Source organism: Tachyglossus aculeatus, chromosome X4 (assembly GCF_015852505.1).
Source record: "Tachyglossus aculeatus isolate mTacAcu1 chromosome X4, mTacAcu1.pri, whole genome shotgun sequence".
NCBI lineage: Eukaryota > Metazoa > Chordata > Mammalia > Monotremata > Tachyglossidae > Tachyglossus > Tachyglossus aculeatus.
This window is the reverse complement of record NC_052098.1, coordinates 8,188,323-8,293,114: the sequence shown is the minus strand read 5'-3', so window position 1 is coordinate 8,293,114 and position 104,792 is coordinate 8,188,323. Positions and strand designations below refer to the sequence as shown.

General features: G+C 44.5%; 2 protein-coding genes and 3 non-coding genes across 8 annotated transcripts; 3 read left to right on the top strand and 2 right to left on the bottom strand.

The window, feature by feature from the left end:
* Positions 1–4,268: 4,268 nt before the first annotated feature.
* Positions 4,269–10,231, bottom strand: RFK (riboflavin kinase). Its single transcript, XM_038769898.1, has 4 exons — positions 10,008–10,231; positions 6,121–6,272; positions 5,192–5,294; positions 4,269–4,530 (listed from the first exon to the last, which is right to left on the bottom strand). Exons 1-4 carry the CDS (start codon positions 10,087–10,089, stop codon positions 4,400–4,402), a joined length of 468 nt encoding a protein of 155 aa, XP_038625826.1. The 5' UTR covers positions 10,090–10,231; the 3' UTR covers positions 4,269–4,399.
* A 15,105-nt stretch (positions 10,232–25,336) lies between these two features.
* Positions 25,337–25,474, top strand: LOC119948312. Its single transcript, XR_005456718.1, has one exon. It is a non-coding gene; the product is annotated as a small nucleolar RNA SNORA7 (small nucleolar RNA).
* Positions 25,475–34,226: 8,752 nt separating this feature from the next.
* Positions 34,227–92,941, top strand: GCNT1 (glucosaminyl (N-acetyl) transferase 1). 4 transcript variants are annotated; one of them, XR_005456587.1, is made up of 3 exons: positions 34,227–34,370; positions 91,801–91,900; positions 92,899–92,941. XR_005456587.1 is itself a non-coding variant. In XM_038769378.1 (3 exons), exon 3 carries the CDS (start codon positions 82,429–82,431, stop codon positions 83,734–83,736), a length of 1,308 nt encoding a protein of 435 aa, XP_038625306.1. In that variant the 5' UTR covers positions 34,227–34,370; positions 73,221–73,297; positions 82,344–82,428; the 3' UTR covers positions 83,737–84,468. The 4 variants fall into 4 exon arrangements, 3 of the variants coding, with proteins under 3 accessions (XP_038625306.1, XP_038625307.1, XP_038625305.1); XM_038769378.1 differs by lacking the exons at positions 91,801–91,900; positions 92,899–92,941 and adding exons at positions 73,221–73,297; positions 82,344–84,468; XM_038769377.1 differs by lacking the exons at positions 34,227–34,370; positions 91,801–91,900; positions 92,899–92,941 and adding exons at positions 63,034–63,872; positions 73,221–73,297; positions 82,344–84,468.
* Positions 87,266–87,403, top strand: LOC119948423. The gene has a single exon (XR_005456819.1). It is a non-coding gene; the product is annotated as a small nucleolar RNA SNORA7 (small nucleolar RNA).
* A 9,867-nt stretch (positions 92,942–102,808) lies between the features above and the next one.
* On the bottom strand, positions 102,809–102,946 carry LOC119948429. Its single transcript, XR_005456825.1, has one exon. It is a non-coding gene; the product is annotated as a small nucleolar RNA SNORA7 (small nucleolar RNA).
* Positions 102,947–104,792: the final 1,846 nt, after the last annotated feature.

The window sequence follows — 104,792 nt, the reverse complement described above, 5'->3', positions numbered from 1 at the left end:
TGTTCACCCCACACATCCAATCCATCACCAAAACCTGCCGATCTCACCTCCACAACATCGCCAAGATCCTCCCTTTCCTCTCCACCCAAACCGTTACCTTGCTGGTTCAATCTCTCATCCTATTCCAACCGGATTACTGCATCGGCCTCCTCTCTGATTTCCCATCCTCCTGTCTCTCCCCACTTCAGTCTATACTTCACTCTGCTGCCTGGATTATCTTTGTACAGAGACGTTCTGGGCATGTTACTACCCTCCTCAAAAATATCCAGTGGTGGCCTGTCAACCTAAGAATCAAGCAAAAACTCCTCACTCTCAGCTTCAAGGCTCTCCATCACCTCGTCCCCTCCTACCTCACTTCCCTTCTCTCCTTCTCCAGCCCAGCCCACACCCTCCGCTCCTCTGCCACTAACCTCCTCACTGTGCCTCATTCTCACCTGTCCCGCCATTGACCCCCGGCCCACATCCTTCCCCTGGCCTGGAATGCCCTCCCTCCACACATCCGCCAAGCTAGCTCTCTTCCTTCCTTCAAAGCCCTACTGAGAGCTCACCTCCTCCAGAAGGCCTTCCCAAACTGAGCCCCCTTTTTCCTCTCCTCCTCCCCATCCCCCCCTGCCCTCCCCACAGCACTTGTGTATATTTGTACAGATTTATTACTCTATTTTACTTGTACATATTTCCTATTCTATTTATTTTGTTAATGATGTACACATAGCTATAATTCTATTTGTTCTGATTATTTTGACACCTGTCTACATGTTTTGTTGTCTGTCTCCCCCTTCTAGACTGTGAGCCCGTTGTTGGGTAGGGACCGTCTCTATATGTTGCCGACTTGTACTTCCCAAGCACTTAGTACAGTGCTCTGCACACAATAAGTGCTCAATAAATATGATTGAATGAATGAGTGAACCCAGGTCCTCTGACTCCCAGGCCCATGCTCCCACTACAGTACCTATCACTCAGTAGGTGCTCAATAAATGCCACTGCTTGATTAATCTGGTGAAACTCTGGGTGGGCTTTAGATAGTATGGTCTATTTTTCCATAATGGTGCTTTGAAGGTGGTCTGTTTGTGTATCTGAGAATACCTGGCCTGAATCGTTGAGTCAGAGAGTGTGGACATAACTAGGTGCATTTATGAATGACCAAGAAACTAAAAAGAAATAAGGCTACAAATATGAATTAAAGTAAAAATAGAATCCAGCTTCAATTTATTTAAATATTAAAATTTCTGAAAACATTCAAACTGAAACCCCACTCAAGTTAGCATCAAGTTTCTTGCACTACACAGGAATACAAGAGTTTCAGCATTTTCCAGAACTGTTCATATTGACTGGCCTCTAAACAGTAGTACAATGTTTATCAAATTTTCTAAAGAAACAGATGCCACCTTCAATATTACAGTAAAACTTCCTTCACATGTTTATGAAGATATGACTAGCAGCAAAATTATTGGTATTCAGAGTACAATCTTAAAGACAGTTAAACAACATACTCCACGATACATTCAGTAGTGCTATTTCATTAAGCCATTGTGATTTTAAGCAAACTCCAATAAACTGTATAACTGGTGCGATAGAGCAAATTTACATTTAAAGTTAAATATAAATGCCAATAGGCAAAGGGCACCACTAATGCTAGTATCAGCTTTATTTTCTCACACATTCAACTAACATCAAATGCTCTAAATAAACCAATTTAAACTAAATTCACCTATGCACCCTACATTCGTATCAAGTTTAAGTAAAAGTGTTTATTTATATTCTCCTCTTGGTCTTCCTCATGACTTTTGCTGTCAGTACACCTGAACATTTCTAACAGTCCTGCCACTTCAATTACTGAACATGAACAATGTAAGGCACTGTACACTAATGCTCCCCTAAAAATTGGGGAACACTGAAGAGTCAGCAGAGGCGGCTCCTAAACTTTACATCCCTTATTAGTTTCCTTTAGAAAATTAGAATAATTCTTCCTTCTATTTTAAGGAATCTATACCAAATTTCACCCAGTCCACGAGGCAGCCTTCCTCCAAAATTTCCTGAATATCTGAAGATTGAGTGCCTCGGGTTTTCAATTATTGCCGACAGAAATAAATGTGAGTCACTTGTGACAAAATGCCATTAGTCAGAATGAAGAATGGATGGGATTAAAATACATTTAAAAATTAAATCTTTAATCACACACACGCACGTGTATACATCTATATATAGAGACAGAAGGAACATTAATAGCAGCTAATTATTTTGACGATATTTTTATAATGAATTTCCAATAAATCAAGCTTATAAATATGCTTAGTAAATAATTAATTTCATAATATCTCAGATATTTTCCCTTAGGGCAAAACAAACGGAGCTGATAAGATTGATGGTCCTACATTTTCCACCTTAATGAATTAAATTAGGGTTAAAAGTTTAAGATTTAAAATGGTATGTCATAGTGAAAGCCAATTATCCCTTTAGCCACTGCTTGTTCATGTAGGGACCCTTTGGACCACATGCTACAGGTAAGGGAGGTACAAAACACATTGGAAAGGAAAACCACCCTGTGTCTCAGTTGACAACCATACCCTCAGCCATTTCAGCACTTATACTTACCTGCTTCTAACTGACCTCTAGAATGTAGGCTCCTTGCGGGGAGGGATCATGCCTACTAACTCATACTGTATAATAATAATAATAATGTGTTTTGTTAAGCGCTTCCTATATGCCAAGCACTGTTCTAAACGCTGGGGCAGATACAAGGTAACCAGGTTGTCCCACGTGGTGCTGATAGTCTTAATCCCCATTTTACAGATGAGGTACCTGAGGCACAGAGAAGTTAAGTGGCTTGGACACAGCAGACAAGTGGCAGAGCCAGGATTAGAATTCACATCCTCTGACTCCCAAGCCCGTGCTCTTTCCACTAAGCCACACTGCTTCTCTCAAGAGCTTCATACAGTGCTCTGCACATAGCAAGTGCTTAATAAATATCACTGATTGATTCCCTTGAGTTTACTGTTTACCATATTTACTTGCATCACCATCATTCCATTTTTTGGTGAACCCAAAACAGGTTAAGGTCTATTATGTGAGGTCACAGAAGAACAAATTCTAGCAATAAGGGGAACAGGAGGAAAAAGAAAAGATGAGGAAAGGAGGGGAGAAGAAAGAGAAAGTTAAGAGGATACTTTACACTGCTTCTCTTGTATTGCACTCTCCCAAGTGCTGCATACAGTGTCTCGCCAAACACCTAGTACAATCAGTCAATGGTATTTATGGAACATTTACTGTGTGCAAAGCACTGTACTAGGCACTTGGGAGAGTACAATTTAAAACAGTTGGCTAGCGGGGTCCTTGTCCCTAAGGATCACACATCTACCGGGGGAGACTGACATCACAGATAGCACAGGCAGATTCTGTACACAGTTTTGGTATGCAATAAATATCAATAAGAAAATAATTGGAATTCTCAAAATTTCATGTCAAGCATCTGATCTAACATCAAAATTTGGGATTTCTAACCCTTAAGGATGTCTTTTCTAAATATTCAACAGTTCAATACCTTTAAAACTGAAGCCCTGTAAACATGAACTAGAAAAACACTGATGATTTGAACCTCACAAGACTTATTTCAATAGTGCCAATTCAAATCAAGCTATATCTCATCTCTCACAAAATATATTATACCATATATATATATATATATAAGTACAAAATGTACAATGTGTCATTCTTCCCTTAGGCTTCTTACTACTAGTCTTTCAGACCACAATCTTGGAACACCTGCCCCCCCCCGCCCCCTCCCCGCCCAGCATTAAAGGAAAACTTACCCTGTAGTACTCACCTGTTCTGAAACACAAGCAGTTTCCCCCCGCCATGAGCACTGTGATGTCCTGTTTTCCAAACAGGCTTGTGTTGGATGGGTGCTCCCTAATTCCCTCAAAATGCTCCAGCCAAACCATGTGGTGGAAACATGCGTTATGGTGGAACTAGATGTATCATGCAATTGCCCCTTCCTATGTTTTAGTACTGCTAGATGAATGCTAGAAATACATTTTGAGAAAAACACAATTAGCCATTAGACTGACTAAAATCCCAAAGGTTTGACCCTGTCTTTTGTCTTTGTCTATCTTTACACACACACACACACACACACACACACACACACACAGTCATCCTAGGAAACCAAATACTGCCATATTTTCTTTTACCACTGTGGCATATTTGATAAAACCTCTCAAAAGTTTTGAAACATAAGTCATAACCTTGATTTTTAAATAAATGTTCCTAGATCTGTTGCAAGAAGAGTTTAATGTTGTATTAGCTCAAGATGGAGTTGTCTGTTTCACAGGGCTAATTTCAAATTGTCCACCAAGAACAAGAGTCCAGTTATAATGGAAGCTCGAACTAGAATGACATTTGTTCAGAAGCCATTTGTTGTTCTGTTGCTGTACTTCATCAGGAAATGGTTGTTTTTGAATTTACTATGCTCTGGATAATCCAGTCTTTTTCTAGCTTCTTCGATATCATTTCGAATCGCTGTAATAAGAGCATCTGTAAGGAGATGAAGGAAATAGAAAATAAGGACTCTACTCCATAAACTTGATGACAGAAGTCTGAACAACAAAATGAAAACCACATGCGGTAGTCATGTCCGACTAATTTTATATTCAACATTAAGTGCATTGCAAGTCATTTAAATGAAAGTGAAAAATCAAAAAGCATGTAGGCGGCAAATACCACACTACCAACTTCAGCTTATGACAATAATGTTGGCTATCTGATCAACAGAACACTTTTTATTCCATTATGCAACCTCCACCAAAATTTGAATTCACAATTTGCCACAATGTTAGCCGGAGAAAAGGAATATGAACAGAGAACAGGCAGTATTGTTGTTGGGTAGGGACCACCTCTATATGTTGCCAACTTGTATTTCCCAAGTGCTTAGTAAAGTGCTCTGCATATAGTAAGCGCTTGATAAATACGATTGATTGAATGAATGAATGAACCTTAGAATGAAATTATCACCCAACTTCTAGTTCTATTACCATGGTTACCAACAAAATATTCTTTAACAAAACAATCTCACCGGAGACAAAAACATACTAAAGGAAAACCCACCCGAGTACAGCAGTCTGGGCATGCTGAACAAATAAGAGCAGCACTTAGCTCAAACCAATATTTGAAAAGAACACAATTTTGACATGCTTACCAATGGATTCAAAACTTTCCTCAGGTCTGATGTAACCTGTGATGATAATGCTGAGCATTTCGCCATAGAAATCCTCTCTGAAATTGTGCATGATATGTGTTTCCTAAAAAGCCACAAGATATATTAAGGAGATTACCAAATGGAAGGGAAGAAACATCCAAACTTCAAGATTTACTTAACCTTCACTTCAAACCCACTGGCATTTGATTAAAAACCATTTGCATAGGTTGTTTATTTACACAGACACACATCCTCCTCCTAATCAACAATGGTATTTGTTGAGCGCTTACTGTGTTGAGCACTGTACTAAGCACTTAATACAATACAACAATAAACAGACACATTCTCTGTCCACAGGGAGTTTACAGTCTGGGGTGGGGGGAGAACGGGACAGACGTGAATAAAAATAAATACAATTACAGAAATATACATAAGTGCTGAGTGGGGAAGAGCAAAGGAACAAGTCAGGGTGCAAGTCAGGGTGACTTAGAAGGGAGTGGGAGATGAGGAAAGGTGGGTCTTAGACTGGGAAGACCTTTTGGGGGACCTGTGGCTTCAATAAGGCTTTGAAGTGGGGGAGAATAATTGTCTGTCAGATTTGAGGAGGGAGGGCATTCCAGGCCAGAGGCAGGAGGTGGGCTAGTAGTAAGCTGAGAGAGAGGTGAGATATCAAATACCCAAAGGTCTCAGATCCAAACTGCATAGACGACACGGAAAAGGGAGGGAGCTGGGGAAAAGAAGGCTTAATCTAGGAAGGTCACATGCACTGTCGAAATAATGTTCTCTAACTCTGGCACTGAGTTCTACCCAGAAAACAAGCACGATGGAAGAACTGACTACTATACTGAAATCTAAGCATCTTCATTCACTTCTTACAACAGTACAATGTAAGAAATTGTACAAAGGCACAGATAAAGCAAAATTCTTACCATGGACTTCTTAGCATTCCTGTAGTATGGGTTCCACCCCACACTTAAAACCATTTTATGGACCTCTCCGTTTCCAACACAGGCCCAGCCGTAGTATATTCCTGTAGACATGTCAGGTGGAAGATCTTCAACAATTTCTTCAGGAAAATTTGCTGCATAAGGAAAAAAAGTTCATTTTTTCTTAAATCTAAGAAGAGTTCCATATTTAATAGTTACACTAGTCTTTCTAGAAGCTTTCAAAAAAAAAAAAACAAACAACACTAGAAGCACAATTGCCTGACCGAGAAAATTTGCAATGATCCTGTGCAAATTTGCCAGTCTCATTCCCCTTCTAGTCACTCCAATCTTGTTTCCTGGACTCCAGTATAAATAGGGTAAGAGAATAAAGACATTTGCCTGCAGCAACTATACCAGAGTTCCTCCATAAAGATACCTTATACATGAAAAAAAATCACACCAAAAGAAGATAGGAAAGAACATATTAAAATGTCAGGCTACAGGCATAGGGGCCAATTTTTGTTGCCATAGCTGAATTAGATGTACACTACAATTGAATCATCTCACCTGAAGACGTTGAATTTTAAGATGCCCGATTCTAAATTTATTCACATTCATGTCGCCTCCTTCTAAGCTGCAAACACGTTAGGAGCAGGGAATGTGTCTGCTAATTCTGTTGAATTGTACTCTCCCAAGCACTTAGTACAGTGCTCTGCACATAGTAGGCGCTCAATAAATACCATTGATAAATAATGGCAAAATCAAAACAAAGATTTTAGCCTTCAGTCATAATTTTGACTATTACCTAAAATCTCTCAAGGGTATCCTGAATCAACAATTTAAAAATTTTAAGCATTATCAAATACTCTGTACTGATTAAATTTGCTTAGTGCAACAAATCAATTTCCCTTTCCTTCCGAAGAACGAGTATTATGAGTTCGCCATGTTTCTAGAATTATCATACCTTTAGCAACTGGAACAATTTGGTATTTATAAACTGTACAATTGCCAATCAAAAGCAGAGCTTTCAATACTTTATGTGGCCTGTACTATTGTAAAACATCCTTGGCATGACTGTAAATGAGGTAACTCAATCATATTTACTGAGTGTTTACTGTGTGCAGGGCACTTTACTAAGCGCTTATGAGTACAAAATAACAGAGTTGTTTTGTTTTTTCTCTGGGCCACTGGCTTTCACTTACTAAATCCTGCACTACTATGCACTAAAGGGCACTGGGCTTGTGTGCTTGAGAAAACCCACAGTCAAAAATAAATGTCCACTTTTGAAGTGCCCCCTTCTACATGAAAGGAAGCAAGTCCATAAGATTTCTTCCCCTCTTTCCCTGGATTTCCTTAACCGGTAGACTCTGCTGAATACTGCTCTAAACTCCAGATAGACTCCTGAAAACAGACAGGTAGAGTGTGAAGAAATGAGTTGACATAAAAATAAACCATTGCTGTGTTAAGTGCTTAACAGGTTCCAAACACTGTGGTACAAGTTAATCAGGCTGGAAACAGTCTTATGCTGGCACTCACAGTGCTATGTACGAGGGAGAACAGGCACTGAACCCCCATTTTACATACGGGGAAACTGACACACAGAAAAGTTAAGTTCATTCATTCATTCGATCGTATTTATTGAGCGCTTACTTTGCGCGGGGCACTATACTAAGGGCTTGGAAAAGAACAGTACAACAATAAACAGTGGCATTCCCTGCCCACAACGAGCTCACAATCCAGAGTGGGGGAGACAGACATGAATACAAACAAATATAATTACAGATATATGCGTAAGTGCTTTGGGGATAGGAGGGGGGAGTGCAAAGGGATAAATAAATTTACAGATATGGACATAAGTGCTTTGGGGCTAGGAGGGAGGAGGAGTTAAGTGACTTGCCCAGCGTCACACAACCAGCAATTGTCCGATCTTATTACCTGGTATTTACCCCAGCGCTTATTGCCTCGTTCTCGCCTGTCCCACCGTCAAACCCCTGGCCTGGAATGCCCATCCGCCAAGATAGCTCTCTTCCTCCCTTCAAGGCCCTACTGAGAGCTCACCTCCTCCAGGAGGCCTTCCCAGACTGAGCCCCCTCCTTCCTTTCCCCCTCGTCCCCCTCTCCATCCGCCCCGTCTTACCTCCTTCCCTTCCCCACAGCACCTGTATATATGTATATATGTTTGCACATATTTATTACTCTATTTATTTTACTTGTACATATCTATTCTATTTATTTTATTTTGTTAATATGTTTGGTTTTGTTCTCTGTCTCCCCCTTCTAGACTGTGAGCCCACTGTTGGGTAGGGACTGTCTCTATGTATTGCCAACTTGTACTTCCCAAGCGCTTAGTACAGTGCTCTGCACGCAGTAAGCGCTCAATAAATACGATTTATTGATTGATTGTTTGGCCCATAGTAAGGCCTCAGCAAATATCACAATTATTATTATCATCATTATTACGGGGCCAGAATTATAACCCAGGTCTTCCGACTCTCGGTTCGAGGCTCTTTCCACTAAATCCCACTTTTTCTAGATGACTTTTAAACGATTCCAAGTATTCATTTTTAACTAATCGCAGGGGCAGGGCAGCTGGTGGAGAAAATAGATCCCTTCCGAATGCACCGCTCTTAAATCAGCAACATCAAAATAACACCTACAGTAACACCTTAACACCTACTTCTCAGTCAACCGGTATTTATTCGACACTGGGTGCAGAGCACTGTCCTAAACGGCTCGGGAGAGTGCTAAAAAGTCAGTAGACACGATGCCCGTTTTAAGGATTTTTAGGGAGTCTGGCTTGCCTCCGACAGATAATGGGGGGGGGGGGGGACGACGAGCCGGACAGAATAGAATAATAAAAAAAAAATTTAGTATTTGTTAAGCGCTATGTGCCGAGCACCGTTCTAAGCGCTGGGGGGAGATCCAAGGTAATCAGGTTGTCAATCAATCAATCAATCGTATTTATTGAGCGCTTACTGTGTACAAAGCACTGTACTAAGCGCTTGGGAAGTACAAGTTGGCAACACATAGAGACAGTCCCTACCCAACAGTGGGCTCACAGTCTAGAAGGGGGGAGACAGAGAACAAAACATATTAACAAAATAAAATAAATAGAATAGATATGTACAAGTAAAATAAATAAATGTATGGAGTAATAAATACGTACAAACATATATACATATATACAGGTGCTGTGGGGAAGGGAAGGAGGTAAGGCGGGGGGGGGATGGAGAAGGGGAGGAGGAGGAGAGGAAGGAGGGGGGCTCAGTCTGGGAAGGCCCCCTTTCCTCTTCTCCTCTGCTCCCCCGGTCTTTTTTTCTAATGGACTCGCCCACCCAGCCCCGCCCTTGTCCCACATGGGGCTCGCAGTCTCAATCCCCATTTTCCAGATGATGGAACTGAGGCAGAGCGAAGTGAAGCGACTTCCCCAATTTAAGTGGCGGAGCCGGAATTAGAACCCATGACCTCTGGCTCCCAAGCCCAGAAGGTGATGGGGGGCTTTGGAAATGTTGCCTTTTGGCCCAATCAAAGATCACGACCCCGGGGGTGGCCGAATATGCCCCTTTGGTCATCGTTACCCATCAAGAGTCCTTAGCAGGTCTGGGCTTAGAACCCAAGTTCTTCTGACTCCCAGGCCCGTGCTCGATCCATTAGGCCACGCGGCTTCTCAATCAATATATCCTTCGAGGCATGTTGAAATCCCCCCCCCCCCCCCCCCCACCCACACACACATACACCGTGCTTGGGAGCGAGGCGTTCGGGGAAAGGGACGGTTTCGGCTCGTCCCACCGCTTCCCCAGTGCCCTTCTCCCCCTCCCCGCCCGCAACCGGGGGCCGGCCCTCTGGATCGGCGCCGGGAGAGGGAAAAGCCCGGGATCCCCAGCCGCTCACCTGTTGGGATGCCCAACTGCTTGGAACCTCGGCCGAAGCCCCGCACTACTTCCCCCCGGCAGAAGTAAGGCAGGTACTTCATCCTGTCGCTCCCCGTAAGGGCACCGACGATGGCTGACCGGCCGTTGGACTGCGGCGATGGGGCCTGTCAAGGCCGGAAGGGTGGACGGAGGAGTGGACGCCCGGGGAGCCCGGAACAGATCCTCTTCTGCCCCGAAGCAGGGCTCAGGTCGACAAACACCCCCCCCGCTCCCCGCCCCTCACCGTCCCCTCTGACTCAACAGACGCTGCCTAGGTGACTTCGCACCGTCGCTAGCCAACCCTAGGGAGGCGGAAGTCGAAGCCGGGAGCGGGGCGGGCCCAAGAGAGAGGAGGGGGAGGAAGACAAGTGAAAAGGGAAGAAAGGAGAGGGGAAAGCCGGATAGTGGCTTGTCCCGCTCAGCCTCCAGCGAGTGACCCTTAATAACTCCCACTGGCGCCGTCAGCTCCCTTCTCTTGACTACAAACCTTTCTTTCCCCTTTCCTCTTCTCCTCTGCTCCCCCGGTCTTTTTTCTAATGGACTCGCCCACCCGGCCCCGCCCTTTCGTATTAGTTTCTACCACTCCCTCTTCCCTCCTCCACCCCCCCACCTTTCTTCCATAATGCCGGCTACTCTGAGGGCGAGGAGTTGGTGACCTCTGCTGTCGGAAGTGACGAACTGCACAACTTTGCCAAGACCTTGCCCTGGTATTTTCCGATTTCATTCATTCAGTCGTATTTATTGAGCGCTTACTGTGTGCAGAGCACTGTATTAAGCGCTTTGGAAAGTACAATTCGGGAACAGAGACAATCCCTACCCAACAACGGGCTCACATTCTAGAAGGGGGAGACAGACAACAAAACAAGTAGGCGGGCATCAATACCATCAAAATAGATAAATGGAGTTATAGATATGCCTATATATAGATATATAATAATAATAATAATGGTATTTGTTAAGCGCTTACTATGTGCAGAGCACTGTTCTAAGTGCTGGGGAGGTTACAAAGTGATCAGCTTATCCCGGGGTGGGGGGGGGGCTCACAGTTTTAATCCCCATTTTACAGATGAGGTAACTGAAGCATGGAGAAGTTAAGTGACTTGACCAAAGTCACACAGCTGATGGCGGAGCCGGGATTTGAACCCATGACCTCTGACTCCAAAGCCCGTGCTCTTTACACTGAGCCACGCTTATAGATAGATATACCTAGATATAGATATATTATAGATTTCAGGTTCTTCCAGCTGCAGAGCACCTGATCAATCAGTCAACAATAGGTTCACATGAGAAAGTGTGCGATAGTAAAATTATCTTTTATTTCAAAGATGATGTTACCTGCGGCGAGTGTGAGTGTCTTTGAGAGAGAGCGTCTCTTGAACATGCACACATTCCGTCCATAAAAATCCAGTAGTGCGCCTTCTCCAGCCCCCTGTCATTAATAATAATAATAATAATATAATATGGTATTTGTTAAGTGCGTACTATGCACCAGACAATGTACTAAGCACTGGGGTGCATACAAGCAAGTCAGGTTGGACACGGTCCTGTCCCACATAGGGCTCACGGTCTTCATTCCCATTTTACAGATGAGGTAATTGAGGCACAGAGAAGTGAAGTGGCTCGGGGTGAGTATTGCTTTGATACCAATCTCGAGGAGGGGAAGGGTATGTTCTATTGCCAGCAGGACACGCGTTTGAGTTGTCTTTGCAGTACACGAAATGGCTTACAATCCACACACTGCTATCTTCAACGTCTCCCTGATGGCTTCATCTGTTCTGTCTTCAAACATGCTCAAGTCTCTTCCATTCTAAAATAACCCTGTATCAGACCCACAGCCCCCTCCAGCTTGTGCCCCATCTCTCTGCTCCCATACCTAGCCAAACTCCTGGAACTGGTTAAATCTATCCTTATTGACACCCATGCCCATTACCCACACCAGGCGTTCCAGACATTTAACTCCCTCCTCAAATGCCCCCACCTCCTCCATCTCTTACCCCAATGACCTGGCCACCTACTTTATGGATAAAATAGAAACTATCAGGTGTGATCTCCCTAAAATCTCCCCTGTTCCTCTCCAGAACTCTCCCATGTTTCCCAGCAGTTTTCATTCATTCAATTATAGCTTTAATTCTATTTGTTCTGACGATTTTGACACCTGTCTACATGTTTTGTTTTGTTGTCTGTCTCCCCCTTCTAGACTGTGAGCCCATTGTTGGGTAGGGACCATCTCTATATGTTGCCGACTTGTACTTCCCAAGCGCTTAGTACAGTGCTCTGCACCCAGTAAGTGCTCAATAAATATGATTGAATGAATTGAATGAATGAATGAATGAATTGTATTTATTGAGTGCTTACTGGGTGCAGAGCACTGTACTAAGGGCTTGGGAGAGGACAATATAACAATAAACAGACATTCCCTGGTCACAGTGAGCTTTAATGTCCAGAGGGGGGGAGAGACATTAATATAAATAAATAAATGTACATAAGTGCTGTGGGACTGGGAGGAGGGATGAATAAAGGGAGCAAGTCAGGGCAACGCAGAAGGGAGTGGGAGAAGAGGAAAGGAGAGCTTAGTCAGGGAAGGCCTCTTGGAGGAGATGTGCCTTCAATAAGGCTTTGAAGTGGCAGGGAAAGTAGATGTCTGTAGGATTTAAGGAGGGAGGGTGTTCCAGGCCAGAAGTAGGACATGGGCTAGAGGTCAGTGGTGAGATAGATGAGATAGAGGTACAGTGAGAAGGTTAGCATTAGAGGAGCAAAGTGTGCAGGCTGGGTTACAGTAGGAGAGTAGCAAGCTGAGGTAGGAGGGGGCAAGGTAATTGAGTGCTTTGAAGCCAATAGTGAGGAGATTTTGTTTGATGTGAACGTTTCCCCCTCTAGACTGTAAACTCGTTGTGGGCAGGGAATGTGTCAGTTTATTGTTATAGTGTACTCTCCCAAGCCCTATGTACAGTGCTCTGCACACAGAAAGGCCTCAGTAAATAAGATTGAATTGAATTGAGGTGGATAGGCAAGCACTGGAGTTTCTTGAGGAGTGAAGAAACATGTCCTGAACTTTTTGTAGAAAGATGATCCGGACAGCAGAGTGAAGTATGGACTGGAGTGGGGAGAGACAGGAGGCTGGGAGGTCAGCAAAGAGGCTGATACAGTAATCAAGGCAGGATAGGATGAGTGATTGTACTAACATGGTAGCAGTTTGGATGGAGAGGAACAATGTTTAGCAATGTTATCAGAGAAGATCTCCTGCTTTCTCTCAAAATCCATCCACTCCACCTGCACATCCGACCCCATACCTTCACACCTTATCAAAATATTTGCCCCCTTCCTTCTTCCCTCCTTGACTGCCATCTTCAGCTGTTCACTCTCCAATGACCTCTTCCCCACTGCTTTCAAATATGCCCATGTCTCCCCATCCTAAAAAAAACCCTCTCTTGACCCCATGGCTCTCTCCAGTTATCTCCTATCTCCCTCCTACCATTGCTCTCCAAACTCTTTGAGTTGTCTACACCTGGTGTCTGAAATTCCTCTCCTCCAATTCGCTCTTTGACCCCCTCCAATCTGGGTTCCATCCCCTTCACTCCACAGAAACTGCCCTCTCAAAGGTCACAAATTATTTTCTTGTCAAATCCAATGGCCTCTACTCCATCATAATCCTCCTTGACCTCTCAAGTTGACTTCAACAATGTCTATCACCCCTTTCTTCTGGAAACATCATTCATTCATTCATTCAATAGTATTTATTTAGCGCTTACTGTGTGCAGAGCACTGTACTAAGCACTTGGGAAGTACAAGTTGATAACATATAGAGACAGTCCCTACCCAACAGCGGGCTCACAGTCTAGAAACATCATCCAACCTCGGTTTCAGTGACACTGTCCTATCCTGGTTTTCCTCCTGTCTCTCTGGCCACTAATTCTCAGTCTCTTTCGTGAGCTCCTCTTCTGCCTTCAAGACATCTCTATTTGGATGCCCCTCTGATACCTCAAACTTAACATGTCCAAATAACTCCCTATTTCCCACCCAAACCCTGTCCTCCCTGATTTTCCAGTCATTGTAGACAGCACCACCATCCTTCTGGTCTCGCAAACCCATGACCTTGGAGTTATCCTTGACTCATCTCTTTCATTTAACTCATTTATTCAATCTATCACAAAGTCCTGTCAGTTCAACCTTCGCAACATCACTAAAATCTTCTCTCTCCTCTCCATTCAAACTGTTGCCAAGTTAATCCAAGCACTTATTCATTCATTCATTCAATCATAATTATTGAATGCTTACTGTGTGCAGACCACTGTACTACGCACTTGGAAAATACAATTCAGCAGTAAAGAGAGACAATCCCTGCCCACAATGGGCTTACAGTCTGGAGCGGGGGAGACAGACATCAAAACAAGTAAACAGGCATCAATATACATAAATTGAATTATAGATATATACATAAGTGCTGTGGGGCGGGGGGAGAAGGAAAAGCAAAGGGAGCTAGTCAAGGTGACGTGGAAGGGAGGGGGAGCTGAGGAAAAGGGGACTATCCTGCCTTATTTACTCTATCAGCTTCCTTGCTGACCTCCCTGCCTCCTGTCTGTCCCTACTCCAGTCCATACGTCACTCTGCTGCCCAGATAATTTTTCTACAAAAATGTTCAGTCTAAGTTTCCTCACTCCTCAAGAATCTCCAGTGGTTGCCCATCCACCTCTGCCTCAAACAGGAAGCCCTTACCATTGGCTTCAAAGCACTCGATCACCTCGCCCCCTCCTACCTCATCTTTCTGCTCTCCTATTACAACCCAGCCCGCACACTTCATTCCTCTAATGCCAACCTACTCACTGTACCTTGATCTCGTCTATCTTGCCACCGACCTCTGGCCCACATCCCACCTCTGGCCTGGAACACTCTTCCTCTTCATAGCTGACAATGACTCTCCCCACCTTCAAAGCCTTACTAAAAGTACATCTCCTCCAAGAAGCTTTCTCCCCTCCTAGAGTGTGAGCTTGTTGTGGGCATGAAATGTGTCTACCAACTCTGTTGTACTGAACTCTCCCAAGTGCTTAGTATAGTGCTCTGAACACAGTAAGTGCTCAGTAAATACAATTCACTGATTGATAGAAGATAATCAGACTGGACACATTGCCTGTCCCAGAGGGGGGCTCCCAATCTAATTAGGAGGGAAAACAGGTATTGAATCCCCATTTTACAGATGAGGAATCTGAGGCACAGAGAAATTAAATGACAGCAGGCAAGTGGTGAAGCCACGATTAGAACCCAGGTCTCCTGACTACCAGTCCTGTGCTCTATCCACTAGGCCACTCTGCTTCTCTCTCTGGAGAGGATTTGGCCCTCTCCAGCTTTCTGAGTCTAGCTTATGCTCAAGTGGGAGGTAAAGGAAGTGGGCTATGAAATTCCAGTAAGTACCACTGGGAATTGTAAGTGAGAGAAGTTTTTCTGATTCCCCCACTCTTTTTTCAGATCACCATGGTGACTTTCATCTTGAAAGAGGCACACTGCCATTAAGTCAAAAACTTTTATGCAACCAGAAGAATGGGTACGCATTTCTATTCCCTTGCCTATTGCTGCTGAAAAGTGAAGATAGACTCACCTCTTCTCTGACCCCGATATCTTGAGTTGGCACCACAACAGGCATCCGAATCAATCAATCAATCATATTTATTGAGCACTTACTGTGTGCAGAGCACTGTACTAAGCGCTTGTGAAGTACAAGTTGGCAACATATACAGACAGTCCCTACCCAACAGTGGCTCACAGTCTAGAAGAGTGGGCTCACAGTCTAGAACAGAATTAGCTAATTAGGGTGCAGTTCGTTGTAACCAGCAATATAAGCAGCATAGTGTAGTGGAAAGAGCAGGGGCTTGGGACTCACAGGTCATGGGTGGTTCTAATCCCGGCTCTGCCACATGTCTGCTGTGTGACCTTGGGCAAGCCATTTAACTTCTCTGTGCCTCAGTGACCTCATCTGTAAAATGGGGATTGAGACTGTGAGCCCCACATGGGACAGGGACTGCATCCAACTCGATTTGCTCGTAACCACCCCTGTACTTAGTAACAGCGCCTGGCACATAGTAAGCGCTTAACAAATACCATTACTATTATTATTTGGTTGAACTGTGTTGCAGTGAGAATATAGCAGTAAATCATGTTTACCATGATACAGTTTATACCTTCAGGTGAAAATACCTTCCAGAGCGATTAAGGTAGTCAACACGGGCAAGTTTTTTCTGATGAAAAGAACGCACAGTTTTTCAACGATAGTATCTAAAGCAAGCGATTCTCCTGCTGTCCACAAGGTGGTGTATCGTATCTTTATTTCTGCGGCCTTGGTGTAGGGCTTCCTGTTCTCATTCAAAAATGAAGACAAAAATCATTCAATCACTGATACTTATTGGCTACAGTAAGGAAAGAGAAAACGTCGACGTCTATAATTCCAGAAAGGAATCATTCAAACCTGTGCCTGCTTTTCTCCATCAAGAAAATAACAAAAGGAAAACTGGTAAAACAAGAAAACGCTACAGCATGAAGGAATGTTATAGCAAACAAATCCAAAACTATAATTTTAAGACACAGCTTTCTGTTTCTCCACTGTGCATGCAAATAAAAATGAACCATCAGTAAAACCGTGTTGTTAAATTGTTTGTTATTTTTTCTTTCTTTTAATCAATCCATGATGTTCATCGAGTGCTTACTTGGGAGAGTACGATACAAAAATGCTTAAGACCCGCCTATCAGCCTAGTTACCTGCATACCTGACAGTTGACTAATTAAGAAATGAGAGACTGTACTGCTGGAGAAAATGGTTGGCAGAAAAATTATTCCCTGAACAGAAGTAATACAGGAAATATACTCACCCCATCCCTAGCCCTACAGCACTTAGGTACACCACGTTAAGTATGCAGCCTTATACTATGTCATTTCCCCCATCTGTAATTTATTATAATGTCTGTCTGCACCTCTAGATTGTAAGCTCCTTGAGGGTGGGGAAAATGTCTTCAAACTATTGAACCGTACTCTCCCAAGTGCTCAGTACAGTGTTCTGCACACAGTAAGCACTCCACAAATATTACTGATGGATTGATTAATTAATTATGACTGTTCAGGGTGTGTTTGAGATTTCAATCCCTTAAAAGGAATTCATATTTACTATTTATTTGCACTGTCTGCATATTTAAGTCACTATTAGGAACTTGGGAAGAAAAGCCTGTATATATGGCAGATTTATGTTTCATACCTCCTTCTATACATCTTTGCTTCCTAAGAGTTTCAGTCTTTAGAAGCTGTATTAATTCTTTCACATTTATTTTCAAGTCGAATACCATTTCCCAAAAGTGCTCAAAATGCAATAAAGGAATATTATGTTCAATGAGAGAGTCTGGTTTATGTCTTTTTATGTCCCAAGAACTTCTTGTAGAATTCTTCAGAGATACAGTACAGCAAAACATTGCCAAGATCCGCCCTTTCCTCTCCATCCAAACCACTACCCTGCTCGTTAAGCTCTCATCCTATCCCGTCTGGACTACTGTATCAGCCTTCTCTCTGATCTCCCATCCTCTTGTCTCTCCCCACTTCAATCCATACTTCATGCTGCTGCCCGGATTGTCTTTGTCCAGAAACGCTCTGGACATGTTACTCCCCTCCTCAAAAATCTCCAGTGGCTACCAATCAATCTGCACATCAGACAGAAACTCCTCACCCTTGGCTTCAAGGCTCTCCATCACCTCACCCCCTCCTACCTCACCTCCCTTCTCTCCTTCTACAGCCCACCCTGCACCCTCCGCTCCTCTGCCGCTAATCTCCTCACCGTGCCTCGTTCTCGCCTGTCCCGCCATCGACCCCCGGCCCAGGCCATCCCCCGGGCCTGGAATGCCCTCCCTCTGTCCATCCGCCAAGCTAGCTCTCTACCTCCCTTCAAGGCCCTACTGAGAGCTCACCTCCTCCAGGAGGCCTTCCCAGACTGAGCCCCTTCCTTCCTCTCCCCCTCGTCCCCCTCTCCATCCCCCTCATCTTACCTCCTTCCCTTCCCCATAGCACCTGTATATATGTATATATGTTTGTACATATTTATTACTCTATTTATTTATTTATTTTACTTGTACATATCTATTCTATTTATTTTATTTTGTTAGTATGTTTGGTTTTGTTCTCTGTCTCCCCCTTTTAGACTGTGAGCCCACTGTTGGGTAGGGACTGTCTCTATATGTTGCCAACTTGTACTTCCCAAGCACTTAGTACAGTGCTCTGCACACAGTAAGCGCTCAATAAATACGATTGATGATGATGATGATGATGATAGAAAAAGCCAGCGACTAATTAGAAATTTGTTAGTCTTTAATAATAGTGTACTACACTCCCAATAAATAATATCTGATATTTGAAAAAAATAAACTTCTGAAGTGTGAAGATAGGAGTTAAAAACAGAACCCTGAGAAGGTAAACTTTGGAAAATGGCACAGCTCTTTTGTGTATAAATCTAAATCATCAAGTTTCTCTATTAGGAGATAGCAATTCACAGTAAGAGATGTGTGTCCTACTCTGCATTCTATTCAGTAAGTCCCACTCCAGAAATTCACAATGACTGTGTTAAAAAGAAATGTGTGTCGTTAAAATATTTCTGTAAGCTCTGCTCTGCCTGTTATAGTTCTATATGTGCCACTCTAGTGCTCGTAGTACTTGAGCCAAAAAAGCAGAAATATTAATAATAATAATAATGATGGCATTTGTGAAGCACTTACTATGTGCGAAGCACTGTTCTAAGCACGGGAGTATACAAGGTGATCAGGTTGTCCCACGTGGGGCTCACAGTCTTCATCCCCATTTGACAGATGAGGGAACTGAGGCACAGAGAAGTGAAGTGACTTGCCCAAAGTCACACTGCTGGCAAGTGGCTGAGTCGGGATTAGAACCCATGACCTCTGACTCCCAATCCCAGGCTCTCCCCACTGAGCCACACTGCTTCTCATGATTTACAGCACTAGCTCTGCCTACAAGGACTCAAGCGTTTCCACCTTCCCCTCCACCTCGCCCCCCCGCCACCCCACAGATCTTTTTGCTGGTCTGATTAGACAGAATGCAGAGACCAGATGGGATGAAGCTTTGTCAATCAAGGCAACTCATGAGCCGATGTCCATTGCCCAAACTCAATCGAACATTTACCAGATGAAATGTGCTGCATTATGACAAAAAAATTCTAGCAACCAAACTCATTTTGTTAGTTTGAAAATGAAGCATCCATTGTTTGTGCTTTTATGAATCAGGTGGGAACCACTAACTTCCTTTCTTTTTTTTCACACTCTTGGGCAGTTCACCTCATGTAGATCTGTCCAGCGTGTTCAAGTTTAGCCCAGTAAGAATGATGCTGTGCTTTAAATGTGACCCTTGACTCAAGTGGACCTTCCTGAGGGAGTGTAATCCCCATCTGTCCACCAGCACTAGCGTTGATACTCTGCCACGTTATCCCCCTCTGCTGCAACCCATTCCCCCCACCCCACCCCCTTTTTTTTTTGGTATTTCTTAAGCACTTACTATGTGTCAAACATTGTTCCAAGTGTTGGGGTAGTTACAAGTTAATTAGGTTGGACACAGTCCCTGTCCCTCATGGGGCTCACAATCCCACCCTCCCCCACCCCATCCTTTGAAGGGGGAGTGTATCGATCAATCAATCAATCGGATGCAGAGCACTGTACTAAGCTCTTGGGAGAGTACAATACAACAGAGTTGGGTAGATACGTTCCCTGCCTAAAATGAGCTCACAGTCTAGAGAGGGGAGACAGACATTAATCTAAATACATCAATTGCAGATATGTACAGAAGTGTTGTGGGGCTGAGGGATGGTGAATAAAAGATGCAAATCCAAGTGCAAGGGCGAGTGTATGTTTGTACTACAGGGGAAGGAGCACATGTAACAAATGTTCACTCCTTCCTTTGATGGAGACAGTCTCTGACTCCCAGGCCCGTGCTCAATCCACAGCAACATAATAATAATAATTATTATTATTATTATGGTATTTGTTAAGTGCTTACTATGTGCACTGTACTAAGCTCTGGGGTGGGTACAAGCAAATTGGGTTGGACACAGTCCCTGACCCACGTGGGGCTCACAGTCTCAATCCCCATTTTACAGATAGGGAACTGAGGTCCAGAGAAATGAAGTGACTTGCCCAAGGTCACACAGTAGACATGTGGCGGAGCCGGGATTAGAACCCATCTAACTCCCAGGCCCGAGCTCTGGCCACTATGCCATAGAGAGGCAGCAGGCCACTGGAGAGGACCTGCTTGCTTTGGGAGCCAATAGCTGAGCCCCTGAGTGATAGCCCCAAAGCCCCATTCCCAACCAGATGGGAACACTGCCTTTCTGAAACCATCTGTTTCTGTAGTCAATAACTGACCCATGGGAACATAGAACTCTGTGTTCCAAGGCAAATCCCCTCACCAAAGGTTGGGAGACGAGCTTTCGGCCTAAAGGAAATACAACTAAGTTAGTGACACACGTCAAGTCACCCATGCGACTAGCAAATTCTTTTCTGACCCAAATCCGCAAAGGGGGACTGAGCCTTGGCACAGAATGATTAATCACAGGGACTGCTCTGTAGAGACAAAGGTAACGGTCTTGTAGCCATGTACCATTTTGTCTGCCTCAGTGCCCACCTCAGGGATCCTAATTGACAGATTGCATTGCATACCCTTGTCCCTTTTTGCTCCCCTTGACCTGCTGAAATGGAGGGTGGGAAGGCCACAGTCCAGATAGGCTGGTAAGGAAGTGTGCGATATCTTTCTCTTAGCTCTCCAGGTAGGGGGAGAGAGAGAAGCTCCCAGGTGGGAAGCTGGACAGGCTGTTGCAACTATGCCTGTTGGTTATTATTATGATTATTATTATTAATCATAATAATATTTGTTAATCACTGACTATGTGTCAAGCACTTGGGTAGATACAAGTAGTGTGGCCTGTGAGTCAGAAGTTCATGGGTTCTAACTCTGGCACACCTGTCTGCTGTGTGACCTTGGGCAATTCACTTTATTTCTCTGTGCCTCAGTTACCTCATCTGTAAAATGGGGATTGAGACTGTGAGCCCCACATGGGACAGGGACTGTGTCCAACTTGATTTGCTTGTATCCACCCCAGCACTTAATAGAGTGCCTGCCATATACTAACAAATATCATCATTGTTATCAAAGAGCAGCATAGCTTAGTGGAAAGAGCACGGGTTTGGGAGTCACAGATCTTGGGTTCTAGTCCCGGCTCTGCCACTTGTCTGCCGTGTAATCTTGGGCAAGCCACTTAACTTCTCTGTGCCTCAGTTACCTCATCTGTAAAATGGGGATTAAGACTGTGAGCCCCACATGGGACAACCTGATTACCTTGTATCTACCCCAGTGTTTAGAACAGTGCTTGGCACAGAATAAGCGCTTAACAAATACCATTATCATTTTTATTATTATTATTATTATTATTATTATACAAACTAATCAGGTCAGGCACAGTACTTGTCCCATATGGGGATCACAGTCTAAATAAGAGGAAGAACAGGTATTGAACAGGTATTGAATCCCCATTTTACAATTGAGAAAACTGAGTCATAGACAACTTAAGTGACTTGTTCAAGGTCACACAGCATTCATTCATCCAATCTTACTTTTTGAGCACTTACTATGTGCAGAGCACTTGTACTAAGCACTTGGGAGAGTACAATACAACAACAAACAGACACATTCCTTGCCCACAATGAGCTTACAGTCTAGAGTGGGGGAGACACAAAAATACGAATAAATACATTACAGATATGTAGATAAGTGCTATGGGGCTGGGAGTGGGGATGAGCAAAGGGAGCAAGTCAGGGCAATGCAGAAGGGAATGGGAGATGAGGAAATATGGGACTTAGTCTGGGAAGGCCTCTTGGAGGAAATGTGCCTTCAATAAGGCTTTGAACGGAAGAGTAATTGTTGGATTTCATTCATTCAACCATATTTATTGAGAGCTTACTGTGTGCAAAGCACTGTACTAAGTGCTTGGGAGAGTACAATGCAATAACAAACAGACACGTTCCCTGCCCACAGTGAGCTCACAGTCTTGAGGATTTGAGGAGGGAGGGTGTTCCAGGCCAGAGGCAGGAAGTGGGCCAGGGGTCAGTGGCAAGATAGGCGAGATAGAGGCACAGTGAGAAGGTTAGCACTAGAGGAGCCAAGTGTGTGGGCTGGGTTGTAGAAGGAGAGAAATGAGGTGAGGTAGGAGGGGGCAAGGAGACTGAGTGCTTTAAAGCCAATGGTGAGGAGTTTTTGTTTGATGCCGAGGTGGATGGGCAACAAACGGAGTTGTTTGAGGAATGGGGTGACATGTCCAGAACGTTTTTGTAGAAAAATGATCTGGGCAGCAAAGTATGGACTGGAGTGGGGAGAGACAGGAGCCTGGGATGTCAGCAAGGAGGCTGATGCAGGAATCCAGGCAGGACAGGATGAGTGATTGCATTAACGTGGTAGCAGTTTGGATGGAAAGGAAAGGGCAGGTTTTAGCAATATTGTGAAGGTGGGACCAACAGGATTTAGTGATGGATTGAATATGTGGGTTGAATGAGAGAGTCAAGGATAATGCAGGCAAATAGCAGAACCAGGATTAGAATCCCAGTCCTCTGACTCCCATTTTCCACTAGGCCACACTGCTTCCTGGGTTCATCACTTTCCCCCTGTTCATCAAAAGGTTTTGTTTAGCAAAATCAAACTTCCCTAAAACACCTCAAAAAATCAAAATTGTAAACCATTACAGATCCTCAGCAGTAAAAGAAAAACAAATCTGACAAAAAATATTCCCCTCAAAAAGATTTCAGTTGAACAGATTTTAGTGATTCCTTGTGTACTTCTGACAAAAAATACAAATCACCAATCCTTCTTCCACCCTAGCTGCAGACATGGACTCCATTATGAAACATTTGGATTCTGTACTTTTTCTCTAATCTGTATTTGTTTTGCCCCACACATACTCAGTGAGCCAATGGTAGAAGTAGAACTATAAAAGCAAGTAACAACTTCCAGTCCAGTGCTTCATCCAACAGGACATGCCGACTCTATTGTATCCTCCTCATATCTCCAGCCATTCATTCTCAGTCTCCTTTGCGGGCTCCTCCTCCCCCTCCCATCCCCTTACTGTAGGGGTTCCTCAAGGGTCAGTTCTTGGTCCCCTTCTGTTCTCTATCTACACTCACTCCCTTGGTGAACTCACTCGCTCCCACGGCTTCAACTATCAACTCAACGCTGATGACACCAATATTTACATTTCCGCCCCTGCTCTCTCTCCCTTCTTCCAGGCTTGTATCTCCTTCTGCCTTCAGGACATCTCCATCTGGATGTCTGCCCACCATCTAAACCTCCCCAGAGCTCAGAACAGTGCTCTGCACATAGTAAGCGCTTAATAAATGCCATTATTATTATTATCTAAAACTCAGTATGTCCAAGACTGAACTCCTTATCTTCCCTCCCAAACCCTGTCCTCTCCCTGACTTTCCCGTCACTGTAGACGGCACTAACCTCCTTCCTGTTTCACAAGCCCACAACCTTGGTGTCATTCTTGACTCCGCTCTCTTGTTCACCCTACACATCCAATCCGTCACCAAAACCTGCCAGTCTCACCTCCACAACATCACCAAGATCCGCCCTTTCCTCTCCATCCAAACTGCTACTTGCTGGTTCAATCTCTCATCCTATCCCGACTGGATTACTGCATCAGCCTCCTCTCTGATCTCAATCCTCCTGTCTCTCCCCACCTCAGTTTGTACTTCACTCTGCTGCCCGGATTATCTTTGTACAGAAACGCTCTGAGCATGTCACTCCCCTCCTCAAAAATCTCCAGTGGTTGCCTGTCAACCTACAAATCAAGCAAAAACTCCTCACTCTCGGCTTCAAGGCTCTCCATCACCTCGCCCCCTCCTACCTCACCTCCCTTCTTTCCTTCTACAGCCCAGCCCACACCCTCCACTCCTCTGCCACTAACCTCCTCACTGTGCCTCGTTCTCGTTCTCTCCTGTCCTGCCGTCGACCTCTGGCCCACGTCCTTCCCCTGCCCTGGAATGCCCTCCCTCCACACATCTGCCAAGCTAGCTCTCTTCCTACCTTCAGAGCCCTACAGAGAGCTCACCTCCTCCAGGAGGCCTTCCCAAACTGAGCCCCCTTTTTTCTCTCCTCCTCCCCACCCCCCACCCTACATTCTTCCCCTCCCCACAGCACTTGTATATATTTGTACAGATTTATTACTCTATTTATTTTACTTGTACATATTTACTATTCTATTTATTTTGTTAATGATGTACATATAGCTATAGTTCTATTTATTCTGATGATTTTTACACCTGTCTATGTGTTTTGTTTTGTTGTCTGTCTCCCCCTTCTAGACTGTGAGCCCGTTGTTGGGTAGGGACCGCCTCTATCTGTTGCAGACTTGTACTTCCCAAGCGCTTAGTACAGTGCTCTGCACACAGTAAGCACTCAATAAATTAATTCATTCACTTTCCAAGCACTTAGTACAGTGCTCTGTACACAGTAAGCACTCAATAAATATGATTGATTGAATGAATGAAAGAATAAATGTGATCGAATGAATGAATGAGTATATTGTGTTTCCTTTTCAGAACGGAAATATTGGGTATATAGAGGTAGCAAGGAGCACTGTATCATGTCTTAATGGCAAACAGACTCAATTTGTCAGGTGTTATATGTTTCATGCTGTGGAAAAGCAACTGTGACTCACTCAGGTTGGTGGGAAATGTGTCCTAAGTGAGAAAAATTGCTGCTAAAAAACCCACAGGGGGTTTTCTGATGTGGAAGTCTGTACTTTGTCAACAACTTTGAATGACACCATTTCTTCAGTAATCTACTAAGAAAATTCAAATATCCCCACAGTCAAGATAGGGTGCAAATGAACTAATTCTTACTGAAAACCTGCCTAGTTGTTGAAAAATTGAGAAGTTCAGTGCAAGCTTCAAAAGTCAGGCACTGGGTACTCCTGACTTCCCCCTCAGACCAGGTAACTCCTAATCTTCATCTGAGCCAGGATCAATCAATCAATCAATCAATCATATTTATTTAGTGCTTACTATGTGCAGAGCACTGTACTAAGCGCTTGGGAAATACAAGTTGGCAACATATAGAGACAGTCCCTACCCAACAGTGGGCTCACAGTCTAAAAGTGGGAGACAGAGTACAAAACCAAACATACTAACAAAATAAAACCTCTCCTCTAGGCCTGCCTCAGACTGACACTTTTGGCCCATTTTCACTCCAGAAAGGTGAGTAGACTCTAAAATTTACATCTAGTAAAGATTACTGCCCCTCTCAGGATCACACCTGGAGAGTTTCCAGTACTCTACTGGTCTTGGCTACAGGAGGGAGAGTCAAGCAGAGGCATACCTATTCCATTCCTAGCTCAGGAAGTGGCTAGCAAATGGAAGGCAATCTGCTACAAGTCAAAACTCACCTGTGCTGGGTAGCAGTGGCATGGGAGAGAGTCGAGGATGGAGACTCAAGTTAACTGCCCAGAAGGAGACAATGGTAAACCATTTCCATATTTTTACCAAGAAAACTCTATGGATACACTACCAGAACAGTTGCAGATGGAGAGTGGGGCATTCTGGGAGAGATGCGATCATGGAGTCGCTAAGGGTCGGAAATGACTCGGCAGCATAAGACAAGGTAAGGTATTTGTTAAGCACTTTTTACATGCCAAGCACCGTACTACAGTCAGATCAGACCCAACCTTTTTTCCCTTAGGGGGGACTCACAGTCTAAGGGGGAGTGAGAACAGATATTTAATCCCCATTTTCAGGTGAGGAAACTGAGGCAAAGAATAGCTAAATGACTTGCCCAACATCACACAACAGGCAAGCTGTGGTGCCAAGATTAGAATCCAGGTCCCCTGATTCCCAGGTCCATGTTCTTTCCACTAGGCCATGCTGTGTCTCCATCTTCCTAAACCAGTAATGTCAGTAGTGGCCAACCATCTGCTATTCATATCCAGAGCTGAGCATGCTTTATTAAGTGTACATGCCTCTCTATTCTGTCCACTGGCAGCCAGGGGCAACCCAGAGTCCATAATTTTGAGACCCATTTCTGACTGATGAGTGGCCATCTCCACAAACCAGTAGAATACTCATTTGGAATGACTAAAATTTTTTATTTAAGTGCAACACCATCACTAAGCCAGGCCGATGCCTATTCAGCCCAATACAGACACACAGTGGGATTATATTAAGTTTGAGGGGACGGGAGGACATCCAAGTAGAGATATCTTAAAGGCAGGAGGAGATGCGAGCCTGGAGAGAGGGAGAGAGATCAGGGCTGGAGATTAGATTTGGGTATCATCTGCATAGAGATGGTAGTTGAGGCCATGGGAGTGAATGAGTTCTCCAAGGGAATGAGTGTAGATGGAGAGTAGAAGGGGACCGAGACCTGAACCTTGAGGGACCCCCACAGTTAGGGGGTGGGAGGCAGAGGAAGAGCCCATGAAGGAGATTGAAAATGAATGGCCAGAGAGATGAGGAGAACCAGGAGAGGACAGAGTCAGTGAAGACAAGGTTGGATAACGTTTCCAGGAGAAGGGGTTGGTCCACAATGTCGAAGGCAGCTGAGAGGTCGAGGAGGATTGAGATGGAGTAGAGGCCATTGGATTTGACCTTTCAGAGGGCAATTTCTGTAGAGTGAAACACAGAGTACCGAGTGGGAGTACAGTGTCTAGCACATAATAATAATAATAATAATAATAATAATTGCATTTATTAAGCGCTTACTATGTGCAAAGCACTGTTCTAAGCATTGGGGAGGTTACAAGGTGATCAGATTGTACCATGGGGGGCTCACAGTCTTCATCCCCATTTTACAGATGAGGTAACTGAGGCACAGAGAAGTCAAGTGACTTGCTCAAAGTCACACACAATTGGCAGAGTCGGGATTTGAACCCATGACCTCTGACTCCAAAGTCCCTGCTCTTTCCACTGAGCCACGCTGCTTCTCATAGTAAGTGCTTACCAAATACCACAGTTATTATTGTTATGTATGATCTGCCTATATACAATTTTCCCAGCACCTTGTACAGTGTTTGGTACATAAGTGCTTAAGCAATATTGCTATTATTATTATAATAGGAGAGAGCAATTGTAACCCTTTCTGTGGCCTTCCTGTTTCTGTGAGAATGTTGTTTGGGAGAAATGGGCTTAGTATTTATAGTCTTTAACCTGAGCAATTTTTATTCTTTTTTGGATGCAATATTGTCCTGGGATATTAGGTTAGAACAGATGCTCCCCAGTTTAATGAAATTGGTAAACGGCAGTGCTAATCATCTTATAAGTTTATTAGTGCTCTTTCCTGTTTCTTCTGCGACTTCATATCTCCAGATGAAATGATAGATTTACTTTCTAGTTATGATACTAAATTTCCACTGAGGACAGACCAATACAAAATGGGTTCAGAATGCAGCATGAGTTATTTAGGTGATACATAAGGAAGAATTGTGTAAACAATGTGGGCAGCTGTCTATTGCAAAGGGAAGTTATGCAGCTCTTTAGAAATAGGATGGATGCTCGCATGACCCTGGGTAAAGATTTTCGGTTGGGCAAGATGACTGATCCTGGAATTCTGATTTTCTCAAAACAGGAACCTAATCCCGGACTCCACAGAGCCATCAGCATGACTGTGGTAGAAATTGAGCATAGAGGTCTGTGCGCACCGTGTTTTCTGTGCTTGGCCCTAACAAGCATTGAAAAATTTAGGGCCCAATGTGTCCGAACCCCAGGATTTTTTTTTAATAAAGGGGGGAAGATGTGTTAGGACCAAGCAGTATAGAAAGAGCACAGTCCTGGGAGTCAAAGGACCTGGGTTCTAATCCCAGCTCTGCCACTTGCCTGCTGTGTGACCTTGGGCAATTCACTTAACTTCCCTGGGTCTAGTTTCCTCATTAGTAAAATGGGGATGAGTGTCCTCCCTTCCACTTAGACTGTGAATCCCATGTGGGACAGAGACTCTATCCTAGTCCTATCTGCATATAATGTATCTACCCCATCCTTTAATACAGTGCTTGGCAGATAAAAAGTGCTTAAAGAAATATCTCAGTTACTATTAAATGGGATGCATCTCCTTTAAATGGCACAGTGGCTGCCCAGCTCTGGGTGGGGCAGAACATCAGAAAGGTAAATGCACTATACATTTAAATGTACTCTTTTTGTCTTGACTTTCAAAATCAAAACAAAAGGAGCACATTTAAACGTGCATTTCAACTCGCCTTCTCCAGGGAGACACAGGACCCATTGGTTTGACTCTACTAAATGAATCTCTAGCACCTGGTTCTTTGAGGTGGTTTGAGCGTTTTGTCTTTCCAAGTACTGACATTAACCTAACAGGTATATAATTGCTGGTATTGTCCTTTTCCCTTCTTTTAAAGGTGGGCGCTACATTTGCACTTTTTCAATCTCTAGGAAAAATCTTCTAGTTCCTAAAAATAAGTACTCAGTATGGTGTAGTACATAGAGCTGGAGCTTAATAAATACCTTACAATGATTATGGCGGTTCTACAATCATACCTATTAATTCTTTGAGTACTCAGGGGACCTGATTACATCTAGTTTTTTCAAGTTTCAAAGTTTTCTTTCCTTGTACATGTTTGGCTTTCTACCCTCCACTTGCTCTGACTGTGCATCGTTGATCTCTTTCACTGATGGAGGTGAAAGGACCATCAGACATCTCTGTTTTTCTCAGGACATAAAAGTTATTATGGGCTTTTCCCTCAGTGTTTGCTGATTCACCCTGATTTTCCTCTCCCTCACCACTCATAGAGGGAGAGAAGGATTGCTCCATGGAGATGTTTTATGTGGTGGGAAATTGCTGGGGGCAAATAAGGCCATTTGGGGAATGTGTCCTAGGACAAGATCTGTCTCACAGTGATGGAGATGATACAGTCAGCTTGACAACCATGCGTGTGCTCCCCTAGGAAGCCTCATAGGTATATTCTAAGAGTCACATGCATAAGCACGTATCTGAGTGAAGAATTAAGGAAGGAGTAGAGGGCACCTATCTGCTTCCTTAGCTGAGAAGCAGTGTGGCCTAATGGAAAGGGCCCAGGCCTGGGAGTCAGAAGAACCTTGGTTCTAATCCCAGCTCTGCCACTTGTCTGCTGTGAGACCTTGGGCAAGTCACTTCCCTTCTCTGGGCCTCAGTTAACCTCATCTGCAAAATGGGGATTCAATACCCGTTCTCTCTCCTATTTAGACTGTGAGCTCCATGTGGGACCTAATTATCTTGTAACTATCCCAGCGCTTAGTACAGTATTTGGCACATAGTAAGGGCTTAATGAACGATACAATCAGCATTAGGAAATTTGAGCTCTGAGCTCTGTGGTTAACCAGCTGGGTGACTTTAAATTTTTTTTTTGGTATTTGTTAAGTGCTTACTATGTGCCAGGCACTGTACTAAGTGCTGGGGTAAATACAAACTAATCAGGTTGGATACAGTCCATGTCCCACATGGGGCTCACGGTATGAATCTCCATTTTACAGATGAGGTAACTGAGGCACTGAGAAGTTAAGTGACTTGCCCAAGGTCAAACGGCAGACAAGTGGCAGACCATGGACAAGTCACTTGACTTCTCTGTACCCTAATCAATCAATCACTTATTGTGTGCAGAGCACTGTACTAAGCACTTAGGAGAGTACAATATAACAGAGGGGGTAGACACGTTCCCTGCCCACAACCCAGTTTCCTCGTCTGCAAAATGGAGATAATAATACATTTATTTCCTTCTATTTCAGGTCTTAACTTTCTCAATCAATCAATGTTTTTTATTGAGCACTTACTGTGTGAAGAGCACTGTACTGAGGGCTCTCTCCTTCCTTGTTCCCTTCATACTAAGGCTCCCAGATTCTTTCCAATAAATCTCTACATGTATTTTACCTAACTTTACATAATGATTTCAAGGGGTCCCAATTTGAAGTATCTAAAATAAATTGAATTGGTACAGCCTATTGTAGTAGTATTCTAACACAGTATTCTGGGCATGCCACCTAGGAAATGCACACACCCAGTTCTTCTATGACATTATATTAAATGCTTTTAGTAGTTGCACTCATTTCTTCTGATGTTGCATAATGCTCTATGTAGATAGATGTGTATTGTAGGAAGAACATTCCTAATAGTAGTCATGGTGTTTTGTAAGCACCAATTATGTGTAAGCACTGTAATAATAATTGTGGAGTTTGTTGAGCGCTTACTATAGGCCAGGCACTGTACTAAGCATTGAGGTGGATATAAGCAAATTGGGTTGGACATAGTCCTTGTCCCACATGGGGCTCACAGTCTCAATCCCCATTTTACAGATAGGGTAACTGAGGCACAGAGAAGTTAGGTGACTTACCCAAGGGGCTCACAGTCTCAATCTCTGTTTTACAGATGGGGTAACTGGGGCACAGAAAAGTTAAGTAACTTACGCAAGGGGCTCACAGGCTCAATCTCTATTTTACAGATATGGTAACTGAGGCACAGAGAAGTTAAGTGACTTACCCAAGGTCACACAGCAAAGTGGCAGAACCAGGATTAGAACCCAGGTCCTTTGACTACCAGACATATGTTCTTCCACTAGGCCAGGCTGTTCCCTAATTCTCTAACAGTGTTCAATCCAAAATGTGCAGCAAAAACATAATAATAATAATTGTGGTATTTGTTAAGTGCTTGTTGCATACCAAGCACTGTGGTAGATACAAGCTAATCAAATTGGATTCAGTTCATGTCCCAAAACCCATAGTGGAGCTCACAACCCAAGGGGCAGTCGGGGAGTACATGGATCCAGAGACATATGGAGCAAAATACACTCTCACATACTTTCAGATGGAGGGAGACAGGGGGAAGCAGAACCACAGACCTACTGACTTCAGTCTCTCACATTCTATTTTTTCCCATACATAAGCATACCCTGACCTCTCCCTGACTTTCCCATCTCTGTTGACGGCACTACCATCCTTCCCGTCTCGCAAGCCCGCAACCTTGGTGTCATCCTCGACTCCGCTCTCTCATTCACCCCTCACATCCAAGCCGTCACCAAAACCTGCCAGTCTCAGCTCCGCAACATTGCCAAGATCCACCCTTTCCTCTCCATCCATACCGCTACCCTGCTCGTTCAAGCTCTCATCCTATCCCGTCTGGACTACTGCATCAGCCTTCTCTCTGATCTCCCATCCTCGTGTCTCTCCCCACTTCAATTCATACTTCATGCTGCTGCCCGGATTGTCTTTGTCCAGAAACGCTCTGGGCATGTTACTCCCCTCCTCAAAAATCTCCAGTGGCTACCAATCAATCTGCACATCAGGCAGAAACTCCTCACCCTGGGCTTCAAGGCTCTCCATCACCTCGCCCCCTCCTACCTCACCTCCCTTCTCTCCTTCTACAGCCCAGCCCGCACCCTCCACTCCTCTGCGGCTAATCTCCTCATCGTACCTCGTTCTCGCCTGTCCCGCCATCGACCCCCGGCCCACGTCATCCTCCGGGCCTGGAATGCCCTCCCTCTGCCCATCCGCCAAGCTAGTTCTCTTCCTCCCTTCAAGGCCCTACTGAGAGCTCACCTCCTCCAGGAGGCCTTCCCAGACTGATCCCCTTCCTTCCTCTCCCCCTCGTCCCCCTCTCTATCCCCCCATCTTACCTCCTTCCCTTCCCCACAGCACCTGTATATATGTATATATGTTTGTACATATTTATTACTCTATTTATTTATTTATTTTACTTGTACATATCTATTCTATTTATTTTATTTTGTTAGTATGTTTGGTTTTGTTCTCTGTCTCCCCCTTCTAGACTGTGAGCCCACTGTTGGGTAGGGACTGTCTCTATATGTTGTCAACTTGTACTTCCCAAGTGCTTAGTATAGTGCTCTGCACACAGTAAGCGCTCAATAAATACGATTGATTGATTGATAAGCAATGCACACCTGCATTTATTTGTGCATGGTAATAGCATCAAGGCACAGTTATCCACTTATTTCTCCAAATCACCCTCCACACCTCTATAGGAGATTTAACTGTTTTTCTTTAGCCCTGCCTGGAGCAGGCAGCATTAGTAGGGCCAATAGCTGCTTCCTCCAACCACAATTTCTACAATGTTCCATTTTCCCTAGCCCAAGCTGCTATGATAGCCACTGTAGTAGCTGTCATTCTATTCTCAGGGCAGACTGCAAGATAGTACAGTAAGTGGGGGGTCATATTTCTTGGGACAACTTTTCCTCAAGCTAGGGCATATTTCTTGCAAAAGGAAGGTATTTAGTTTCAAATTTAATGTAGTTCCAGTGAGTGGTGGAGGAAATACAAGGAAGCCAAAGTGGGGGAGCAGTGAGTTTACAGAAGGAACTTCTACCCATTTCTCCCTCCTCTTTCAGATCCAGTTTCTTTCAAGATGCCTTTTCTGCTGATATTTCAGTCAGCACTTAGAACAGTGCTTTGCACATAGTAAGTGCTTAATAAATGCCATCATTATTATTATGTAAATCATACTATGAGTGGTTAGAACTACTATTTTAAGTTAACACATAGCCCAAGCTAGAACACAGCTTAGTGGAAAGAGAATGGGCTTGGGAATCAGAGGACATGTGTTCTGATCCTCCTCTGCCACTTGTCTGCTGTGTGACCTTGGGCAAGCCACTTAACTTCTCTGTGCCTCAGTCACCTCATCTGTAAAATGGGGATTAAGACTTTGAGCTCCGTGTGGGACAACCTGATTACCTTGTATCTACCCCAGCGCTTAGAACATAGTAAGTACTTAAATACCATTATTATTATTACTATTATTATTATTATTTATGATTATTTGTTAAATGCTTTACTATGTGTCTAGCACTGTTCTAAGCACTGGGGTAGAGATAAGTTTATCAGGTTGGACGCAGTCCCTGTTCCACATGAGGCTCACAGTCTAATTCCATAGGATTTCAATCAGTGGCTTCTAGACTGTGAGCCCATTGTTGGGTCGGGACCGTCTCTATATGTTGCCGACTTGTACTTCCCAAGCGCTTAGTACAGTGCTCTGCACACAGTAAGCGCTCAATAAATACGATTGAATGAATGAATTTAGTTAACATGTATGTGTGCAGGGCGCTGTATTAAGGATTTTGGGTGTCCCTGTTTTTGTATACATGATAAAAGCTTGAATTTGTAAATTCGTTATGGGCAGGGAATGTGTCTGTTTATTGTTGTATTGTACTCTCCCAAGGGTTTAGTACAGTGTTCTGCACACCGTGAGCGCTCAATAAATACGAATGAATGAAAAAGAAGCACGGATGCTTGACACCTTCGCCCCGCCTTCTATTTACTTGTAATTAAAGCCACTTTAGGATGATTGCCTCCAGGCTTGTTAAGGGCTTGCACCAGGCACTGGTGCAAGATAATTAGGTGGAACGCAGACTAAATCGGAGGAAGGAGGAATTGATCCGTTTTTACAGAGGAAATAACCGAGGCACAGAGAAGTTAAGGTATTTGCCTAAGTTCACGCAGCGGAGAAGTAGCGGAGCCGGAACGGTAATATCATGAGGATCTTTCCTACTTTAAAATGGAATAATGGAATCTATGGCTTTTATTTGGAACCCATCTCTTTCTTCTGCCAAGTAATAACGAAAGTAATAAAATGGTACGAGACCTAAAGCTATGCTTATTATAAAGCAAGACGCGCCCTTGGAGAAAAGCGATCTACAATCGAGTTGCCATGGAATTTGGACTGTTTTAAAACCAGAATCAGGGTGGTACGTTAACATCTACCGCAACGATCACTTCCTTATTTAGCTCTTGTCTTTTTTGGGAATCGTAAAGGTCTTCTTTTAGGGGCCGGGGCAGGACATTCCTGGGGGAAAGAAAAAGCAGAAGCGTGGCTCAATTCCCCCTTGCCCTTATAGATGTGGCTTTGGTTGTGAGTGGTCAGGACTCGGGGGGTGGGGGGAAGGGGCTAGGAAGCAGGCATTGGGATGAGCGCGGGGCGGAGCGGGCTGTTCTGGGTGGGGGGCGTTGGTGACGCCAGGGGGCACCCTTGACTCGGAGCGAAAGCGCAGCCTCGCGGCTGAGTGTTCTAGCAAGAGAGCTGGATGAGTGAGTGAGTGAGTGAGTGGGCGGGCGAGGAAGAGGGGAGGTGCTGCAGCCGTCCGATGGAGCGGCTCAGTATGTCGTCCTTAAGGAGGAGGGGCTACCACCGTTCGAGCCACCGGGTCAGAAAGTCCGGGAGCAAGCCAGCGGCTCAGCCCAGGGAGGAGCTGAAGCCTCCGCGCCCGGTTCCGGCCGGGCTTGGCTCCAGGCCGGGGAAAGCGACAGCATCCTGGACCCGGCCCGTGGCCATGCCCACGCCGAGCTCACTGCAGGTAAAGCAGCCTGTTGGCCCACGGGTTTGGGTGGATGAGATCCCTCGAGCTCCGCGGGGGGCTCATCTCGGGCGCCCCTTGGCACGGGCTGAGCTCTGACCCCCTCGACCTTTCGGGTGATGTCGGGGGCAACCTGGCACGCATCTCAGTGTCCGGTGCCTTCGAGCGACGCGAAGGGGGTGGCAATCACGAGCTCGCTTTCAAGCCCCTAAGTTTGGAAGCGAGGGGTTAACTGGTTGGACCTGCGCCTTTTGACCCAATCCCCGCTTTGAAAGCTTTTCTCCCTCTTCCCTCCTCCCGTGGCTGGACAGGAGAAACGCCTCCCTTCTGGGTTAGCAACAACTTCTTTCCTCCAAGAGATTCTGCCGCTCAGTTCATTAGCCAGTGCTTCTGTCCCTAGCTCAGCTTTTCCCTTTTACTAACAGTACCACGCTTTGAATACTCTGCGGCTTGAAACGGTTGGCTACCAGTCTCTCTCGCTGATTGCAGAACTGAAGGCCGGGAGCTGAGCAAGGAAGCCCTGGTTGACCGGTTGTTTGGAGTGGGCTATTGAAAGTAGCCTTGCACTCTTTTCTGTTCTAGCATGATCTGGTGTTATGAATTTTTTTTCTTTGCGACTTAACTTTCCATTTGTACTTCCCAAGCGCTTAGTATAGTGCTCTGCACACAGTAAGCGCTCAATAAATACGATTGAATGAATGAATTTGAAGATGACCTGAAAGTCTTTGGATCTACTATAACTGATATACATACATCCCACCCAGTTAGACCTTTGGGTAAGATAACCTAGGGCCAAGCTAAACCGTCTTCACTTCTAATTCTAAAGTTAAGATTTGCCGTGTTTGGACACTGACAAACAGGATTTCTTCTATTTCTGTTTTACTTCTCTTGTTGCTGATAGTAAGCAGCAGATTTAGCATGAACGTGGAAAAGGGCATCATATCAAGCAAAGCAAATGACAAGCACTTACATTCATTCATTCAATCGTATTTATTGAGTGCTCACTGTGTGCAGAGCACTGGACTAAGCTCAATTCAACAACAGAGACAATCCCTGGCCACAAAGGGCTCACAGTCTAGAAGGGAGGAGACAGACATCAAAACAAGTAAACAGGAATCAGTAGCATCAATATAAATAGAAATATAGATATGCCATTAGTAAATATGTACATCTATACACAAGTGTTGAGGGGAGGAGGGGTAGAGCAAAGGGAGTGGGTTGGGGCGATGGGGAGGGGAGGGTGAGCAGAGGAAAGGGGGGGCTTAGTCTGGGAAGGCCTCCTGGAGGAGGTAAGCCTTCATTAGGGCTTTGAATTCATTCAATTGTATTTATTGAGCACTTACTGTGTGCAGACCACTGTACTAAGCGTTTGAAGGGGGGAAGAGTGTTTGGCGGATATGAGGAGGTAGGATGTGGGTCAGTGGTCAATGGCAGGACAGGTGAGCTGGAGGTTAGCGGCGGCAGAGGAGCGGAGTGTGCGGGCTGGGCTGGAGAAGGCAAGAAGGGAGGTGAGGTAGGCGGGGGCAAGGTGATGGAGAGCTTTGAAGCCAATAGGAGTTTTTGCTTGATGCGGAGGTTGATAGGCAACCACTGGAGATTTTTGAGGGGGGGCGGTGGCATGCCCAGAACCTTTCTGTAGAATGATAATCCGGGCAGCAGAGTAAAGTACAGACTGAAGTGGGGAGAGGGAGGAGTGTGGGAGGTCAGAAAGGAGGCTGGTGAAGTAATCCAGTCGGGATAGGATGAGTGATTGTACTATTCATTCATTCAATCGTATTTATTGAGCGCTTACTGTGTGCAGAGCATTGTACTAAACGCTTGGGAAGTACAAGTTGGCAACATATAGAGACGGTCCCTACCCAACAGTGGGCTCACAGTCTAGAAGGGGGAGACAGAGAACAAAACATATTAATAAAATAAATAGAATAAACATGTACAAATAAAATAAATACATTAATAAATATGTCCAAACATATATACATATATACAGGTGCTGTGGGGAGGGGAAGGAGGTAAGTCGGGGGGGTGGGGAGGAGGGGGAGAGGAAGGAGGGGGCTCAGTCTGGGAAGGCCTCCTGGAGGAGATGAGCTCCCAGTAGGGCCTTGAAGGGAGGAAGAGAGCTAGCTTGGCGGATGTGCGGAGGGAGGGCATTCCAGGCCAGGGGGATGACGTGGGCCGGGGGTCGACAGCGGGACAGGCGAGAACGAGGCACGGTGAGGTGATTAGCGGCAGAGGAGTGGAGGGTGCGGGCTGGGCTGTAGAAGGAGAGAAAGGTGAGGTAGAGGGGGCGAGGTGATGGAGAGCCTTGAAGCCGAGGGTGAGGAGTTTTTGCCTGATGCATAGGTTGATTGGTAGCCACTGGAGAGTTTTGAGGAGGGGAGTAACATGCCCAGAGCATTTCTGGACAAAGACAATCCGGGCAGCGGCGTGAAGTATGGATTGAAGTGGGGAGAGACAGGTGGATGGGAGATCGGAGAGGAGGCTGATACAGTAATCCAGAAGGGATAGGATGAGAGCTTGAACTAGCAGGGTAGCAGTTTGGATGGAGAGGAAAGGGCGGATCTTGGCAATGTTGCGGAGGTGAGACCGGCAGGTTTTGGTGAGGGCTTGGATGTGAGGGGTGAATGAGAGAGCGGAGTCGAGGATGACACCAAGGTTGCAGGCTTGTGTGATGGGAAGGATGGTAGTGCCGTCAACAGTGATGGGAAAGTCAGGGAGAGGGCAGGGTTTGGGAGGGAAGACAAGGAGTTCAGTCTTGGACATGTTGAGTTTTAGGTGGTGGTTGGACATCCAGGTGGAAATGTCCTGAAGGCAGGAAGAGATACGAGCCTGGAGAGAGAACAGGGGAGGAGGTACAGATTTGGGTATCATCCACGTAGAGATGATAGTTGAAGCCGTGGGAGCGAATGAGTTCACCAAGGGAGTGAGTTTAGATGGAGAACAGAAGGGGACCAAGACTGACCCTTGAGGAACCCCTACAGTTAGGGGATGGGAGGGGGAGGAGGAGCCTGCCAAGGAGACTTGAGAATGAATGGTCAGAGAGATGAGAGGATATTTGATGATATGTGCACACCCTGTAAATGAAGATAAAGGCTATATACGCTATTCTTTTCTTAAAAAAAAAAACATTAAAAAGCGTTCTTTATTACAAACTAGGTAGGGAACCCAGCTAGGCTAGGAATTTAGAGAAAGCTATAAATTAGAAGGCAGTGAGAGGCTATTTGCAACCACAAACGAAGTTTAGTTCATGCAGCTAAACAAACAGCTTTAATATCTCCACCTCTATCTCCCCTGGCATATAACACTTATTTCAGTTGTTCTGAAAATCAGGGTTTTTCTCTGTGTTTCTCTTTTTTTTTTGGTAAGGAGGAGGGGATGAGACCAATGTAAGTTACTGTTTGGAGCCTAGGCAACTCCAGACAGGTCCCTTGAATAGTGAACAGATTTCAATTCCGGCAAGATGACATTTGGACCATGTAAGCCAGTAAGGTTTTCTAATATTTGGTTACTGATAATAATAACAACAACAAATGCCATCATTATTAAGCGCTTACTATGTGCAAAGCACTATTCTAAGTGTGTGGGGGTGCAAGCTACCTCCTTCCCCTCCCCACAGCACCTGTGTATATATATTTGTACAGATTTATTACTCTATTTTACTTGTACATATTTACTATTCTATTAATTTTGTTAACAGTGTGCATATAGCTTTAATTCTATTTGTTCTGACGATTTTGACATCTGTCTACATGTTTTGTTTTGTTGTCTGTCTCCCCCTTCTAGACTGTGAGCCCATTGTTGGGCAGGGACCGTCTGTATATGTTGCCGACTTGTACTTCCCAAGCACTTAGTACAGTGCTCTGCACACAGTAAGTGCACAATAAATACGATTGAATGAATGAATGAGTACAAGGTGATCAGGTTGTCCCACATGGGGATCACAGTCTTAATCCCTATTTTACAGATGAGGGAACTGAGGCACAGACAAGTTAAGTGACTTTCCCAAAGTCACACAGCTGACAAGCAGCGGAGCCAGAATTAGAACCCATGACCTCTGACTCCCAAGCCCATGCTCTTTCCACTGAGCCATGCTGCTTGAAAATTTCTTTAAAAAAAAAAATTCTGAATGGAAGTTCTTTCAAGGGAAGAAATTTGTTTCTTTTTGAAGTTGGTTAGCTATTGGGACTTTACAGATATAACTGGAATAATGGAGGTCGTTGAAGATTTTTATGGGACCTTTGTTTAAACCTAAAAATTCTGGTGACTTTGGTTATCTGTACCTCAGGATCTAAGGGTTTTCCTCTGTTCCTCCTTTTTCCTCACCCCATTCCCTTTAACCTTTCCGTGGTGAAGATTTTCCTTTGTATCTGGTCTGAATCTTACAAGAACTCTTTAGTAACTGGGGATTCTTTCATTCATTCAATTGTATTTATTGAGCGCTTACTGTGCAGAGCACTGTACTAAGTGCTTGGGAAGTACAAATCGGCAATATATAGAGACAGTCCCTACCCAACAATGGGATTGTTTGGAGCATTCTCTTTTTTTATGTAAACTTTGTTTAATGAAACCTTAAGCATATTTGTTTAATTGATAGAAGGGCATGTGGTGGACTAAAATGGAGAATTTTTCCAAAAGCTAAGACTTATAAAAGAAACTCCATATGTCACTCCACTGCCCAGATTATCTTTCTACAGAAATGTTCTGGGCATGTCACCCCCTTCCTCAAAAATCTCCAGTGGTTGCCTATCCACCTCTGTATCAAATAAAAACTTTTCACTATTGGCTTTAAAGCTCTCCATCACATTGCCCCCTTCTACCTGACTTCTCTCCTACATCCCAGCCCGCACCCTCTGCTACTCTGGTGCTAACCTTCTCACTGTGCCTCCATCTCACCTGTCCCACCATCGGCCTGGAACGCCCTTCCTCCTTACATCTGCCAGACAATCACTCCCCCACTTCAAAGCCTTACTGAAGGTGCACCTCCTCCAAGAGGCCTTCCCAAACTAAGCCCCGCTTTTCCTCAGCTCCCCCTCCCTTCTGCGTCTTCGCTCCCTTTGCTCTTCCCCCCCTCCCCACCGCAAAGCACTTTTGTATATATCTATAATTCTATATTGATGCTTGTTTACTTGTATTGATGTCCGTCTCTCCCCCCGCCCCGTTCCCCGCCCCGTTCCCCGTCCCCCCAAACTGCGAGCTTGTTGTGGGCAAGGATTGTCTCTTTACTGTGTATTTGTACTTTCCAAGCACTTAGTACCGTGCTCTGCACGCAGTAAGCGCTCAAATATGCTTAGAACCGTGTTTTGCACACAATAAGCGCTTAACAAATACCATCATCAAATACAATTGCATGGCTCAGTGGAAAGAGCACGGGCTTTGGAGTCAGAGGTCATGGGCTCAAATTGCTCTGCCAATTTTCAGCTGTGTGACTTTGGGCAAGTCATTTAACTTCTCTGTGCCTCAGTTACCTCATCTGTAAAATGGGGATTAAGACTGTGAGCCCCCCGTGGGACAACCTGATCACGTTGTAACCTCCCCAGCACTTAGAACAGTGCTTTGCACATAGTAAGCACTTAATAAATGCCATTATTATTAATGAAACTTTAAATTTTGAAACTTCTCTGTAAAGTTCTTTGTGACAACTTGTGTATCAAGTTGAGTTCTAAATGGCAGCAAATTATTTGGGTCTTATAGGGGATTGTAATACAGTGAAAGTTTTTTTTTTTTTTTTCCTCAAACCAGCGATGAAAAATTACACTTTTTAGTTTTAGTTAAAACCGACTTCTCCCGCTGATTGTTTCATTGATCTGATTATACTGTATCTACCTCAATGCTGCATGCATTGCCTAGCATTTAGTAAGCACTTAACAATTATTATTATTATTATTCCCCCCCCACCATGTCATGTTTCCCTTCCTCCTCATCCCATTGCCACCACTCGTAGCCCCACTCCCTACCCAAGCCCACAACAGGAATCATAATGATTTTTGGACCCACCCAATTGAGTCATTCAGCTCAGGTTAACGCCAGGTGCTTTGAAGAGTGTTGTGGGGAGAAAAGAAGGAAAGGAAGGGGAAAGGAAGTGAGGAGGACAGAAGGGGAAATTAGGGCAAAGATTGCTTGATCATTCATCTTCCCACGCTATTTTTCCCCCCACTGCCACTTCAGCACTTACAGAGTGCCTCCCACTGCCAGCACTTAGTAGATACTCTCAAACACTGTTCCCCATACCAGTAATTTATTTTAGTGTATGTCTCCCCAACCAGATTGTGAGATCCTTGAGGGCAGGGATCCTGTTTATTAATTCTAGTGGTAACAAGAACTTAGTTCAGAACTCTGCACGTAGTTAGCACTCAGTAAATAGAGAAGCAGCGTGGCTCAGTGGAAAGAACATGGGCTTTGGAGTCGGAGGTCATGGGTTCAAATCCTGGCTCTGCCAATTGTCAGCTGTGTGACTTTGGGCATGTCACTTCACTTCTCTGTGCCTCAGTTACCTCATCTGTAAAATGGGGATTAAGACTGTGACTCCCTGTGGGACAACCTGATCACCTTGTAACTTCCCCAGCACTTAGAACAGTGCTTTGCACATAGTAAGTGCTTAATAAATGTCGCCATTATTGTTTATTATTATTATTATTATTACTATTGATTGGGTGAAGAGAGCTGGTACATGAGATGGAGTAAATGTTAGATAAGATATTCTGGCACCATTTTAGCTTAGTTCCCTTGAATAATGAGAGAGAAAATGAGATTAAAAATCTAGATAAACTAATCACTGAAGCTCAACTGTCTGAAAAGTGGGTTATTAAACAAATGAAACTGAATAGCAGAGTGCCAAGTGGAGCTTTTAATCAAAACCACCATTTTCCTCCTGTTGAACAGTTGGAGAATGTCTTGGGTGCACCAAAGATCTAAATAGTAGAATCTCATTAACTTCATCTGCGTGGCTCAGTGGAAAGAGCACGGGCTTGGGAGTCAGAGATCATGGGTTCTAATCCAGGCTCTGCCACTTGTCTGCTATGTGACCTTGGGAAAGTCACCTCTGTGCCTCAGTTCCCTCATCAGTAAAATGGCGATTAAGACTGTGAGCCCCACGTGGGACAACCTGATTACCAACCCAGTGCTTAGAACAGTGCTTGACACTTAGTAAATGCTTAACAAATAACATTATTATTATAATCAATCAATCAATCGTATTTATCGAGCACTTACTGTGTGCAGAGCACTGTACTAAGCGCTTGGGAAGTACAAGTTGGCAACATATAGAGACGGTCCCTACCCAACAGTGGGCTTACAGTCTAGAAGGGGGAGACAGAGAACAAAAACAAAACATATTAACAAAATAAATAAATAGAATAGATATGTACAAGTAAAATAGAGTAATAAATATGTATAAGCGCTTAGTACAGTGCTCTGCACACAGTAAGCACTCAATAAATACGATTGAATGAATCCCTTTTTCAGTTACAGGACATGCAGCCATACATAGTGCTGAATGTTAACCAAACCATTTTCTGATGCTAGGTTCCAAATTGTCAATAGTGACTCAACCAGTGTATTGCAAGATGGTATCAAGGCCAACAGAACTCAAACTTCTGGAAATAAAAAGTACGTAAAAATTCATTTAGATCAGAAGGCTCCATCTTCATGTAAAGACTACACTGATGAGATTTATCAATAATACCTTGCAGGACCTCACACAAAAGCAAAATCTGAGTCATCCACACTCTCTCACCAGGTGCCTTTGGGCCCAGGGGCATGCATTTTGAGATGGCCAGTAGTGATTGTGGTTTTTAAGCACTTAGTATGTGTCAAGCACTATCAGTCGGTCAATCCTATTTACTGAGAGTTTACTGTGTGCAGAGCACTGTACTAAGTGCTTGGGAGAGTACAATATAACAATAGACACATTCCCTGTTCACAAGGAGCTTACAGTCTAGAGGGGAAGACAGACATCAAAATAAATAAATACATTGCATTAAGCTTTGGGATAGATACAAGATAATCAGGTTGGACACAGCCCCATCCCACACAGGGTCCCTCAGTAGGAGGGAGAACAGGTATTGAATCTCCAATTTAATTCATTCATTCATTCAATCGTATTTATTGAGCGCTTATTGTGTGCAGAGCACTGTACTAAGCGCTTGGGAAGTACAAGTTGACAACATATGGAGATGGTCCCTACCCAACAACGGGCTCACAGTCTAGAAGGGGGAGACAGACAACAAAACATATTAACAAAATAAAATAAATAGAATAGTAAATATGTACAAGTAAAATAGAGTAATAAATGTGTACAAACATATATACAGGTGCTGTGGGGAGGGGAAGGAGGTAGGGTGGGGGGATGGGGAGGGGGAGAGGAAGGAGGGGGCTCTTTCCGGGAAGGCCTCCTGGAGGAGGTGAGCTCTCAGTAGGGCTTTGAAGGGAGGAAGAGAGCTAGCTTGGTGGATGTGCAGAGGGAGGGTATTCCAGGCCAGGGGGAGGATGTGGGCTGGGGGTCGACGGTGGGACAGGTGAGAATGAGGCACAATTTTGGCACAAAGAAGCCACACAACGGGCCAGTGGTAGAGTAGGGATTAGAACCCAGGTCCTCTGGCTCCCAGGCCAGTGCTCTTTCCACTAGGTCATGCTGCTTCCCATAAGGGAGGAGAGTTGGAGTCTGTGGTCACAGGAAAGTATATTTCTGAGATCACATGAGCAGCAAACACCACTGTGCCTTCACCCATTCCATACACCATTGTTGAGTGTGATATTGAGAGTTGCTTAGTAAGGGCATCAGTCATATTTATTGGGCACTTAATGTGTGCAGAGCACTGTGCTAAGTGCTTGGGAGAGTACAATCTAACAGAGTTGGTAGACATATTCCCTGCCCAAAAGGTGTATAGAGGGGGAGACAGATATTTAAATTCATTCATTCAATTGTATTTATTGAGCGCTTACTGTGTGCAGAGCACTGTACTAAGCACTTGGGAAGTACAAGTTGGCAACATATAGAGACAGTCCCTACCCAACAACGGGCTCACAGTCTAGAAGGGGGAGACAGACAATAAAACATGTAGACAGATGTCAAAATCGTCAGAGCAAATATAATTAAAGCTACATGCACATCATTAACAAAATAAATAGACTAGTAAATATGTACAAGTAAAAAATACAGTAATAAATCTGTACAAATACATACAAGTGCTGTGGGGAGGGGAAGGAGGTGGGGGGGATGGGGAGGAGGAGAGGAAGAAGGGGGCTCAATCTGGGAAGGCCTCCTGGAGGAGGTGAGCTCTCAGTAGGGCTCTGAAGGGAGGAAGAGAGCTAGCTTGGCGGATACGTGGAGGGAGGGCATTCCAGGCCAGGGGAAGGATGTGGGCCGGGGGTCGACGGCAGGACAGGCGAGAACGAGTTACAGTGAGAAGCTTAGCAGTGAAGGAGCAGAGGGTGCGGGCTGGGCTGGAGAAGGAGAGAAGGGAGGTGAGGTAGGAGGGGGAGAGGTGATGGAGAGCCTTGAAGCTGACAGTGAGGAGTTTTTGCTTGATGCGTAGGTTGACAGGCAGCCCCCTCCTTCCTCTCCCCCTCCGCCCCCTCTCCATCCCCTTGCCTTACCTCCTTCCCTTCCCCACAGCACCTGTATATATGTATGTGTTTGTACATATTTGTTACTCTGTTTATCTTGTACATCTCTATTCTATTTATTTTATTTTGTTAATATGTTTGGTTTTGTTCTCTGTCTCCCCCTTCTAGACTGTGAGCCCACTGTTGGGTAGGGACCGTCTCTATATGTTGCCAACTTGTACTTCCCAAGCTCTTAGTACAGTGCTCTGCACACAGTAAGCGCTCAATAAATATGATTGATTGATTGGAGATTTTTGAGGAGGGGAGTAACATGCCCAGAGCGTTTCTGCACAAAGATAATCTGAGCAGCAGCATGAAGAATAGACTGAAGTGGGGAGAGACAGGAGGATGGGAGATCAGAGAGGAGGTTGATGCAGTAATCCAGTTGGGATAGGATGAGAGATTGAATCAGCAAGGTAGCGGTTTGGATGGAGAGGAAACATTATGGGTATGTACATAAGTGCTGTAGGGCTGAGGATGGGGTGAATAAAGGATACAAATCCAAGTACAAGGGTGATGGAGTAGGGAAAATGAAGGATTAGTTGGGGAAGGTCGTTTGGAGGAGATGTGATTTTTAATAAGGCTTTGAAGGTGGAGAGAGTGATAGTCTGTTGAATACTGAGGGTGAGGAAGTTCCAGGCCAGAAGGAAGAAGTGGGCAAGGGATTGGTACAGTGAGTAAGTTGGCATTAAAGGAATGATGTGAACGTGCTGGGTTGTGGTAGGAAATCAGTTAGGTAAGATAGACATGGGCAAGTTGTTGAATACTTTTAAAGCCAATGGTAAGGGGTTTCTGTTTGATGTGGGTCTTAAGTGAGGAAATATGGACTGAACTTCTTTTAGAAAAATGATCTGGGCAGCAGAGTGAAGTATGGACTACAGTGGGGAGAGTCAGGGCAGTCAGTAAGGAGGCTGATGCAGTAGTCAAGATAGGATAAATGGTTGGATCAGAGTAGTAACAGTTGGGTGGAAAGAGTGGTTTTAGCAGTGTTGTGAAGGTAGAACTGACAGGATTTGATGCCAGGTTGAATGAAAGAGATGAGTTGAGGATAATGCCAGGGTTATGGGCTTGTGAGACGAGGAGGACGGTGGTGCTGTTCACAGTGATGGAAAATTCAGGGGAAGAACAGGATTTGGATGGGAAGATAAGGAGTTCTGTTTTGGATATGTTTGAAGGGTCTGCAGGACATCCAAGTAGAGATGTCCTGAAGGCAGGAGGAGACTTGAGGCTTCAGAGAAGGAGAAAGATCAGGGCTGGAGAGAGGTGTATTTTGTGACATCCAGGGGAAAAGCAAAGAACAACAATGAAATAGATACAGTTGCCCCTTTGCCCAACTAGACAAACTGAAGCTGGAAAATGGTTGGAGCATGAAGGCAGAGGCAAATGTAATAATAATAATGGTACTTGTTAAGCCCTTACTATGTGCCAAGCGCTGTTCTAAACGCTGGGTTAGATACAAGTTAATCAGGTTGGACAAAGTCCCTGTTCACATGGGGTTCACACTCTTAATCCCCATTTTGTAGTTCCAGAGTTCCAGAGAAGGTAAATGATTTGGCCAAGGTCACACAGCAGACATGTGGCAGAGCCAGGATTAGATCCCAGGCAAATGCACAAGGAAAGCTGTTCCTGGGGATAGTGTAGCATCAGAGACAGTGACTTCTATCTCTTCTAGATTGTAAGCTCTTTGTGGGCAGGGGGCATGTCCAATCAATCAATAGTATTCATTGAGCACTTACTATGTGCAGACCACTGTACTAAACGCTTGGGAGAATATAATACAACAGAATAAGCGGACCTGTTCCCTGCCCATAAACCAACTCTGTTAATATTATGCTGTCTCAAACCTTTAGTACAGTGCTCCACACACAGTAATCACTCAAATACCATTGATTGAGCAGATTTAGAAGGCCCAGTCCCAGCTATTGTTTGACAGGAAACCAGACCCCAACAGTTGCTGCTCAAAAGGGAAAGACCTCTCAGAAAACAGGTAGCATCCAGCAATGTATCTAGGCTCAATGCTGTGGTATTGACTTCACACCAGGTTAGCCCAAAGGCCTAAATGTATCTTTCTTAGGTGGTAACTGGTGATACCATGCTGCTAAGGAAAAGTAGGATAGAAAAGCCTGAAAAGTTAAGAACCTATGCTTGGTTATCAAGCCAGCCCAGGGCAGGGGAACCACATTTCCTTAGAAGACCTTTCTGGGTCTTGCCGGTGGAGAGACATATAAAAGGAGAAGTGATTTACCCTATTTTCTGTTGCTTTGAATCTGGTTTGTTTAGAATTACTGGGTGAGAACCTTATTTCCAGGGTACAGAGGATTTGGCAGTTAGAAAGGACTTAGTAATGGAGATGCTCTAAGCTATCCCAGAAGCCCCCAATTTCTTGGACTAATCCAGTGGAGGGCATGGAGTGCTTTGCACATAGTAAACACTTAACAAATACCAAAATTATTATTTAAAAAAGCAAACATAAAGAGCAAGGTGGATTATCTTGCTGCTCTTCTAGTAATGATATTAAGCTCTTAGTGTGTGCAAAGCACCATGCTAAGTGCTGGGAAAGAATACATGAGTGGTGAGTAGGCTCAATTCTTGACCCTCAAGTGGATGCCAATGTAAGTAGAAATAAGGGGGACTGGTGACAGAAACATAAGAAGGGATGAAACAATAAAAACACTAAGGTAACATAAATGACAAATATGTAGCTTAGGACCTGAGTTCTAATGCCGGCCCCACCACTTGTCTGCTGTATGACCTTGGGCAAGTCACTTAACTTCTCTGTGCATCAGTTACCTCATCTGTAAAATGGGGGTTAAGACTGCGAGCCCCGTGTGGGACATGGACTGTGTCCAAACTGATTAGCTTGTATCTACCTCAGTGTTTAGTACAGTGCCTGGAACATAGTCAGTGCCTAGCAAATACAATAAAAAACTCCCAAAAGCAGTAACCTCGATACTGGGGCTAGGGGACTGAAGGTTTGGGTTTATTGCAGCTCAGAGTCCAATCAGTGTCAATCATTTATTGAGTGCTTACTGTGTGTAGAGCACTGTACTAAGTGCTTGGAAGAGCACAATACAACAATAAAACACACATTCCCTGCCCACGGCAAGCTTACAACCTAGAGTCCAACAGTCCCAACTGCAGCTGCAGTGACCATAGCAGCTATAGCAACGGACTCAGGCTACCCAGTGTTCCACATTTTGCTGAGGCCCCATGTTGCAGTTGCTTCTGTCTTCTGTGCTGTGGTGGTACAGCTAGATGGGATCAAGGACATGGGATGGCGGGGGAGGCGGGAGGTTGCAAGGAGAGCAGTGGAGCAGGTTACTGGTGGGGTAACATGGCTCTCTGGTGTGAGCCTGTGGTCAGGAAATGTGTTTCCACCAGCACTTAATACTGCTCTGCCTTCAGTAAGCGCTCAATAAATGCAATTGCCTGGCCTTTGATCAACTGGTGAGAACAGTACAAACTGAGTAGAATTTGGAGGTACTTAGTCCCTTAACCCTTTCCACTGTCTCTCCTCCACTATCCACACCTAACCAGCCAAGTCTGAGACCATTAATAAGAGTAATATTAATATTGGAGTTTGTGCATGTAAGCCCTGTTTTTGTTAACCACCTGGGTAGATGCAAGATAATCAGGTAGGACACAGCCTTTATTCCGCATGAGGCTCACAGTTTGTCAGAGGGAGAACAGGTATTTACAGATAAGGAAACTAGGGCACAGAGAATTTAAGTGACTCGCCCAAAGTTATACAGCAGGCAAGTGGCCGAGCCGGGATTAGATCCTAGGTCCTCCGACTCCCAGACCCGTGTCCTTTCCACTAGGCCGTGCTGCTTCTCATTTTTTTAAAAAAACCTAAACAAAACATAAAATCAATCCAAATCTATTCATGAATAGTTATTAGGAACTGTTGCTCTTTGGAAAGGAGAAGCTTAAGCTTTGTGTTCATTCCACTGAAGGCATTCTTAAATGTATTCTCTGCAGATTGAACAGAAAAGACAAAAACAAAGTTGTTAAATGGTTTACAATTTCTGATTTCTATGAAAAATGTGATAAACCATTTTCTTCCAGTGTGCTCATTTTCCCCTTGGCTATGTAACCTATACTAAGAGAGAAAAACATTGTTATTTTTGGTAAAGTTGGCTTAATATAAGTAAATTACCTCCTTCAGCACGTGACTTGGATGCAGGTATATGAATATTCCTCTGCTCTTCTGGGAAACCCTTCCAACTCACTTGCTATATATATATATATATATATATATATATCACGGGAAGCAGCGTGGCTTAGTGGAAAGAGCATGGGCTTGGGAGTCAGAGGTCATGGGTTCTAATCCCGGCTCCACCATTCATTCATTCAGTTGTATTTATTGAGTGCTTACTGTGTGCCGAGCACTATACTAAGCACTTGTCAGCTTTGTGACTTTGGGCAAGTCACCTAATTTCTCTGTGCCTCAGTTTCTCATCTGTAAAATAGGGATTAAGACTGTGAGCCCCATTTGGGACAACCTGATAACCTTGTATCTAGCCTGTGAGCCTGTTGTTAGGTAGGGATTATCTCTGTTGCTGAATTGCCCTTTCCAAGTGCTTAGTACAATGTTCTGCACATACTAAGTGCTCAATAATTACGAATGAATGAATTAATGAATACCCCAGTGCTTAGAACAGTGCTTGGCACATAGTAAGTGGTTAACAAATACCATTATTATTATTATTATTATTATAATCATCATCATCATCATCCAGAGTTCTAGAGACATTCAGGAATTTCTGTATGTGAATGACTGTACCCTAGAGGCAGATTCTGAACAATCAATCAATCAATGGTTTTTATTGAACACTTATTGTGTGTAGAACACTGTACTAAGTAAGCCCTTGGAAAAGTTCAACAGAGTGGTAGATGCGATCCATCCCCACAGGAGTTTACAGTCTACAGGAGAGCTCCTTATGGGCAGGGAATGTGTCTGTTGAATCTGGTGGATTGTACTCTCCCAAGTGCTTAGTACAGTGTTCTGCACATAGTGCTCAATAAATACCATTAATTGATTGATTGAGGCAAACACTAAAATAAGCTACAGATAGGAGAAATAGAAAATAAGGATATGTACATAAGTACTGTGATATGGGGAAAAGTATTAAAGAAGACATTCGTATTATTATTGCAAGCTGCTTTACCATTTCAAAGAAAATTGAAGTCATGTGCCAGCCTGCACCAGGGGCGCCATGAGCAGCCCAAAATTATACATTGCAAGACAGAGCTAAAACTAGCCAGAGAATTTTATTACCTAACCCTAACACCATGATAGATGAGGAAGTAGGAAATTGTTTTGATGCTAAAACATCCAGTTTTCCAACAGAAAACTGGAAGACCACTGCAGCAGACAGGCCAGTACTACCTACTGCAGTCAAGAAAGAAGCTGCTGTTTTTGACAAGGTGACAAAAGTGAAAATAAAACCAAGCTCTGCAAACAAGAAGGGGGCAGTCTTTGTGCACAGTGTGGTGGAAACTTTGGTGCCCATTTAGCCACATGCACTACCCTAGGTGAATTTCAGTGGCAGTAGGGATATCTTTCAGTGTGAAGGACAACTACCTATATAGACCATATTTAAATATTTGTGGGTATAGGGTCTTCAGGGGGTTTGAGAGAGAGATGGGAAGACATACTTAAGCATTCAAATGTCCGTATCCATGAGCTTCAAAACTATTGATAGGTCTAACCCTAGAAATGTAGCCTGAAAACTAGCCTGTCTGATTCTAGCACTTTAGATTTTGTTGAACTAAGTACATTTACCTCACCATTAATTTGAATTTGTAGCTATAAAAAATACCATGCAGAAAATAACTTTTTTTAAAAAAAGGATGTAAATGCAATGTCTTATACGAGCATTTCAGTACTGTACGTTTATCCCAATTCTGAAGTCATTAACAAAAAGCAAAGCACAATAATAGACCCAATAATTTAATTAATATAACCCAAGTATACAGATGGAAGCAGCTAGGCGTAGTGGAAAGAGCATGGGCTGGGAGTCAGAGAATCTGGGTTCGAATCTCGGCTCTGCCATGTATCGGCTGTGTGATCTTGATCGTCACAACTTTGCACACAGCACTCAATAAATACAAATGAATGAATGAACTTCTCTGTGCCTCAGTTTCCCCATATGCAAAATGGGGATTCAATACATGGTCTCTCTCCTACTTAGACTGTGAGCCCAATGTGGGACCTGATTATCTTGTATCTACCCTAGTATTTAGTACAGTGCCTGGAATATAGTGCTTAACAAATACAGTTATTATTATCCTACTCCATTTCTGGATATCTCTTAAAATTTACAATAAATGTTTCCTTGAGTGTTTGAATAGTAAGCTATTAAAATGATGCTACACAGCAAACAAATAAGATAACATTCAAAGTTAAGAATTCTTAGAGAAATCCCCAGGAATCACTGAAAATCACTGAAAATTTATCGCCATCCCAATGCTTTTTCTGACAATATCATTATTAAACTACAATTGTGTGAGTTATTTTTCTCCATCATTTTAATTAGTACTTTTTATTTAGCAAGGAATCCAAGGTGCTTTACAAATTTAACCTCATAACCATCTTATAAAATTGATAAGAGCAAAAGAACAGAAAAAGTATTTGTTTCTCATATACCTTTAAATCACACCACTGGGGAATTCTCAAGTTAATGATCTCTGCCCTTCCAATTTAGTTGTTTATGTCTTTTTTCAATTATTCCCATTGCCTTGAAGTGCTAATGAGTAATCCACTATAACCCTATAGCTTCAGAGTCAATTTCGACAAGTCATATCCATTTTTTCAGACATCTGAATCCTGTTGACTGTATGTGAAATTACTTTCTTTTTATCCAAACCAATATTGTTTCCTCTCCTTCCTAAACACTGGTATCCTGTATTGATAAATACCAGCTGATGATGTAGGTGATTAAATGCTTAATTTCTGTGAATGTTGGTCACTTTGAAGAGCTATAACCATTAAAAAAACAAAACCAAATCTCTTTAAAGACTATGATGCCTTATCTGCTTTGAGTGAATATAAAGATTGGCTACATCTAGGAGTCTATAGCTTATATCTTCAGAGGAAAAGAAAAAGGGTTGTGCTGTGTGGATTCTCTAAAAGTTGGGTTTTGGAAAACTAGATGCAGTTTAACAACCTAACTATACAAAATCTTTCAAGAAGTTTAAGCAGAGAGAAAATTTGGGATTATTCCTCAAGTTCCACAACATTTGAATCATTGACGTTTACAGGTGACAGGTTCAAGATATAAGGAAACACTTTCAATGAGTAGTAAGTATATGGGTTTTTTATCATAGGAAGTTGTGGAGACAGAAAATATAGGGTCATGAAGGAATTGGAGTCTTAGTGACCCATCACAGCCTTAAAAAATAATTATTGAAGGAGAGATCCATAATGGTTGAGAAGGAGTATTAGGGATGTTAAAAGGGAAATCCCTAGCCGTGAGTCTGGATGTTAAGAGCATCTCTGCCACTGTCATTTGTTCATTCATTTAATTGCATTTACTGAACACTTTGTATATAGCACTCTACTAAGCGAAAACAATAAACAGACACAGTCCCTGCCCACAATGAGCTTAGTCTGGAGGAGGGTGGGGGGGAAGAGAGACAGACATCTATACAAATAAATAAATTACAGATATTTAGAGGACTCAAGGATAACGCCAAGGTTGCAGGCTTGTGAGACAGGAAGGATGGTGGTGCCATCTACAGTGAGGGGAAAGTCAAAACAAACAAAAGTCCAAACAAAATTTGGGTCCAAATGGGCCATTGTCTTGATTCATTACAATGTTTATGTTCTTAATAATATAAAGACCACCCAACACTTTATTGGAATGAAAAAGGGTTGGGGTTTTTTCCATCAACTCACCTGATCACCATTCATTCATTCAGTTGTATTAATTGAGTACTGTGTGTGCAGAGAATTGTACTAAACACTTGGGAGAGTACAGTATAACAATAAACAGACACATGCCCTGCCCACAATGAGTTTACAGTCTAGAGGGCAGACAGACACTAATATAAATAAATTGCAGATATCTATACATAAGTGTTGTGGGGCTGGGATGGGGGATGAATAAAGGGAACAAGTCAGGACGAGGCAGAAGGGAGTGGGAGAAGAGGAAAGAGGGGCTTAGGGAAGGCACCACTTCAAGCTTGCCTACGCTGTATATTTTTTGTAGGCTGTTGGCAGGGCGATAATAAAATCATTCTTCAGCAAAGTAAAACCTCTTTGTAATAGGAGGAAGGAACTAATTTGCAGGGAGTTTGTCTTTATTTTTAAAGTCTTTTAAAACAATTACATTTCACAGTGATGTGCCAGGATCAATGGTATAGGGATTGTTATTCTCTAAAATATACCCTTAGCACCTGCTTAAAAATAATCATAGAATTTTTTTTATTTTTATAGTATTTGTTAAGCACTTACTATGTACCAGGCACTGTCCTAAGTGCTGGGGAAGATTTATTCAATCATATTTATTGAGCGCTTACTGTACGTAGAGCACTGTACTAAAGCTAATTAGTTGGATACAGTCCCTGTCTCAATATGGGACTCACAGTCTTAATCCCCATTTTACAGATGAGGGAACTGAGGCCAGTCATTCAGTCAGTTGTGTTTATTGAGCGCTTACTGTGTGTAGAGCACAAAGAAATGAAGTGACTTGCCCATGGTCACACAGCAGACAAGAGGCAGAGTGGAATTAGAACCCATATCCTTCTGACTCCCAGGCCCATGCTCTATCCACTAGGCCACAGTGTTTGGTCCCCAGCAAACTCATCCATGCCACTCCAGCTATTGTTACACTTGGAGCAGAGGAAACAGATGTGGTCTGGTGGAGCCGTGGGGTGGACAGTCTTTGCTTAATTCAGTTTCTATAATTTAAGGCTTTAAGTAATCAAGCCATCATCAGATTTACTTGGGGTTTCTACTGTGCTTTGAGGCCCCTTCATAGATTTTAAAGGTGCTCTGCCCAGTCACATCCCACAGTTTCTCTGTTGGTATAAAACAACATCAAACTGGGGGTTTTCATTTAGAGAGACTATTTTAAACCTAGTCCATTTATCAATGGTGCCTTCTAGATGAAGCCACATTCTGGTAAATCACAGTATTTTCTAAACAAGCCATTTGCTTTGGAATGCTTTTCAGTCAACATGGAATTCTGTTGTTAAAGAAAGGACAGAGGCAATGACAATCCCTGTCTGGTAGCTGAACTGGAAGGGAGAAGGAGGTGGCTGGCTACATTGACGAATTAGTCCCAGAGGACAAAGATCTGTTGAATTCTGTTGCAAGACTATTGGAAAACTATACGTGGAATGGATTTAGGTAACAACTGTATATATGTGGCCACTTAGGCTCACAGACTAATACCACATGATGCCTTTCCCTGAGCAGTGCATTCTCAGCCTAGTGATTCTCACTTTGAGATTAGTAGAATGAAAACTCAATGTGGGTAGTCAGTAAGTCCATCATATTTATTGAGCACTTACTGCATGCAGACCACTGGACTAAGCGCTTGGGAGAGTGTAATACAAAAGACACATTCCTTGCCCACAATGAGCTTACAGTCTAGAGGGCAGGGAACATATCTGTCAACTCTTATCTTGTACCCTCCCAAGCGCTTAATACAGTGCTCTGCACACAGTAAGCGCTCAATAAATATTATTGATAGATAGTAACAGACTCAGAACCTTTCGATAGAATGTTCTCTGAGAGATCTCTGTGGAACAGAATCATAATAATAATAATAATGGCATTTTTTAAGTGCTTACTATGTGCAAAGCACTGTTCTAAGCGCTGGGGAGGTTACACGGTGGTCAGGTTGTCCCACAGGGGTTCACAGTCTTAATCCCCATTTTACAGATGAGGTACTGAGGCACAGAGAAGTTAAGTGACTTGCCCAAAGTCACACAGCTGACAATTGGCAGAGCTGGGGTTTGAACCCATGACCTCTGACTCCAAAGCCCATGCTCTTTCCACTGAGCCACACTGCTTCTCTAGAAGTTTAAACGTCTCTAGAAGTTTAAATCCCAACTCAGAAGCAAGTTGGGATTTAAAGAGCGGAGCTGAAGATACCTTATATGTAAAACATCTCTTACAGTAGCCATGCACCTTGTGGGCACTCAATAAATACTTCCTTACTGGCTGAAAAGAAACCAATACTTGGCTCTCCTCCTCCTCTCCCCTCCTGCTGTGAAAGTCAACAAGGCAGCTTGAGCACACCCCATCTTCATCCAGCATTCTTCTAAAGCCAGAAGCATAGTCAGCCAGAGCAGTGTCTGAGGAGAGGCAGGTGGAAAGGGGTGATGGTCAGGTTGAGGTTGGAAATAGTGGGCAGTGTTGCTTCCTTGTCAGAGGCCCTGTGTTTTTGAAATCCAAGAAATTTCGACATCCTGTCAGTTCCATGCAACCTACGGGGTGGTGATACATTTTCATGACTGTTTTAATCATCTAGAAATGATTAATCTCTTTTATTAGAGATCTCATCTCTTTTGCTGCCGACCTCTCGCCCACATCCTGCCTCTGGCCTGGAGCGCCCTCCCTCTTCATATCTGACAGACAGTAACTCTCCCCACCTTCAGAGCCTTATTGAAGGCACAACTCCAAGAGGCCTTCCCCAACTAGACCCTCATTTCCTCTTCTCCCACTCCGTTGTGAATCACCCTTGCACTTGGATTTGTACCTTTTATTCACCCCACTCCCAGGCCCACAGCACTTATGTAAATATCATTAAATTATATGTTCTAAATTACTTATTCATATTAATATCTGTCTTCCCCTCTGGACTGTAAACTCATTATGGGCAGGGAATGTGTCTAATTCTGTTGTACTCAAGTGCTTAGTAAAGTGCTCTGCATGCAGTAAGCGCTTAATAAATGCGATTGAATGAATAGTAAGTACTCAGTAAATACCATTGATACATAGCCATAATTTATTTATATTAATACCTGTCTCCTCTGCTGAACTGTAAGCTCACTGTGGGCAGGGAACATGTCTACCAACTCTGTTATAGTGTACTTTCCCTAGCTCTGCCCACAGTAAGCGCTCATTAAATATGATTGATTTAGCCCCTGGGATCCTAAGGTAGTAAATATAGGTTTTAACCTCCTACATTGTGGGAAAAAAAATTGGAGGAAGGGGGAATGTTTGAAGTAAATGAAATTGTCTACAAAGGCTAAGTCAATGACAGGTAGTGGAAGTAGAATTGAGCGCCCATTTGGTGCAGTGCACTGTACTAGGCACTCAGGCAGTACAGAATAACTGACATGTTCCCTGCCCAGAAGGAACTTAGACTCTAATGGGTGAGACAAGCATAAAAATATTTGCAACACTGTCAAAATAAATTTAGTAGATATTAGGGAAGCAAAGAAAGAATAGAAAACCAAGGTTGAGCCGTGAGAAGGGTTTAGATCATGTCTATTGACTCTACTGTTTTGTACTCTCCCAAGCGCTTAGTGTACAGTTTCTCAGAACACAGTAAGTGCTCAATAAATACTATTGATTGATTGAAAATAGGTAGGACAACTGTATATAATGTCTTAAAGATGACCTCACTAACAGTGAAGCTTGCTTATGGATACTTCAAATGGTAGTTGGTTTCAGTGTGGCTCAGTGGAAAGAGCACGGGCTTGGGAGTCAGAGGTCATGGGTTCGAATCCTGACTCCGCCACTTGTCAGCTGTGTGACCTTGGGCAAGCCACTTAACTTCTCTGTGCCTCAGCTACCTCATCTGTAAAATGAGGATTGACTGTGAGCCCCAAGTGGGACAATCTGATCACCTTGTATACCCCCCGGCACTTAGAACAGTGCCTTGCATATAGTAAGCGCTTAACAAATGCCACCAGTATTATTATCTGCTTTGCAGATCCTCATCTTTGATAATGTTTAAAAGAGTACTGAAGTGTTTTTGCCCTCTCCTCAGGAAACCCTCCATGTCTATGATGAGGCTGGTGTCATCCTCTAGACTTTAACCTCATTGTGGCCAGGGAATGTATCCATTCATCGTTATATTGTACTCTCCTAAGTGCTTAGTACAGTGCTCTGCACACAGCACTAAAAAATAATTGGCAGAAGGAATTAGCTGTACTACTGACATTACTTAGAGACATTAGATTTCTTTCATTTTTTTTTAAATCAAAAAGGAAAGAAAATAACTGCAAAATTGACAACTATTCCATTAACCAAGACAAGCTAGAACCATGGCCCATTGTCATTATTTTTCCAGTGTAATCCAAGCTGCTTTAAATAGTATGCATGTCATAGCTGATGATTTTACATTTTCATAAAATTAAGTAGTTTCCTTCTATATGCAGTTTCATGAGATAATCGGTGGTATTTAGTAAATTATGGCAAATATCCAGAAGCTCTTACTGCACCAACTTCATAGAATCACTAGTGTAGGCGTATAGAAGTTAGATCCATCAAGTATAGTGAGCTCATTGTGGGCAGGGATTGTCACTATTGTACATTCCCAAGTGCTTAGTACAGTGCTGTGCACTCAGTAAGTGCTTAATAGGATTGAACGAATTGAGTGCTTACCGTGAGAAGAACACTGCATTAAGTGCTTGGAAGAGTACAGTGCAATAGCATTGGTAGACATGATCCCTGTCCTCAAGAATCTTACAAAATGCTGACCCGCAGGTGTCATATTTACATGACCATTTCTGATTTTTTTCCCCATAATTTCTGCAACCCAGAAACAGGGGAGGGCTAATACGTGGGGAATTAAATCTAGCAGTAAGGGGAATAAGAGAAGAATGGGAGGAGGAAAAGCAGGGAGAAGGTAGAGAAAGGTAAGAGAGCACTTCTGTTGCACTCTTCCAACTGCTAAATACAATAGACACTGGATTATGGCACCCCTATCCCTCACCCCTTTCTCCTCTTCCTACCCCCAGAGCTTGTGTGCACATTTCAAAAAAATAAAACTTTGCCTGTGTCCTGGGTGTCGTGATCCTACCTTCCTACCCTGGCGTATAATAATGATGGTATTTAAGTGCTTACTATGTGCCAAGCACTGTACTAAGCACTGGAGTGGATACAAGATAATTGGGTTGGACACAGTCCCTGTCTCACATGGGGTTCACAGTCTCAATCCCCAATCTACAGATGAGGGAACTGAGGCCCAGAGAAGTGAAGTGACTTGCCCAATGTCACACAGCAGACAGGTGGCGGAGCCAGGATTAGAGCCCATGACCACCTGACTGCCAGCCCCATGCTCTGTCCACTACAGCATATGCCACCATTAGAGTGTGTGTGTGTGTGTGTGTGTGTGTAATCCCCATCCCACTGGGTTGACTCATTTGGTCTCCTCCAAACTCCCACTGCCATGCCCTGGGACTGCCCCTCTCCCCCTCTCTGTGTAACTTCCCTTATCTGTAATTTACTTTAATGACTAACTCCCACTCTGGTCTGTAAGATCCCTGTGGATAGGGAACAGTTCTACCAACTCTGTTGCATTGTAGTTTTCCAAGCAATGTAGTACAGTGGCCTGCACACAGTAAGTGCTCAATTAATCAAGCATATTTATTTAGCACTTACTGTGTGCAGAGCACTGTACTAAGTGCTTGGGAGAGTACAACACAATAGTATAACAGACACATTCCCTGCCCGCAACAAGCTTACAGTCTAGAGGGGGAGACAGACGTTAATATAAATAAATTACGGATATATACGTAAGTGTTGTGGGGCTGGGATTATTTATCAGTAAATACCCCTGACTGATAGGAAAATGCTGCACCTGAGTCCTACCTGACTGCATTCCGGGGGTCCCTTCTGGCACAGAGATAGGAACGGAGAGGGAGTGTCAGTGTCAGGATCCCTGAGCTGAGGGGGCGGGGGACGGGACAGGACGGGGGACGACACACTAGAGGAGCCTGAGAATGGATATAGAGGTGGGATTGAGAAGCAGCATGGCTCAGTGGAAAGAGCCCGGGCTTTGGAGTCAGAGGTCATGGGTTCAAATTCCAGCTCCGCCACTTGTCAGCTGTGTGTCTTTGGGCAAGTGACTTCACTTCTCTGAGCTTCAGTTACCTCAACTGGAAAATGGGGGATTAGGACTGTGAGCCCCCCAAGGGATAACTTGATCACCTTGTAACATCCCCAGTGCTTAGAACAGTGCTTTGCACATAGTAAGCACTTAATAAATGCCATCATTATTATTATTATTGAGGGGAAGTGCCAGAGCTCCCCAGCACTGCCCAGGCTGCTGCCGCCCACACTTTACTTCCCTCCTACATCTCTGTCTCTGCATCTCCCTCACTTTTTTTTTCTCTCCTGCTGGACCCCTCCGAGCTCTGTGGATTTGGACTTTTCAATTGTATTTGAGTGCTTACTGAGTGCAGAGTGCTGGACTAAGCACTTGGGACAGTACAATAGAACAATAAACAGACACATTCCCTGCCCACATTGAGCTTACAGTCTAGAGAGGGAGACAGACATTAATAAATAAATAAATTACAGATATGTACATAAGCACTTTGGGGCCTGGGAGGGGGGATGAATAAAGGGAACAAGTCTCGGCGACACAGAAGTGATTGGGAGCAGAGGACACTCGACCACCTCCTCCTGGAAATATTATTCAACCTCGACTTCACAGACACCATCCTCTCCTGATTCTCCTCCTATCTCTCTGGCCACTCATTCTCAGGCTCTTTCATGGACTCCTCCTCTGCCTCCCACCTCCTAACTGGGCGGTGGGGGTGGCGGTGGGGGTCCCCTCAAGGTTCAGTTTTGAGTCCCCTTTTATTCTCCATCTACACCCTGTGGCTTCAACTACCACTCTAGGTAGATGATTCCAAAATCTACATCTCCAGCCCTGATCTCTCTCCTCTGCAGTTTCACATCTCCTCCTGTCTTCCAGATATCTCTACCTGGATGTCCTGCCATCACCTCAAACTTAACATGTCCAAAACAGAACTTCTTATCTTCCCATCCAAACCCTGTCCTCCCCCGACTTTCACATCACTGTAGACACCACCACCATCCTTCCTGTCTCATGACCTTGGCCTTGTCCTTGATTCATCTCTCTCGTTTAGCCCACATATTCAATCTATCACTAAATCCTGTTTGGTCAACCTTCACAACATCCCTAAAATCTGACCTTTCCTCTTCATCCAAACTGCTACCACATTAATCCAAGCACATATCCTATCCTGCCTTGATTACCATATCCACCCCCTTGGCTCCTGCCTCCTGTTTCTCTCACTCCAGTCAATACTTCATTCTGCTGCCCGGATCATTTTTCTACAAAAATGTTCAGTCCAGATAATAATAATAATGATAGCATTTATTAAGCGCTCACTATGTGCAAAGCACTGTTCTAAGTGCTGGGGAGGTTACAAGGTGATCAGGTTGTCCCACGGGGGGGCTCACAGTCTTAATCTCCATTTTACAGATGAGGTAACTGAGGCACAGAGAAGTTAAGTGACTTGCCCAAAGTCATACAGCTGACAAGTGGTGGAGCTGGGATTTGAACCTGTGACCTCTGACTCCAAAGCCCAGGCTCTTTCCACGGAGCCACGCTGCTTCTATGTTCCAGGCCAGAGGCAGGACACAGGCGAAGGGTTGATGGTGAGATAGACGAGATCAAGGTACAGTGAGAAGGTTAGCATTAGAAGAACGAAGAGTACGGGCTGGGTTGTAGTGGGAGAGTAGCGAGGTAAGGTAGGAGGTGGCATGGTAATTAAGTGCTTTAAAGATGATCCTGATGTGATGGCACTACTGTAAACTGGTGCTAATTTAGAGGTCTACAAGTTGGAGGTTTCTTGGAATAAATACAGCCTCTCCCTATCCATTCTCTTGTGGGGTCTCAAATTCAGTGTTTTGAATGGCACTTTTTTTCCTAGCTGACACTCTACACTAGTAAACTGTGCAGCTATTGTAACTATTGTAATTATAACATTTAGAACCTTGAGGTGTTGGAGAGGAAGAGAGCTACTCAAGATTTAAATCATAAACAGGTGTGGTTTCTAAAGACAAAGTTAAAACTATGGGAAAGCAGGTCCAGATACTTTTTTTTCCTTCCCAGTTGCAGCATGGCCTAATGGAAAGAGCACGGGCCTGGGAATCAGAGGACCTGGGTTCTACTCCCAACTCTGATGATTGCCTGCTGTGTTAACCTTGGGCAAACCATTTAACTTCTGTGTGCCTAGAGTCTTCTAAACTGTGAGCCCATTGTTGGGTAGGGACCGTCTCTATATGTTGCCAATTTGTACTTCCCAAGCGCTTAGTACAGTGCTCTGCACACAGTAAGCGCTCAATAAATACAAATGAATGAATGAATGTGCCTCAGTTTCCTCATCTGTAAAATGGGGATTCAGTATTTATCCTTCCTCCTGCTTAGACTGAGACCCATTGGGACAGGGACTGTGTTCAATCAGTCAATCAATCAATTTATTGAATACTTACTGTGTAGAAAGCACTTTACTAAGAGTTTGGGAGAGTACCATATAACAGAGTTGGTAGACATGTTCCCTGCCCACAAGGAGGGGGAGAATATCCAACCTGATTAACTTGTATCTTCCCCATTGCTTAGAACAGTGTGTGACACATAGTAAGTGCTTAACGAATGCTATCATTATTAGATACACCGAGAGAAACAACTGTAGAGATGCCAGTGGGGAGGGGAGAAGGGAACTAGCAACAGAAATAGACCACAAGCTGAGTGAGCAGTGCAGTGATTTCCAAACAGCACCCTCACCCAGTTTTTCTTTAACATGAGGGTTGTGCTCTACAAGACCGTGTATGTGGAAAATTGGCATTGTTGTCAACACCTGTTCTAATGCTGTGCAAGCAGTTGCTTCAATCACACGGCATGCAAAGTTTGATAATAACAAAAAGATGAAGAATTATGGTGCTTAGGTATTTACTATATGCCAAGCATTGTAACTAAGCTCCTGGGTAGATACAAGATCATCAGTCCTTGTCCCACAATGGGGTTAGCAGTCTAAAAGTGGGGGAAATTCAAGCAGGCTTGTCTGCATCAGGGTGATGCAGAAGGGAGTTGAAGAAAAGGAAAAGAGGGTCATTCATTCAAACACTTGTTTTCCAGTTGTTAGGAAAAAATGGTGCTAGCCAGCATTTTGGGGCAAACTTTGCTTGCATCTCAAACTAATAGGATAAAATAGAGGGATTTTTTTTAAGTCTTTTTTTAAAGAAGAAATTCCCAGGCAGTTTTGAATGCATCTCAAATCTGGGCAAAACTGTCTCTGCTGTTTACATTGCATTTTTGGTTTCTTCAAAGACTATCTATTTTATTTAACTTGCCAGTTAGTTTTGAATATTAAAGAAAATGATTGGGCCATGAACTGAAGAATGACCAAAGGGAAGCAGAGAAGAGGAAAGATGAGAAGCAGTGTGTGGTCTAGTGGAAAGAGCCTGGGCTTGGAAGTCAGAGGACCTGAGTTCTAAACCCTGCTCTGCCATGTAAATACTGTGTAACCTTGGGCAAGCCACTTAACTTCTCTGTTCCTGAGTTTTCTCATCTACAAAATGGGGATTCAATACCCATTCTCTCTCTTACTCAGACTGTGAGCCTCATATGGGACCTGATTATCTTGTATTTACTGCAGTGCTTAGCACATATTAAGTGCTTAACAAAGATCACAGTTATTATTCTAATTTTTCTCATAAACAATTGGTAACTGTTTCTGTTAAGATTGTTTGAATGGGAATGGACTTTTTTGATGGGTAGACTGTAAACTCCTTGTGGGCAGGGATCATGTCTACCAACTCGTATTGTATTTTCCCAAGTGCTTAGTCCAGTGCTCTGCCTACAGTAAGTGCTCAATTAATGCCATTAATTGATTTAGGGGAAAAAATGAGTAATAAATCATTCTTCAGCTTCAAAATCCATTAAAAACAGATCTCCTTGTCCCATCAGGTCCCACTTAAAAGTGTGTGGAGGAACTAAAGCCTCCTTTAAAAATCATATATAAAGCAAAGTCAATGATCTTGTTGAAAATTACAATATGACACACTTTCTCTAATGAATGTTCTTATCACATCAACATCCTTTGGCATGACAGATTTCTTACTCCCCATCTCCTTCCTCTTGTTAGTTTTATTGAGCCTATTTGTAACCTGCAGTCACAGTCTTTTAATCCTGTACCTTATTTGCACCTAGTTTTTAAAATTCTGCCTCTTTTAATAATGTCTGCTTAGATGTGGTATATGGTATTCGAAGACAGAACACCATGTGTCATCGTTAGACATCATATGGCCCCATATATGCCATTATAGCTCCTAAAGAGTGAAGCTGGCTCCAGCCTCATTGTGGACAAGGAGGGAATCTTGAAACTATGACATTTTAATGTTCTCTGTACACACCTTCTAGTATTCAACTATTGAAGATGAAGCTCTTCAAAACATAGAAAACCTTCCAATGTGCAAAGACGCAGCACTTGTCCCAACTACCGAGGAAGTTACCATATGAAATATAGCAAAGCCCTTGGATCTGCTGAGATCTTTAAGCAGGGGATCCCCTCCACGTGTGAAGACTGGCAGGGTCAGAGTGTACCCTGTCTGGTCCATTTCCAGTGCCAACAGAGTGAAGAAGGGATACATAACAGATGTAGTCTATAGAGTCACAGACCTGGATGCAAGGTTTAGAATATGCTTCTGCTCCTTTGGGAAACTCTGCAGACTTCAAGCTGCATCAAAAGTCCTAGAGACAGTCATTCAAGAATTGCTGTGTGTAGATGACTGTGGTTCATACCCAAGAAGGCAGGCCAATGATTGCAAGCTTTTCACCGAATGAACCAGACAGTGTGGACTGATGAGAAGTCTAAAGAAAACCAAGGTAATGTATCACCCTGCCCCAGAGAAGCCGTGCACGCAACCAAAAATCAATACTGATATCCCAGAACTAAACGCTGTCACAATTCTGTGACTTAGGTAGCACACTGACTATTGATGCATTGATAAACAAGGAACTACAATATCAAACCAAGGAAGCCAAGCACATCCTTTGGGAGACTGATATAGGGTGTGTGATGGGAGCATGATATTAAGCTCCAGACCAAACTAAAGGTTTACAGAGCTGTGAGACCAAGACTCTCCACAGCTGACACTTCTGACTCTGAAAAGTTTCATCACGATCCCAGCGGGCTATACTTAAAGACCAGGATAAGAGATGACTAAAGGCCTAGAATGAAGTTTGCTTCCTTAGGATTATGCTCACCCCAAAATGACTTGCCTAGGTGAGGGATGCGTGGAGAAGGAAGATAATAGGAGACTCAAACAGCTGCTGGGTGACGAGCTGAAAGTGGGGAAATGGAAAGCAAGGACAGTGAAAGAAACGTTTCCGGGAGACGGTAAAACACAGCTTCAGACAATACTGTGTCGCAGCTGAAAACTGGTAGTCACTTGCCAAGAGTAGATGGACATGGCGCACTGCTATCCAGAAAGATATGGCTGCCTTTGAGCAGAAGCTTTGTGATTGTGAGACAAGGAGACAAAAGCCTAAAGAGCACCAGTGTTGCAAAGAACAATGAGAGCAGCACAAGGGACGTTCTCTGTGTGAGCACGGTGCGATCGAACCGTGGACGGATCCCACGTCAGCCTTTTCAGCCTCATCTGCCCCGTAGGTGAATTTCACTTTGTGCCATCGTCTTTGAGCACGAAGGACAACTGTATTTATTGAACAGAGGTGGTCAACAGGGTCCACGACCACTTAGAAGTAATTCCAAGCTCTATAGGCATTATGGTTAACAGTGAGGATCTCTGGAGGCCTAGCAAGAAGCCTCAGCAGTCACAGGGGCAAGTGATGAGAGTACCTTGCCGTTGGCATACGGAAACTGTTTTCTTTTGTCGTCCGCTGTTGCTGCTTTGGCTGCTCTCAGCTCTGCCAGAAAGACCGTTCAACTAAGGTGAGTATTTTTATGGGTGTGTGAGTAGCAGTGTATGTTATATTCCAGGTCTGAATGAATGGAGGTTATGTGGGTGGGGGTGTGTAATGAACCTAAAGGGGATTTTTTTGGGTAATATCTTGAGACTGTCTTTAAAACAAAAAAGACTGGAAACTTTCAGCATATTTTGCTTCTTAAGAGGTCCTCTCTCTTCAGGCACCAAACTCCATCCTTTAGAGCACTGATCAGAGTAGTCTTCCCCGGCTAGACTAAAGATATTTGTCCCTGACACGTCTTCATCTTTTATTTTCTCTTTACTTTTTGCTACTTCTTTTCCTCATCTCTCTGATGTGTTCCTTCTTTGGCCTTCCATTTTCTGCTAGCCAATAACAGCAGCAATCCTAGAAAGTGTCCCCGAAGAATCCCAGAGGTACAGGCAGGCCTGGCCTCAGACGGTAATCGAGGTAAGATGGGACTTGGACCAGAGCTTCTCAGGATGGCCACTTGCACGTGCACACACTCATAGGTTGTGTGGGAACTATCTTTCATTTCTCCACTCCTCTCTCCCAGCAACCAAAAACAAAAATAAAAGCATCTCTACCAAGGGTTGTTTATTTGGTCGTTTAACTGCTGTGGGATTGAGTGCTGATTTCTGTGACTTCAGCCCTCCTCCCCAAGTCGGGGAGTATAATGTTGCAGGACTGGGGTGTATGTAAGTTAATCAGGTTGGACCCACTCCCAGTCCTACATGGGGCTCACAGTCTAAAGAGAAGGGAAGACAGGGATCTTCATTTTACAGATGAGGAAACAGGCTTAGAGAAGCAAAGTGACTTCCCCAGTGTCACACAGCAGGGAAGTGGCAGAGCTGGGATTAGAACCCAGGTCCTCTGACTCCCAGGCCTAGGCTTTTTGCCCTAGACCATGCTGGAAAGGAGCAGGTGAAGAGATGAAGATTACATGTAAGATGGAGCAAATTATACTTAGTCTTTAGTTCAACTACCCTCTGCATAGCACAGTTTAGAGCCAGCGAGGCCGAGAGCCTCACCCCAACCCCTAAGGCACAGATGGATGGCTCTGGACCATCCTGGGAGAGAGACTGCAGCCCATTTCCAGCCGGGCTACGGGCCCTGACTGAGGAGAAAAAGAGCCAGGAAGATTCGGCTGGGCCACATGGGGAGGCTGAAGTGCTATTGTGGGTCAAAGCCCTACTGAGAGCTCACCTCCTCCAGGAGGTCTTCCCAGACAGAGCCCCGTCCTTCCTCTCCCCTTCCTCCCCCTCCCCATCCCCCTGCCTTACCTTCTTCCCCTCCCCACAGCACCTGTATATATGTTTGTACATATTTATTACTCTATTTTACTTGTACATATTTACTATTCTATTTATTTTATTTTGTTAATATGGTTTGTTTTGTTGTCTGTCTCCCCCTTCTAGACTGTGAGCCCGCTGTTGGGTAGGGACCGTCTCTATATGTTGCCAACTTGTACTTCCCAAGTGCTTAGCACTGTGCTCTGCACACAGTAAGCGCTCAATAAATACGATTGAATGAATGAATGAATGAAAGTCTGGAGAACGGTGCCCCTGGCCGGGAAAGTGGAAGGTGGGTGTAGAGCCTGCGAAGCCCAGGACTGGAGCGAATAGCCCATGTGAATTTTTGAAGGGGTGCCGTGAAACTGAGGGGTCTCTGCAGTCCAAGGCTGACCTGCCTAGGCAATCATCCCTGCTTTGCCAGGCAGATGGTGTAATGTGATGACATCACAGACAAGCGTCACATGTCCTCTCACATCGTGCTCTATGGACAGCATGGCACATGCTCGTGTCATGTGAAACGTGGGAGTGACACTTGAGGACTCTTGCCTCTGTGCACAAGTCAGGCTGAGGCTGCCCAAAGTTACAGAAAACTCTCTTGTCTACAGTATTCGTGCCATGACTATCTCTTCTGACACCGCATCGTAGTCTATCCAGAGAGAGGCGTGTTGTAGGAAAAAGGACCCCACATTCTCTAATAGCATTTTACCCATGACCTGTAATGAAAACACGTATTATAGAAGAATTGACAATATGTGTAGTTGTCTGGGCTTGTGCTTGTAGCCTTTTCTCACAAAGGTGGGGGCAGGGGGAAGGGGAGACCTGCACCTTCCCTGTATACTATAGATCCTCCACTTAGTGCCTAGTATAGGCCTTTTTATCCTCAATTAGTGGTGATAATATAACCTTGTTTAATGCTGATAATTATAGGGTTTGACTTTTAAATACCATCATTTTAAAACCCTAGTACTTTTCTCAAAGTACAACTGTTACGTTAGGCAGAAAGTTTTATCTCTCATTTTAAAGTCAGAGAGATTAGGCACTGAATCAGGGGTGAGCACCAAGAAGAAGGAATAATATTAATAATAATGATGGTATTTGTTAAGCACTTAACTATGTGCCAGGCACTGTACTAAGTGCTGGGGTGGATACAAGCAAGTCGGGTTGGACACAGTCCCTGTCGCATATGGGGCTCACAGTCTCAATCCCCATTTTACAGATGAGGGAACTGAGGCCCAGAGAAGTGAAGTGACTTGCCCAAGGTCACACAGCAGACAAGTGGCCAAGCTGGGATTAGAACCCATAACCTTCTGGCTCCCAGGCCCATGCTCTATCCACTACGCCATGCTGCTTCTCAAGGAACCTACTTCTCCCATCTGTCATTCTATTAGCCTTGCTTCTGGCACTAAATGCAGTGGTAGAGAAGTTCATGGCATGAAAATTGGCCAGGAAACATGGATTTTTTTCCTAGATAATTGCTATATTCACATGTACAATTCATTCATTCAATCGTATTTATTCATTCATTCATTCATTCAATCGTATTTATTGAGCGCTTACTGTGTGCAGAGCACTGTACTAAGCGCTTGGGAAGTACAAGTTGGCAACATATAGAGACAGTCCCTACCCAACAGTGGGCTCACAGTCTAGAAGGGGGAGACAGACAACAAAACAAAACATGTAGAGAGGTGTCAAAATCATTAGAACGAATAGAATTAAAGCTATATGCACATCATTAACAAAATAAATAGAATAGTAAATATAATAATAATAATAATGGCATTTATTAAGCGCTTACTATGTACCAAGCACTGTTCTAAGCACTGGGGAGGTTACAAGGTGATCAGGTTGTCCCACGGGGGGCTCACAGTTATCATCCCCATTTTACAGATGAGGTAACTGAGGCCTAGAGAAGTGAAGTGACTTGCCCAAAGTCACACAGCTGACAACTGGCAGAGCCGGGATTTGAGCCCATGGCATCTGACTCCAAAGCCCGGGCTCTTTTTTCACTGAGCCACGCTGCTTCTCTATGTACAAGTAAAATAAATAGAGTAATAAATCTGTACAAATATATACAAGTGCTGTGGGGAGGGGAAGGAGGTAGGGCAGGGGGGGTGGAGAGGAGGAGAGGAAAAAGGGGGCTCAGTCTGGGAAGGCTTCCTGGAGGAGGTATTTTAATTAATTAGTTAATTAAATTAACAATTTAATTAATCAAATTAACAATTAATTGCCTCCACTGCTTGACTGCCACTCCTCTTCTTTCTTTCCTCCTAGACTTGAGGAGGAAATAAAATATTATTTTTGTAAGCAGTGACAGTGGTGCTTAAAGGAGTTAGGATCAGTACAGGCTCGTGGAGATGGGCAATCTCTGGGATAGGAAGAGAATCCAGACACACATCCAGAGCAGCAGAATAGGTAAGCACTTCCTATCAATCAATCAGTCGTAGAGAAACAGCGTGGCTCAGTGGAAAGAGTACGGGCTTTGGAGTCAGAGGTCATGGGTTCAAATCCTGGCTCTGCCAATTGTCAGCTGTGTGACTTTGGGCAAGTCATTTCACTTCTCTGTGCCTCAGTTCCCTCATCTATAAAATGGGGATTAAGACTGTGAGCCCCATGTGGGACAATCTGATCACCTTGTATCTCCCCAGCACTTAGAACAGTGCTTTGCACATAGTAAGTGCTTAACAAATACCATTATTATTATTATTATTATTATTATTATTATTTATTGAGTGCCTACTGTGTGCTGAGCACTGTACTAAGCTCTTGGGAGAGTACAATAAAACAGAGTTGATAGACTCATTCCCTGCCCACAAGGAGCTTACTTGGACTTTGTGGTTCTTTTGGGGGATTGTTTTTGGGCTTGTTTGGCTCAGGAAGAGTGAGATGCCTCCTAGCCAAAGAAGGAAATAAGTGATTAATGGGGCTGAGTAAGTTGCTTTCTAAGGGCCAACCCTGGGATTGTTGCTTGCTTCTGGTTCTGAGGGATCCTCTTTTGGAGTCAGATTCAGACCCAGCCATCAAGAGAAGGGTGACTGAGCACAAGCGTTGTATTAAATGAGACAATGAGGCAAGAGAGAAAGCAGAAAGAGGAGCTGTGAACATTAGACATAACACAACAAGGGACAACTTTTATGTGTGAAGAATGTGGCAGGGCCCGTGGATTCCTCATTGGTCTTTTCAGCCACTCGTAAATTTCACCAGAAGTGGTGCAGTCTTCAAAAAGGAAGAACAACTATATAAAAATATTCATTTATATAAAGAACCATGGGGGTGGTTATTGTAATTTGAGTGCCTATTATATGCAAAATTTGGGGCAGTTCCATAGAAGTAAGAGATGGAGTTTCAAGTGCCCTCTTATCTTCCTCTTCAGTCCTTTCCTCCTCTTCTCCTCTTTTCTCTTAACACCTCTTATTGCTAGGCGTAATTCCCTGTATTAAGCCTTTCCATTGTCTTTAGGGTTGCAAAAAAGTGGGGGCAATTATGCAAACAAACGCAGTGGTACAGGTTCAGTTGCCTTTATAGCCAGGATGAGAAGCTAAAAAAGGGGAACGCAAACTCAAGTGACTATTGTGGAAACGCACGTTTTTATTGGACTCAGACTGTTAAATTTCTAAAATTGTTCAAACCTAAAATTGTGAAGCTGAGTCTTTCTCTACATTGCCTATGCACTTGAATCTCTACCCTTTAAGTGCCTGATATTCACCCCACCCTCAGCCCCATAGCATTTTTGTACATATCTGTAATTGATTTAAATGTCTGTCTACCCCTCTAGATTGTAAGCTCCTTGTGGGCAGGGAATATGTCTACCAACTCTGTTGCATTGTGCTCTCCCAAGTGCATAATACAGTGCTCTGTTCACAGTAAGTGCTCAATAAATGTCCTTTATTAATTGATTGATATTTCTCAAGACCTCAGGCCTATGAATGAGCCTAGCAGTTCGTTCATTCATTCATTCATTCAATTCATTCAATTTTATTTATTTAGCACTTACTGTGTGCAGAGCACTACACTAAGCACTTGGAAAGTACAGTTCAGCAACAAATAGAAACAATCCCCGCCAAACAGGCTCACAGTCTAGAAGGGGGGAGACAGACATCAAAACAATCAATCAATCAATCAATCAATCGTATTTATTGAGCGCTTACTATGTGCAGAGCACTGTACTAAGCGCTTGGGAAGTACAAATTGGCATCACATAGAGACAGTCCCTACCCGATAGTGGGCTCACAGTCTAAAAGGGGGAGACAGAGAACAGAACCAAACATACCAACAAAATAAAATAAGTAGGATAGAAATGTACAAGTAAAATAAATAAATAAATAAATAAACAGAGTAATAAATATGTACAACCATATATACATATATACAGGTGCTGTGGGGAGGGGAAGGCGGTAAGGCGGGGGGATGGAGAGGGGGACGAGGGGGGAGAGGAAAGAAGGGGCTCAATCTGGGAAGGCCTCCTGGAGGAGGTGAGCTCTCAGCAGGGCCTTGAAGGGAGGAAGAGAGCTAGCTTGGCGGATGGGCAGAGGGAGGGCATTCCAGGCCCGGGGGATGACGTGGGCCGGGGGGTCGATGGCGGGACAGGCGAGAGCGAGGTACAGTGAGGAGATTAGTGGTGGAGGAGCGGAGGGTGCGGGCTGGGCAGTAGAAGGAGAGAAGGGAGGTGAGGTAGGAGGGGGGCGAGGTGATGGAGAGCCTTGAAGCCCAGGGTGAGGAGTCTCTGCCTGATGCGCAGATTGATCGGTAGCCATTGGAGGTTTTTGAGGAGGGGAGTGATATGTCCAGAGCGTTTCTGGACAAAGATAATCCGGGCAGCAGCATGAAGTATGGATTGAAGTGGAGAGAGACACGAGGATGGGAGATCAGAGAGAAGGCTAGTGCAGTAGTCCAGTAAGCAGGCATCAATAGCATCAATATGAATAAATAGAATTATGGGTATATACACATCATTAAAATAAATAGAATAATAAATATTTACATATATACACAAATGTTGTGGGGCGGGGAGGGGGGTAGAGCAGAGGGAGTGAGTCGGGGTGATGCGGAGGGGAGGAGGAGCCGAGGAAAAGGGGGGCTTAGTCTGGGGAAGGCCTCCTGGAGGAGGTGAGCTTTCAGAGGGGCTTTGAAGGGGGGAAGTGCTTATTTGGCTAGTAATGTGTAGTTGGGGGCAGTTGGGTTAGGCAAGGTATGTATGGGGGGGGGGGGCGGGGAGGGATGGGGGAGAAGAGCTGATGCAGAGTCTGGGAGGGCCCAGGTGGAAGAAGATGATAAGCAGGTTGTCCCGGTTGTGACTGTTGCCACTGCTGTAGCCTAGATCCAGTATTCCTGGGGAGGATGACCAGAAGTTTTCGAACCAATAGAAGGTGATGGTGGTGGAGTGGAAGCTAAGGGGTGAGGGGCCCAGAACTGGGGTGGATCAGTTTCAGGCACCATCTTGTTCATGTCTGCAGTGTGATCTTGGGCAAGTCACGTAATTTATCTGTGCCTGTTACCTCATCTGTAAAATAGGGATTAAATCTAAATTAAATCCTCCTTCCTCTTGCTTAAACTGTGAGCCCTATATGAGATTCATTCAATCGTATTTATTGAGCACTTAACTGTGTGCAGAGCACTGTACTAAGAGCTTATACGGACTGCGTCTAACCTGATTATCTTGAATCTACCCCAGCATGCTTCACACATAGTAAGTGCTTCACAGATACAATTAAGAAAAAAAACTCCCTGTGCTAGAAGCCTGCCACCTCAATTCCTCACTGTCTTTCAGTTCTCCCCTTCATTCATTCAATCATATTTATTGAGCGCTTACTGTGTGCAGAGCACTGTACTAGCGCTTGGGAAGTACAAGTCGGCAACATATAGTGACGGTCCCTACCCAACAACGGGCTCTAAGTCTAGAAGGGGGAGACAGACAACAAAACAAAACATGTATACAGGTATCAAAATCGTCAGAACAAATGAATTAAAGCTATATGCACATCATTAACAAAATAAATAGAATAGTAAATATGTACAAGTAAAATAGAGTAATACATCTGTACAAATATATACAAATGCTGTGGGGAGGGGAAGGAGGTAGGGCAAGGGGGATGGGGAGGAGGAGAGGAAAAGGGGGGGCTCAGACTGGGAAGGCTTCCTGGAGGAGGTGAGCTCTCAGTAGGGCTTTGAAGGGAGGAAGAGAGCTAGCTTGGCAGATGTGTAGAGGGAGGGCATTCCAGGCCAGGGGAAGGATGTGGGCTGCGGGTCAGTGGCGGGACAGGCGAGAACGAGGTACAGTGAGGAGGTTAGCGGCAGAGGAGCTGAGGGTGCAGGCTGGGCTGTAGAAGGAGAGAAGGGAGGTGAGGTAGGAGGGGCCGAGGTGATGGAGAGCCTTGAAGCCAAGTGAGGAGTTTTTGCTTGATTCGTAGGTTGACAGGCAGCCACTGGAGATTTTTGAGGAGGGGAGTAACATGCCCAGAGAGTTTCTGTACAAAGATAATCTGGGCAGCAGAGTGAAGTACAGACTGAAGTGGGGAGAGACAGGAGGATGGGAGATCAGAGAGGAGGCTGATGCAGTAATCCAGTCAGGATAGGATGAGAGATTGAACCAGCAAAGTAGTGGTTTGGATGGAGAGGAAAGGGCAGATCTTGACGATGTTGCAGAGGTGAGACCAGCAGGTTTTGGTGACAGATTGTATGTGTGGGGTGAATGAGAGAGCAGTGTCGAGGATGATACCAAGGTTGCCAGCTTGTGAGACGGGAAGGATGGTAGTGCCATCTACAGTGATGGGAAAGTCAGGGAGAGGGCAGGGTTTGGGAGGGAAGATAAGGAGTTCAGTCTTGGACAAAAAACTGTGTAGACTTTGGTGTCAGCTGTACAAAGGGCATTCACTCCCACACATACCTCTACCCTCTAAGCACAGGGCTCTCCTCATATGATGTGATAGGGGTAGAGCACTGTGTTCTTGGCTGGTCTAGGGTTGGGGCTGAGAAGGCTCCAGTCTCTCCCGTTAAAATCCAGTCCAACAGCCAGGCCTGCTGCAGGGTGGGGGGCAAGCAACTCACACTTACAAGGGGAGAGGAATTGAATGCTCAATCCTGCCAATTTTTCCTCCAAAACATTTCCGGGATGGATCCGCCCCTTCCCCTCCACCAAAACAGCCCACTGCCCTGGTCCAGGCTCTTGTCATATCACAGTTAGTCTATTGAATCAGGTTCCTTACTGGTCTCCCTGCCTCCAGCCTCTCTCCCTTTCATTCATTCATTCAATCATATTTATTGAGTGCTTACTGTGTGCAGAGCACTGTACTAAGCACTTGGGAAGTACAAGTTGGCAACATATAGAGATGGTCCCTACCCAACAGCGGGCTCACAGTCTAGAAGGGGGAGACAGACAACAAAACAAAACATATTAACAAAATAAAATAAATAGGATAAATATATACAAGTAAAATAGAGTAATAAATACATACAAACATATGTATATATATACAGGTGCTGCGGGGAGGGGAAGGAGGTAAGGCGGGGAGATGGGGAGGGGGAGGAGGGGGAGAAGAAGTAGGGGGCTCAGTCTGTAGTCCTCATTACAGTGACTTTGACTGGGCCAGGAAGGTGGGGCTACAGGGAGTTAGAAGTGGTGGCTGTATGTGCCCGCCACCCCCTCCCCACCAGCAATAGCTTGTAGCTTTGATTAAAGTTAAAAAATAGAGAAAAAAGTACAGGAGAGTGGAAGGGGGCCTGGGAGAGCTGGGGTGGGGTCAGTGAATTGGGGGAACAGTGGCTGGAAAGGCACTGGGAACAGAGTGGGGTAGGGAAGGGATTGGGGAGATAATATTGACTTTACTGTAATTGGCCCTATCATCGGGGTACACAGATGCTGAGAAAGGTCAGCAAATCACTGCACATGTTGTGGATTGGCCCTAAACCCACAGGAAGCCTAAACCGATTATAGAAATTGGACTAACTGCCCTTGGGTCTTGGTGAACTGTGCCTTGCTGTCTGCCAGAGGCTCTCTGTGGATTTGTGTGGCTCTCTCAGATTTCATGTGCTTGCTGTACTTTTAATTGTGCAATTTTTTGCTCCAGTGCCTGCCCCAGTCCCAGTTTCCTTCATGGAATCCAACTCTTTCATGAAAATTGGTGGTGAAGATATAAAGACCTTGGTAAGATTGACCTCACTGAATTTTTCTTGTGGCTTACAATGGGGCTGCTTTGTGTTTTTGATATATTGAGTTACTCTCATTGTCTAACAGCCTGTTAAAACAGTGTAGCATTTTGGCAGTTTTGCTCTGTTGAAACCAATTGCTTATATCAAATGCATTCCTTCTGTTCATTGTTTTGTTTGTATAGCATTCCTGGACTTTGTGTACTAACTTTCTCACCCTTCCTGCGTTTTGAATTTTGAGCCTGAGGAGTCTGAAATTCTGCTCCTCTAGTCACAGTGCCCTACTGATTTTATTTTTATTTTATGTATTTTCATTCATTCAGTTGTATTTGAGTGCTTACAGAGTGCAGAACACTCTACGAAGCACTTGGGAAAGTACAATACAACAATAAACAGTGACATTCCCTGCCCACAATGAGTTTATAGTTTAGACGGGGTGGACACAGACATCAATACAAATATATAAAATAACAGATATGTACATATGTGCTGTGGGGCTGGGAGGGGGGAAGAGCAAATGGAGCAAATCAGGGTGACACCAAAGGGAGTGGGAGATGAGGAAAATTAGGGCTTAGTCTTGAAAAGCCTCTTGGAGGAGATATGCCTTCAGTAAGGCTTTGAATGGGGGGGAGAGTAATTGTCCACCAGATTTGAGGAGGGAGGGCATTTCAGGACAGAGGCAGGACTTGGGTTAGGGATCGGCGGTGAGATAGACAAGATGGAGGCACAGTGAGAAGGTTAGTACTGGAAGAGTGAAGTGTGTGGGCTGGGTTATAGAAGGAGAGAAGCAAGGTGAGGTCAGCAGCACTTAGAACAGTGCTTTGCACATAGTAAGCGCTTAATAAATGCCATTATTATTATTATTATTAGAAGGGGGCAAGGTGATGCTTTAAAGACAATAGAGAGAAGTTTTTGTTTGATACAGAGGTGGATGGGCAACTGGGCTACCAATCAATCTGCGCATCAGGCAGAAACTCCTCACCCTCGGCTTCAAGGCTCTCCATCACCTCGCCCCCTCCTACCTCACCTCCCTTCTCTCCTTCTACAGCCTAGCCCGCACCCTCCGCTCCTCTGCCACTAATCTCCTCACTGTGCCTCGTTCTCGCCTGTCCTGCCGTCGACCCCCGGCCCACGTCATCCCCCTGGCCTGGAATGCCCTCCCTCCCAACATCTGCCAAACTAGCTCTCTTCCTCCCTTCAAGGCCCTACTGAGAGCTCACCTCCTCCAGGAGGCCTTCCCAGACTGAGCCCCCTCCTTCCTCTCCCCCTCGTCCCCCTCTCCATCCCTCCCGTCTTACCTCCTTCCCTTCCCCACAGCACCTGTATATATGTATATATGTTTGTACATATTTATTACTCTATTTTACTTGTACATATCTATTCTATTTATTTTATTTTGTTAATATGTTTAGTTTTGTTCTCTTTTTCCCCCTTCTAGACTGTGAGCCCACTGTTGGGTAGGGACTGTTTCTATATGTTGCCAACTTGTACTTCCCAAGCACTTAGTACAGTGCTCTGCACACAGTAAGCGCTCAATAAATACGATTGATTGACTGATTGCATGAGTTTGAGGTGGGGGGTGTGACATGTCCTGAACCTTTTTGTAGAAAAATAATCCAGACAGCAGAGTGAAGTATGGACTGGAGCAGAGAGAGACAAGAAGCAGGGAGGTCAGCAAGGAGGCTGATGTAGTAATCCAGGCGAGATAGCATGAATGATTGTATTAAGGTGGTGCAGTTTGGATGGAGAGGGAAGAGCGGATTTTAGCGAAGTCGTGAAGGTCGAACCAATGGGATTTGGTGTGGTTTGAGTATGTGGGTTGAATGAGAGAGAGGAGTCAAGGATAACACCAAGGTTATGCACTTGTGAGAAAGGAAGGATGGTGGTGCCATCTACCATGATGAAAAAGTCACGGGGAGGACAGGGTTTGGGTGGGAAGTTAAAGAGCTCTGTTTTGGACATGTTAAGTTTGAAGTGATGGGAGGACATTCAAGAAGAGATGTCTTGAAGGCAGGAAGAGATGCGGGACTGGAGAGACATCAGGACTGGAGATGTAGATTTGGGTATCTATCTACAAAGAGATGGTAGTTGAGCCAAAGGAGCAAATGAGTTCTCCAAGGGAGTGGGTGTAGATGGAGAATAGAAGGAGACCCGGAACTGAACTCCAGATGTCTGTCCCCAGTCCCATCTCCCCACTTATACTCTTAGAATGTGAGTCCCCCAAAGGGCCAGGGGCCTTGTCTAAATCTCACCTGTGCCTTCTCTCCCAGTGCTTAGTATACTGCTCTGCACACACTAAGCACTTAATAAATACTACTACTATTAGTAACTTAACTAGCCTCAGGAATGCTTTGCTTGCAACAAAAAAACTTTTTTTTTTTCCTAGTCCAAAGGAAGCTGGGCTATTACACAAAATATCAAGTCTTTTTAAAAAAAAAAAATCTGCTCTACATGTTTATAGTTTACCACCATCTACATATCTAGAAACTTGTTATCCAGAAACTTGTTATTCAAAGTTATTATTGGAGCAGCAGTTGGGCCAAATTTATTATGTCTGCTGTTTCAGCATTACCTCTGCCAGCATTTTTCCAGTTCCTTGACTCTAGAGGAATTACCTGATGAGACCTCCCCCCTTCCCCCAAGAGGGTGGAGCCCCTGAAGTTTCTTTATTGGAGCAACGGACCCACTAAATTTAGTGCTTAAAGGAATATCGTGATTATTATCATATGAACACACCCACTGCTCTGATAACCACAGAAATAAAACCAAAAAATAAATACCAAAAAATAAAAATACTTGGCACGCAGTACTGTACTAAGTGCTGAGGTAGATACCAGATTATCAGGTCCCACATGGGGATGACAGGCTAAGTAGGAGGGAGAACAGGTATTGAATCCCCATTTTACAGATGAGGGACCTGAGACACGGAGAAGTAAAATGACTTGCCCAAGGTCACAAAGCGGACAAGTGGTGGAGCCGGGGTTAAATCAGTAATCTGGCACATCCTTCCATCTGAATGGTTTCAGGCCTCTGTATTCCAGACCATTGACTGTACTGCAAAATTGAAATGTAGTTCTATCTGATCTTTTTTAGCCAACCACCTCCTCCTCCTCTTCCTCCACAGGAGGTAATGCAGGTTACCAGATGGTGCACATAATCTCTCTCCCTTCCTCCCTCCCCCTCCACCCTTCTCCCCCACCTCCCCACGGCCTAAATCAGCTGCTTGAGGCTTTGCCTCCATGTGAGCCCCATGTGGGACGGGGACTGTGGCCCAACCTGATTGACTTGTAATCTACCTCAGTGCTTAATACAGTGTTTGGCACACTGTAAAAACTTAAATAATAAGAATAATTGGTTCCTGTCTCCTGTCGGCTTCTGGGACTGTTCCACAGTCTGTAATTCAAGGCTAGAGCTCTTTAATCCCTTGAATTACTGCAGGTGTGTCTCAGTATCTGGCACTTTGTGGGTCTAAAAGGGCCTTCCTCTAGATCTGCCAAAAAATAAACCCTGAAGATAGTGATTCCTTCTAGCCAAGGGGGTATTCAGAAGGTAATCAATCAATCAATCAATCGTATTTATTGAGCGCTTACTGTGTGCAGAGCACTGTACTTAGCGCTTAGGAAGTACAAGTTGGCAACATATAGAGACAGTCCCTACCCAACAGTGGGCTCACAGTCTAAAAGGGGGAGACAGAGAACAAAACCAAACATACTAACAAAATAAAATAAGTAGAATAGATATGTACAAGTAAAATAAATAGAGTAATAAATATGTACAAACATATATACATATATACAGGTGCTGTGGGGAAGGGAAGGAGGTAAGATGAGGGGGATGGAGAGGGGGACGAAGGGGAGAGGAAGGAAGGGGCTCAGACTGGGAAGGCCTCCTGGAGGAGGTGAGCTCTCAGTAGGGCCTTGAAGGGAGGAAGAGAGCTAGCTTAGTGGATGGGCAGAGGGAGGGCATTCCAGGCCTGGGGGATGACGTGGGCCGGGGGTCGATGGCGGGACAGGCGAGAACGAGGTACGGTGAGGAGCTTAGTGGCAGAGGAGCGGAGGGTGCGGGGTGGGCTGTAGAAGGAGAGAAGGGAGGTGAGGTAGGAGGGGGCGAGGTGATGGAGAGCCTTGAAGCCGAGGGTGAGGAGTTTCTGCCTGATGCGCAGATTGATTGGTAGCCACCGGAGATTTTTGAGGAGGGGAGTAACATGTCCAGAGCGTTTCTGGACAAAGACAATCCGGGCAGCAGTATGAAGTATGGATTGAAGTGGGGAGAGACACGAGGATGGGAGATCAGAGAGAAGTCTGATGCAGTAGTCCAGACGGGATAGGATGAGAGCTTGAACGAGCAGGGTTAATCCCTCAATTTGGGATGTGTCATGGGGCTGCTGAGATGGCTGAAAAGCGGGTTCTCAGGAGGCAGGAATGGCTACATTGTAATGGGGAAAAAGGCTAAATGCAGATGAGCAAGTAGAGAAATCTGGGAAATCTACATGCTAGCCTATTTTTATATTTGAATAAACTGTTTGTATCTGAGTGCCTATTGTGTAGCACTGTACTAAGTGCTTGGGAGAGAGAGCACTACAGGAACATGACACAGTTCCTGTTCTTAGAGATCTCATAAGGGAGAGAGACAAAAATTAGTAGGTATTAGTAGTCGGTTGTGGGGGGGGCGGAGTACCTTGAGGTTGCTCAGCTGCAGCTGTTTGCAAAGAGCATGTCCACAACGGGTGCCCTTGGTGGTGCAGAGTGGAGGTGGCAGATTAACAGTTTCTTCCCAGCAGCTACCACAGCCTACTCCTTGTTCTACATTTTGTGGAGGCTCAATCTGGTGCTGCAGCTGACTTTCCCACCACGATATGGCAAGGCAGGATAGGTTTGAGTCCTCAGGATGATGACTACCGATGAGGCGGCACAGCTGTCCGGTCAGTGGGAGCCAGCCACGGGCTCTGGCACTGCTTCTGACCTTCCCAGCTGTTATTTACCAAACATGGGAGCTGGAGGAAGAACAAGGATAAAGCCAGAAGTAGTACAACTCTACCAGAATAAACTAGTTGAGGAAATGAATAAATATACAAAGAAATGTACATGTGTACAGAAGTGCTGAGGATAGAAGTAAAATGCAAAGAGCTAAGGATACTGTTAGTTTGACAGAAGGCTTGCTGGGGGAAGTACGGTTTTAGGAGGGTTTTGAGGAGGGGGGAGAGCTGTGGTCTGGCAGATTTGGGGGCAAGGGAATGGAGCTCCAGGATGGTAGAACAATCTGAGGGGTAGGAGGTGGGAAAGTTGAGAGCTAGATTCAGTTAGAAGATGAGCTAAGAAAGAGTTATCATTATTATTGTATTTATTGCTTACTATGTGTCTGGCACTGTTCTAAGCACTGAGGTAGCTACAAGTTAATCAGGTCGGACACAGTCCCTGTCCCACAGGATGCTCACAGTCTAGTGGGGAGGGAGAACTGATATCGAATCCCCATTTTACAGATGAGGAAACTGAGGCCCAGAGAAGGTAAGTGACTTGCCCAGGGACACACACAAGGCAACTCGCAGAAACAGGATTAGAACCCAGGTCATCTGACTCCCTGGCCTATGCTCTCTCCACTAGGCCACACTGGAAGGTTGCAGGTGAAAAGAGCAGATATGTAAAATGGGGAAAACTGTGGAGCTCTGCACAGAGTAAGTGCTCAATAAATACCACTGATTGATAGGTAAAGCTACTGGAGAGCCTCAAAGCCAATTGTGAGGTGTTTTTGCTTGATGTAGATGGAGGTGGGTTGTCTATGGAGGTTTTTGAGGAGTGGAGAATTGGGTGCCAAGCACCGTTTCAGGAAGATGATCCCTCCAGCCAGCCACTCACAGTCTAGACTGAGCTTTCACAGAGCTTTCTTTTAAGAGGCCAAATGCTGACATCACCACTATTAGCTGCTCAGCATGTTTAAGAAATCTGTTTTCAGAAAGAACCATTGAATCATTGTGTGGACTGCACTCAGAGTCTGGGACTAAGTGGGCCTGGTTTCCACAGAAATGAACAGCAGAACCAAACTTCCTTATGTAGAAAACAGGTAGCCACCCTAGAGCTGTCCCTTGGGAGGTGCAGGGTTTAAAGCATAGAAGTCCCGCTTGTAACCTCATCAGCTAATACCTAACTGCTCCCCCAACCCTATTTAACTCTCCAGAGACTGGTAGTGAGTGGTAAGTTTGGATTTCCTTGGCTCCCCGCCACTGCACACCGACACGTCATGATCGATGTTTGTGCAATAGCAGGACTCACAGGGAGACAACACGGTCTAACATCAGTGACAGTTGTTTGTCCACATGTCCTAGTTCTGACTCTGTTGCTGGTCTGCAATGGAGATGATCAGACCTGCTGCCGCTGCTGCTGCCTTCCCAGAGAGGCCCCACCCTATCCCAGAGTCTCGCTTGCCGGGAAGGGGCAGAGCCTGGAACAAGTCCTCCCAACTGGCCCTTCTCTAGGGACAGCCCTAACCACAGGACCGATCAGTCAGAGGTTGAACTAATCCTCATATTACAAACCACACCTTTTCATATAGGAATTTATTTTCAAAAACCAAAGAACTCTGCACCTGGCAGAGACACCAGACACCGAGCAGCCGCTCAGAATTCCAGTGCTCATCCCAGTATTGCGTTACATTTTAAGACAGGTCAAAATCTCAAAAAATCTGGAGTGGGGTGGTTTATCGATTGTGCCTATGAAACTAAGCTACCTCCCTCATTATGACGACGAATCACACTGAGCGACATGCTGGGTCAATTCTTGAAATTTTAAAAGATCTTGAATTTTAAACTTGCTGTGGGCAGGTAATGAGTCTACCCACTCTGTTGTACTCACCCAAGTGCTTAGAACTGTGCTCTGAACAGAGTTCATTCAATCATATTTATTGAGCGCATACTGTGTGCAGAACACTGTACTAAGCGAAGCATTCAATCAACGCGATTGGTTGATTTTTTGGAAAACTTGCCAGCAGAGTAAAGGTCTGAAGGGTGGAAGAATCTGGACATGGGCCGGGTTCTTCAGTGGTTTGCTTTCCTCAGGAACCAACTTCCTTGGCAGGGGAGGTCAAACTACAGTTTGCAAGTGAGAAGCTGTGTGGCCTAGTGGATAGAGCAAGGGTCTGGGAGTCGAAAGGATCTGGGTTCTAATCCTGACTCTGCCACTTAACTGCTCTGTGACCTTGGGCAAGTCACTTCACTTCTGGGCCTCAGACACCTCATCTGTTAAATGGGGATTAAGACCGTGAGCCCCATGTGGGACATGGACTGTGTCCAACCTGATTAGCTTGTCTCTATCCCAGTGCTTAGATCTATCCCAGTGCTTAGAACAATGCTTTGCACCTAGTAAGCACTTAACAAATACCATAATTATCATTATTATTATAAGTGAATGCCAACCTGCCCAGACTGATGAGTTGTGGCCCATGACTTCCAGCAGACAGCAAGACTCCGTGTTGTGGGAATCAATGCATTCTCCTGGGACCACTGTTTCCCAGAGCTCATTCCTGAGAACTACTGTATTCACAAGTAATTCTGCTCCTTGACTCACCACCCCACTTAATGTGCTGTCTCTTTAGCAGTGACCAATTAGTGACCCACTAGTGACAGGCATTTGTTTATTAATAATGATGATGATGGTGTATGTTAAGCACTTACTATGTGCCAAGCACTGTTCTAGATTGACCCTAACTGCTGGACAAAGAGGAGAACAGAAGGAATGGGGGGAAGGGTAGTTTGAATACCCTCAATCTAGTAGTAGTCATAGTATTAAACACTTACTGGGTGCAGGACACTGTTCTAAATGCTGGGGAAAATATACAGGTGGGAATTAGACATGATCCCTGTCCCTCAGGGGGCTCAAAACCTAAGGGCTATATAGCAGGAGCTGTTGTAATCCCAGCTCTGCCACTCGTCTGCTGTGTGACCTTGAGCCAATCACTTTGCTTTTCTGGGCCTAAATGATCTCATCTGTAAAATAGAGATTAAATCTTCCTCCCTCTGACTGTGAACCCCATGTGGGACAGAGATTGTGTCCAATCAGATTATTTTGTATCTCTCCCATAACTTAGAGTGCCTGGAAAATAGCATATGCCAAATGAGTACCATTTAAAAAAAAAAGTTTACAGACTAGAAGGTAGATGAACATTACAATAAATTACAGAAAGAGGAAATGACAGAGTGTAAGGATGTGCTCGCAAGTGCTCTAGTGCTGAATCAAGTAATGAAAATAAAATGGTCAATGTTTTTGTTTTAATATTTAGTTTTTTGCCATTTATTATGGACTTATTTGCCTAACAATGTAATGGGAAGAGCACAAGCCCGAGAACCAGAGGACTGGGGTTCTAATCCTGGCTCTGCCACTTACCTGCTGTGGGACCTTTAGCAAGTCACTTAATTTATTTGTTCCTCAGTTTTCTCATCTGTAATAATGGGATTCAATACCTGTTCTCCCTCCTATTTAGGATATGAACCAACCCTGTGATGGGCAGACACTGTGTCCAACCTGATTACCTTGTATCCACTCCAGTGCTGAGAACAGTGCTTGATGTAAGCCCTTAACAAATACCACCCGTTATGACTATTATTAAAAACAATAGTAATAGCAAACATATGCAGCCACAGCAAAATAGTTTTTGAGAAAGAAAGATTTTGTTACCAGCACTGCCACTTGCCTGTTGTGTGGCCTTGGGGAAAGTCACTTCACTTCTCTTGGCTTCTGTTTCCTCATTTGTAAAATGAGGATGAAATACCTGTTCTCCCTCCCCCTTCTGTGAATCTTATTTGGGATAGGGATTGGGTCTGATCTCATTATCAGGTATCTACCTCAGTGCTCAGCACAGTGCTTGGCATATGGTAAGCACTTAACAAATACCACAATTATTATTATTATATAATTACAATGCCACTTAATTATAAATAATGATACTATAAATATAATAATAAATACTCTAGCGTTTTGTTAATTGCACAGGATGAGTGAATGTGAGAGGAAAATTCTGCTTAGTTGAAAGTTGAAATTATTTAAATTTTCTCATAGGGCTTTTCTCCAGGCATCCTCAGGTGACCTTGCGCCTCTGATAGATGCACACTAACAAATCCAAGGGCATACAAGAAAGAGATTAATGGTGGCCAGAGCCCCGATGTCTGAAATGCTGAAGAGGAAGCTTCGTCACTGTCACTTTAAACACTTTTTCCTGGTCCTCCTGGCGTTTACTCTAGTGACCTTCTTCTCGGTTCGAAAGATTCACCAAAAGATCAGCTTTTTAAACCAAAAACATTTGGAGTTCAGAGGAGATGGTCCTAACAACAATATCAATTGCAGCAAAATTTTACAGGGCGATGAAGATGAAATCCTGAAAGCAAAGCTTGAAATGCTCACAGTGAGATTCAGAAATCGCCCTCGGTGGACTACATCCGACTACATAAATATGACCAAAGATTGCGCCTTTTTCACCAAGAAGCGCAAGTATATTCTGGAACCCCTTAGTAAGGAAGAGGCAGAGTTTCCGGTTGCCTATTCCATAGTGGTTTACCATAAAATTGAAATGCTTGACCGACTCCTAAGGTCCATCTACGCCCCCCAGAATTATTACTGCATCCATGTTGACAAAAAATCTCCCGAATCCTTTTTAGCTGCAGTGAAGGGAATTGCATCTTGCTTCGACAATGTCTTCATTGCAAGTCAACTGGAGAGTGTCGTGTACGCGTCGTGGAGCAGAGTGCAGGCAGACCTCAACTGCATGAAAGATCTCTACAGAAAGAGTACAAACTGGAAATATTTGATCAATCTCTGTGGCATGGATTTCCCCATGAAGACCAACCTGGAAATTGTAGAGAAGTTAAAGTCCTTAAGGGGTGAAAACAGCTTAGAAACAGAGAAAATGCCTTTGAACAAGGAAGTCAGGTGGAAGAAGCATTATGAGATTGTCGATGGCAAACTGAAGAACATGGGACGCGACAAACAGCCCCCACCTCTCGGTACGCCTATCTTTTCTGGCAGCGCCTATTTTGTGGTCAGCAGAAGATACGTAGAGTTTGTGCTGGAGAGTAGCAAAGTACTTAAGCTCATCGCGTGGGCTAAAGATACCTACAGCCCTGATGAATACTTGTGGGCCACCATTCAAAGAATCCCCGAAGTTCCTGGGGCGCTTTCTTCCAGCAATAAGTATGACGTTTCGGATATGCACGCGGTCGCCAGGTTTGTGAAGTGGCATTACTTTGAAGGAGATGTTTCCAAGGGGGCTCCGTATCCACCATGCCAGGGGATTCACGTCCGCTCTGTGTGCGTGTTTGGAGTGGGAGACTTGAGCTGGATGTTACGGAAACACCACTTCTTTGCCAACAAGTTTGATACTGACGTTGACTCCTATGCAGTCCAGTGCCTAGAGGAGTACGTGAGACATAAAGCTCTGAATCTGCCCAAACAGTAACGTGCTATCTTGTGCTTGGTACATAGCTTGAACAGGATAAGGCTGCCAAAAAGAAATAAATGAAATAACAAGGATGGGCAAAAATGTTCACTACTTCACTCTCAGCTCCGGCGTGAGCCTCAGAAAGACAGTCTAGGGAGGGACGTGCTGGTATTCATCTGAGTAACTTCCAACACATTCATTTGGAAGAGAAACACCTCCAAAATATAAGTGGTATCCCCAAAATATCAAACTTGTGAAAAGTCCAGGTCTTGCCTCTACGAGAAACCAGAAAATAACTCTCTGCTATCTCCCAGTTCCTTTTGAAGGATTTGGATGAGAGCCAGTGGAGTAAACCTAGGTTCTGTTCATCTGTGTGTGTTTGCCTGTTTTTTCCAAGAGTCTCTGATAATACAACTCTGCTGTTGCAGGAGAGGGAAGAGGGGACGCTGCAGGTGGCAATTGTCAGGGCAAGTAGCTAGATGAGCAGAGCTTAAGTTCATTACCTTCTAAATGAGCTCAGGGACTTTTTAATCAGCAGAGCTTTAAACACAAGGGGATTTGGTCATTGTCAAAACTCTAAGGAGAACTTTGGAATGTAAATTTAAAAGTAACAAACCAATTGGGAGGATAATGTGGCTCTTCCCGAAATAAATCGGTGTGCCTATTTGATTTGATGCAAATACGTTAAATTCTAAATGAACCTTGGAAAATGTGATTTCATTTCTGTTAACACCGTGTATGTTTTTCTTCTCAGGGAGTATTTTATTTTAAATCTTAAGTGCCTGATTTGGTTTACACTTTTCTGGGCATCTTCTGTCCTTGGGGAAAAGTAAGGAGGGAAAGAGAAAAAACAGTAAGAAGAAGCAGGGAGAGGACCCTTTTTCACCTTGTCCCTTCAGCAATATCTGCTCCCAGAACTTGTGCTTCTTGCAGGGCTCTGATGGCCTCGGTTGCTTCAGCTCCTCACTTTCCTCCCCACTCTCTCTCTCAACTCCCTTCCTTCTCTTCCTCGCTGTCCTCCCATCTCTCTTTTGACCTCCCCTCCTCACCCTTCCCCCCTTTTCCCTCTTCCTTCCTCTCCCAGGCTGCCAGTTTTGGGTAGCCTCCTACCTGTCCCGATTGTCCCTTCCTTTCATCTCCCCCCAGGCTTGGGCAAACCCTTCGCTACTTCAGCTTGCTCCCCAGCTTTGCTGCTAGTGACATAGGCTCTGGTGGTGGGTGACTCCTCTTGGTCCTTCTTCCATTTCTGGGCCCACCCTATCACCAACTCTTCCTGTTATTTCCTCACCCCAGCCAACAACACAGCCCCAAACTTCTCCAGATCACGAGAAACCAGCCCAGATGACAGGTCACTCCCCCACCCTCATGCCATTCACCACAAAAATTGAGAACATTGACATTTTAGGGAAGGGATATTTTCCCCTTTATGGAAACCCTGTCAGTTGTTGCACTCATCGCTTGTATTTATAGTAATCACAGATAACATCAGACAGAGCAGAACCTTATGAGGAGGAGGAAGGAGCCAGAGGAAATGAAGCAATTTCTCATGAAGAGGTGAACACAACTCAACAAAATAAATAGGGTGGAAACTATGGACCCTCTCCATCTATGGATGTGAATGGAGATGGACTAGCCCCTGAACCACATCCCCTCTTTATTCATACTCAACCTGTAAGACCAGATTGGATCAACCCTCCTTTTTCTTGTCCCAAACCACTTGAAAATAGACCGTCACCTTGCCTCTGTCATACACAGTCAGTCAAGCAAGCTTGCCTAGTCATTCACAGCCTACTCCCTCCTTTTCACACATTCCTTGTCTGCTTCCACTCACAAAGGTCACTTTAGTTGCCTAACCCACATTTTCACCCCGATCTGTCCCTGGGTCTTGCCCATCTCTTGTGGTTGTGGATTTGTTTGAGCAGCTTGAAGATAAGCAAGTTGGGGAACTGGGTATTTAGCTTATTCTGAAGACTAAATTTTGGGCAAGGGGTCAGAGGGAGGGGAAGGGTTTGGCACCGATGGGAAATGAGCATGAAAGGAATTCAAAATGAGGCCAAAATGATTTTTGCTGAGGCCCAAAATCATGTGGTACCTCACTTTCAATGTTGTTTCATTACTTAGTGAATTAAGTGGGTTAGATCTGGTTTGTTTTCAAATGCCTGTCAGTCTCTGATCAGCTATCTCATCCTGTTCATGGTTGTGGATGGTACTGACAGCCTGGGATTTTGAACCAGTGCCCAAATTTGGTGCATTATTTTAAAACCATACCACAGTACTGCAGAGTGACTGCTCTGGAATACAAGTGGAGAGCGGGGAAAAATCCACTGGAGTAGGCTATTCCCTTTCTAACACTTAACCTTATAGGACATCAATGACAGCTGATAAGAGATTTTTTTTTAACTCCTTTTTAGAAAATTTAACAATAGAGACCAAGTGTGTAAGTAGTACTGCAGGTATGCTGTCCGGTGCATTGAACGAACAGATATTGATTTCTGCCTGTGGGGAATTTTGGGAGAAACTATTTGGCTCTAGTTTGAGTTTCTACAGCCACCTCAAAAGCTATCTCATCCAACCTTCAGGCAGTTTTCACTCCCCACCCCTCCCTGTTCCTGTTTCATTAACAGCAAGGTTTCAGCTAGCCATTCTAATATAGGAAAAAAACAAAACCATATTCCTAAAGTCCACTCAACTCTGGCTAAATGTTTTCCTTTAAAAAAAAATTGCACAAATGTCATATTTAAAAGGGGGGCCAAATGTGACATGTACAACTAAGTCCAACTCATTCTATGAAAGGAGTGTAAATAATTGTTTTCATTTCAAGAAATGAACAGGTTCATGGGGATTTTGTTCCTTCTTTCCAGAAGTATAAAACAAACTGTTGGATATGTTGGTTTTATCCCAAGTCAGGCCCGCTCAGAAATGGAACAGTGCACTGTATAAGGAGCAGTATCTGTAACGCAGTTTAAGCCCACTACTCCCTCCTCTTTTCTGTGGAAACATCCCAGAAATTTGTGGACCAGCCTAAGTAGCTGTGTTCATGCTTCAGGTTGCTAGGATTTGGGATTGGAGGGATGCCTCCTAGCCAAAAGATAAAGAGGAACCAGATGGTTGTGTATATTTTTGAGTACGTTCCTTCCAGGAAAGTGCTAGCATACAAATCACTTGAGCAACTATGATGAAGAATTTGACCCAACTCAAAGACTGTTTAAAATGGAAGATGTCACTGAAGGTGTTGGATTATCCAGGAGTTGACATTGAAGATTTTACTCTCCAGTTCATTTCTTCCCAGGGATGTGCCAGTATTGTTCAATTTTTGTGGGCAGGTGGAGAATTGTTTCCATGTTCTTGGGTGGTTCTTAGTAAGGTTTCATTTAATAAATTTGGTGGAAAGGCCATACGTTGTTTTTATTGGGCTGGAGTTTTATAACCTGGAGGCAGATGTTCTGCTTTCTGAAATACCTAATATAATTAAAACTATTTTGAAACCATGACCACAATGTGGTGGTCTGAGAATGAATTATGTAAATAACCATTTGAACCAATTGATCCCCTCTCAGGATCATGCCTGGAGAGTTTCCAGTACTCTACCAGTCTTGACTACGGGAGGGAGAGTCGAGAAGAAGCATGCCCATCCCATTCCTAGCTTGGGCAGTGGCTAGCGAATGGAAGGCAATCTGCTGCAAGTCAAAACTCACCTGTGCTGGGCAGCAGTGGCATGGAGAGAGTTGAGGGAGGAGACTCAAGTTTACTGCACGGAAGAAGGCAATGGTAAACCACTTCTGTATTTTTACCAAAAAAATTCTGTGGATACACTACCAGAACGATTGCAGACAGAGGTGAGGCATTCTGGGAGAGATGTGTCCAGGGAGTCACTACGGGTCAGAGATTACTTGACAGCATAATACAAGACAAAACCAATTGATAATTGTTGGATGAACATTTGGGGTTTCTTTGGTCAACTGCAGGAGCAACTAAGCAGCAGCATGGCTTAGTGGAAAGAATATGGACCTGAGAGTCAGAGGACGTGGGTTCTAATCCTGATTCCACCACTTACCTGCTGTGTGACCTTGGGCGAGTCACTAAACTTCTTTGTGCCTCAGTTCCCTCATCTACAAGAAGGGAATTCAATTCCTGTTCTCCCTCCTACTTAGCCTGTGAGTCCCATGTGGGACCTGATTATCTTGTATCTATCCCAGTGCTTAGTACAGTGCTTGATACATAGTAAATGCTCAACAAATACTGCAATTTTATCATTATTATTATTTGCTACTTCACATAGAGGGGGCTCATTTGAAGGTGTCTGGGATGGATTAATGAACGCAGGTTTCTGCTAAATCAGTGTCAGTGCAAACTGGGCATTTCCTTTGAGAGGAGGAGGCTGTTGACATATAGCATCCATTGTCTTTAATTACATCAAAGTGTGGGAGCAGCTTGGCTGAGAAGCATCTGCACAGGAGGAGATAATTGGTTTTGTTTTTGTAACTCAGTAGCATTTTGCTAGGTCAGTATTTGTCATGCTAAACGACCCTTGGTTTAGTCAGAAAAACAGGGTTCTGATCTTTCCTTAAGAATAGCTCTTTCCTTAGGAATAGTTCTCTTAAAAAAAAAAAAGAACTACTGCCTCGGTAATGAGTTTATGTAGCTGGTTTAGGAGTGTTCTGGGTGTCGATAAAATACCCCACACTGATCTTAATTTTGCCTGCTGCAGTTACGATAAACCCATTTATAAGTTAACAAAACATATCAGGTCAACTAAGCCAATATAACTTAAGCATCTCCAAAATTGTAGGTTCAGAAGATGCTCCCAAAGAGGACCAGAGTTCTAATCCTGACTCTGCTACTTATCTGCTTTGTGACCTTGGGGCAATCAATCAGTGGTATTTATTGAGTGCTTACTGTGTGCAGAACAAAAATATCCTGGGTTTATAATTTAGCACAAAGTCTTACATTCTTTCATTTGAAAAGATGAAAGTACTAAGAGTAATACTAATATTCTCCAGGTTCCATGTTTTGTAGCCTGCCCGTTACAGTTGGAATAGTGTTAATCTGAAGATATAAACCTTTAGTAAAGTGAATTTAGTAGAGACATGCATGCTATTTCAGGTTTCCTACTCCCCCCCGACTGAGAACCCCATGTCAGACAGGAACTGTGTGTGACCTGATTTTCGTGTATCTACCCCAGTTCTTAACATAGTGCTAGGCACATAGTGAGCACTTAACATGTACCATGATTGTCTGTGCAGAGAACTGTACCATGTGCTGGGGGGGAAATATACTCAGGTGAAAGTTAGACACGGTTTCTGGCCCTCGAGAGTTTCACCATCTAAGACTAAAGGAGGGGGAGAGGGGATGGGCGAGGGCATATGGTTAGAGGAGCAGAATCTCTGGCTCCTTGTTCAGAGTCCAACAGTAACAGTCATGGCAGCAGCTACAGCCTTCCCAACCTTGTACAAGCTGAGAAGGCCTCATCCTGCCACTTCCTCCTCACCCTCTCATCTGGAGAAAGAGGGGTCGATGAGAGTTCCAGTGGAATGGGGCGATGGGGGACCTCTCTCCCATGGGACAGGCTCCATTGTAAACACAACCCACCTCATAACTCCTTAAGATAACCCAACTACATCTTTCTTGTGACTTTTTTGCCTCTGATGTATTGCACAAGACTTTCCCTCTGCTTGGAATGCCCTCTCCCCTTGGCTCAGTCAAACCATGTCCCTCACAATTTCAAAATCTTTCCAAAAAGTCACTTCCTCCAAGAGACTTTCCCTGACTCCCTACATTTCTGTTCCTGCCACTCCTTCAACCACCATATCCCTCTTGCATATACCTGTTTATCTGTCAACTCTCTACTCTTTTCCTTCCTGCTCTCAACCGCTACTCCTCAGCATCTGCTCTCCTGTGATTCTAATAACTCTAGTATAGTGAGTGATTTGGATCCACTCATCTACTCTATTATGTTGTAAGCTCCCAAGGGCCAGACCTGCATCAAATCCTGGCTCCACCAATTGTCAGCTGTGTGACTTTGGGCAAGTCATTTAACTTCTCTGTGCCTCAGTTACCTCATCTGTAAAATGGGGATTAAGACTGTGAGACCCCGCTTGGGACAACCTGATCACCTTGTAACCTCCCCAGTGCTTAGAACAGTGCTTTGCACATAGTAAGTGCTTAATAAATGTCATCATTATTATTATTATCTTTTACTTGTCTCGTGCATTCCTAAGCACCTAGCAGAGTGCTCGGCAGTGGTGTTGAGGAGTGTGTTAGGAGAAGTTTCTGGTGTGGCCCCTTGGAGAGCTGTGGTGTGAAGCTAGATTGAAGGGGAATAATTAAATTGGTCCATGACAGGCAGGCAACCCAGGGGAGAATTCTGAGGTGAATTTTGAATTCATTCATTCATTCATTCTTATTTATTGAGCACTTACTGTGTGCAGAGCACTGTACAAAGTGCTTGGCACTGTACTAAGTGAATGAAGGGGTAAAGGTGGCTTGACATATGGGAAATGGAAAACCATTCCAGTAGAGGGGATGGTAGTAGTAATAATAGTGATGATAATAATGGTGTTTGTGCTATGTGCTAAACACTACTGAGCAATGGGATAGATACAAGATAATAGGCTGGACACAGTCCTTGTCCCACATGGAGCTGACAGTTTAAGTAGAAGGGAGAACAGGGATTTTTATCTCCATTTTACAGACAAGAAAACTGGGCCCCAGAGAATTTAAGTAACTTGCCCAAGGTCACACAGGTGGCAAGTGCCAGAGCTGGGATGAGAACCCAGGTCCACGCCGACTCCCATGTCCATCCGTGCTCTTTGCACTAGACTATGGTGTGGAAGAAGGCCTGAGGAAGGGGGCTGTGGTGAAGTGCTGACAGCCAATACTTATCCCCACACAGGCCCATTCCCTCTGCACTTGTGTTGGGGTTGCCCAGTGGGATTCTGGTATGATTGTAAAGGGTGGAGGGGAAGGAACCCAGAGAATGCTGCTCTACCCAACATGTTCTGTTATTGCTTCCTGTCAAAATGCTCTATTGTTTCCCTGCAAATAGGGCTGAGAAGGAGAGCAGTTTCACTGAAGCCAGTCAGCCTCCCCCTCCCCAAGAAGCACTCAGTGGGCCTAAGAAGCCATGAATGATGGAGTCACAGTAAAAAAGGGGTGAAGAAATCCGGGGACAAGAAGGATGTGGAACTGAAGTGCAGGAAGTAAAAGGAAAAAAGAAGGGACAACGCCTCCTAGAACAGAATGGGACTGAGGTCATGGGATGACCATGTTGAGTAATGGGTGAAGGGGAGGGTAAGTGACGTGACAGCCTGGAGAGAGTGATTGGAAAAAAAAATGTTGGATTTGGAGATGTTGGAGAGGACCTAATGAAAATTAGGTTAGCATAACACAAGTGGGGGGTGACAAAAGATGGCATGGAGATCGAGCTGCAAAGTTCACGGATGGGTGGATGAATCTTGGTCTGTCCAGTGCAGCCAGCAGCCCGGCCAACAGGGCAAGGCAGCCCATCCTATGTCAGTTGGCACTGGTAGTGCAGTGAGAGAGCTGCTGGCCTAAGCAGCTCTGCCTTAAATAACTCAATAGCCAAAGTTGCTGTGGAACAGATCTAGTTTTTATAAAGAAAAAGCTCTTTGACCTGACTCTTCTGGGGCAAACCTCACCATTAGTGCCAAGTTCATGTGAATGAACGTCGTGGGCGGATATGGCTAATCTATGATGCCACTCAACACTAGCTGTAACTCTTCCTTTGTAAGTATTCCCTCTTAACTCTTCCATCGCTGCCAAGAAAAGCACCATGGTAATAGCTGTCTTCCCTGCTGCTACTGAGGGTCCCCGCTCCTGTCATGCTCCGTGCCTGCTGGGCCGGAGATAAAAGCTGCTCCTGTGTGCTCTCCAACCCCTCCATCACTGCTGAGGATAGCACCGTGTAAACGTCCCCTTCCCTACTACCATTGAGGATCCCCGTTCCCGGTTTGCTCCATGCCTGCCGGGCTAGGGATGAAAGCCGCTCCTGTGGGCTTTTGGACTTTTCCAACGCCACTGAGAAAAACACCATGTAACTTCACCCTTCCCTCCCACCGCCAGGGTCTCCGCTGTCGGCATGCTCCGTACCTGCCGGGCTGGGGATAAAAGCTGCTTCTGTGTGCTCTCGGACTCTTCCATCCCCACCGAGAAAAGTCCCAAGGTAACGGCCGACTTCCCTCCCACCACCGAGGGTCCCTGCTCCTGGCTTTCTCCCGCGGGCTCTCAAACTCCTCCATTACCGCCGAGACTTGGAGCATATTTTGTCTATTTATTTTGGGTTTTAATGTTTCGTCACTCCTCCAATCCCTTCCCCCCTGCCTTAAACTTTTAGATTGTGAGCCCCACGAAGGTCAGGGGTTATGTTTAATTCCCACCTGTGTGTTTTCTCCCAGCAGTTAGTACAGTGTTCTGCACAGGGTAAGTGCTTAATAAATGCTACTGCTACCAGCCTCTGTTTGATCCTGATGTGAGCAAACCCATCTGATTGATCAGCCATGCTGACTTGCATCCAGATTCCTTGGTGCCGGCTGATGCATTGCCTATGTTCTCTTCAGCTTCATCATCAGTCCAAAGCATCGCACTGACCCTGTAAAGTGGTTCACAGTCCTTTTTTTTTAAATGGTATTAAGCACTTACTATGTGCCAGGCGTTGTTCTAAGTGCTGGGGTAGATACAAGCTAATTAGGTTGAACATAGTCCCTAACCCACATTGGGCTCACAGTCTTAATCCCCATTTTACAGATGAGGTAACTGAGTCATGGAGAAGTTAAGTGGCTTGCCCAAGGTCACAAAGCAGACAAGTGGCAGAGCTGGGACTAGAACCCAGGTCCTTCTGATTCCCAGGCCTGTGTTCTATCCATTAGGCCACACTGCTTCCCTTTGCTTGTATCCCTGGGTGTTGGCCTCTAGGTGATACCCGTCTGCATATAGCAACTCTTGAACAACTGTCTCTAGTTCTTTCAAAGTTGCTGCCAGCCATTTGAGTTGGAATAATTTCCTGCAGAATCTAACGCCAGCATCCAGATACCTTGCCACCACCTCCAGCATGGCTGCATAATTTCGATTGAACAGGTCTGGGCCTACCACACAGCCCTGTTTTACCTTATCAGTGATGCGGAATGTTTCCAACATAATTCTCTGTTTTGCTCAACTTTTCAGGGTAACTTCAAGAAGCAGCTTGGCCTGGTGGATAGAGCCCAGGCCTGGGAATCAGAAGGACCTAGCTTCTAATTGTGACTCTTGTTGTGGGCAGGGAATGTGTCTGTTTATTGTTGTATTGTTCTCTCCCAAGTACAGTGCTCTGCACACAGTAAGTGCTCAATAAATACAATTGAATGAATGAATGACTCTGCTACTTGTCATCTGGATATCTTTTATCTACCCAGCATTTAGGATGATACCTGCTATATAGTAAGCACTTTACAAATACCATAAAAAATGCCAAACAATTGCCAGAGCCCAGATCTAGTGATGGGGTCAAATTATTATTGTTATTATTACTATTATTGTATTGGTAAAGTGCTTACTTTGTGTCAAGTGTTGTTCTAAGCGATGGGGTAGATACAAGTTAAATCAGCTCAGACAAGGTCCTTGTTCCACCTGGGGTTCACAGTCTAAGTTGGAGGGAGAACAGGTATTTAATCCCCATTTTAGAGAGAAGCAGCGTGGCTCAGTGGAAAGAGCCCGGGCTTTGGAGTCAGAGGTCATGGGTTCAAATCCCAGTTCTGCCAATTGTCAGCTGTGTGACTTTGGGCAAGTCACTTAACTTCTCTGTGCCTGCTACCTCATCTGTAAAATGGGGATTAAGACTGTGAGCTCCCCTGTGGGACAACCTGATCACCTTGTAACCTCCCCAGCGCTTAGAACAGTGCCTTGCACATAGTAAGCGCTTAATAAATGCCATTATTATTATTATTATTTTATGGTAGAGGAAACTGAGGCCCAGAGAAGTGAAGTGACTTGCCCAGGGTCACACAGCAGACAACTGGCAGAGGCAGGATTAGAACCCAGATCCTCTGACTCCCAGACTCCTATACTCATGCTTTTTCCACTCGGCCACACTGCTTCCCAAATGCTTTGTTAGTTCTATAAAAACTGTATGGAAGTCTGTCCTGCTCCTTGCGTTTTTCCTATATCTGACATCCTACAGAGATCATGTCTGTTGTGCCACATCATTCATTAAATCGCATTTATTGAGTGCTTACTGTGTGCAGAGCACTGTACTAAGCGCTACGACACTGAGTTTTTAGGAGTGTGCCGTCAATGCCATTCTTCAAGAGCAGACCAAATGGCTCCGATTAGGGTCTTGAGCTGTGAGATACCTTGGTAGTTGCCACAGTCTACCTTTTGCTTTTTTCTTGAAGATGCTAGTGATGGCATCTTTGAAGTTCTGTGGTATCTCTTCAGTGTATCATATGTTGAGGAAAATTTTGTGTAGTGTGTCCCCTCCATGTTTACGGATCTCAGAAAGCATATCATCAGGTCAATCAATCAACAGGATTTATTGAGCCCTTACTAAACAGAGCACTGTACTTTTTGGACTTTTCCAATGCCACCGAGAAAAACACCATGTAACGTCACCCTTCCCTTCCAAATTCATGATAATAATAATTGTGGTACTATGAGCAAAGCATTGTTCTAAGCGCTGAGGTAGAAACAATACAGTAACATCAGACACAGCCCTTGCACTACACAGGGCTTTCAATCTAAAGGGGAGTGGGAACAGGTGTTGAATTCCATTTTTGAGGGTCTTAAAGTTGAAATTTCCTTAATAATTGGTTTGAATGCCATGTTTTCACATGTTGGCATGTTTTCTCTGTGTTGCAAGGCCTCGTCTTTGGTAGTAGAAATTGTGTTCAACAGAATAATGAAGTGTTGTTGCCATTTCCTCTGAACTTCCTCCTTGTCTCAATGAGGCTGAAGCTGATTTCACTCTTCATAGGTGCTGTGATAATGTGCACAGGTCTATATAGGTTCTCTAGAGATGTATAAAAAATCCCTGATTTTGTGGTGGTCTGCATACCCTTGGCTTTGGAATCCCACCATCTTCTATGTAATGTCCCTTAATTTGATTAAACTTGTTCTAGATCCTCTTTCCCTGGAGATACTTAGTTGTAAAATCAAATGGAAGGAAGCAAATCTGAAGTGAAAGAAATCCCCAATTTTCTAGAAAGACCAGGCCCAACACCCTCACCTGTGAGAAAGTAAAATTGGACTTCCTTCAACTCAGGGGACCCCATAGAAAACATTTGGATGGAATACAGTTCTGAAAGCTACATCCAAATCAAAAATTCTCGGGAAAGAAATGTCTGCTGAGCACATTTTCCACACAAACAACTCAATTCAGGAAATCTAAGACTTTAGGAAACTCAGTCTTGTTCCCACACCACTTAGTCATGCGACTGATACAACCCAAGAGACTGGAATGAGAGTGTACATTGTCCACATCCAGGAAAGGATGCTGATCCTGCTCTAGCTAATGAAGTTGTTGTGGAACTTTGCTCTTGAGGGAAAGGGTGGGAAAATCAAGGAGGGAGAGGAGAGTTTGGAGTTATCTTGTCCCTGGTTGCTTTCCTTACTGAACAGTTCATGGAAAACACCCCACATGGGGTCAGGGGACAGCTGCTTCCTTTTGGATCAGGGCACATTTCTACAGGGCGTGTGGGATGGAAATGAGGAAGTGGAGATGGGTAATGAAAACGTGGGGAGGGGGGAAGTTAGGTTGAGGACTGAAACATTTACGATGGTCTGGGAGCCAAAACCAACAAACCTGAGGGCTGGAGGAGGGGAAAATTATCTCCAGGCACCTGCCACTGTGACAGCTGTGTTGTATGGAATGATTTGGTGCAGCTGGAACATAGGCATCTTAGGAAGGAGGTTGGCAGCCAGGCATTCAGTTTGTGGTAGGAACTGTGGCCCAGGCAGGGAAGAATTTAAACCTAGTGGGGTTGGCCCCTTCCACAGAAGTGGAATGACTGGCTAGAGCCTGGGAGTCATAATGAAATGTAGCGGGCTGGGGGGAAAAGAAGACTTTGTTCATAGCATAGATATGTATGTATGTAGGGGAGACAAACAGGGAGAACCTTAAGTGGAGGGGATCAGCCCTCCTGCCTCCAAGCCCTCTGTTTTTTCCACTAGGTCATACTGCTCATTAATATGCCTTTGAAATCTGTGAGGCTGTCAGCTGCTGTTTTTTCTTTAAAAAACAAATTCCATTTCTCAGGTGTCTATATTGAACAGGGACATGAGCCTCATTGGATTTGTTTTTCTAAATCCAGATACAGCAAATGCACAGCACCTCTACACAGCTGCACCCTCAGTCTCTCTCAGGGTGCCAAACTCACAGATCCTGTTTGAAGGAGCAGCAAGTAGCTTGTTTATTTCTATTTCCCAAGCAGAAGTCCATAAATCAGCACCAACATGTCGTTATGGCTCAATAGACCTTTCACTATTCTCAATTATTTTAGCCCTCAAATATGTTCTAAAAAATGAGACCTTGGCAAAGCCATGGGCCCTGAAGCTAAGTTTAGTGTTTACTCCCGGCTCCACAACCTGCCTGCTGTGTGATCTTGGGCAAGTCACATAACTTTTCTGTGCCTCAGTTCCCTCATCTATAAAACTGGAGTTCGTTCATTCAATTGTACTTATTGACCGCTTACTATGTGCAGAGCACTGTACTAAGCACTTGGGAAGTACAGATTGGCAACATATAGAGATGGTCCCTACCCAACAATGGGCTCACAGTCTAGAAGGGGAAGACAGACAACAAAACAAAACATGTGGACCGGTGTCAAGTCATCAGGACAAATAGAATTAAAACTAGATGCACATCATTAACAAAATTAATAGAATAGTAAATATGTACAAGTAAAATAGAGTAATAAATCTGTACAAACATATATACAAGTGCTGTGGGAAGGGGAAGGAGGTAGGGCGGAGGGGGATGGGGAGGAGGAGAGGAAAAAGGGGGGCTCAGTTTGAGGAGTTAAATGCCTACTTGTATTTTATCTACTCCACTGCTTGGCATATAGTTGGAGCTTAACAGATACCACAATTATTGTTATTCTTATTAATAATTTACACTTTTTAGCAAAATCTAATAGGCTTTATTCTGTCCTGACCCTCCTCGGCCTAATGGCTGCCTTTGACACTGGACCACTCCCTCTTCCTATAACCTCTCTCTGGCCTTGGGTTAATAATAATTATAATAATTATGGTATTTAAGTGCTTACTAGGTGCCAGGCACTGTTCTTAAGCACTGGGGTAGATACAAGGTAATCAGGTTGTCCCGCATGGGGCTCACAGTCTTAATCCCCATTTTACAGATGAGGTAATTGAGGCACAGAGAAGTTAAGTAGCTTGCCAAAGGTCACACAGCAGACGTGACAAAGCCGGGATTAGAACCCATGTGCTCTGACTCCCAAAGCCATACTCTTTCCACTAAGCCTCACTGCTTCTCTGACTCAGCACTGTGCAGATTCTCTTCCTACTGTTCCAACTGCTCAGTTTTAGTTTCCTTTGCTGGCTCTTCTTCCTTTAGTCACCTTCCCCTCCTTTAGTTTATCACAATTTAAAATAAAGCATGCCTGCCGGGACCAATTCGTTATTTTCTAGTTGGCTATCTGGATTTAACCTGGGCTTTGGAATCTAACCAGGATTGCTTGAGGGCATCCTCTGTGCTTCATTTTTGAAATCCAAGAGCCTCATTAAAATGAACATTTTGGAGCTGGAGTGACTGTTTGAATTAACAGCTGAATACTACTACTAATAATAATAATGATGGTATTTGTTCAGTGCTTTCTATGTGCAAAGCACTGTTCTAAGTGCTGGGGAGGTTACAAGGTGATCAGGGTGTCCCACGGGGGACTCACTGTTTTAATCCCCATTTTACAGATGAGGTAACTGAGGCACAGAGAAGTTAAGTGACTTGCCCAAAGTCACACAGCTGACAGTTGGCGGAGCTGGGATTTGAATCCATGACCCCTGACTCCAAAGCCCGTGCTCTGTCCACTGAGCCATGCTACTAGGTAGCAAACTCTCAGCTGTCAATCAAGTGAATTGAATGGCTTCATATATTTTACTCAGAGGGAGCTGGGGTAGATTTTATTCCCAACTGTTCAGTACAGAACAAATATCTAAGTTAGAAGCAGTGTGGCCTACTGGAAAGAGCATGGTCTTGGAAATCAGAGGACCTGGGCTTTACTCCTTGCTTGGGCACTTTCCTGCTGGGTGACCTTAGGTAAGTCATTTAACTTCTCTGGGCCTCAATTTGCTCATCTTTAAAATGGGGATTTAATACCTGTTTCCCCCCCACTACTTAGACTGTGAGCCCCATGTGAGACAGGGCCTGTGTCTGACCTGATTAACTTGTACCTACTCCAGTGCCTAGAACAGTGCTTGACACATAGTAAGTGCTTAACAAGTACCACAGTTATTATTACAGAGCTAGACTCATGTCAGCTTCACTCCTGGCAGCCCTAAGAGAGTTTAGAGGAGTTTAGAAGAAACCCTCAATAGGGTAACATGGAAAGATCACAAAAGAATGTCCCTAGGAACACAACACCCATGGCTGTGTTGGTTCTTTTGGAATGAGCCATGAGCAAAATCATCTCTGCTGGAACATGGCCACTTTTTTAACCCCCTGAGGGGGGGCCTTTAACTTACTGTGCTCTGGACTAAGCTGCCAAAACACATTTCCTACATCAACACACTCACAACTCACTCACATATACCCACAACTCTCACACATACCGCTTTCTGGGGATGGCTTTGGTGTCAGGAAGTGAGCAGCCTCGGCTGGAAGCAGGATGTGGGGGAGGTTAGGGGCCAGGTGGTTGGAGCTCACTTCTCCAGCTGAGGTGCTCATTAGCAAGATCTTGGGGTCTGGTGGCGGCAGCAGCAAGTATCTGGACTAGGAGCTCATTGTGGCCAGGGATTGACTCTCTCAATTCTGTTGTACCCTCCTAAGTGCTTAGTGCAGTGCGCTGCACACAGTAAGAGCTCAATAAATACCTTTGATGAGTGATGGGAGAAGGAAGAGGTGGAACATCAACTCTCTGGCTAGTTGCCTGACAGTGGTGTTAAGAGCTTCACCAAAGTGACCCAGCAGCTGGACTTAGTAACCAGAGACATCCGCATGCAGGTATGCTTCTCCCATGGAAAATCCCTGGTGGGTGACCTATTTGGTGATCTGCTTTCAGCTGCTTTGTGATCCATACCTGTCAAGTTGTTGGGGGCAAACTTGGCTGCGTCAGAATGAGTGCCCTCCCTTCTGAGCATGGGCTTAGAAGTCAGAGGATGTGGGATAAGAGAAGCAGCATGGCTCAGTGGAAACAGCACAGGCTTTGGAGTCAGAGGTCATGGGTTCAAATCCCTACTCTGCCACTTAGCCGTGTGACTTTGGGCAAGTCACTTAACTTCTCTGGGCCTCAGTTCCCTCATCTGGAAAATGGGGATGAAGACTGTGAGCCCCCTGTAGGACAACCTGATCACCTTGTAACCTCCCCAGCGCTTAGAACAGTGCTTTGCACATAGTAAGTGCTTAATAAATGCTATTATTATTATTATTATTATTATTATTATTATTATTATCTCAGCTCTGCCACTTGACTGCTCTGTGAACTTAGGCAAGCCACTTAACTTCTCTGTGCCTGTTACCTCATCTGTAAACTGGGAATTAAGATCCCTACATAGGACAACCTGATTACCTTGTATCTACCCCAGCGCTTAGGACAAGTGTTTGGCACATAGTAAGCTCTTAACAAATACCATTATTATTATTATTATTATTATTAATTCAGTTGCCTGTGTACCCCTTAAACACTGATATTCAACCGAGCCCTGTAACACTTACGTACATATCCTTATACTCTGCCATTTTACCTATCTGTATTCTATTTTAACATCTGCCTCCCCAACTAGACTGTAATCTCCTCAAGGGCAAGAACCACATCTACCAACTTCATTGCACTGCACTGTCCCAAGCGCTTAGTATAGTGCTCAGCACACAGTGAGTGCTAAATAAGTACCATTGATTGATTGATAGGAGCCAAGCCAGCTGAGTTTAGTTGGGCTCTCTGGGAACCCTCCTGGAGTTATTTCTTTTTAACCCGTATTACCCAGAGCTACATAGGGAAGGAATGAGCATAGCATAGCTTGCATTAGTGCCTCTCCGCTCTCCTCTTCTCCTCCTCTCTCTCAGCTGAGATCCCCAGAGCCAAAGCCTGGAGCCCGGAAAGGGAAGCCTCCTAAACAAGTTGTTCATCTGTTAAAGATCCAGCATTGAGAGCAGCATGAAGCAATCAGTAGCTTAAAAAGGATTTACAAAATCAGTCAATAGTATTTACTGAGCACTTACCATGTGCAGAGCACTGTACTTAGCACATGGAAGAGTACAATAGAACAAGTAGTCATGAACCCCACCCTCGGAGTTTACAATCTTGCAGGGGAGACAGATATTACAATAGGATAAGGATTTGTACATAAGTGCTGTGGGGTTGGGGGTGGGTTGAATAGCAAGTGCTTTAAGAGCACAGAGTCAAGTGTATACTTAGGTGATACAGAAAAGAGAGGAAGTAGGGGAAATGAGGGCTTAGTGGGGGGAGGCTTCTTGGAGGAGATGTGATTTTAATAAGGCTTTTCAAGGTGGGGAGAGTGGTGGTCTGTCAGATATGAAGGGAAACGGAGTTCCAGGCTGGAGGCAGGACATAGGCGAGGGGCAAGCAGTTAGATAGACGAGATTGAGGTGTGATGAGTAAATTCGCATTAGAGGAGCAAAATGTGCTGCGTCTGGGTAGTAGGAAATCAACAAGGTAAGGTAGGAGGAGGTGAGCTGATTTGAACGCTTTAAAACCAATGGTAAGGAGTCTCTGTTTGATGCAGAAGTGGGAAGGGGAACCACTGGAGGTTCTTGAGGAATCAGAAGACATGGACTTAATTTTTTTTTAGAAAAATCTGGGCAGCAGAGTGAAGTATGATTCATTAGCCCTGAAAAAAAATGCCTTGAGGCTTGATTTTCTTCAAAACTAGATGGGCTGAAGGCACTGTTTGGGACCAGCTTTCATTTCATTTTTCCCTGCTGTCATAGCAATCTACTTCTCTTCCCTTGATGTTTACCAAAATACTGTCAAAGTTCTTTTTCATTTTAGTCCCTGGGGAATTTTCCTTTTATCTCATCTTTTGGCAGGAAGATAAGACCCTCTCCCTCAGACCTAGAGGCTTCTTTCCCATCCCCTCTCCCCATGTCTTTCCTCCCCACCCAACCAGGTATCACATTAAGAAACGGCCAAAGATAACCTGTCTTTTTGGTCTTTGACAGCTGTGAAAAGAAACAGAAGACTTGTGTGTGGAGACAAAGGGCATACACGTTCCCAGTAATATCCTAAGGGCATCCAAATTCATTACCCATTCTCAATTTGTTATTTTTATCTTCTCTTGCAAAATGTGTACAGAAATCTGCAGGTTTGCTGTGGATGTGACGGAGTCTACCAATCACAACCTATTCTTTGCTTGTATTATAATAGTAATAATGATAGTAATAATGGCATTCATTAAGCACTTACTATGTGCAAAGCACTGTTCTAAGCGCTGGGGAGGTTACAAGGTGATCAGGTTGTCCCACGGGGGACTCACAGTGTTAATCTCCATTTTACAGATGAGGTACCTGAGGCACAGAGAAGTTAAGTGACTTGCCCAAAGTCACACAGCTGACAATTGGCAGAGCTGGGATTTGAACCCATGACTTCTGACTCCAAAGCCCATGCTCTTTCCACTGAGACACTCTGTTATGGGGGAAGGGGCTTGTCTGCAGAGAAGCAGCATAGCCTAGTGGAAAGAGCAGGGGTCTGGAAGTCAGAGGTCCTGGATTCTAATGTTGGCTCCACCTCTTGCCTTCTCTGTGGCCTTGGGCAAGTCATTTCTGTGCCTCAGTTTCCTCAGCTGTAGAATGGGGGTGAAATACCTGTTCTTCCTCTTACTTAGACTGCGAGCCCCATATGAGACAGGGACTGTGTCCAACCTGATTAATTTGTAACTACTCCAGTGCTTAGAGCAATTCTCTGCTGCTCTCCACATCTCCACCACCCTCTGCCACCATTCCACTTGGCTGAGGTTTAAGATGGAGTAGACATTAAGGGACATGTTACCGCTCCCATGAGGTACACCCTAATCCACCCAGCTGAGCTGCAAAGAAAATTGGCAAGAGGAAAGGATGCAAGAGGGACTGGTGCTCTACAGTAGCAGAACATGCCATTTCCTGAATATTTTGGTTAGGCATTCATTGGTTTATCAAAACATTTTAGAAAACCACTTGCTAAGTAAAGAGCTATTTGAATATAAGATTTAAGAATTTGTTTTCTTCAAAACAGGAAGCTGCAGTTTGCTCAAGATTAATGTTCTCTAATCTGAAGAGCTTGGATTTTGGTTCCAAATTCCACCATCAGAAATTCTGAGTGTGTTCCGGAATTGGAGAAATGAGTCTCTCATCTCTTATACTTGGGAAAAGCCACAGTTGCTTGAATCAACATCCCTATCCATTTCATCAATTGATGTGTTCATTTTGGGCTGCCTGGCTTGGGCTCTGCCAGTGAGTTTAGTCATAAAGTTTGCTTCCAAATGAATCACAGAGGCAGAACCAGATATGACCAGTTTGATGGCTATTAAAAAAAAAAAAGTGCCTGGAAGTTACCTGTCAACTTCTGGGTCTGACCTTAGTTGTAAAATGGAGAGTAAGGGAAAGGATGGAGGCAAAATTCCTCATCCATTTCCCCTGTTAGATTGGAAGCTCCTTGAGGGCTTATTGCTGTCCTCCTGTCCAGCATACTCCTTATGTTGTCGAGTCATCTCCAACCCATAGCAACTCTGTGAGTCATCTCCAACCCATAGCAACTCTGTGGACATCTCTCCCATAATGCCCCACTCTCCATCTGCAATCATTCTGGTAGTGTATCCATATAATTTTCTTGGTAAAAATATGGAAGTGGTTCACAATTGCCTTCTTCCACTAAGTAAACTCGAGTCTCCGCCCTTGACTCTCTCCTATGCAGCTGCTGCCCAGCACAGGTGAGTTTTGACTTGTAGCGGATTGCCTTCCATTCACTAGCCACTGCCCAAGCTAGGAATGGACTGGGTATGCCTCTGCTTGACTCTCCCTTCAATAGCCAAGACTGGTATAGTACTGGAAACTTTCCAGGTGTGGTCCTGAGAGGGGAGGGATTGAGTCTACGTACTCTATAGTACTCTCCTGAATACTTAATACAGTGCTCTGCACAAAGTAAGAGCAAAACAAATAAGAGGTGTGACCTAATGGAAAGAACACAGGCCTAGGAGTCAGAAGACCTAGGTTCTAATCCTGGCTCCACCACTTGCTGTATGACCTTGGTCAAGTCACTAGTTCTCTAAGCCTCAGTTTCCTCATTTGTAAAATGGGGGTGCAGCACATGTTCTCCCTCCTACTTAGACTGGGAGCCCCACGTGGGACAGGGACTGGGTCTGACCTTATTTTCTTGGGAAGCAGCATGGCATAGTGGTTAAAACATGGGCCTGGGAGTCAGAAAGTCCCTTGCTCCTATCTGCCCTTCCCAGTCCTCACCTTCCCCTTCCCCTCTCCCACCCAGCTCTTTTCCTCCCTTTCCCCCACCCCCTCAGAATTCCTCTGTACCAGTGCCAACCCTCAACTCCTCCCTTCCAACCCCTTCCCTCCCCTCCTCCCCACCAACTCATTCCCATCCAAACCCTCCCCACCCCTCACACCCTTCCCCCTCCCTCCCCTCCCTCCACAGCTGCTGCCAAGTGTGGCCTATGAAACCCCCACTCAATTATAGGTAAACTCCCTTTCATCCTTGACCTGTTCCTTTCCCACTCTCTCCTCCTCTTCGCCTTTACCGAGACTTAGCTCACCCCGGATGACACGGTCTCTTCTGCTGCTCTCTCCAGCGGAGGCCCTTCTTCTCCCACTCCCCCAGACTCACCGGGAAAGGAGGAGGTGCCGGCTTCCTTCTTGCACCCCAATGTCACTTTTGCGCTATCCCTCCTCCCCCTTCCCTTTCCTTCCGCTCCTTTGAAGCCCATATTATTCGCCTCTACCACCCCTTCCAGATTCTTGTAGCTGTCATCTACCACCCACCTGGCCCCACCTCCAACTTTTTTAACCATTTTGACCTTGTTCTCACCTTCCTTCTCTCCTTTTCCATGCCCACTCTGATCCTCGGAGACTTCAACATCCACATGGATGTCCCCGGTGACTCCTCTGCCTCCCGACTTCTATCTCTCCTTGACTCTGCCAACCTCCTGCTCTACCCCACCTTGCCCGCTCACCAACTTGGTCACACCCTCGACCTCATCATCTCCTACCGCTGTACTATCTCCACCCTCACCAACTCTGAAATCCCTCTCTTTGATCGTAACCTTCTCAACTACCTCCTCTCTCACATTCCTCCCCCCTGTAAATCTATATTACTCCCCCATAGAGACCTCAGCTCTCTTGACACCATCCATCTCTCTCAGCGCATCACACCCCACCTCGCCTCTCTATCCTCTCTACCCACTCTTGATGACCAGATTACTGCTCTCAACTCCACCTTCTCTTAATGGGTGAGGGGTTGGTGGTGAGATAGATGAGATCCAGATATGGTAAGTTGGCATTAGAGGAGCCAAGTGAGTATGCTGGGTTATAGTAGGAAAGCAGCAAGGTAAGATGGGGGCAAGGTGATTGAGTGTTTTAAAGCTAATGGTAAGGAGTTTCTGTCTGCTCTCTGTTCTTAGGCAAGTCACTTAACTTCTTTGGGCCTCAGTTTCTCATCTGTAAAATGGGTATTAAATACTCATTCTCCCTCCTACTTAGACTGTGAAAGACCTGTGGGACAGGGACTGTGTCTGATATGATTTATCTCATTTCTACCCCAGTGCTTAGTACAGTGCTTGGCACAGTTAAGTACCACAGTTATTGTTGTTAGGGCTACTGGGTGATGCTGTGGAGGAAGGAATGTGGTGTAACAGTTGGTTTTATTTCACCTCATTGAGTTTGGCTGCTGAGTCCAGTTGACCTGTTCCTCTTC

Bases quoted from the DNA above. Each gene is read 5' to 3' on its own strand.
- GCNT1 (XM_038769379.1), top strand. From the start codon at position 82,429: ATGGTGGCCAGAGCCCCGATGTCTGAAATGCTGAAGAGGAAGCTTCGT.
- RFK (XM_038769898.1), bottom strand. From the start codon at position 10,089: ATGAAGTACCTGCCTTACTTCTGCCGGGGGGAAGTAGTGCGGGGCTTC. The intron at 5,295-6,120 runs GTAAGAATTTTG...GTGGCTTTTTAG, and splicing joins GGAATGCTAAGAAGTCCATG to GAAACACATATCATGCACAA. The intron at 4,531-5,191 runs GTAAGCATGTCA...ATCTCCTTACAG, and splicing joins GGAAAGTTTTGAATCCATTG to ATGCTCTTATTACAGCGATT.